The sequence below is a fragment of the Desmodus rotundus genome, chromosome 3 (genome assembly GCF_022682495.2).
Source record: "Desmodus rotundus isolate HL8 chromosome 3, HLdesRot8A.1, whole genome shotgun sequence".
In the NCBI taxonomy this organism is placed as follows: domain Eukaryota; kingdom Metazoa; phylum Chordata; class Mammalia; order Chiroptera; family Phyllostomidae; genus Desmodus; species Desmodus rotundus.
In genome coordinates this window covers 189780807-189897660 of record NC_071389.1, presented here as the reverse complement: position 1 = coordinate 189897660, position 116854 = coordinate 189780807, and the positions used below count along the sequence as shown (strand labels likewise).

At 40.7% G+C, this 116854-nt stretch overlaps 1 protein-coding gene across 1 annotated transcript; it reads right to left on the bottom strand.

Moving 5' to 3' along the window:
* Window positions 1-2033: 2033 nt before the first annotated feature.
* On the bottom strand, window positions 2034-111740 carry POLR3B (RNA polymerase III subunit B). The gene is made up of 28 exons (XM_024579476.3): window positions 111484-111740; window positions 107463-107495; window positions 104507-104563; window positions 104358-104422; window positions 101059-101134; window positions 98446-98546; window positions 97651-97742; window positions 96352-96469; window positions 93139-93247; window positions 83230-83352; window positions 78063-78182; window positions 72937-73071; window positions 57830-57991; window positions 54909-55109; window positions 52852-53014; window positions 51446-51599; window positions 49315-49389; window positions 48637-48735; window positions 44722-44849; window positions 36172-36381; window positions 33592-33750; window positions 31814-31931; window positions 30439-30581; window positions 16063-16166; window positions 15280-15446; window positions 10883-10996; window positions 7960-8133; window positions 2034-2763 (listed from the first exon to the last, which is right to left on the bottom strand). Exons 1-28 carry the CDS (start codon window positions 111553-111555, stop codon window positions 2634-2636), a joined length of 3402 nt encoding a protein of 1133 aa, XP_024435244.1. The 5' UTR covers window positions 111556-111740; the 3' UTR covers window positions 2034-2633.
* Between the last annotated feature and the right edge of the window lie 5114 nt (window positions 111741-116854).

Here is a 116854-nt window from a genome sequence, read left to right as displayed (position 1 = left end):
CCTGGCAAAGGCCTGAGGGAAAAAAGTGCTTCAAGGTGGTCGGCAGAAGTTTACTCCGTCATTACTAAAAATGAAAATCTAATTGGCAGTTTTTAAAACAAGGAATTTACAAATAACTTAAAAAATAAAAGTACAGTAGGACTAACCAAATCTGGCTTCTTTTTATTACAGTATTTCTGAGTCAAATGCTATTCAAATGTATTATCTGCTAGTTTTTGAAATATCAACCCGACACAATGTTTTCCTCTAAGGATGCCTCCATTTGGAACCTACACTTTCTTTAACCTTTGTTCTCTTTGAAAACTGAGAATTTCCTAGAAGGCTGGTTAGGGGATTCTGCAAAATTATCAGAACTGCCTGGAATGGTTTTTGAAAAAAGGTGTTTAAGAAATACAACCACGTAGTGGTAACTGAATTTAAAAAATGGTTACATCTGAGCCCTGGCCAGGTAATTCAGTAGGTTGCAATGTCACCCTGCTATGAAGGTTGTGGGTTCAATCCCCAGTCAGGGAACATACAAGAAGAATCAAGCAATTAATAAATTGATGTCTCTCCCACCCCTCCATATCCTCTCGCTAAAATCGATTTTCTTAAAATGTCACATCTGGTAACTGAAAAACAGAATCACAGAAAAATAGAATCTCTGTGCCTCAAACAAAGCCTGGCCTCCAGGCCCGCACTGTCCCCATGTGAGTGGCATGGCTATTCCCATTAACGGTGTGGTGCTGGGGGCATCAGCTACTTAGTGCCTCAGTTTCGTCAGCTGTATAAAGGGAATAATCACGCTTGTGAAGAATTGTTTCCGAATCTCCAGAGCGGCGAATCATTCTGCCCTGGGAGCTCCCACAGCACGGCCAAGGTTAATCCTTGGCGCTGACTCCGGATGGTGTTCTATGTATGATCAGCTGATGTCTGGGCCTCCTCTGCTGGGTTCTGAGATCCTTCGGGCACAGGCCACGTCCTGCTGTCTTTTTGTCCCTGGTACCGTGCCTCACACGTGGCAGGACCCGAGGGATAAGTGCCGCGGTCCTCACGTACCCGGCACACTGGTAGCTCTTCCCAAACTGACCCGGGTGTTCAGTGAAATGGTGTGCCAACATTGCAGGGCAATTCCACCTTCGATGAAGCTGATAAGTAGAATCGTCACACAATAAGAAACAGTCAAAGTCACCCTAGAAAACTCCTTAAATGGCCCACAAAGTACAGAACATGTGTTCTGTACACTCAATCCAGTACAGTAATCTTTAGGCACCCTCAATTTTGAGAACTACAAAGCGAGACAAAAGGAGAGAAGCCTGGGGGTAACCAAGGATCTGCACTTTCAAACCCCCTGTCTTTGTCATACCCTCAAGTTCTTGAAGTGGCTGGAGACAGGTGGTGGTGGCAGAGGAAGGCCTGCTCACCTGCGGTGTCTCCTTCATTCTGCGTTTACTGCAAAGCCTCTCGGGCGTTCTCACTGGTGTGAGAGCTTTTTATTGTGAAGGAAACCAAGTGATGTAAGGTTTGTTCTCGCGTCAATGAGTAGTCTGTTTTTTGGAACATTCCCCTTTTGGAGACTCTCAGAGTACGGCAGCTTGGTAAAGGCGTAGAGAAGTCTGGTATGCTTAACTTGGTTACTCCCATTTTCTCAACCTTATCGGACACTGGAACTTGATTCTTGCTGGTATATAAAAGCCTATTAATATTCTGTGAAACCTGTTCATTGTGACGTGCTAGGAATGCAGCATTAGACTGTTACTCAAAGCTTTTCTGACTTGTTTTATAAATAATCCTTAACAGAAATATTTATCTGGCTTCAGGGCAGAGCAATTAAGAACAAATTGGAAATGGGTGAAGAAAGCTGTCAGATTAAAACGAAAATGGAAAGCTAACATCCTGGCAGAAATGGAAGGACAGAAAAATTACAAAGCATCCATGCAATTATTTTCATATATTCAACAAATATTATTGTACGTGGTATGATCGTGGAGATTCAAAACAGTAGCAATTAAGTCCATAAGACAAAGTGACATCACTGGCAAACTTGCTTAAGATGGTAGAAATATGTTTATTATACATCACCAAGCTCAAACTCTCAAGTTCGGGTGTGAAAAGGCAGAGCTCGACAGTAAGGAAATTCACGTCGCAGTCACAGGTAAGAAAGCCACCACCCCACCCAGCGCGCCCTCGGGCTCCCACAGCTCTTTCCTTCCCCGCTGCTCAGACCAGCCACCAGGACGACGGCCCCGCCAGTTCGAATGGATTCTTCATATCCGTCAGGTTTCATAAAAATCCTGAGTTTTATTAAACCCCAAACACTCTTTTCAAGGAGGAAGGTTTTTCTAAAGAGTAAATTTCAAGATACCAGAACATTTTAGGTCACGGCCACTTGTGATTCAAATTCAGCATATAGACGAGGAACTGCATCGGAATCCACATGGCTGGCATCTCTTCCACGGCCCGAGTCTCACCGGCCAAGGTTGTTTAGTCAGTCATCTAGTGTCGAAAAGCCTCTCCATCAGTTTTTGTTTTTTTCCAAAAGAACATTCAAAGCAATTATTCACAGGAGCAGAAGGGGTTCTTAATCCCTTCTAGGTTGCGCTGAGTCGGACACATGGATTGTTCTCTTTAAGTAATTACCTTTGCGTCCTTCCTCACTCATTGTATTTGGACAGTTTTAACCTGGGGATAATGTTCATAGACTGCAGTTCCTGGAAGAGCAGCTTGCAGGCATACGGAATACGGAGGGAAGACACGTGACAAGACGACTTGCAGTAATGGCACCTGAAACCCAAGTCGGCATGCGTTAGAGGGACAGCAACTCAGAAATAAACAAATGCCTACGTGTCGGAAGTGAGGATTCTCTCTAACAAATTCTACCAGCATTCCACCAAGCTGGTTTTCCATTTTTCAGTGTTCAGTCACATTATCCAACAGCACTTATGTGTCCACACAGTGAAAAGAAGCCTCCAAAGAAGCAAAAAACCAAAACAAGTTATCACACCTCCAGTTTTAAAAACATGTACTTTTAATTAGTTAGTACTACACTTCTAGACGTTTCTCCTTGAAATGCACAACATCTGCCCATATACTTGTTTTGAATAAGCCCCAGAAATCTGACCCACCCAAAAGTTCCTCAGAGTTAGACTTTCAATTGTTGAAAGGATTTTGAACAGATTGAGTCTCCATTCAGTGATAAGCATCTACTATGTACACTGTACTGTTTAGGTGAGAGGCTCAACATTTACCCTTGGATTTCTGGGAAAGATGAGACTTATATACAGAAAGGTGCCGTCCAGCCAAATGTTACTTGTTTTTCCAGGACCCTTCGAAGTTGGCATCTTTATTAGTATCAGAGCTGCTTTACTTACAGCGTGCGGGCCCTGTGTGCGTGCACGCATTCCCATTGAACCTGCACGACAGCCCGTGTCCCTAACCAGTACGCCCGCTAGTCCAGCTAGGGTTTTCTTCTCTCGTCCTTCAGGAGAGCCAGTGAACTGACCCTAGGTCTCACTCAACGGCTACAGCTGAAGAAGGGCCCCAGGGAAGAAAGTGAACTAACTATTCTGTCAGGTTTCAGACCAAAACAGGGCCTCCCCTTACACCTCAAGGGTCTGGGGCACCTGGGACAATAGGTACCCAGCACGAATCCTGAGACTTAACTGGTAGGAAACTAGGCCCTCCCGGTGAGGAGAAGACGAGTGCAGGAGGAATAGCAGCCAAGGCTTACAAGACCCAGTGCTAACCCGGCACGGGCAGAAGACTCCTCAGCGAACAGTAAAGGCTGTTGTGGATGGTAGTGAGGCGATATGTGTGAAACATATAAACACGCATATTATTCAAGTAATCACAAAAGTGGCAGAGATGTGTGCACAAGAATGCTCACGGTCACATATTTCTAACAGCCCGGAGCGGAGACTCCTCTGGTAACAGGACACGTATGCAGAGGACACTGTGGCCCCGGACGCAATGATGCGGCCGCGTCTACTGAAGGGTGAAAGCGCGCAGCACACTCTGTGAGGTGGGAAAAGCAGTTTGCTAAACAGCGTGGTCCCGAGCGGGCTCTCAGAGGGGCGTCACTAAATGCATGAAGCCCCCAAATCTCACGTAACAGGATTTTTGGGGTACCTACTTGTATTTTCCTGCTGCTAGCAGAACCTCAAAAGAATTCATGATTTAAAAAAACCAGCACAGAACTATGGGCAAACACAGATATCTCCCAAAGTGACTAAAAAATTAACAGTGTTCATCTCTGGGTGGTGGGAATTAATGTAACTCTATTTTTCATAACTTTGAATATTTTATAAAGAGCAGGGATCATTTTTGTAATCAGCAAAATAAAGCTTTTATCATTTCAAAAAAAAAGAGCACTAGGGCTGAGAAACTGAGTGTGGTGGCGACTCCACCGACCCAAACTTCCAGAGGAGGAGAGAACGGGGCAGGGCGAGCCAGCACGGTCAGGGCCTGGGGCCCTCCCAGGGGGCTGCAGGTGGCTCAGCACAGCCTGCGGAGGGTCTGACTCTCCTCAGTAATAATACAGACATGCTGCATGACTTTTTCCTAACGGATCACCTAAGAGTCTCTTTAATGCATGACAGTTTAGAAATTGTTTTTCATGTGCCTGGGTTGATCCAATCTATTCAGGAATCACGTTCATGCCTTAATTCAATTGGAGAAATAGATTTAACTGGAGCAACTTCTTGCTGATTCTCCTGTCATTACCCTGTGAATTCAAACCATGCTAACCTGTTTAAAACTTCTGTGTGCTGACTTGTGATGTTTCACAAAGCTCACTAATCTTCTCCCTTATTAAATATTTCTGGCATGGTAAAATTGTTCCAATGCATACACACACACTAATAAAAATATATATAAATTACCTTACCCTGTGTCTGAACAATTTCTAAAGAAAAATCTTGACCCAAACAACAATCAAATAAACTGATTTTTCAGGGCAAAGCCAGCAAGAGGAGGAGGCTGTGGCTTCATGTGAGGAATGGCTGTCCAGTAAAATGTCCTCTATGAGCTAATTATCCTAACGGGGCTTTTCTTTTCTCTGCGGTTTTCCTTCTGGACCTCTCTTTTGTGACTTAGGCCTTCCATGTCTTCTGTGGAGCAGTCTCGCTGTAAACATCCCCATAGCAATGCCTTACTAATGTGCAAATCAATGACGAAAGGCCAGATTCAAGGTTCTGAACTGCTCTAATTACTCAGCCTCCATTGTGCTGTTCCTTACAGGGCGCTCCCTCCCACACAGCCCAGCGCGCACCTCAGGTAACGCGGGGAATGACAGCATCATTACGCTCCCCGGCCTGAGAGCAGCGCAAGGAGGCTGCCAGACTTCCAGCCTGGATGAGGATTTTTTCCTGTTGGCAACAGGGGTAGAAACAGGCCATTCAAAATCAGACCCAGGGTACATCCAGGTCTGTTTAATTACAGTAAAGACCCTTAAACCGTGTAACCTGATTTAGTCCCCTTTCAAAGGATTTCAAATACAATACACGTTGAACACATGAGCTTCAAAATCAGGCACTGCCATCAGATGATCTCTAAATGAGGCAGAAATGAAGGAGGAAAGAAGATAGGACTTCAACAGAATGATGCAGACATCAATTACAGCTCACCTCAGCTTCCCTGAGTATTCAGCAGGAGGGGGGAAGGCTTGCAGAGCGCATGAGTAAATATGATCTTTCTTTTCTTTCTCTCCTTCTTTCTTTCTTCATTTCCTTCTTTCCTTCCCTCCTTCCTTCCTTCCCATCTCTTTTTTTCTTCTCCTCCCTTTCTTTCTTTCCTCCCTCTTTGTTTCCTCTTTTCCTTCCTCCCTTTCTTTTTCCTCTTTCCATCCCCCATTTTCCCTTCCTTTCATTTTCCTCTTTTCCTTTCTCCCCCCTTTTCTTTTTTCTTTCCTTCCTCCCTCCCTTCCTTGTCTTTTTCTTCTTTTTCTTCTTTCCCTATTTCTTTTCTTTTTCTCTGTTTCTGTCCTTCTTCTCCTCCTCCCTCTTTCTTTCTCTTTTTTTCATTTTCCCCTTTCCCTTCCTTCTTTTCTTTCCTCTCTTCCTCTTTCCTTCTTTTTGCCTCTCTCCCTCCCTCTTCTTCTTTTCTCTCCTTCCTGCCTTTTCCTCTCCCTTCTTTCTTTCTCTTTTCCTCCCTTTTTCTCTCTCTCTCCCTTCCTCTTTCTTTCTCTCTCTCTCTCCCTCCTTCCCTCTTCCCTTCTGTTTTCCTCTCTCCCCATCCTCCCTGCCCCTGTCTCCTTTAGGAGAATGAAGAAAAAGAAATTCATTTTTAAAGTTTCATGATCCCTACTGGTAATAAAATGACCCTTCTGCAATAAATTTGTACCAAAGTTGAAGATTTCAGCATAGTGGAATTAAGTTCCAGGCATCTTCCTATTATATACTTTTTGTTGTTGTTGTTACAAAGGACAATAAAAAGCAAACTCAATGTGCATTTCAGAATTGAAACAGCACCCCCTCCATGTCATTGATAAGAGCCAAGTTTAAGGTCACCCTATCTCTGTAACCTCATGAAAGGCAAATGGCTACCTCCTGTGTTGGTTTTTAAGATGAGATGGTTTCTTCACACACAGGTCTCATCAACCTTTCCACATCAAAATAATCAAATAATTGATTTTGGCTAAGAGATTCTGACATTTAACTAGCAAGTTACATACACTGTGTTCTAAGAAGGCCGCTCGTTCTGACTTTTAATTTGCTTTATTCAACCAAGAAAGTGGCAGCTTAAGATGGCAAGAAGTTGGGGTTTTCTCTGTAAGGAGGCTTTGAGGGGGGACTCATGAAGAAAAGAGGGCCCATGTAACTAACCCTCAAGCTCCCGTAATGAGTGCTCATCTGGGCCTAACTCTATCCCTCTGGGGACTGCCCCTTCCTAGGGAAAGGGGCTCTGGGAAGGAAAGTGAGGGTTGATGAGGAAGTTGAAGCTGTTTCCCATCCTTGCGGCACCTGCTTCAGACCCTGGTAGACCTGGTCTCTGATAAGAAAGTGAGTAGAGTCTGGGGGACTGCAGGCCCTCCTGTCTGCAGGGCTGTTTCAGGGCTCTGGATCGCGACCAATGCTAAGCAGAGCAGTTGTTAGTGGGACAGTGGAACCACTGCGAGGAAGAAAAGGTGCTCTAACTATACAAACAAGAACAAAAAATACGCAGCACCACCATTTACGCTGGACTTTGTGTCCCGAACTCTCACAGAAATGATACACTACGAATTACATGGTTTACCTACCGGCAATCCTCTAGATTAGTACCATTTAGGGTTAGTACCATTTAGCAATTATTTTCTGTTATGCATCTTCCAGGTCCCAGGCTGGAGAAGTCCGGGTTATTAAGACGGAATAATTTTTAGAATGACCTAGAAGATAAGCACCTGGTGGACTGCCATTCATCTGGGGCTGAGTCTGGCACCTAGTAGACTCTCACTAAGTGCCTGTGAGGGAAAGACTGAGACAGACATGGCCTCTGCCATTGTGGAATTCACCGTCCGAGTGGAAAGCGGCTTGCCGTGCAGACAGAGTGCAGACAAGGCGTTTAGGGACCAGGTTCTGGTCCTGGCTCTGTCACCAATTTACTATAAAATCTGGGGCAACATACCTGGTTCTTTAGGTCTGAGGTTAAATTAGGGCATTCAACACAATCTTCTTTAAAATGTTCCTATTTATAATATACTATAATTCTAATACCTAACAATGACTCTGCTAGGATTTTTACAGGTAAACAGTGTTATAAAAGGCACTTGACAAAATATTAAAAAGAGGATAAAATCCTTACTCCTTGGGAGTTTAAATTCTAGCAGTGTAAAGAGAAGAACATTAAGTAGACAAAGTAAACATGTGCATCTAGAATCCCCCATTCTAGGAACGCAGGGATGGGGGAGGCTGGAGAATATGTAGGTGTGATCTAGGGTCAGTTCTTGAGCTGTGATTTAAGGGGCAAGAGGTGTGGTGTGAAAGACATATGGTATCCACTTACCAGCCGGAATACCCCAGAAGTCCACACTGCCCGCAGACATCAACCTCAAAGGCATCACTTGAAATCATTAGTCGCTCCAGTAAAAGCATACTGGCTCCATAACCAATTAAACAGTCACGTTCCATTTCTCCAAGACGCAAACCACCATCACGAGATCGACCTTCAGTGGGTTGCCTTTGAAACAAGTTAAACAAATGTGTTATTATATTACACAAAAGGGAAGCACCGCATTCTGGCTAAGAGCACAAAGCTTTGGAGCAGGCCTCACCTGGACTCAAATCACTTATTAGACAGTGACTTTGAGCACTCTACTCAACCTCATTTGTACAATGTATATAAGGCCATCTATCCGAAGGAGCCTTAAATGAGAAGAGATGTAACCCTAAAGTTGATTGCTTTTTTTATTATTAAATGAAAATAACAATTACTTAAATGACATAAATAATGATATAATAAATTAATATATAGTATATAAAATACCAGTGCTAGCATTACTACTAGCATCACTATCACTATTACCAGGGAAGGATGTCTTTTGAATATTTTCAGAGATGTCTCAGTTCTCTGTTATTTAAAAGTAGAAAAACCGGGCAGAACAGGCCGTGGAAGAAATCCAAGTTCCCCAGTAGTTATTCCCAGGACCGCAGGGAGGAGCTTTACTGTTACAAAAATTAAACATGGAAAGAAGCAAATGGATTTTTATGAATTTGGAGTAGATAGGAATCATCTGGAGCCAGACGGGAGGTTTCCCAGAGACCCACCTCCCTACCCGCAGCTGTGTGTCCCTCTCAGGTCCTTCCTTCATGTATGAACATGCTCCATTCCTCCGTAGAGGGAGCACTGAACTGGGACGCTACTGGCCCCCTGAATGAACTCCCTGTGACTTATGCATCTGCAGGGCTTGAGAATACTTCAACGAGTTAAGAATCCAGTACCAGAGATGCAGGTAAAATGAGGGGATTTTGAAACAACACAGGCAACCCCACCAAGGTACCGATGACACAAATTATGAGACGCGCACACACACACACCCTGGCTGGCTCATGTTGGGGTGACACTCCTTGTGGGCAGCCCAGCAGGGATGGTCCATAAAGCTCGTTTACTTTATTCCATAGCATCTTTCAATCTTTGTGGTTGTTGCTGCCAGTTTCCCAAAGAGTTAAGAAAGTAAACACATGACTGCCAGCTGTGCTGAAATTTTAACTTTTGTTGGTGATAGTTACAAAGGAAAATCAATTTAAGTTGCACATTATTTGTCGAAAGAAAATCTACACAGGAAAAACTTGTGAGTAGATCTCAGTGAACACGATGTAGTGGGAGCGTCGTAACTGAGCACAACACGCGTGTGCTTCTGTCTGCGAGCAGAGCCTCCCGGGGACGGGGAAGCAGGCCTCCGCCTGTGGGCGCTGGACAAGCGACGGTGGCCGGATCACGCGAGGGCAGAACTCAAAACCTGGATCTCCACCAAGATAACTGACTGCAGACAAATGCACTCCAGGCTGCCTTCATATGGAATACACAAAAGTAATACTAAAGTAATAATTTTTTTACTACAACAAAGCAAAAAATAGGAAATAACTGTTTTGACATTTATATTACTCTGAAATAGTTTTTGGATGTTGTAACTGAAATGGAAGCTCTGGAGGGGACAGCATTCAGGGGAAAGTACACCTAACTCAAAGACAGGCGTATTGTTAAAGCCGGGGCTGTCTTGAGAATCTCAGCTTCTCTTCCCCCTTCTGCAATTTAAGCACCCCTGTGCCTATCATTCCTGCAGGCATGTGCATTTGCTCAGTTTCACACGGTCAGGGAGTTAATTCATCTACACCTCTCCCTTGGTTTGAAGAAACACGCATCCAAATGCTAGCTCCTTCCCCTCTGCTCCCTCCACTACAATGTGACACCTAAGCAGCGCTCCATGAAAGTGGGCAGGGGACTGGGTATTTGCTGAGCGTCTCCCACGGACCAGCACTGTGTGCAGTCTGTATTCAAACACCCGACCGTGACCAGCAGGCTGTGTAGTGGGCGCTACTGTCTCTCCTTCACGGGTGAGGAAAACCGAGGCTGAGCCATAGTGACCGGTCCGAGGCTCCCGGCAGTGCTACAAGGTGGACATGAGCTCACGCCTATGCCACTCTGACTCCAGGGCCTGTGTTCCCTCCTGCCCAGGGCTCCTCAGCCTTGGCAGTAAGGCCATACTGAGCTGGGTCATTCTTCGAGGTGGTGGTTGTCCTCTGCACTGCAAGATGCTTAGCGGCATTCCTGGCCTCACCACTGGATGCCAGGAGCTCCTCCTGCCCCCGACTGTGACACCATAAAATGTTTTCAGACACTGTCAAACATCCCCTGGAAGGCAAAATCACCCCTAGTTGAGAATTACAGCCTTACACTATGTTTCTGCAACCGAAAAACATGGTATTAAGAACACATAAAACTTAGTACACTCCCGTTCCTAACAATTATACCCTTTCATCAACAAACAGACACTGGTGTTGGAATGCAGGAAACGCTGGGGAAGGGGCACATGTGACCCGGAGCCGAGGCTACCAAACCACGTGTGCATGTGTCTTCTGTGGACGTATGGGGGAGTGCAGGTATACAGGTGTGCACGTGCGTAAGGGCATCCACACTCTTATGAAGACACTGTTTGAACAGGACCACATTAGCAAACTGGAAAGCAGTAAATGAGTAGTTATGAGACTATTGTCAAGACTTACGGGGGGTTGCTCTTGTGCCTGTGATTTTTAATTGGGTGCCTTTTTCATGCTGATCAGATATACACAATTTTTGTTGATGCCTAATACCCTGAAGTGTGCAATCCCAGGGAAACGGAAACTCCACTGAGTCTGCTTATTGCTGTCCTGGGAGACACAAGGTAGACGTGACGCCTCACACACTCTTCCTGCAAGTGCTTTTCTCTTACCTGGTGAGGACGGCCCGTGGCCCCCGCGCCCGGGCGTGCATCTTATCCAGCACCATGTGCTTCAGCTTCTGATAGTACACGGGGCCAAAATAGATGTAGGCCTCCAAGGGCTCACTGGAAAACAAGGTCAGAGTTTTGGGTTAAGAAACTAAGTTTGGGCTAGCAGCAAATAGCCTTTCCTAGGTCTCCGCACTGGCACGCCCTTATGTCTGTGAATGGGTTTATGATTGAGCCAGAGAATGATTTTCAGTCTGTGGTAAATGAAGAGGCTAGATATGAAAATATAAAAGTGCCCTGGATACATTAAAAGAGACATTGTTTAACTAGGAGATAAAAAACGTAAACAGCTTGTGAAACAGTGTGTAAGGGACGGTGCCCCCTTCACTGCTCACTCTGGTCAGGCCAGCATCCGTCCTTGCCTGGACAACTGCAGATAATCGTCTAGTTGGTCTCCCTGCTTCCACTCTCCTCCCAAAACAACCTGTTCTTCACATAACGAGCCAGAGCGATTCCTTCTAAAATGTGCATCACAGCAGGGCATTCTTTTGCTCTAAATTCCCCATGGTTTCCCATTATACTCAGTCTATATCGCCCCAAATTTTGTATACAGCCATAAGGTCTAATATTATCTGACTCATTTACTATTCCCTTTGTCCATTGCTCATTCTACTCCAGCAACATGGGCCTCTTCCTTGCTCCTCAAATGTAGCTAGCATGCCTGCCTCAGGGCCTTTGCACTTATTGTCTCCTCTGCCTAAAACATTCTTCCGGCAGGTATTCACACAGCTCAAACCCTTCACTTCCTCAGAGAGACTTTCCTGATCACCTAGCTAAAGGAGTCCTCCTCCTCCTCCAGCACCGCTATGCCCACGCCCTGTCGCAACTCTTACACTGGTCCCGCTTTCTTCGGAACACTTACCGCCATTCGGTATCACAGCTCATACTTATTGTTTCTCTGACTATTGTCTGTCTTCTGCACAAGCAGCAGACTCAGCAAGACAAGCACTTTGCCTCCCCTGTCACTAATGGCCTTGCCTGGCAGGTAACTGGTACTCAGCAAACGTCTGTTACGGCTCACTCAACCAATCTTTAGAAATACTGTAGTGACAGTTTAAAAGGAGTGAGTATTTAACTGCTCTGGCAGAAGAAAACTTTTCTTAAGTCTGGAGCAAGGGTAGCCAGGGGATCGATGACTTTACAATTTTTTTACTGCCCCAGAACTTCCTTTCTGCCAAGAAATAAAGCATCTACCATGTGCCATTTAATCCATACAGCAATCTGGGGAGGGAGATATTGTCATTTCTACTTTTAAGATGAAGAAATAGACACAGAGGGTCCACAAGGTTAAACAAGAGCTGATGAGTGATGCGGGAGGATTCAAATCCAGGGCTCTCCCTGCCATGCCAGCCAGTCTTGAGCCAAGGAAATTTGGGCCAAAGCATCATGTAGAGTAGAAAGAGCAAAGGAAGCAAAAGACATGGCAGAGAGGCACATAAGTGCGTTTGTCCCTGCGTGCTTGCTATACCTTGTAATAGTTTCAGCGTCGCTAGCAAGGGCTTTTGCAGCTACCAGGCCATTCCGCTGGCTTAAGCACAACCAGACTCTTGGAAGACCCAGAGTGGGGTGGAAGATACAACAAACAGGGTGTCAGGAGACCCTAATCTCGTCTCAGTGTGTCATACGGTAATTACGTGACCCCTTTAGCTCAGTTTTCTAAGTTGTACAACAAGGTGGTTGGACCGAGTTTCTTTCTAGCTCAGTAATGAATGATTCTATTCCTCCATAGTCTGGTTGCTCATGGCTGAATTCATGGAACTCTGTCACCATCCCATCATCACATGAATAAAGCCATATGCAATTTTCCCTGCTAGCTATGCTCAAGAATGTGACGGAGGATGAAGTCTGGTGGGTGAGTATGTTTGCAAGCCCTTTGTGGGGCTCTGAGATAAACGGGAAAGGAATGAAAACACGGGCTGGGGGAGCAGCGGACGGTGACGTAGACAGACGCACCCCACAGCTGTCTATAGGAAGCAGAGCATAACCCATTCAAATCATTCAGTAAAATTATGTTCGGAAGGTCCACCAAATTGGTTTGTTGGATTTGCATGCTTTCTGGGCAACTTCTGCATTATTGCTGGATGAGAAGCAAAGACTAAGATGATCAGTTTAGCAATGACAACTGTGTTTTCTGAAATGGACCTTAGCTATTCAAACCATTTTTGAAATGGACCGTTACTCTTTCCCTGTAATGTGACTTTCTATAACATCTCAAGTATGAAACACCTAAATAAATCCGTATTATCATAGTCTGGGTAAGCCATTTTAGAAGCACTCGATCGTTTTAGCAGATACAGATTGGGACTGTCTCAGCCACACTGGAGAGCCCGTGTGCAACGCCAGAGTCACACTATGCGTTCTCCCAGGTGCTCCCACACTGGTCTCCCTGGTGAGTTTCAGGTTTAAAACTGCAGAGGCATGGAACGAACACTCTGTCCCACAGTTTCATCGGGCATAACAGTACGTAAGTGTGTCTTAATTTCAACAACTAACTCGATCCTTTAAAGTCATGTGCAAGTTGAGTTTCCAAACCTTGTCCTTCACGATAATTTCAGAGACATCTGTTCCCCCGGGTTAAAAGGAAGACCTGGCGTGCTCCACCTGTGTGACCTGCTCTCCCCGCCCCCACCCTCACCTCAGGCTGCACCACTGCCTCCTCGCTGCACTGCAGCCAGCTTGGCCTCTTCCAGGTGCCGGAACGTACCAAGACCTGTCCCTTGTAAGGTGTTAAATATGCTTTTCCTCTGCATGAAATGCTCTTCAAATGCTCAGTTCTTCTCATGGCTCACATCTCTGCTGAAATATCTGCCTCCTCACAGGGGTCCTCTAACCTACCCTTTGTCTTCACTCTGGTGAGAGCTATTTGTACTTGTATTACTTGTTTTCATTCCTTTGTTCAGCAAATATTTATGGAGTGCCCACTGTGTATCAGGCTCTGAGCTAGACACTGAATAAAACAGTAAAAACAGACAAGCCCTGCTCTCATGGAGGCTACATTCTACGAGGGGAGACAGATGATAATATTATGTAGTATTGTTACACAGTGAATTTGATAATGATGAATGCTACAGAGAAAAAGAAAGCCAGAAATGGGCAATACTGGATTGTAGTGTTCAATGAAGTAGTCAGAGGTAGGCCCTGCTGAGAAGTTAACTGTTATCTGTTACTTTTTAACATCTAGCAACAAATCTCAACAGTCAGCTGCATAGGTCAGGGACCACGTCCATTTTGTTCACTGTTACAAACTTAGTGCCTAGCTCATGTTCAGTATTTAACACATCTTTAGTTAGTGAGTGTGCGAATGTTAGGCCTCAGGCCTGCTGACAGCACTAATTACCTGATATTCACCATATTAATGCACAGCAATTTCAACAACTAAGGGAATTTTCATTATATATAATTAATTTGTTCCTTAAAAGTTGTGTAGAAATGCTATTTTGGTAAATTCAATATTTTCTAATTTTTAAATGTTAGCCCCACTAGTAAAACAGCACTTCTTAATTTATCAGTTTCCTAAATTTGGATTTTCTTTCCTCTCCTCCCTGTTTTATTGAGTTATATTAGGTTGGCCTGAAAGTGTGTTTAGTTTTTTCTGTACAATGGCTCTAGTAGTGCGTAGTTGTCTTTAACTTCATTCAAAACAATTTTGTTAGATTGAATTGTGACAGCTGCCATATCAGCATACCTTAAAAGAAACTTACCAAAATTGTTGCATATTTTATGTAACCAATATTGAAATGGTTACACAAAAATTCACCAATTTTGGTATATTATGCTTTATTATTTCAGGAAGGGTAAAAATACAACTGAAATGCAAAAAAAGACTTGGGCTATGTATGGAGAAGGTGCTGTGACTGATCAAACATGTCAGTGCTTTGCGTAAGTGTCTTGGTACTACTGACATTTTGGCCAAATAATCCTTTGCTGTGGGCGGGTCTCACGCACGGGAAGATGTTTACCTGCACCCCTGGCCTCCACCCACTGGAAGCCAGAGCGGGAGACAGCGGACATGCTCAAATATCCAAACCCATAAAGTTATTGGGGAAAATGAAAAACGTGTCTTTTATTTTACAGAGAAAACTAAACGGACTTTTTGGCCAACCCAATAATTGACAACATAATATTATGCAAGTTTAAGGTGTACAACATGTTGATTTGATACATTTATATATTGCAAAATGACTACCATCACAGCATTAAATAATGCCTCCATCACACATCTGGATTTTCTTATATCAGATTTCTTAAAGGAGTAAAGCTGAGTATCTTAAGGTCTCCTACCTCTTATCCTAATAAATTCAAACTTGTACTTTAAAACATCTGAACACACACTTACTTACCCTGTGATGCCGGATGTAACATAGTCTTTCCCTAAGTAGTTATAACCGTGGCGAACGAGGTCTTCACATACATCCTTCACTTTACTGCCTCCAAAAGCGGTGCCGTAGTGGAATCTGCCATCTAACACGCCTGCCTTGCCGGCCAACAGCTCAATTAACTTTCCCACCTGTGGGATGTGGACAAATAAGTGAGTCCCTTCCTGTGGTATAGAAAGCATGTTTGTTTATTTAGACATGGACTATTTCCCCAAAGAATGATGAGACTACCACAACTACTAAGAGTGATCAATTAACAGTAAATATTTCTCACTCTCTCACTGTGTGGCCGACTGCTGGAAAAGCCTGACAGATGTGATCTAAGTCTACGCCTCCCCAAACTGCTACAGGACAGGTACTATTACTTGACTTTACGTACGAGGAAACCGAAGTACGTAGAGGTTAAGCGACTTTCTCAAGTCATACAGCCAGTCAGTGGTGGAGTGAGGACTATAAAACCCCCGCCACAGAAAGGGGCGTACATTAGGTTTGACACAAGCGGTTCTTTCTGCTGAGGGCAAGTCTGCCACTCAGGAGGCTGCTCTCGAAGGCCAGGGCAAACCTGCTCCACATGCTCTCTGCACAGGACAGCCGTCCAGCACTGTCGGGGGCTAGGAACCTACTTACTTGCTAGGGGTCAAAGGGCCCTTTCTAAAAATCAGTTTCAAGGTCCCATTGCCTCCACTAACTACAAACCAACTGCCAGCTTTCTTCCTCCAAAGCAGTACCTCTGAAAAACGTACTGACCGTCATTCGTGACGGGAAGCCGTGTGGGTTCATTATGATGTCCGGACAGATGCCAGAATCACAAAACGGCATGTCTTCCTGAGGGACGATCAAACCACAGACACCTGGGGGAGAGATTGCACACCTTGTAAAGCAAATTGGCAGAAAGGAGGAATATAGTGCTTAACTGGGATCTCCCTGCCTCTATCTCCATTTCTACTGCTCTCAAACCTTCCCATGGTCTCTATCGAGAGTAACAAAAGCAACTTCCAACAATCCTGCTAGACAGGCAGTTCAAGAATGGCTGTCCTTGCAGAAAGGCATGGCAGCCTGTGGACTGGCCTGCTGGTACGACCCACCGCGGTGCTGTCAGGCTGCTCGCCCAGCCTCTCGTGCCACCGAGATGGGACAGCAGCAGCTTCACTGGGCCCTAGCCCATAAGCATCCCCGAAACTCCAGTCGAGAGCAATTTCACTCCTTGTCAGCTTGGCCATGACCTGCTACATGTTGTGCCCAAACCACAGGACTCCAGGTTCTCTGACCACCAAACACAGAATGGACTGAGCGAGGGGTGTGTGAAACTGTGTTTTCTCAACCTGTGACAAGAGGTTCTCGTGTGTGGCTGATGAGCTAATGGGTGTATGTATTAGCTGCAGAGAGCTGGCTGGCTGGCCAATTCTTGCCAGGGCTTCACTGGCTGAGTCTAAAATGCCCTAAGGAATTTTCATTCCTATAACTTGTAACACACGAGGAAAGTGATCTTTGCTCGAAGTTGTAAAGTTGAACAATAAAATTAAAGACCAAATTACTCTTGAAGAAAAGATTAAAATTAGAAACGTGTTCTAAGAGTAAAAATACAACAGAGCAAAACCCTACCAATTGCAGGGACACTAACAGTTTCCTAAATTAACCGAGCTTTACTACTCCTTTCGCAGTATTCTAACGTGGAGGGAATTTCGTTGCTTAAATCCTTGGTAATGTCTCTTATTTCCTTTCCATGGTAGGAGGAACAGGGGTGTAATTTAGATTGTTAACCACCATCTATATAATTTAGAATTGGAAAACTAGTGTACAATGGCATTGGACCAAACAAATGCTTTTGTACTGAGATAAAATTCCTTTTCCCTTGTATATAAATTATTAACTATCTGCAGCTATTGAAAAGAAACTGCTCTCAAAGAAAATTCTCATTGCTCAGTTTGATTTCTACATAATTACTCAAAATATTTTAAAATAAAATTTTTGGGATGCACTATAATCATCAAGAGCTCAAGTCTAAAGTAAAAGTATACCAGGTGCCTATTCAACACTGGTTATTAATATTCTGACTTTTAGTGGCTGGTAATAATATGGTAATTAGGTTTGTGGAGTTAAATTCTTGTGTATGTAGGTATTTTAACTGGCTTTTTGGTTGAAATTGCACTGTTTATTACAAAGAAAGTATGCTTTCCTACATGAAGAACAGAAACATTTAGTTTGCTTTATTTCAAATTCAGCTATAATGTATTAGAATTTAAATCAAGCAGAGTGTGTGACCCTTCTGTCTTCCCTCTAAAAGTCGATCCTGTCCACACTGAAATTATCTGATACAACACTGGGACTACTGGGAAATCTCTGAAAGAGAAGAAATTGTAAATCGAGGTGCACCACAAACAACGTTGCTTGGCCGTGAACAAAATGTTACAAACAGCAATTCCTAAAGAGGCTGGTCCTGGGATGTGCTTGGGTGAGAGTGTCACTTGGGGGGGGGGGTGAGGAGATGGAGGGTCCGGCTCTATCTCTTAAAAGCAAAACCAAAGAGAAACTTCAGCCCTCTTTCAGCAGGAGCTCACGGGGGGATGCCAGGGGCGGCTCAAGAGGAAGCCGCTTGTTCACCCTCTAACAAGAGAAGGTAGCAGTAAGGGGCAGGAGGTACCAAAACCCAGGGAGGAAGCCTGGCATACTTACACTGGAGGAAGGTAAGGAGATTTGCATTTTGCATTTTCAATTCTAGCCAACAGGTTAATTCCAGCAAAGGTAACTTCATTTTGTTATTAAAGTGAAAGCCATGCTCCTTCCCCTGAAATCTGAATCTGTAATAACTCTGCTTGAAATCTGATTAATATTTAGCACAGAGCTTCCTTTTTGGGAAGTTATTTTCTTATTAGTCCTTTTTTGACATTGCATTTAAAAATACAGAAGTAACTTTCAGATTTTTCATTCCAGTATAGAACTGCTTTGGCCACATCTGAATCAAGGGCACCTGTAAGCCAAAAATTAAATCTTAGCTAACTTAAAATTACTTTAGGCTCTGAAACCCTTTTATATGCCAAGATGGTTCCCATAGCAGACAGCCCTGTGTTGTTTGTTTTGTGTGAAAGTGAATGATAAAAGATCCATGAAATCGACACAGAAAGCCAGAACAGCAGAAAGAACTGAGGGCTCTCCATCACTGCGGCTTCTACCCTCTGCTGACTTGCAGAACAATGGGAGCTACACATCCAACTGCAGATCTAACACAGCTGTGCATTTCATTAGATGAAGAGCACTAGTGACACAAGTAAATAATTAACTTATTCTGGTCCGCTGACTGTGCTTATGAGACTAGTCATAGCTGACAGATTTTAATACAAGTTAACACAAAGAAACCATAATGAGCTTAGAAGTTAAAACAAAATATTTAGACAGAATTTGAAGATCTCGAATCTCAAATTAGACAGATGATTTTAAAAAGTCTGCATTTTACTGAATTCATTAGGGGGAGAAGAGAATTCTCAATCTTAGAACCAGACTTTTTTTTTTTAACGGTATTTCTCTGTTTTAGAATTATTCAAATCCTTAATCAAAGCAGGAAGCTTTCTTTTCTTATTTTCAAGTGGAAAATTGTAATTTGTTTTCTCCAAGGACAGAGCATAAAATCTCTTTCTATATTTAGAACTCTTGAAAGTTACAGTCACTTTTCTTTAATGCTGGTTTAAAAATGCAAATGGTATGCAGTACGCCTCAGTGTGTTAAAACACTCCCTGGACCCTTGAAAAGGGGATGGACTACGAATAAACCATATCTAATGGAAGCTGTTGTGGAACAATCACTGATTCATACCTTAAATGCTGACACAGCATTTCGGATTTTAAAATAAAATCTCATCCCCTGGCTCATGCGGGTGTCCCAGCCCCACTGCAGACAGCACAGCCTCCTCCTGGCAGGGAAACGCAAACACACCCCGGTCGCAGGCCCAGGAACAGGAACGCACTTAGAGGGGCCACTGGGAATTAGACCACTGATCGTACTACAAAGCTTTTAACGAATGAAAATAGAGACGAAGGAAAAATTGGGACGTAAAAAGAGCATAAAGGTTCTACAGATACCCGGTCAAAGTAAAATATTATTCTATCACCGTCTAAATTTCACGTGGTAAAGGTGAGAATTTAGGGAGTCTAAGGAAACCACAAGTCTGACCACCAGGCCACGCAGGAACGGCAAGTCTAGGGACCCACTGTTGCCGCACCTCAGTGCCCCGGACACCAGAAGGTCTCACACCAATGTGTTATTGCTAGTGCCATGGCCTAGCAGAACAACATATAAATCATTTCAACAACAGGTAGGCCCAGCAAAAGTCCATAATCTGATGAATCATTCTTAGAAAGTATTTCTATTTATAAACAGCAACTGGCTTGTTCAAAAGTCATTTCTGGCATTTTATTTTTTAAGGTTGTTTTAGTATAATGGTCCTATCTCAATTCAAATAGAAAAAAAAAAAAAGAAGGTAAGAATGTAATAAAAAAAGGCAAGAAAAAACTAAAGCATTCTGATACCATATCAAGACAGGAAAGCAAGTGGCATGTGCAAAAGACAACTATAACAACATTTTTGATACAAGAGCTGTTTTGATGTGATTTCAATGCATTGAGAACTGATCAGCAAATGGTTTTCTACTGTGTTGCCCGCCAGGTCTCATTTCAATACCACATTCTGTTTCACTTTTTAACTTAAACTTTTTTCTTTAGCAAGTCTACCTTCCATGTATAACCACTTTGGGATTAAATGTACCACTCTGAGGTTGATATATTCTCTTACTCTTTTCTGAGCGAGGAAAGAGAGAGACTCATTTCCCTTCATCACCAAGCACATGCTGAGTGACGAGTGCTGTGCTGGACATGGGGACAGAAGAGGCTCAGGGATACAACTCCTCTTGAGAGGAGTCCTACACAGATTAATCGGACTCAATATTGAAAATGAAAACATACAATTCAGCCTGCTACATTCTAATGCTCCACTTTCCACAGCTACCCATTAGACAAGGCCATTTATTCTGCAGTTTAGCACTCGGTATGAAATGAAGGGCGAAACGATGCTGTGATTCTTCGACGTCAGCCACAGTGCCAGAAGAGGGCTGGCGTTCGGTAAATCAGTGATCACTCTGCAATGCCTGGTCTTAGTGAGGTTCATAAACGCGTATGTGTGTGTGGGGTGGGGGGGGAGGGGATGGCATCTGTAAAGGACATCACCTCACAGGCTCTCAGATCTATGTAGGCCTGAGGTCAAGGAATCATGTGACCTTAATTTGACTCTGGGTTGTTCAAGCGACATTGTTGTTTCCTGGGGGGAAGCACCACTTTCCAAGGAGCCTTACTTGTTCAGTCTTTGTAATGGGAACAATTAGCACCTATTTCATGAGTAGGTTGTGTCAAAAGAACAGATGAGAGGTACTAATGTCTGAGAGGTACTTCAAGGTCCTTAGAGAAAGGCAGCATCTAAACCCAAGGAATTATTATTACATAAGAAACCTAATTATTCTCAGCAGGAAGCAAACTAGCACAGCAAAGCAGACCAACTTAATGAATGGAAGAAGCGAGTGCAGTTGCCCTGACTTCGGCTGAAGAGGCTGCAAAGCCGCTCCCTCCGGCTAGGCTGTGCAGATGATTTCCTGCGGTCAGGACGGTGTCACCTATTAACTCAAGAACTTCACAGGATGTGGGCTGCGGATTTCCAGTGTGGAGCAGTTTACCGCTGATGAATATAGTGGCAAATGGGGCCGGAGGAGCAGCAGGAATGCTTTCAAGTTTGTTCGTATTAAGCAAGAAATGTTTTTGTTCTGAATAAACTCACCTCCATAAGCCTTTATATATTCATAAATGCAAATCTCTAAATCAAAACGTGAAAGCTAACACAGGTGGTTACTCCCTTTCTTCTTTTCTCCCTTTCCAGTGATTGAATTAACCTCTTTTATTTTCTCACCAGCACCTTAAATAATCCCAAGGGGGATGGGAGGAGACAAAAACTGTTGAATCATATTAGCTTTGTTCTGTGGTTGAATCACTTCCAGATCTATCACATCACTTGCCACATCCTGGTTGACATAATTTTAATTTGGCTCTTCCTTACATGTTAACAGATAAATAATGCATAAGAAAACTTGATTAGCTTTCTTATTAAAACATCACTCTGAATGAGAGGAGGCGCTAGAAGACAATACAGTTTTTACATGGCTTTCCCATGAGCAGCTGAATGGTCTGATGTGATAAATTTGCATAGTCTGAAGCACACAAAGGGCTGATTAATTGAAACCCTTACAATGCTCCTGGAAGCAGCTATTGTAAAACAATAACCATAGGAACTTTACAAAATACACACGGTTGAATGTGTCAAGAGCTTAATAAAATGTGTTGAGGCTACACTATTTGGAAACGGGATTGGGGATTTTTATTCTGGGCCATAAAACACTAAACACCCTAATTTCAAAGCTTTAGTTGGATATTTACTGAAAGGTCAGAGGGTTACTGGCTAGCTACTGAAGTCCAAAATTCGTTCTTAAAATAGAAAATTAAATAAAATCTCCTTACGATAAAGGTGTCTATATAGACAAAATAATCCTGATTTCTAACATTAAAGTAACAGCTGGCAGAATTTCTTTTTGGACCCAAACTCTGCTGGATCGTTTGGCATCACACCCCTTATCTTGGGGCTCACACTGTTAGCTCCATTGGTTCCCCTCCCACTTAGAACCTTTCATTCAAGCAGGATCAAGCAAAGTAGAGAGCCAAAGACATCCCCACTCTGAAGCTTCAGTCAAGCGGAGAGGATTTTAGAGGGTCTCAAGTACTACATAAGTACAAGGTATTATTATTATTACTTCAAATCAGAGCCTTTTCATTCTCTCGATTTTAGAAAACACAATCTAGAAAAAGGATATAAAGGAAGGCCCGGTAAAACCAAAGTTTTTACCCAAACCTTGTTTAACAAATAAACTTTCCTCTCAGCTTTCTGCCACACACGAATTAACATTTTCCTACCTCCTAAGCCTCTTCATACCTTCTATATAAAGATTCCCTAATGTGTTGGAAAGTCAGGGTAGGTTTTCATTTCTCCTAATAAACAATCAAAATCTTAATAAATTAATTCAGCAGGTTGTTGAATAACTTGCTAAATGCAAAGTGGAAACAAGCGATCTTATAATGGAAATTTTGTTGAACATAGAGGGTCAAAGATGAATCTTCCAAACAGTTTTATCTGTAAAAAAACCTTATGAACCGAAGGTACACTGAACCATTCCACGAAAAATCTGCATTTTGATAAGACTACACCTCTATTTTAAAACGAAGGTTGACTTTATTTGAATGAGCTGTCTGAGGATTTAGGGGAGATACCAAGGAGTGCATGCCAGTATCTCAGATTTGCAGTTATTAAGAAGCTTCTGTTTGCCAGGACACTCGAGCTGAAATACAGTTCTTCCTCTCCCTAGGAACGCTGTTTGGCATTGCTGCCCAGTTCTGTGATCTACAGGACCTCTGTTGAGGTGCTAATCCTCTTTCACATGAGAGACTGAGAACTGTTCTTTCAGGGAAGTGATATATTGCTTCCCCCCCACCCCACATCAAAGGAGTCTACAGTTTCCTCCCTCATTGTGAATGCAGCAAAAGAAAGAGGAAAATATATATAATAATCTCGTTTGCCTAACCAATGAAATAAAACTTGGAAATTCCTTAAGCTGACAGCTAATTTTTGTTAAAGAATTAAAAAAAAAAAAAAAGAGTAGGAAATCTGCTCACCCCTTTGAAGCATCAGAAAAAGCAAGGCTCAAGATAAAGATGTCTGCCTTTGATGAGTTACCTTCACATAGAACGTATTATACCGAAGTTCAAGAGGCTAGCACGTTGTTTTGATTTTGATAAACGGTCTAGTTCTAAACATGACTCCGATCCCCCTCATATATGGACGTCTCTTCCTATCTTTAACTCTTTCTATAAATGATCAAGAAAGAATATGAAGAGAAAACATGAAGAACATTCTAGAGGCATGTTCTACTCTATTTCCCTCTATGGAGCATCATTGTGCATCTATCAGAGCAGTCGTGGCTTCACTCTAAGGTACTAGAAGTCTAGAACACTTGGAAAGGAGATTAAGACTCCGGGGTCTTAATATTTATCTCCAACTGAAATTAAAACAAAACTAAAAAACTTCCCTTCCCTTATAAACACACAACAAATTCACAACTTTGGTGCATAGAAGGTTATTACTAAATCATCGCACGTTTCCCTGTACTTTGTAGTCTACTAAAGAATAAACTATTCTAAAGATTCTTGGTCAAAGGCCCTTCTGGGGGGAGCTGACCCACTGTGCATTTACTGATAGGTCTTCAAAAAGACCCAAAGGAGGACTGCACTTTATTAAACTCTGAATCTCGCACTAGAAGACTGCATTGGAATTCCCTTACCTAAGAAGCGTGCTGTGAGTCCTGACTGCTTCTCAAGCTGGAGTCGTCTTTATGTGAACCGGGACACTGTCTTTAAGAAATACTTGCTCCTCCCTGCACACCTGGCTCTCTGCTTAGTCATCCTCCACTCCTGAGGTCACAGAAGGCAATGCTGCTTATTGGGTCTATCACATTTTTAACAGGTCCTGATCAAACACTTTCACTCCTTCGGTGGGACTTATCTGATCAGTTACATCCAATGTTTTCTTATCACAGGGCACTGATACTGATCCCCAGCTACTTGGTACTGAGTCTCCTGCTCCAGTTCACCCACCCACGCTGTCCTCTTCAATCTTCCTGAGCTCTTCTATAGCACACAAACCACTGCTGTTTAGTCCCCTCGTCACATATACTGCATTTAGCCACGAGTTATCCTAGCGCCTTTGAGTGTCCGGGCTCGAGAAGCATTGACACTCAGGTCCGCGAAACGAGTTGTCAAGTCTCCTCTGATTGTCAGAGAGGATATGTTAAGAGGCGTTCAGCGCAGAAATTCAATCTGTACACTACACATGCGCAAAAATAATCTCTAACAACAGCTCCGTCAAAATCAACTTTTAACAAAAGACAAAAGTCAGGCGATCTGCAGGGCCACGCTGCTTTCTAAACACCAAGAATAACAGATTTAACGCTCTAACTGGAGGGGAAAAAGAGGTGGGCACAGATAAACTAAATCAAAATAACCTTTACACTTTTCACATGTGTCAGCTTGCAGGTGGTGTTAAAAGAAAAAACAGTATTTCCAAACAAACTCCATGTCAAGAGTGAAAACTAAGGCCAACTAACTAACTACCTACCTGCTGGCTTACGCTGGCCCGTATCTGGGCCGAAGCAGAAACAAACCACTGCAGGATCGCGGTGTGACACATAAACCCCGAAAATTCCCAACACTATGAAATTTTATCGGCTCATTTCGTGACAACCACAAATAGCATACATCCTGCTGTAGATTACACTCTCCATTTCATTCACATTTTACTCGCCAACATCCAACTTTAGGTCTGATCCAGTCCCTCTCCGGCCCCCACAGGAAAGGGCGGGGTTGCTGCATGGCTCCTTAGAGACACTGCCCGCTGGGCCCACCGCACGTGACCGCGGCTCACTGCCACTGCTCCTCCTCTGGTTCCCACCACCGCAGCTGGCCCGATGAACCAGGAGGACGGTCAGACTTGAGGGCTCACATTCTTAACAGATTTTGAATTTTAACTATGACTACTAAAACCTGACCAGAAAATAAAGAAGGGGGTGGGAACAGTGTTTTACAATGAGTGGAGTTTAGAAAGGAAGAGATACCTGAAAACCAAGCTCTATGTGAGGAGTATGTGTATTTATAGGAGAGTTTGGCTGGCATTTCTGCAACAGGTATGTGGGAAATAGTATTTACTCTGGATCGGTGGCTGAGAAGTGCTACATAAAGCTGTTTATCCAGGAAGAATGGGGATTTTAAGAAGATGACAATCTTAAGGAGGAAACAGAAAAGATAAATTAAGAAATATTAGTATGGGGTCAGTCTCAGGAAAAGGCTATATCTTATCCAAGGGGAAATCTCAGGGAAAATGGCAATCCAGGGCACAGAGTGGTAATGGGATATCAGAAGAGAAAGCCATCTTATCCAAACTTAACAGAATAGGCAATGCACTTAGAATCAATAAGCTGAACTGGAATCCTGACTCTACTAAGCTGTGGCAGGCACCTCTCTGAGCTTCAATTTCCTGGGTCTAGATATTAGAACCAACAATACCAACTAAAAGGTTAAAGGATGGAATATAGATGAAAATGCTTGTAAATTAATAATACACAAAAGGCAAAATGCTATAAATTTACATGCAGATGACTCCGAATTTTATCTCCAGCCTTACCCTCTCCTTGAAGCTCCAGACTATCCCACTGCCCACTCAACACCTTCACTTAGAGTCTAATGGGCACCTCTAACCCAAGGCCCAAACTCCCAACCCTGCCCAACGCGAAAAGAACTATTCTGTCCCCAGTCCTCCCCAGTCCTCCTCATCTTGGCCAATCGCATCACCAGCTGATCAGGCCCAAACCTCATCTTCAGTTCCTGTCTTTTCCTCCCAACATCTCAGCTATGGGCAAGTCCTGCTGGTTTTAACTCCAGACTATATCCAGAATCCATCACTTCTCTCTCATTTTCCACTGCTGCTACCCAGTTCAAGCCATTATTCTCTCTTGCTTGAACCCTTGCAACAGTCTCCCTGCTTCCCTCCTTGGTCCCCCCTCCAATCTGCTCTCCGTACAGAACCCAGGGTGATCTCTAAAAAGAGTAACTTCGATCTTATCTCTCCTTTGCTTGCACTCACCATCCAACAGCCTTGCTGGCTCCCATCACACCCAGAACGAAGCCCAAACCCTTTTCTTTTGGGCACAAGGACCTGTAGGATGGGCCCCTTCCAGTTTCTCTCCGCGCACCTCACACCACGCTCCTCCTCAGGCACAGGCCTGACCACACTGGCCTTTTTTCTGCTTCTTGAATACACCAAGCTCATTCATGCCTCAGGGATTTGAACTTATTTCTCCCAGGTTTTTGCTTGGCTGGCTCCTTTTCACCCTTTAGGTCTCAGCTCCAATGGCACTTTCTTCAAGAGGCCATTCCCGACCGTCCCTCTAAAGCACACCCTCCTACCCCACACCAGTCACTCTTTCACACTGTCCTTCGTCCACAGCCCTTATCGCTACCTGAAATTGTCTGCTAGGGTTTTTCTTTACTGCTTTTCTGTCTCCTCCCCCAAGAGAACATGAACTCCAGGAGGGCAGAGACCCCGTCGGTCTTGTTTACCACTGTATTCCAGCATCTAGAACAGTGGCTGGCACATCTGAGACACAAAGTCGCTCTGTCATTGGTGCCCTCATTTACCAAGCTTAAAACCACAGTCCCTGTGGCCCCTTTCCTCTCTTTATTCCTGCCAGTCAGCAAGCCCCATTGCTTCACTCTTCTGTGCCTGTCCCCTCCCAAATTCATGTGTTGAAGCCTTAACCCCCAGACACCTCAACAGGTGACTGTATTTAGAGATAGGGACTTTAAAGAGGTAATTCAGGTTGAAGAAGCCATCGAGTGGGCCCTAACCCAATGTGACAGGTGCCCTCGTAAGAAGAGGGAGACATACCAGCATGTACTCCTGCATGGAGAAAAGACCGTTCGAGGACATAGGGAGAAAGTTGCCATCTGCAAGCCAAGGAGAGAGGCCTCAAGAGAAACCAAACCTCCCAATCAATACCTTGATCTTGGACTTCCGGCCTCCGAATTGTGAGACTATAAGTTTCTGTTGTTTAAACCACCCAGCCTGTGGTATTTTATAATAGCAGCCCTAACAAATTAACAGAGAGCTTTTTAACCTTCTTGGAAAACATTTCCAGGGCAGACAATATGAGACTGCTCATGGCCTTGACTGCCCCAGGCTCTGCACAGCGCGCCTGAGGGCTGCAGGGATCTACGTCTTAGCTTATCTGTCACCAATTCTTAACACACTGGGAAGCCAGGGCTCAGAGAACCACCACCACGGTTTGGGGCAGGAAGAGTGGGGGTGCTATAAAGAAAATCTTCTGGGGGAAAAAGTGGTCCAACAGACTATTGATCACGTAGACAACTGTTGAGAGGCTGTTGATGGTATTGAAGAATAGTACTATGAATATGAAAAATTAAGCAAATAAAAATATGAGATTATTAACTTCAAAAAGAATAAAGTTATATAACAGGAAATACACTCAACAACTGTTTGGTGTGGAAGTGAACAATATTTATGTAGTAACAATAATGGAATCTAAATAATTAAGTAATCCAAAATTTTAATAAATTGACGCTGAAAGTGGAGGTGGAGAGTCTGGAAGAGTGGTAACTAAGTGCTAAGTCCTGCTACATATCATATAGTAGGAAATCAATATCTAAAATAGATAAATGAATATATAGTTATTTAGGAATATCACTGAGATATGAAGATAAAAATGAGAAAAAATTGCTTCTGGGAAGCAAAATTGGAAGAAAAGCAGAGACTGATGTTTTTCAGTACAACCTCCCCCTTTTCTGTACTATTTTACCTTCTTAAATCATGTGCATTTATTATTTAATAAAAATTATACTTAAAGGAAGTAAAAGTTATGTTCAGTTATGGGTTCTATGTCATTCCTTCCATTACTCTGTTAAAAGCTTACACTATCTACTTTTTTGTTTGGCTTTCTTTTTTGCTCAATCTTTTCAATAAATCTGATGAAGCTGTAAAAGAAGGAAATACCAAGGGAATCTAGGCTAATCAGAAGGTTTTTACCCTTGGATTAAAAGCCATCTGGAAAAGGAAAACTAGCAAGATAAACTCCTCACTGCAAGTGAAAGGTCACCTAAACCCAGGAGGACTTCTTTCGATTTCGTCCAGAGCCCTACAAGTCAGAGCCCCCCCCCTCCCCCCCGAAGACTGAACAGATAGATCTTCTCTAAAAGCTGCTGTTCTGGGTCATTTCAAGTTAGAAACCACTCCTGTCAATGAACATTATCCGTATCACATTAACAGTCTGAGTAACGCAACAGCACAAAGACCGACATTTTACCAGCAGTCTGTATTCACAGGAAATTACTAACCGAGTGTGTTTCTCACTTTCAAAAGCAGTGCTTTGTACTATACATACACACGCTCACATGTCATGTACCAAAACCTATGTGAAATCAATCCATCAAGAGTAGAGAATCTGTCCCTTTCCATTTCCCCTACCTTCAATGCACTCACATATTCAACCATCGTCAACTATCACAAATCTGCTACGAGAGAGGGTCTTTAAGACTTCATGAGAATGTGAGGACATAGTCCCAGTCTTCAGAAAGTTTCATAGAGTGAGACCACAGTGGATGATCACTGAAGTGTATGCCAGCCTTCAAGGCTTTGTACAATACTCTGATGGAATAAAGCACAAGGATTTGGGACCTGCAAAGTGTGTAAACTGATTCAGAATAGAGATATTCTCTTATGGTGCGCATTTTGGAAAGCTTTTAGTGCCAACATTTTATAAGAAGACAACAGGTCAAGTAAAATAGAGGCTGTTAACAGGGTTATGGTCATCCCAGAATGACTTAGGAGTACATCTCAGAAACTGTCACGACCAAGAGAGAAACAGAAACAGTTTCAATGTAGAGAATTTCAATTGTCACTGGCATGCAGCAGAAAGCACTAGAATCTCAAGATATGTTTACAAAAACTCAAAAGGTAGTAAGAGTTAACATCTTAAAAAACTGTATAAAGCAGAGGTGTCAAATTCACACTTATACATGGAACCAATTCTTATAAAATATTGACAGGGTAAAATAATCCTGCATCTGTCAACTGAACTAAAAATGCTTTTGATGAAATAGTCTCTTAGCCTGAAAAACTTTGATGGACTGACAACTAAGGCTGGATTGATAGGGCCAAACGAATTGTAGTACTGGATACACTTACTTGGCAAACAAATAGTTAAAATCAGCAGGATCCCAATGTGCAGTTACCTTCTAACCAATCAATTACAAAGAAGATACCACTCTAATAATTTATAAGCAAAGGTGAGATTCAAGGTTGAAGAGTGGAATGAATCTAACCCCCAATGTTCACGATCATTGCTATCCTTTCTTTGCACTTACTAGGTATGTGCCAGGCACAACGCTCCTTGCTTAACAGTCAGATAGTAGTTGAGTTAAAGGGCACACAGTTTAGCGGGGCTGCCAGGGTTCAAACACTAGTTCTACTACCGAACTGGGGACCTTGGGCAAGCTCCTAATCTCTCTGTGCCTGTTTCCTCATCTGCAAAATGCAGATGATAATAGTCCTACCTCCTGGGACTGTGTGAGATGCAAATGAGTTAGTATTGAGTGCTGAGACACTGCCGGGCACACAGTTAGTGCTAGCTAACTTCTATGCTAGCTACCGCTGTTGTTCCTAAAACTAGCAAGTAGCAGACAGAGCCAAAATTCAAACCCCAGGGCAAACTTACCCACTCTTAAACAATACATATGTATTGACTAAAAGAGAACCTACTGATGATGAATTAATTGACAGTGACAAAGTGCTCTGGTTTTTGAAAATAAAAAAACTAAACCACAAGTGGGTGAAAACCCTATCTAGGAGAGGGAATGCGTGCAGGGGATGAAGCACTGCACTGGAGTCGGGGACCTGGGTTCTTACACCAGCTCAGCAGCCCGCTAGCTGGGCGCGTGACTGCCCACTTACCACGCAGGGCCTGCACTTCCCTATCTGTTACACAGAGGGGCACGTGATGCTGAGGTGCCTTCCTGTGCCAACATCCTCTGATGCTGTGACTCAACAGAACACAGAGTAGTTCACATATGTACCTTTCACAAAAAATAGGCATTACTATGAGCTTTTTAAATAGCTAGCTGTGCTTCAGTAGCTACATCACCTAGAATGTATTTATAGTTAAAATTCTGGCCCAAGGAGTTGCAGAAGGAAACGAATAGCATAGAGAAGCAATTCTACAGTATATTTTAAATGTTTTTAAAATATAACCAGGTTAATCTGAGAAGTAAAACAAGAATAATTTTGATAACAAGGTAATAATTTTTCAAACATACTAAATTTTTAATAGGGGAAAGACATAAAACATCTCTTACCTCTGTGGTTAATAAATATTTTAGTATATTCAGTTTTATAACCAAGTTGAGAAATGAAACGATTTACCTTTTTGCCCATGACGACTGCTGAATTTGTCTCCAATCTCTGGACGCCTTGTCTGTCTCAGCAGCATTTTGATCAGAAAAGCATCTTCGGCATTTGAAGATATCATCACTTTTTCAATATATGAATCCGTTGCCCCTTTGTAGCTAGTGTGAAGAGAAAATCAACAAAACAGAGTTTTCAAACTGCCATCTGTGAACCTATCACCTCCAGGCCATATTTTATTTAGTATCTACTGCAGAATATTTTGACACTCCCCTTTTGGGCTCTGAAAAATGACTTTCATTTTCAAATTAAATTCAAATTTTACAATTTCCCCTTTCTAGTCCTAGTTTAAAATGGCTAACATTTAATCTTCACTACACATATTATTCACATATTGTTATTCCTGTATTATAGACAAGGAAAACTGATGCTCAGAGAAGTTAAGAACTTGCCCAGGACATGTGAAGTGGACCTGATTTGAGGTGATGCCTGTCAGACTTAACTCCAACTTCTTAGCCACTTTTATTGACTGAATTTTCCCATTATGGATTTTTTCACACACTTTGCCTCTTCTAGCTGTTTTCCATACAACAAACCTTGTTAAGAGTCCACTCTATGTCAGGTCTTTGTAGGCTCTGGACATACAAAGATTAAGCCGACGTGGCTCTTGCCCAAAGGAACTCACAAGGCAGCAGACAGAGTGAGAAGGGAAGTGCAGTGAAAACAGCACTGCAGGGAGCAGGGAAGCCCCAGGAGGGACAACGGTGAGCACCCCTGGCAGACGGGCATGACAGCGGGGGTGGCGAGGGCAGGCTGTCAAGGACTGCTTCATAGAGAGGTGGCCCAGGGGCTGGGACCTCACCAGCGGAGGGGCATTCAGGCAGAGGGAGCAGGCGGAGCCCACGCTAACGGCATGAAGGAGGACGGTATGATTATGGTTTGGAGAGGAAGAGACAATTTACTAGAAACATGGGGCCCAGTGTGCAAGGGGCTATGGAGGTACGACAAGAATGATGGATAGTCTTGTATGTATTATTATTATTTTTAATCCTCACCCAAGATATGTTAATTGATTTTAGAGAAAGTGATGGAAGGAAGGACAGAGTGGGGAGGAGAGAAAGGGAGAGGGAGATGTGTGGTGGGATGGGGGTAAGGGGGAGGGAGAGAGATTGAGAGAGAGAGAGAGAGAGAGAGAGAGAGAGAGAGAGAGAGAGAACATCAATTTGTTGTTCCACTCATCGATGCATTCATTGATTGATTCTTGTATGTATGTGCCCTGACCAGGAATCAAACCTGAGACCTGTTGGTGTACAGAACAATGCTCCAACCAACTGACCCACACCGGCCGGGGCTGACTCTTTCCGTGCATTTCCAAAGCATAACCAATACATACGTGATGGGCACATCTTTGTACTGGGGTTGCTGCGGCACGGTGCTTCCTTCCAGAGGAATCTGAGTTACTGTGGGCATGGATTTATTTACAAGCACTTGTTTGTTTTCTACCTTCTCACCTAAGAAAGTACGGAGGGTTAGACAAATTGTCATCATCCATGCGATATTCAAAGATTCTTGGGGTAAAAACTATGAGATTAGACTTAGTCTATGAAGTCTAGACATGGGGGAAAAAATCGAGTCCATATAGTGGGAACTAGCGTGTAGAAGGGCTCGTTGGTAGTTCTGCAGGCCCAGATGAAAAAAATCATCGATTCGGGTTACAGTGTGCATAAAGCTAAGAAACTGATTTAGAGAACCCCATTAACAGGAGAAATGTCATGTCAGTACGTAGCAACTTTATATTATCTCTAAGGGTGTTAGAACGCATTTGGACCATTTACTTTTATTAATAGTTATTTCAACCAGTAAATAATAATAAGTCACTGCCAAGTTGGGCAAAAGAAATCAAAAGACTTCTTTGATTTTCCTGCTGTTCTCATCTTTGCTTTGCACCTTTTCTGGGGAAGCTCAAAGACCAACTACTACAGTCCTGTCACAGCGCTCATTTCCCAGCCACATGGCCTGGGTGGAGAGTGAGAGAAAACGTCTAAGAAATGAAGGCAGCCAGGAGGGGAAGCCATGCACTGCGTGGCTCAGGGCACCACAGCACACGCAGTACTTGCCACCCACGCACCACTGTGACAAGGTCATGCAGACTGCCCTCTACGAGTCTCCCCCACCCGGTCCTTCTCATCACCTCCCCACAGCTCCTGGCGCCTGGTCTGCGGTGGGAGCTCTCAGTTGGTCCCCCTCTATTTTGACCCCCCTGCTACTCCTCTCCATGTGGTAGTCAGAATGATCATTTCAAACAGCATAACTGACCCTATCATTGCTTTTAGGGTCATAATGAAAATGCTAACATGCCTACAACCCCCTGCCTCCCTCCCCCATTTCTCTCTCTCTAGACTCATGTTCACCATACTCCCCAACACTCCATTCACTGTCGCCACACTGGCCTTCTTTCAGATCCTTTAACTGTCAAGCTGCAGGAACCTGCACAAGCCCTTCTCACTGCCTAGAACACAGTCCTGCTCCCGTTTCATTGGTCAACTCCACTCATCCTTCACATCTCAGCTCACTTCATGGGAAGACTACGCCAATCTTCCTGACTAGGGTAAACACTCTTGCTATAAAATGGCTTCATAGCTCGTTACATGATTCCTTAACCTGGTTGTAATTTGACCTATGTTTGTGTGTGCTCCTCTGCTCAGTGTGTTTCCCACACTAGCCCATAATACTCATAAGGGCAGGGGCTGTGGGCTGTATCAACAAAATTCATTATGTACTTGTAATTATGATGGGAGTCACACTTCTTAGAGGCATTAGATTGGTTCTAATGATAGAAAGTCAGTCTGTAAGCGAAGCATACAAATGATGAAATACCAGTGTAGATGCTGGACCATGACCTTCTTATTTTAACTATTTCCTTAAAGTGGATTTTCTATGATTCAAAATTATAACTAGGAAAGTATAACTAGAACAGATTATTGCTAAGTAAAAACATATGCATAAAAAGAATAGAACGAAATTCACCAAACAGTGACCATACTGGCTGTTAGGATAGTGGTTTTACAGGTTGTTATTTTTTCTATCCCATTTACCAAATATTCAGGTGTATTATTTGAATAACTTTCATAATTTCAAAAGGCATACATTAAAATTTTTAAAGAGTTTTACCTGGGGAACAAATACCATCTGCGTCTAAAATTTCATGCCGCCAGATGGGTTTCCTTGTGGCAGCATCCAACATCGGCCCCATCACTTTATCAAAAGTCTGATTGGTGTATCGTTTCAGTGTACATTTAGCGTTTTTATATACAAGGCAACGCCCAAAACCTAAAGTGAAACCAAAATGGGCATCAGAACCACCAGAAATACAAAACTATGAGAAAACACAGGTTTGGGTTATTTAACAACCTCCTTCATTCTACTTCCCTTCTCCCCCTACCACAATCTATATTTGGATAGTCCGGGATGGGCCAAACCAATTAACAATCTACAAATTTAAAGAATGGCTCCGGACTTCTCCCCTTACCTATCCATGTAAACACCAGAATCTCTACCACCATTTTCAGCACGGACTATACATACGCTGTCGTGTTGGAGGAAGCTAAGTGTCACTGTGGTTCTTTTAGAGCACAGAGCCACAGGATGTGAGAAACAGAAAGGGCCTTAGTGATCACTTGGCATAACCCCTCTAACTTACAGGCACTGGTGCCAAAGAAATTAAATGGTCCAGGTCTCCCAGGAAGTTGGTGGCAAAGTTGAGACAGACCAACTCCACTGATCAGCCGGGATTCCTCCTACATGTCATTTTGCTGCATAACTTTTGCTAACCTTCTCTGGAAAGTTTTCCTCTTTCTGATATTAGCAACCAGAGGAAGTCCCAAAGAAGTAAACAAAAAATTAATTTTTTTCCAAAGAGCACAGAAAATGAAAAGAAACAATCAAATGATTTTAACGACAGAAATAGTTCATCTCTGTTCTGAAGATCGGTTTACTTTGATTATATTTTTAGATTACATTTACCTAGTGGATGAGGGGAAAGGCCTGAGATTAACTAACAATCTAAACAGTAATAAAAATAAGCAAAAGGAACAGAAGAACACCTTTAGATGAAGCAAAAAACTCAACCTCTGAATCCCACAAAAAGGGTCATCAGCTATTGAGTTCCCCAAAAGAGCTGTCATTCTTTCAACACTAAATATCATTTCCCAAGACCCTGTGGCTGCATTTCTTTTACCTTCCCCAGTTTGGTCAAGCAGTTTTTCTTTTCTTTTTTAATTTTTATTGAATTCATTGCTATTTTTCCCAAGCAGCTATTTTAAACTCAATTCTCTCTGTAATCTCCCAGGATATACTAAGCCATGTCAAGAGTTCACTTAAGTAGGAAAATGTTTTGGGATCAAATGCTGGCTATTACTGACAAAATAAATGCATGGCTGTGAAATGCTTCGTCTATAATTCTTCAGCAAAAGCAGAGTACTCTCAAGAAACCTAAGAATAGGAATTTAGAAAATCAATCAGGGAAAAGTGGATTTCTAAATAAAATTTCAGTGCTCTCAGGTAATTTTTTAAAATATGAAGGTGACTGTTCAATAAAACAACACATTTCTACAAGTGGATGACAGATGAGACATTTGTGTGTCTTCGAAAAAGGTCTCAGTCACTACGGCTCCTAGTAAACTGTGTATGGCCATCATAACCTCGGCTCAGGAGCCAGCTGCTTTGGAAACATTATATGACTTCAGATTTTGTACAATGGCCATTAACTGCAAAATGCTGGAGTGCAGCATGAATCTGAGCTGCATGAAATCAAGAAGTGTTTTCTTCTAAGGGTAAATGGACATTGTGTTTACAGGTGGTAGCTTAACAGTTAGTGAACAGTAAACTCAGGTCATTAAACTGTGTTGAAAAGTTTCTGACAGATATCACAAAGTCTTCAGATTTGCACATAAACGTTACCAGTTAATCAGAAAGGAAAACATCCAGTTTTAAAGCATGGCTGTTGTCATTTGGAGGAAAAAAAGAGGCATAAATTAAGTGCAGCCAACATTAATGCCGAAGACAAATGTTCGGGAGTACTATTACGGCTGCCTAGCAACTGCAAAGAGTGAGGGGAAGGCAGCGTGGGCGCTCCCGAGAGGAAAAAGAGAAACCGAGATTACGGAGGGAGAAGTCAGACTTCGGGCGGTGGCCAGCAAACCATAATGTGGTCACCTGCAAAAGTGAACTAGCAAGAAACGAGAAGGAAAAATGTAAACGCTGTAAGCCACAGCTGACGCATATGTACTTTTAAACTTTTATCATTTTGCTAACAAAAAGGTCTAATATTGTGGGGTTGAGGTATACAATAAATAAAATAGCCTTTTTCATACAAATATTGGTACTACCCTACCAAATGGGCTTATTGTTGAAACCATATTTCATTTACTGTAATTCCTGCTGGAAAACAAAATAATTCTTACATGTTTTCCATTGAGGAATTGTCTCAATTCTCCAGTAAAGTAAAATAACAACAACTAACAACAACAAAAAATGACTGTTTATTAGTACAATTAACAAATTACTTCTATATAATATATTTTTTTAAAAGTCAACACCACAACATAACTGCCTCCTGGTTGTATATTATAAAATAATAATCACTTGAAACTGACATTAACATTTTGACACCAAGTTATTTCTACATTGATCGTCCCTACATCTAACCCTGTACAAGCACTTTCGGTGTTAGAGCTTTGCAAATTCACTCACCTCTGTCCAATGAGGCCTTGTTTAAAACAAGGGCGTCTTCAATGTCATAGCCACTATAACTCATCACAGCAACTGTCGCATTCTGTCCAGCCGGCAGTTTCTCAAATTCTATCAACTCGATGGTCTTTGTTTTGACCATAGGCTTTTGTGGGTATGCTAGCAGATACATGAGAGTATCGATTCTGTTCCGCTGGTTGTATCCAATGGTACCTTCATTGACATTGGAAAAGAAACCAAATGCAATATTCTATTACGTCAAATAATTAAGTAGCGATGAATACAGTGATAAACACATTAATTTCACTAATTGAAATGAAGAAAATCTTTCGGTCAAACATTTCAAAAGCTATACCCTCATAGTAGCTAACACCTTTTTAAAATAATTTTTCTCAATAATATTAAAAATTCCACAAAGAAGAAAAACCACACTCAAGATATACTAATCTAAATAATTTCAACCTTTTGGATTTATACAATTAATCCCATCTGAAGAATTTCAAAGTAAGCCAGCAATTCTGCATTTGGCTCTACTATATTCCGGGACACGTGCAGTTGCTGGGGGAAGGTGACCAGAGCGACACCCAGAGCTGATAGGCAAGGGGTTTACACAGTGGGGCAAACAGATACAGTTCATAAAAAGAAATCAACAATTACAAAAGTTCCAAATGAAAAAGAAAGCCGGAGAAAAAGAATAAAGAGGACATTGAAAGAAGACAACAGATTTCTTCATTTGCGTAACTATTATTTATTAAGCAGTTCATAAACACCTATTCTGTGCCCAACAGTGGAGATAAAAAGGACCATGCCTTTCCCCTAAGGAATCCAAGCCCTGTCCAATCACAGATGGGCTCTTCCCTCCTTAGCAATCAGCCTTTCCACCTGACTGGACCTTGGAAGAGTTTTACTGTCAACTAGAAATGAAATCAGAATGTTACCCACGTCCCCTCCGCCCACTCCCCCTGACCTCCATCTCCCTTTTCCCTACAGGAGTTCATTAGGGTTCATGGACCTGTCTGAAAAAGAAGCTTTCACTTTCTTGGGGTTGGACTTACTCAGAGACCTAAAAACTGGTAAATTCATGTTTGCCATACTGCTGAGCTTGAGTGTCGGCTACCGAGCCTCTTTAACTTCTCCCAGGCACTTCCTTTGTGCCCCTTGAGCGGCTAAGAAGGTAGCTATAAGTCTCTCTCTTGCATGTGCTTCCATAGTGACACATCCACAGCACCCACATGCCCCAAGATGCCTATGTGTCTGTCATTCAATGGAGTTAAGCTCTAAGGTGAGCCAAGACCCAAAACTCAGTATTTCTTTTAGCTTTTTCTCTGTACTCATGTCATTAAACCAATGGTGATTTCAACTCAGGGACGAAAATAACCTGTTTAGGCATGATGAAAGAAATTCTGAAATCTATAGAATACTAAAGAAATGAGCACTCAGTACAGTGCTGGGCTCACTATAGATGCTCAATAAATATCAAATAAATGACACTGAAGAACTGCAATTATATTCTTTTTTTTAAATTATTTTATTGTTGTTCATGTATTATATTCTTTATGATAGTGTATTTTTGTCCTTAAATCTCTAGAAAATGCATCAAGATTCAGCTGAAAAACAATAGCTAAAACTGAACTCATGAACTTTTTATCCAGTTTACACTATAAATTACCAATTAATTTATGTTATTTTAGTGCCAACTAATAAACTGGACAGGATACCTGGTAATAGATCACTTACTGTTTTAGAAATAAAATCACTGCTGCTTGGGTTGTGGTAAAGTTCACTGGTAGTAACTTTGTCCTTCTACATGAAATCATTTGAAATTTATGTCGAGATTTCAGCTCCAATTGAATACTTTACCCAGCTTGAGGCAAGGGTTCAGGCACTGTCCCACCAGGCTGCCAAACATGTCCTCTGAAACCCGAGACACGCATTATTATGCAGCAGGGGGGCATACATGGCTGCGCCTCTGAACAATGGTGAAAGAGATTGGCTCCTGCTGTAAATTGTGCTACAAGGCCCAGAACATAATTCTTGGGCATTACAACTGACCACTGAATGGATGAACAACAAAACGGTTTAGCAAATGTTTGGTGCTTGTGATCTCATCAGAAATTTTTCTTTAAAGACTTTGAAAAGAACTTGAAGGAATACACATGTACAACTATTTTTAGCAGCACTGACAATGGTGTGTAGGTGAAAACATGATTTATGAACTATACTTCCATATTGTAAAACTTCAAAATGCCACCATACCCCACAATTATTATAAAAATTATCATTGACTGTCTAGCTGTTTTGCCAAAAACAAGCTTTTTTGAGAAAACATCATACAGAAATTAAATTATAAGACTAGTCTGGGTGAAGCACATGTTCAAATTAAAATGCTTCTATTAATATTTTCCGCTTCCTTAAAAAGGGCATTGTATGAACATAATAACTAATGACAAGAATATCTATATGCTCAATTCTCCTTTTACAGTCCCATTTTGCCCTAACTATAGTCACCAACGATTTCAATTTCTTACTACCAGGGCGTAATTTTTCTTGCAAAGTCATATCTTATTGATTATACTTTCTTATAAAGTTACAAGTTGGCATGGACAAGTATTTAAATGTAGGTTAAAATAGTGAAGAAGTTTATTTTAAGGTGGGATGAAAAAAGTAAGAATGCACATAGCTTAGAAAATGCGTATTGAAAAAAAATGAAGTTTCATGCTTTTAACTATTTTTCTGTCTTCCTTTGCCCAGTTTCTCTTTATTTAATAAACTTCATCCATTTAAAGTTCTGACAGATACACACATCTGTGAAACCACCACTGTAATCAAGATCTAGAACATTTCCAACGAACCCAAAAGAACACTGCCTCTGTCCCTGGCCCCACGTAACCACTGATCTATTTTTTTATCATTACAGATTTGACTGCATTTTCTAGAATTTTATAAAATGGAAATAGTATGTATATTCTCCTGCTGCTTCTTTCATTTAGCATGATGATTCTGAGACACACCCATGTGGTATGTACCTCATAGATCATTCCTTTTTACTGCGGAGTGGTACTCCATTGTACGCATAAACTCACCTACTGAGGGATCTGGGTTGCTTCCCCTTTTGGGCTACTGTGCATAAAGCTGCTCTGCCCATTCATGCACACACCTTTGTGTGCTCCTTTCTCTTAGTTAGTGCACAGGAGTGGAATTTCTGGGTGGTTCCATAAGGGTAGGGTTAACTTGGAGAAACTGCTCAAGAATTTTCCAAATTGATTACAGGACTTTACATCCTCACCAGCAGCGCATGAGCCTTCTGACTGCTCCCCACCCTAACCGACACGGCGCCCGTCCTTTTCACTTTTGTCACTCTACTGAGTGTGTAGGGGTATCTCAGTTTTAAATTACATTTACCTAATGACTAATAACAGTAAACACATTTTTATGAGCTTACTGATCATTCTTATTCTTTGTGAAGTGTCTCATTTTTGTTTGTCCCTTCTTTCAATTGATTTATCTTATTAGTAAAGAGTTCTTTCTATATACTGAATACAAACCCTTCATCAGATGGATGTATTGCAACGACTTGCTCCCATTATGTGGACTAAGGTCTCTTTCATATCCTTTTTCTGCCTTTTTAGAAATTATATTTTATTGACTATGCTATTACAGTTGTCCCAATTTTAACCATTGTTCATGTCCATGGGTCATGTGTATAAGTTCTTTGGTTACTCCATTTCCTATACTTTACAGCCCCGAGGCTATTCTGTAACTGCCAACTTCACATTAAGTATCTTTCTTTCAATGAGCAAAAGTTGAATTTTGAGAAAGTCTACTTATTTACTTTTTTATCTTTATAGGTTGTAGTTTTGTACTCTATCTAACAAATCTTAGGTTATTCAAGGTCATGAAGATTTTTGTCCATTTCCTTCCATGAATTTTATGGCTTTAGCTCTTACATTTAGGGCTATGATTCATTTTGTGTTAATTTTTTTGCATGGTATGAGGTAGGAGAAGATGTCCATTTTTTTCTATTATAGATATACAGAGACACATTTTACTTTGTTGAAAAGATTCTCCTTTCCCCTGAATTGCCCTGAAGCATTCATCGAAAAACAATTGCCCATAAATGTGTGGGTCTATTTCTGATTGTTGATTCTGGTCCATTACCTGTATGTCCACCCCTCATGTCAATTTCATCCTGCCTTCATTACTGTGGCTCTAGGTAAGTCTTAAAATCAGTTTGTATAAGCCTTCCCACTTAGTTTTTTGTTTCAAAGATTCTTTTAAAAAATCTACACCTGATTTAACAATTTTAATGTGCTTAAAGATTCATTCACTCATTGTGGATACATTTATTAAGTGCTGACTACACTTCACTTAGGCTGGCACTATGCTAGACACAGGGACATAGTAACAAACAACACAGGCATAATCCCTGTCCTCCGGGAGTTTATAATCTATGGTCTAACAGGAAAGGCACCTGGATCACGATCCGCAGTTCCTTTCAGTTGAGAAGAATTTTGGAAGTTTTACAGATGGAATTGCATAGAAGACATAACCTTTTTTATAAGTTACTCAACCAAACTGGGATTGAGTTCCCTTGCCCAAAACAAAAGAAGTATGCATTATATCTGACAATATATATCTGACAATAATAATATAACAGCATTGTTATTATGAATGAAAGAAGAAATGCACGTAAATCATTTGTGTATTCAGTAGTGGCAACGCTCATCATGACTAATATGAACAACGTTAGTAGTAACAGAAACATATACACCATCACCCTGCAATATCACCCGTTCTACCTGCAACTCTAACCCACGTACCGAACTTTAATTTGACCTCCATAGTACTTATTATTAACATGCTAGTCACAAAAAAAATCACATAAGCTTACGCCTAAAATAGTTAACAATGATTTTAATTTTTTTTGAACCAACAGAAGAGTTCTAAAAGAAGAATTGCCAGGGACCATTTGACCAAGACATCTTTTCATTTTGTACCCTTAAATGGATAAAGAATTCTTTAAAATAAAAATTCACACAGAAAGTGGGGGAGATGTAGAAGAAAATAAAGTGTCATGAGGATCTTTGTGTATATTACGGTTTAATATCTCTAGTACATCCCATCCTACTCTTAAGGGGGAAATACAAAAGAGGAAGCTATCTGCTTAGGAATGGAATCTACTGAAAACAAAAACAAAAAGAGAAGCTGCATTAGCTCCTGAGTTAAAAAAAAAAGTCCTAACAATTTGGAGTCGAAGGGAAGAATTGGTGAGAAGAAGCCAAGACTAGGGGAGGTAGGTGATGCATATTTATTAACAGAGCTGAGGACGACTGAAAGATCATTTTCAACAGGAGAAATTGTTCCACTACAGGGTTGCCAACTCATAAAACGGGCAGATATGAAAGCGCGACTCGTGGGAACTTGGCGTCTGGGGCCGGGGAGAGTATGTACAACACAGCTCCAACACACAGCCTTCACTTGTGGCACTGAATGACCTGCAAACCTCGCCATTTCCACACGCGTCTCCCTGACCCTTGCCCTGAACCCTGTCACAACAAACAGCCGTATCCACGGAAGGGAGGCGTTGCTCAAGAGCGTAGTAAGATGCCGCATGGGAACGTGAACTTTATTAATACCTCAAGGAGACTTAGATTTAAGAAACACCCTCTGCTGGTGTTTTGTGTTGGATTAAAGTCAGCTCTCTCTAACGTATAAGGTAAGTCTTTCGGTCTCTGGTTTGTGCTAGTCTTGGTCTCCTTTGTAGTGACCGAAAAGGACTTTCACGTATTTCTTTACTGTGTTGAATGGGAGAAGTTTGTAGTGAAAGGTAGACAGCAAATTTTCCATGTCGGCTGGAATATTCAGTGAATTAATCCTGGGCTACTGTCCTCCACCGTCCACATGGACCAGTGGATGGACAGCGTGGAGCCTTCAGTGCATAGTTAAAATGGGGCAGTGTGACTCGAGCGATCAGCTGTTATGACCATACACAACTGACGGGACTCAGAGAAGTCCACCTCAGAGTGCGAGGTCTGCGTTACAGACCCGGTCTCTGCTGTGGCTTTCTCCCTGTCGGCCTTTCCCTTCTGTGCTGTTTCATACAGACCTTGCTCAAGACTTCTGCAGCTATTTCAGTGTCCAGAGAGAAATGTGGCCGTGTCAGGTGCCAACTTTAAATGCACTTTCATCTCTCTGCTTTTCTTTCCAGTCAGGTGTTTTATAATAACAAACAGTAACAAAGGCTTTTTTTTATTACTTAAGATATTCAGCGGCTTTTGTCTTCCCAGCGTCAGCAGTAACGTCAGAGGATTGTATCCAAGGAGCTAAATGTGCAGGACCCAGGGTCAGAGCAGCTGAATACACCAACCTCAGAAAACACAGACAATGAATTGCAAATGACACTCAAAACAAAATGAGAAAAAAAACCTTCACACAGAAAACTACAAAAGAACTCTACAGACACTGAATTGGCTTTCTGTACACACTGATCCTGCTTAACTGTGTGTGGTAACTAACTGAACGTTTCAGATACTCAGGGCCACAAAATAAAGGCTCTGGCGGGGGAGGGTGAGGAGGGAGAGGAGTAACGAAAATAAAAATATTATTTCTTTCCTTCAAGTCTCTTATTAAAAAAAAAAAGAAAGAAAATGATTCACTAGTTGGAGATAGATGCAGCCCTTTCTATTTCACTCTTCAAACAAACACACTAAAGAGTGGCATTAGCGATGAAGTGATTAGTCTTCCGTTAATTCTGCTGAAGGTTCTACACAAAAGGTGTATTGTTTCAGCCGGGATTCACATCATGAAACAAAATGGTTTGGTAAACCCAATAGAAGTGATAGCCCTTTCACGACACACAGGGTTCAGTACTGGACATTTCAACTTGTTAGCGAGTCAGAAGCACAAGCGGGAAATCAGCCTCTACCGCAGCTGAGGATGAATGGGAAAGGCTAAACTGATGAGCTGCTGTTTAGATTTTCCCACTGGGAATTATTCCAAACTGTCCAGGCATTACATCATTCAGGTAAATGGTAGCAGGACAACATGCTTCTTATTTCTTCATGGCCAACGGAAGGGCAATGTAAAAACTTGAAAAGCATGGAGACTCTTTATCCATAATGAGAAAGAGAATTCCTAAATCCTCAAGTTTCAGTCAACTGCAGCTGATTCTTGGTAACTGAGAGCTAACTGCATTCTGCTCGTTACCCAAAGTCAATGTAAACACTTTTTAACAGTTTATTGTTTCTTTGTTTTTTTAGGAAGCTCCTTGTATCATACTTTAAATCAGATAAGTCATATTGATGTCAGAGACATATATAAAAATAAAACTTATTATACTTGTTAGGATTTAAATGATTTTAAAAAACATTTCCAAAGAAGTTTATAAGCAAAACCTTTTTGCTTGGTGTTCTCTCTGAATCAACTTCAAGATAAAACCCAAACTTGTTAATATATGTGTACCTCTACAGCACCTCTCTACTAAATAGCCACCTCAAAGTATCAAGACTTCCCCATGTAATGCTTGCCTATAATTTCCATACCTGTGAAAAAACACTAGTGTCTTTCAAGATTCAGTTTGATTCTGCTCTTCAGAAATAAGCTACTCTCTACCCGTAAGTGATCCTTCGCTCTCACTCCCTCAGACTCTGGCCCTCTGTCTATCATGCTATCCTGAATTACCATTTTGTTTGCTGGTCTCTCCTACCAGACTGTGAACTCCTTGAGGACAGGGCTCTGTCCTCATCTCTGTATTTTCAGGTTCCAGCCCCAATGTCTCATCTGCAGATGATGCTCAATAAATGCTAACGGCAGGGTATATAGATAAATTAACAGATGAGTGGATAAAAAGGAAGCAAACTAGGAAAATGAATTCAGAAGTTGGTGTGACATGAAGTGGGCATTTCAGAAGCTATAGGAACGGTTGCAAGGATACAATGGGTCCAATGACCGTTGTCCAAACAATTACTAAGTGGTTCTAAGGCACAGGTGGCAAACACCAGGCCGACGGGCCGAATCCAGCCCTCCACCTTGTTTCTACGCGGAGGCACCACCGAGCTCCTTGCCCCTAGTGAAGGAGTAGTTACATTTATACAGTCTTAAAATTACATTCAGCCCTTTGAAGGCAACTGTGAGGCTGATGTGGCCCCCAGTGAAAATGAGTTTGACAGCCCTGTTCTAATACATACTGGGTATCTTTATTTCTATTTCCTTTTCCTCTCCTCCCTCAGCCTTGAGTTTTTCTGCTCATTCTTTCATCTCTCTGGGTTAAAAACTTTTATTTTACAGAAATTTTCATACTTACCCCTTGATAATTCTGTTACATTTATTTCATGTCCCTTTGTTTGGTCAAGGGAACAAGTTCAGAGGGGTTTTCTCCATTCTGGTTTAAGCTTTAGACGTGATAGGGGCACCTGCAAGTATTGCAGGAGTCCATAGGGCTGCCTCAGGCGCTACTAACGCCTGGTTTGACCAAACACCCAATCCTAGCGAAGTAAGATAACGATATGTCTTTTATCCAAGTATTTAGAGCCAAATTCAAGAAGGACATCTTACCCATGGCTTGTTTCCCCATGGCACACTGGTATGTGTTTCTTGGGGACTGGTTATGATGAGGGTATGGAATCAGGCCGGCACAAACACCCAGAAGAGTGAAGGGTTCAATTTCCAAGTGGGTGGTGTCTCTAGCAAGTTAATTAAGAATTAGACATCTTAGGCACCAAGCACTAAAACAAATATCTCTTAAAGGGTATAAAAATATTACTAAGTTCCCATGGGACCTAGATAATAAAATTTATTTAAGTTTATATAAATATATATAATACATATAACAAATTTATATAATAAAACATCAATAACAAAATTTGATGCTAGTAAAACTGATAAATAAAATATAACAAAACGTAAGTTATTTTTTAGTGACAGAAACTTCTATTACTTGTAGAACTACCAGAGAAGGGAAACTGTATGGAATGTCTATATAAAAAATAAAGTATTATTATATATTAACTAATAGTAACAGTAACACAAAGCAATGATTAATTGAGCATACAGAAATGCAGACCAAAAACATCCACGTGGATCAGTAACTTGCTTTTCTTCACTTTTCCAACTTAGATTAATGAAGCAGTAGTGTCACCACGTCAGAGGGGGACTGTACCTCCTTTTAGAACAGTTACCCCGCAGTGCCACGGGACCAGTGCCGTAACCACCAGCTAGGTGCAGCTATTGAGCACTGGAAAATAGCTGAAAAGTTAGACCAGTAAAACTGAAGAACTGAGTTTTTATGTTTTACTTAATTTTAATTACCTTACATTTTAAAACTCAAATTTAAATAACTTGGCTCATTCATTTTAAACCTTTTAGTTATGTTTGTAACAGCTTACATTTGTGAGTCTACTTTTTCAACTGTTATGAAATCAGATCTGTATTTCCAATAAAATTCAGCATCCAAATTGAGACGTGCTGTCAGTGCACGCCAGATTTTGAAGACTTAGAAGAAAATGTAAAATATCTCAATATTTTCATGTTGATGTTGATATGACATTTTAGATATACTGGGTTAAATAAAATTATTACAATTAATTTCATGTTTCTTTTTACTTTTTAAATGTGCCTGCTAGAAAATTTAAAGTTATGTAGGTGGCTTGCATTATATTTTTATTGGACAGCTCAGCTATAGACACTGAACACCAAGTAAGATTTTACCTACTAAGTGTCAGAATCTTTGTTACTTTCATAATATATTTTTGCAGAAAACTCAGTTTGGGCTACATGATAAAGCAACCCAGATATTTTAATGAGAAAGAAGAGCAAATTACTTTTAGGTCTTTGCTTAAAATAACAGATATCACATCCAGGATAGTCTAGAATAAAAGAATTTGTTTTAAATGCACTGTTTCATTTAAATAGTGGCCATTTGACATTCCCCATGTAAATAAAAACTACTTTTTCATGTGTAAAGATTGGAGTAAGCTGGAAGCTGAAAATAAAGAAGGTAAACATTGAAGTTTCTTCTTTTTTCATGACAACTTATATAAGATCATGTATTATTCAAAGTCCAAACACTCTGGATTTTGACTTTACAAAACAGAAAGGAACACAATTATTCAAAATTATAACCATAAGTTTCTATCCTGAACAGGAAGTAGGACACTTCCTATCAAGTGTCAATAATGGCCTTAAATTGAGCTCAAATTAAGCTTAAGTAACCTGTGGCTTGTAATAATAGAAACATTGGAAACAATCTAAATCTTCATCAATAGGGGATAAGTTAAAGAAATTATTTATGTGTAGTCGGACAACACAATAGAGAGCAATTAAGATAATATATTTATATCTATAACTACATTTTTTAAAATGTCATATGTATGACTCAAATAATATTTAGAAACTTTTCTATTTTTAAAATAAAATGAATTGAAAGTATGGGAGAGCATGGTGATTTGGTGACACTGATACTTGATTGTTACATTCATTTATAGCAGTGAACAAAACAGAGAAAAATCCCTGCCTTCATGAAGCGTCTGGTGTAGGAAGACAGATAATACACATAAATAAATAAATAAAATATTACAGATTTATCATAAGGTAATAAGCATCAGAAAAATAAAGCAGTGAAGCGGGTGGTCAGAGGAGGGGTTTCCATTTTAAATAGGGTGGTCAGGAAAGCTCAATGAGCAGGTGACACCTGAGCAAAGACCTGCCGGAGGTGAAGGAGTGAGCCACGCAGGTATACGAGACAGTGTTCCAGGCAGAGGGAACAGCCAGTGCAAAGGTGCTGAGGCAGAAGCACGCCTCAGGTGTTTGAAAAGGCCAGGGTTAAAACAAAGAGGGAAAGGAGGCAGGAGCTGTAGGTATGAAGCAGTGTAGGCAGACTGTATAAGAGCTTGAAGGCCTCTGTAAGGATTTTAAAGGGAGATGGAAAGCAACTGGGGGATAGGCCATATGAGGACAAGTGCAAAAATAGTCACAAGCCTTTTACAAGAATCCAGGCAAGCAATGGCAGTGGCCTGGACTAGGGTGACCTGCGAAGGTGGTAAAAGGTGGTAAAAGGTGGTAAGAGGTCTCAGGTTCAGGTAGATTGAAGGTCCAGTAATACGTTAAGGACATATGTGGGTATGGAGCATGGATGGCAAACACAAGGCCCGCAGGCCGATCCACCTTGTTTTATCTGGCCCTCCACCTTGTTTCTACCCAGCAGCAGTGCCAAGCTCTCGCTTAACTGTTAAGGGGTAGTTACATTTATACAGTCCTAAAATTACATTTGGCCCTTTGAAGGCAACTGCGAGGCTGATGTGGCCCCCAGTGAAAATGAGTTTGACACCCCTGCTATAGAGAAAGGGAGGAGTCAAGGCTGAAACTGAGGTTTCTGGCTTAAGTAACAAGACAGATGGAATTGCTGTTTACAGGGTTACTATACAATAGTTCTCCCTTATCCTCGATCTTGAAATTAGGGGTATAAAAATAGTACTTTGAGACATTCATATCTTTAAAGAATTAAAATTTCTGACTGAAAGCATTATTTACTAGCTTATAATTAGACAAAAATAAAGTAGTATATTTCGTCTGGTAACAGGAAACAGAGAAGTACTTTTTTAAAAAGATTTTCTTTATTTACTTTTAGAGAGAGGGAAAGGGAAGGAAAAGGAGAGGGAGAGAAACATCAATGTGTAAGAGATACATTAATTGGTTGCCTCTCACATGCCCCCAGTTGGGGACCTGGCACACAACCCAGGCATGTGCCCTGACTGGGAATCGAAGCGGTGATATTTCGGTTCAAAGGCGGCACTCAATCTACTGAGCCACACCACCCAGGGCAGAAGTACTTTCTTGTTGAAGACAAATATTTATCAGTTGGTAGTATTAAACTCCCTATTTAACAATATAACTGCAAAAATTCCAATTCCAGGTAAACTGTGTATCAGTAACATGCATCAGACAGGAACTTATGTATATGTCCTTTAATGCTTCTAAAAATATCACTGTTCTAGAAGAAATACTGTAAACATATCACCGTTTTGTGTTTACATTGCCAGAAGTTTAGAGGTATCTTTACCACATACTAGTAGGTGTGTCCACTGATAAAATCCTCTTTTTAGGTATTGAAAGATATAAATAAGATACAAAAAAGATATAAATACATCTTTTACATATCCTAATTTGTTAGTTTCATTTTGGGCAGCAATTAAATATCAAAATCAGAGTTGCAATTCCTTTAAAAAAATAAACACTAAGTGTAAAATGAATAGGAAGGAAAATGAGGTCTAAGTATGACTTAGTACGACTTACTAGTTTCGTGGTAGTCTTACCTTGGGATAAGTGGTGGGTACGGCTTGTATAGAATAGTATACTTGTAACAGTAAGTACTAAGAGAGCACACAATAGAAGAATTGAGAATGACATGAAAAGAAAAGGCAGTTTCTATAAGCAGAATAGGTTTTAATGACGGAAGGTATGGACCCTACTCACTTATTAATTGTGTGCTCATAGAGTGCGACGTTACAGTCATTTTCTTCATTCACGTCTAGATACTCAACCAGACTCTCATGTAAGAAATCTTCAAAATTCCTGGGGAAATATTGGTGAAACATCCCTTACTAAGAAGCATTTTATTGCGATGTTTTATATGCAGTAATGGGAGACACTGGCTTTCCTTTAGGCCCAAGCACCTTTCTCTCCCAGAGTACCAGTACGTCGGGATACTTGAAACATGCTATTCTTGGGTCATACAATGATCACAAAGCACTGAAATAACCGTAAAACATCTGTGATTCTTGTCAATGTGGTCTCCACCTCTAAAAATGTGTTTTATGACTTTAGGAATTCCATAAGATGAGAGACCCACAGTATCTAAATCAACATATTGATGAAAGTCCTTCTCTCACTACAAACACTTCAGAGTCCACTAATTTACACCCAGAATCTGTAATCCTTATGATCTAAGTTGATAAATATTTTACAGTACCCAAGCAAATTCCAAGAGCAAAATAGGTTTTTAACAGGCTAATATATTTAGTGGATAGGAATCAAAAGCCTGTAATTGAAAATACAGCATTCTTAAAAGCTCAGCTAAAATGATGCTACGGCTCATTACATTATGTAGGTGAGGACTGAGGAGGCTGAGAAGTTTTGTCTTTGGCCATTTACCTGTACCCTTGAGCCAGCTCTTCCATATGCTTATTTGTGACTGCAGGCTTTTGTTTCTTAACAATTATGTAGGGTCTGGAATGGAAAAAATAAATTCACAGTAGTTCAACAGAAAAATTAAGTCAAAAAAAAGTTTACTATAGGGAAATGAGGAAACCTGTAAATACAAACAAGTTTATTTCTGGATCGCTTGAGGCCACCAGGTAATTCTTACAGGTGAGTGCGCAGAGGCCTGCTTTCCCCGTCTCACATGCGAATGCACGGATGCACGCATGTGCCCATGTCTGTTTGCGTGCACGTGTATGAACATCCAGTACTCCCCCACGTATCTTAGGAAATATTTGGTTCTCAATGAAAACGTAACTCAAAAATGATATTCAGTAAAGTCTAAAAGAAAAGGAAACCTTCACTGTCATACCTTAAACTACGTAAATGCGTCATACTACAAGCATCTCCTATTTCGTACTGCAAATATGTGACCTGCTACCCATGAAGCCAGCAGGCAGAGAAGAACTGTACTGAGGGTTACAAAGGCATTTTCTAGTGAGGGACTGATGAATATCAACGGTTTAGAGTGGTTAGATTTAGGGTGAGTATCACTGGGCTACAGAGCAGGCTACCAAAAGCTACACAAGACCAAAGAGAGCAGCAGTAAGCTTGCAGAGAATTACATTGTGATTTTTAGCAACGTAGTGGGTAAGGTGGAGAGAGCTTTTGGTCTCCGTGTTCCGGCAGATTAATCTGTAACTGTCAGTGTTGATTTGCCTCTGCGGGCTTCGCCACCACGAGGAAACATGAACACAAAGGATGGCATGTGGCACCGAAATGTCAAGGGCTGTTGCTGTTTGACTAAGCAGCTCTTACAGAGGAGCAAGTAACCACCAGACACTTAATGCACCTTACCCTAAAATCCAAATGACTCTTTGAAGACTAACGAGTGCTTTTAAATAGTTAAGAGTAGCTGCACAATTACAAGCTGCTGAAAAATGAACTGGGTGAACTTTTCATGGAAATCTCCTTCAAGGGCTGCAGCTGAGTTCAGGTTAAGGGACTCAGAAGTGATGACAGAAGCAGGAATAGGAGAGAAAGGGACCCCACTTGGCTACCTCAGTTACCTGTCACTTTTACTCAGTAAATTCTAATTCTTCCTGCCAGATTTGTGAGATGCCATTATAAAGTTACTTCTAAAAAAAAAAAAAAAACCCAACTAGTTTTGCCCTGACCACGTAGCTCAGTTGGTTGGAGCACTGTTGTGATGTGCCAAGGTTGAGGGTTCGATCCCCTGATCAGGGCACATATAGGAACTAACCAATGAATGCATGGGCAGGTAGAATAACAAGTAGGTATTTCTCTCTCTCTCTGCCTTCCTCTAAATAAATAAATAAGAACTAGTTTTCTTTTTAGGCTATGCTATATTATATTACATGTAAGGGAAGAGAAAAATCCTACAAAAGAGTAACCTAGAAAATGTCATTGTTTTTCCCACCCATAAACAGACCAGACTAACCACGAATGAGTATCTGATGTGTGCCAGGCACCCTACAAAGCACTTACCACATCCATATTTTTTATTCTTGCCATTCCTCAGCCCTTCTCCTTCCCTCCTTCATCCAAGTACTATAATCCTACACATCCTTCAAAACCCAGTTCACAGTAGTTCACAGTAGTGGGTAAAATCATAATTGTTGGAGTCAAACAAACCCTAAGGACTTTTGAGTAAGAAGACTCCATCAGTAACTAGCTTTGGGTAAGTTACTCAGTTCCACAAAACCCTAGTCCCTCATTTGTTAAATGAAAACAATAGTTGAACCATAAAGGGTTGAATGTAGTTAAAGCCTTACATGTAATATATCTATTGAAATAATAAATAATAGCTATCATTTACTACTCACATAGCTGGCTGTTATTAGTAATTATTTCTGCATTTGCCAGCAGACTGAGCTCTCTGAGGGCGGAGACTCTCATTAATCTTTGAATCCCCAGTACCCAGAATGCATATTCATGAGGTGTTTGCTAACTGAATGAAATTTATCTTAACAATGAAAGAGGTTAAAGCGGATTCAAAAATAAAGTCTTTCTTTCCAAAATGAACATAAAGAGATTCTTAATGACTCTTTTCAGCAACTCATACCTGCACAGCCTTCCTCCGTCAGAGGAAATGTAGACACAACGGTCTGTGAGATTTGTGGAGATGGAGACAAACTCGTTGATGTAGCCGGCTCTTCGCATCAGTCGGAATGTATTCACTAGTTTCTTATGGTCTCGAATGACACCCAGGATGTTACCTAAGCAGGAAGAAGATTTAAGACAGAAACAAAAAATAAATCCTGCAGGATTTAAATTACACACTCAATAAAAATGATAAGCAGCACTGAGTAGTCATTTGAAAATACTGGTAACGTCTCCAGCCCATCGACAAGGCTGTGGACAAGCCACACAGTGGAACGTTAAGGGCGGTCTGAGGGACCTGGGTCTAGGGCCGGCCTTACCAGATGGTGGAAGAGCAACCCTGGAAAAGTCAGTCTCATTTTCCTCATCTGTCAGCACCATGCTGGGGGCATAAACTCGGGGTCCAGACCCCCTCGGATTGAACACTGGCTCTATCAATTCCAAAGGGCCAATGTGAGGGTTAAAGGAGTTGGTCTTATGTAAAGCACTTAGAACTCCGCCTAGTGCCTAATAACGGCTGTTATTAAATAGCTCTCGTTGTGTTCATCATCTGTGAAATAAGGAAAGAGGACTTCGCCCCCCAGGGCTAGCCTGAGGATTCAGATGGGCACTGGCTGCAAGGGAAGAGTACTGGCTCTCTCAGTGTCGGCCCCTGGAATACACTGGATGAGGCGGGCAGTCAAGAGCCCTGTCCTCCTACTCACTGGCCCATGCCTCGCACACTGGGAGGAAGGAGTAATGCCTGGCAGAGTGGGAGGAAGGAGAAGAGTGTGAGGGCCAAGCAGTCACCATGAACACATGGAACACAATGGTGAGAGGACCTGCACCTGGACCACCGAATCTCAAGTGAACAGAACAAGGCACACTTCCTGATGAGCCTTTGGAACACCCTGGAGGGGGCGGGAAGGGGCAGGTGAAAGAATCAACTAGAGCATGAGTGGAAGGAAAGGGACTCTCTTGCCACAGGCTGTTGACAATCAATTATCAAGTGACTGGATATACGTCAACTCACTGTCAGGGTTGATCTGCACATTTTTGTAGAATGCCTCACATATTCAACTTGAACTTAAAGACACCATGTCGAGGCTTATTCCACTGTGCGTGTGCTGACAGCTGCAAAAGCACAGACAGCAGCCAGCCTCTGCAATGTTAGCCTTTGGCTCTGAGAGCTGTATCCTTGTAGAACCTGGGTGGCCCAGGGCCAATGGCATAACTGTTTCTGTTACTATTTTTCTACCTTTAAATTAAGGTTGACCTGGGCCCAGGATTAAAGTATATTTGTGTTTAAATACATGAATGATGATGGATTCTCCCCCCCCCTCACCCCACAGACTGTTTAGGACCAACATGTCTCCATAATATGCTCACCATTGAGGAAGACAAGAAACACATTTGGGTAAGAGAGCTCTTCTCCACATAATAAATTCACATCTTCTACTCCCAGGTTACTGGCTAACTTAACAATGGGTCCATCTTCCATGTCAGTTGTGATGTGAGTCATAAGGGCCAAGTTTTTAACCAAACCACATGCCTAAAATACAAAAGACAGTCATTTCTAAGAATGAACACTAGTAATATGAAGTACATTTCGTGTCTAAAAATAGTTCAATGCCTTTTGCTGATGGCAATGTAAAGCAATGTAACCTTGCAGGGGACAGGTTAGCAATTCATACAAAAGCCTTAAAAATATACATAACCCTTTAACCCAGAGAAAGTTGTCCTAAGTTTTCAAGCAACAATATAAACATAGGTTTAGTCACAGAGATACTTAGCACAGAACTATTTGAGATGGCAAATAATGGTAGCATCACAAATGTTGCCCCGCAGAAGAAAATGATTACATAAGTTGTTATTCCCAGACAACAAACACCCTAGTCATTAAGGTTGTATATAAGCAGTAAAGGAAAGCATTGATAAATGTGGACACATAAAATATAAAACTTCTGGCCTAAAATGAGAGACAGTCCACAAAATAACTGGCCACTATTCTATAAAGCTTCTTGGTCATAAAAGGCAAAAAAAGACTGAAGAACTGCTCCAGATGAACAGACTAAGGAGATTTGCCAACTGAAAGCAATGTGTAACCTTACATCAAAAAAAGACTTTAGTGGGACAGCTGATGGCAGCATTTGAAGAAGGTCTATGGTGCACCTTCTTCTATAGAGTAGTTATCAGGCGGAGTTTCGCGAGGTTGAGAACCATGCTGCGGCTGAGACGTTCACATTTGGAGATGTTAGGGTGAAGGGTTATGGAAATTCCTTGTACTATTTTTATAACTATTTTGCATGCCTAAAATTATTTCAAAATGAAAAGAAAATACAACAATTTTGAACTTCTATACAACCAAACCCCCCCAAAACTAAAATATAAAGAAGTATATAATATAGCAAATAGAAAAAAAACAATGAGATGTGTGACACGTAAAGATTATATTTTCAATTCATAAAAGCCACCTGCTGTAGTGATGCACAAAACAGTTACATCATCGGGGTCAGCTGAAGCAATCTTTGGGAAATCGAGTGTTTCAAAGCTCAAGATATTTCAGTTATGCAAATTTGACAAGCTGCATAATTTTAGTGTACATTTTCATATGGTTTAAGATAAATTAGGAGAATGGTATTTCTAAAAAATCATAACCCTGCATGAACTTCTATTTTTCACCTCTCCCAAGTCATAACAAATTCCTACACTTTGAAACTCACATCTTTTATTTGTCATAATTAACTTATTTATTCATTCAACGTATCTTTATGGAGCCTTTACTCTGAGCAAGGCTCTGTGCTAGGAGCTCGGGATACAGTGGTGAGGCCCCCAAGGTCCCTTCCTCCTGAAGTTTACAATGTAGAACAACTACACTCAAGTGAAACCCACAATGGTTAGCGTGAAGGAGAAACGGCCGTGATACAGGAGGTAGGGGACGCATGGAAATAAACCTATTTAAACCCCTTGGTTTAGTGTTTAGGTAAGTGCTCATGTACCCAATGAAACTGAGTCAGAACGCACGTTAGGTCTTGGGCTGTGTGCTCCTACTTGACTGCAACTGCAACTGGGACGTCCTCTAAGCACATCTCAAAAAAATAAAGGGAAGCTTAAAAAGAGCTCCTCATAAGCAAAGGTAATGGGTTTCTCAATTTTCCTTCACACTCTGTCTCCTCTCCATTGCATGGTTAGATTCCTGGGTTAACTAAACAAGGCAGAAAATTTGGACCGTATTTCTATTTAGGTGAGACACTAAATCAAATGTTTTTGTAGGCGCTGATTCTGGAATGATACTGATGTTGTCCCGACAAGCTGCATCAATATTTCTTGGCCACATAAGTGGCTGATCCCCCCCCCCAAATATATGGCCTGGGAGAATGGGAGCAGAAGCAGAACACCACCAACAGGTATGACTCTGACATGGCACAGAGACTCAAGTACCTTACCTCTCCTTCAGGAGTGTCCGACGGACAGAGCATTCCCCACTGAGATGGCTGGAGGGATCGAGGACCACTCACTTTTCTTGTTTTTTCAAACTGGGAAGAGATTCTTGTCATCATACCCAGTGCAGAGATATACGACAAGCGAGACAGTACTTGAGTCACACCTTGGCGGTCCATTTTAAATCTCTTTAGAGACCAATTTCCCTGTAGAGAGAAGAAAGACAGGCTGCCCTTGATCTTTCGTAAGTTGCCTGACACTTCGCAGTTACTCTGAGAAGTTCATCGTAGGGATTACATGCTTATGCAATTAGAGCCATGATGTATGTTCAGCAATCAAAATGTCACAATTAAAATTAAAATCTAGCCGGGTCACTTGCTGGTTTTTCTAGGAATTTAATGAATATTACCTATGTCTATGAATCATCTCAGGATGCTCTTAAAGCAGTTATTTTCTGAAGAACTAATCATATCCCAAACAAGCCAGTTTTTCCACTGGAAACAATAAGCTGACTATGAGAACAGCAGCAATTTCTACCCAAATTTAAGGTAAAACTAGCATAAAGCTCACAGAGATAATTTCATATTGGAGCATGCCATTATTTGAATGTCTTCCAAAAATTAGTCTTAAGTAGAGGAAAATATAGCAACCAAAAAACAACTCTAATAGCAGTTATCAAGAATAATGAATAAACTGTAGGCTTCTTAATTAAAGCTAAAAACTGAATGTATATTCATTTAAAAAATATTATGCGTCCTCTGTGGCTATCATGTCGATCTTAAAATAGAACCATATGAAATACATCCTGAACATTAAACATACTTTATCTTCTATGCATTAAATACATTAAATGCAGGGGTGAACAAAAGTAGGTTTACAGTTGTGAGTACATGAAAGTCTGTTCTTGTATTATTATTTATTAATTATTGTATTAGTTGCCATATGAACAACTGTAAACCTACTTTTGCCCACTCCTGTATATTATTTTATAGTTGTATTAATTGGACATATTAAATGTTCTCAAGGATCATTGAAAGATTAAGGTTAGGAACTGTTAAATTTTAAATTTATGATAACATGGTAGAAAATACTATGCAGAGAAAAGCAAAATAGAAAATAAAAAATTCAATAATCTTTCTGATTCAAAAGCAAAAAGAAAAAAAAAAATTACACCTGCCACACAGTGGTTCTGCATTTTTCTTTTGAGAATCTGATAAGAGCTATGACCGTTCTCATGAAAAAAAATGCACATCGGTCATGAACACCACAGTTTTTCATTCAATTTCAGGGCAGGACTCTGGATCCCGCGTTAAAAATTCTCCTACTAGAAAAATTGCTAGGGGCTTAGAAGCAGATAAGCTGATGTGTTCGAATTAAAATACGTGACTTTGAGGGGCTCCCTCACAAATTAAAGTTTAATCATTATTACAGTGAAAGTCTATCACTTTAGAAACTTGAGTTTTTGATAACATAGAAAAGAGCTAAATTCTAAGAAACTCCATTACAAAGCAAAGAAATAAAGCAAACACATTTATTCCACAAGTTAACTTCTCTACTGCTTTTTCCATTAACTCCTTTTATGCTATGAATGAGAATGAGCCTTGTAAACTGATTCATGCCCAGAGAGTAAGAGTAAGGTAAATAAATATTCTGCCCTGAACTAAAATAAGGCAGCAGCTGCTGGCAAATGAGCAGTAGGTGGGGAGTAAAGCCAAGATGCTCTGCCAGAGAATTTGCTCTTGTATCCCGCAGGGGTATTACAAAACGGAGAGAAGGGGAACAGACAGGGTCTAAAACTGCTCCTCTGAGTAAATTTATGTGTTGAAAATATTTTACGAATGGCAACACAGCATTAGAGAAGCTGGCCTTTTTCGGGTTGCCTACAGGTTGGGGTACACCTGCGACAAGGCCACTAGTGATTTTTCTAAATAGCAGTCTTCTCTGGGAGGTAAAGCGGTATCACTCAGGGGCAAAGAACTACTCAAAACAGCTATTATGGCCTGAAAATCACGAGTCTGAAAGCAAGAAAAAGTAATCCTCACAGAAGCGTGTTCAAGAGGTCTCTGGAGGCCTCTCTTCAAATACCCAGGGATCTAAAGTCAGGAAAACACGGGCCACAAGAGTTTCATGTGCCTAAGTAAGCACAAAGGCCTGGACCACCGCAGGAGGCTACCTGCAACTGCCACTGCACGGGCTGCTCACAGGCCCTGCAAATTTCTGAAGCTGAGTGATTCTTTCATTAAGGGAACCAATGTGTAACAATATACTATTCTTTTGTTGAGGCAGAAATCCCATCCATAACACTAATTTTATGTCTGGCACACAAAACGTAAAACAACTTTATCAGATACACCTATAGTTGTTACACTTTGAGAAAAGGAGCAAGAACCTATCTGATAACCCTTTATGAACAGCCAGAGGCCCTGAATACACAGCAGCTGCAAAAGCCTGAATTTATCTCTGTGTGGGGAATAGCTGATAGCTCTTTGAGGAATATAACCTACAATAAAATGAAATATTTTGTACTATTACAGACACAAGTTGTCATTAATAAACCTATGTATACTATATACATTCTATTACAGAAAAAAATATGGAAACACACCCATGAAAAGAATGCCTATTAATGGTGAAACTAAAAGATTTTTCCTTTATGTAAGAGTATATTTATTTCCCTATTGCCTAGTATAACTGGAAGTATAATTTGGCAATAAAATCATATAGCAACAAAATTCGTACTGATACCATTTAAACTGTAGAATATCTTTCAAAGTAGAAAATTTCTGATTTGTTAGCATCCTTGAAGACATACACACACACACACACCATATTTCACCTAGATTCTTACAGTACTTTAAACTTCCACTCTACTGAATGGATTCACGGGTCCTAGTCACAGAGTCTAAGCGAATGGCTGAAGACTCACGGTAGAAATGGCGTTCACCATGCCGTTGGTGATCTGGTCCTGACGCATGTGTTTGACGACATCAAACTGGGCGGCCCTTTGCTTAGGAATCACCTGGTCTGCAATTTTCTTCATTTCAGAATTAAATTTTTTGAATAAATCTTCAAAAAGAAGAGATAAAAGCTAAAGAAAAAAAAGGCATATGGTGAACTTTCAAAATGTATTACTAGTTTATTTAATACATTTTAGGTTTTTATTAAAGTTTGTTAAAAAACGAAATGAAGAAACAGCTTAAAACTGAAAAAAATATATTTTAAAATTCAACTTGATAAATAGGTACTTTTCTTTGCTTGATGATCCACCCTCACTCATTACTCTCCAGACCGGTGAAAACTGAACCCCAGACTCACACCAGCCCTCAGACCAGTGCCTGGGCTCTACAGGCCCAAATACGCAGGGAATGATGTGAACACTGTAAAGACCAAAGTGCGATGTAAAACAAGTCAGTTCAGTCTATGCTAGAAAAAAAATCAAAGTGTTTAAGCCCCTATCTAAGGTTATTTGGAAACAGGACCAATCAATGATTTCATGAAATAGGTGAGTAGTGGAGGTGAGTAGTGAAAGGAAGGCTGGGCTTTGGAAAGCGAGGACAGATCTTAAGATGTCTGAGTTCCACTGCAAAAAGCCACAAGACAACACTCTTCCCACTCTCATGATTTTAAAAAACATGAATCAACTACAAAATCATCAACTTCTGGACTCTGACAGAGAAGTAAGGCTGCTAGAGCCAGGTGAACTAACTACAAAAGGGCGCACGCTCTACAAGGACAGATGGGACACATGGCAGAGCAGATATCTGCCACAAAAAAGAAGTCAACTAAAACTTCCAGGACTTCTCGAAGGCCAAATGTGGCCTACCATGAAAGCTTACAACACTTCAGAGCCTCAGACGCAAGGGGATCCACACTCACAAGTTCTTTTCCATGAGGGCCCACGGAAGGCTGGAGTAAAGCAAAGGAAGTAAGGCCTGAGAGAGACCCCTTTGTTGGAGCAAACAACAACACCCAATCTACTTCCCTGGAGTTTCTCTCACATGAAGCAAAACCATCAAGTCACTGGAGAAGGGCCAGGTAACCCTCCAGGCAATGGACCCAGGCAAAGGTAGCCTCCTGCACTAAGGGAGGAGGGGTGGAAGCAAAGCTGTATGAGGTGGAAGAGGGTGGAAGAGGCCCTCTCCCTGCACCCACCAGAAGCCATGCACCCGGTAATAAGTAACAGTGGTCTGCTGCTGGAGGAAGGCCAGCAAATGCCTCTGGCCACTGATTCCAGGAAAAGGTACAAGGCCGGATGCAAGAGGAGAAGTCCAAACCATCTTTCCCTGGGGCAGGGCAGGAAACGTGCTTGCGCCAAGGATCCTGTACTGATACAAAGCAGGAGCCAGATACCCCAGGGAAGGGCAGAAAACCGAAAGCTTTCTTTTACAAAATTGGTGAAAAAGAAAGAATGCCCATTGCTGTTCAACGTTGTATTGGGGGTACCATTCAGTGCAACAAGGGATGCAACAGAAATACAAGATATGGATGTTGGAATGAAGAAATAAATGTTTTATTACTCGCAGATAACATGTTTGTCCACATAGAAAATCCCAAAGAATCTTAAAAAAAAACAAACAAACCCTACCAGAATAAGTGAATTCAGCAAGCTTACAAGATACAGGACAATATACAAAAAACAGTTTTATTTAAAACATTAGTGAGAGAAATTAAAGAGAATCTCAATAGGAGAGATGTACTACGTTCATGGATAAAAAGACTGAGTAGTATAGATATTGATCTACAAATTCAAATGTGCTCTCAAGAAAAAAAGCTAGTAGGCTTTTTAAAATAATGAAGTAACTCTAAAATTTAAATAAAAATGCTAAGGGTTCTCAGTTTATAATGATAGAAAGAAAAAAGAAAACCCTTCACTACCCACCTCTGGAGGAAACTAGAAAGCTAAATCAATATTCTGCAAACTGGTTTAAAAAAAAATCTAGCACGTATTCATCCTGCATTTTCCATACAAATTATGTCTCAGAGTAGACAAAGAGAGGCTAATGAAAATATTTTGTATTAAAAATTTCAGCTTAAAAATGCGGAAAGAATGAAACTATTAAACTATCATTATTTTGCATGTCCTAATTAAACAATGAACCAAGGAATAATAAGCAGCAGCAGCTAAATAAAGCCATCAGGAGAAAGACTGATAGGGAACTTTATAATGGATGGATCAGGGGGCCAAACGCCTAAACCCCGTGATCAACTCCAGTGGCAAGTAAAGTAGAAATAACCAAACATAGTCTTAAGGGAAAAAAAAGGCCTCGAACAGGATCTAGCCTCTGAATTTAACTACAAGAAATTTAGATGACAGATAAATATTTAGGAATATACCAGTATATGTTAAACGACGCCACAGGGATACCATCACATGGGGACACAGAATATGGGAAATTCTTTAGGATAAAAGGTCCAGTTTTTTCAAACACACACAGAGGGAGAACCTACAGATCAAAAAGAATTTAAGAGACATATCAACCAAATGCAATATAAGAAACATGTTTGGATCCTACTTGAACAATCATAAGGTAAACAATTATACACACACACACACACACACACACACACCCCTATTTATTTATTTATTTTAGAGAGAGAGAGAGAGAGAGGGTAAGGAAGAGACAGAAACATTGATTGGTTGCCTCCCATTTGAGCCCCAACCAGGGATTGAACCCACAGCCTAGGTATGTGCCCTAACAGGGAATCAAAACTGTTGGTGTATGGGACAATACTCCAACCAACTGAGCCACACCAGACAGGGCAAAACATCAATATTTATAAAGAAATCAGGGCAATTTAAACACATAATGGATCCTTGATGATTTAAGCAATCATTCTTTAAAAATTTTAGGTGTGAAAATGGTGTTTTAATTCTTAAAAGTCATATCTTTTAGAGATACATTTTAAAATATTTACAGAATGTGATTTGCTATCTGAGATATTGAAATAATTTGACACCCTAAAGATTCCACCAGAAAAATGACTGGAACTAATAAATAAATTCAGTAAAGTGGCAGGATACAAAACAAATCTCTAGAAGTAGGTTGCATTTTTATACACCAATAATAAACTACCAGAAAGAGAAACTAAGAAAACAATCTCATTTTGAATTACATAAAAAAAAACCTAGGACTAAATTTAACCAAGGTGGGAAAAGACCTGTACTTGAAAAATTGGAAGGCACTGAAAAGAGAAATTGAAGATACAAATAAATGGAAGCATATACCGTGTTTATGGATAGGAAATATCAACACTGTTAAAATATCCATACTACCCAAAGCAATCTATAGACTCAGTGCAATTCCTATAAAAATACCAATGGCATACTTCACAGAACTAGAATCAATAATGTAAAAATTGACACAAAATGACAAAAGACCCTGAATACCACAACAATCTTGAAGATCTAAGTTGGAAGAAATTATGCTACCTAATATCACACTATACAAGGCCACAGTAATCAAAACAGCATCGTACTGGCAGAAAAACAGACATATAGATCAATGGGACAGAATAGAGCCCAGAAATAAACCCATGCCTGTATGGTCAATTAATAGGCAAGAACATACAATGGGGAAAAGACAATCTATTCAATAAATGGGGTTGGGAAAATTGAAGACGTGGAAAAAGTAAAAATAAAACTAGAGTATCTTCTTATACCATATTCAAGAATAAACTCAAAATGGATTAAGGACTTAAATGTCAGACTCAATACCATAATAATCCTAGAAGAAAACATAGGAAGTCAAATCTCAGATGTTTCAGCCATAGCTGGTGTGGCTTCATTGGTTAGAGCATCATCCCATAAACTGAAAGGTCACAGGTTCAATTCCCAGTCAGGGCACATGCCTGGGTTGAGGATTTGGTCCCCAGCTGGGGTGCATGCAAGAGGCAACCAATCAATCTTTCTCTATATCAATGTATCTGTCCCTCTCTCTCTCCCTCTCTTCTCTCTCTAAAATCAGTTGGCATGTCCTCAGGTAGGGATAGAAAAAATCTCAGCCATTTCTTGTAGTAGTGTTTTTTTCTGAAATATCATCTCGGGCAAGGAAAACAAAAGAAAAAAAATAAACAAATGGGACTACATCAAACTAAAAAGTTTTTGCACAGTAAAGAAACCTTCAAAATGAAAAGACAATCCACTGAATAAAAGAAGATATTTACCAATGATACATCTAATAAGGGTTTAAGATCTAAAATTTATAAAGAACTTATAAAACTCAACACCAAAAAGCCAAACACTCCAACTTAAAAAATGGATGAAGGACCTGTACGACAGTTCTCCAAAGAGGACATACAGATGGCCAACAAACTTATGAAAAGATGCTCAATGTCACGAATCATCAGAGAAATACAATTAAAACCATAATGAGATATCACCTCATATCTGTCAGAATGGCCATCATCAATAAATCTACAAACAAGTGCTGACAAAAATGTGGAGAAAAGGGAACCCTCATGCACTGTTGGTGGGATGCAGACTGGTGCAGCCACTGTGGAAAACAGTATGGAGGTATCTCAAAAAATTAAAAATGAAACTGTCTTATGACCCAGCAATTCCACATCCGGGTATGTGTCCAAAAGAACCTGAAACACTAATTTAAAACACATGCACCCCTAAGTTCACTGCAGTATTATTTACAATATCTAAGCTATGGATGCAACCCAAGTGCCCACCAATAGACAAGTGGATAAAAAAGCTGTGGTGTATGCATACAATGGAATATCACTCAGCCACTAAAAAGAAGGAAGTCTTACCATTTGCAACAGCATGGATGGACGCAGAGGGTATTGTGCTAAAGGAAGTAGGTCAGTCAGAAAAAGACAAATACTACGTGATTTCACTTACGTATGGAATCTAAAGAACAATATAAACAAACAAACAAAACAGAAACAGACTCATAGATACAGAGAACAGACTGATGGTGGCTGGGGGCGGGGTAGGGGTTGGAGGACTGGGTGAAAAAGGTGAAGGGATTGAGAAGTACAGATTGGTAGTTACAACATAGTCGTGCAGATGTAAAGTACAGTATAGGAAATATAGTCAATGATACTGTAATAACTATGTATGGTGCCAGGCGGTACTAGAAATATCTTGGGGATCACTTTGTAAAGTATATGACTGTCTAACCATTATGCTGTACACCTGAAACTAACACAAAGTTATACATAAACTGTAATTTAAAAAATTTAAAAATAAATAAATTCATTTTTTAAAAAAAGAAATGATTTGATGACTCGGCTTTGTTTAAACAACCCAATTTGTGGAACAGGAGGAGTGGGAGAGAGTTAAGGAGGGCAGAGATAAAACAAGACTGACTTCTAATGATGATAACTGAAGTTGCGTGATGGATATCTGGGAGTGAATTTTATTATCTAATTCTATTTTTAATATTTACTGTTAAATTTCAAAATGTAATATTATTTTACCTTTTTAAAGATTTTGCTTGTTTATTTTTAGAGGGAGGGGAAGAGAGGGAGAAAGGGAGGGAGAGTAACATCGATATCACCTATCAGTTGCCTCCCACATCCGTCCCAACTGAGACCTAACCCAGGTTGGTACCCTGACCTGGAATCGAACCAGCAACCTTTCACTTTGTGGGACGACACCCAACCAACTGAGCCACACGAGTCATGGCTAATACTACTTTCATAGCTACTTCTATGTGTGTATATATTTGAAATTTTGTACATGTTTAAAGATTTTTTATGAAAATTAATTCTAAACTTTATATGGAAAAGCCAAGACCGTAAAGTAGACAAGACACTCCTGAAAAAGGGTGAATGGACTGGTGAATGCATACACAAACTGACCAGTGGGTACACCGAAGAGTCTGGAAACAAAGCCACGCACATATTAAAACTTGTTACATTAGAGAGGTGGCTCTGCAGATCACCGAGGAAATGAAAGACCATATAACAGAGGATGCTGGGACTTGTCGTTCATTTGAAAAACAACTGAAATTGGATGGTTTTCTTCATTCCAATGGTCCGGATGGCTAAAGAACAAATACCAAAGACATAAGTTTAAAATATAAAAAAACAGTATTTAAAAACAGGGTTGACAAAAGTGACCACGATTAAATGATAAACTTGTAGACATCAAAAGACCCCACCAAGTTTGTTTTTTTTTAAAGAAAAAGAATTCAGACTGGGAGAAGATATCAGCAACACATAACTGACAAAAAAACTAGGAACCAAAATATACAGGAAAAAAACAAACAAACTTGAAATCCATAAGGAAAATGAAACAACTCAAACAGTATTTCAAAGAAGAAAAAACAGGAAGTCAAGAAGCATATGAAAAAGAGTTTAATCTCATTAGGAATGAAGAAAATGCAAATTAAGACCAAAAGGAGATGCCACTTGACACCCACTAGATAAACTTTAAAAATTTTAAAGTTTGATACTAAGTCATGGGATAAAGATCATCAGCAACTCACATAAAATGCAATGAGCAAATACTTGGGAAACTAGTTTGACATTCTCCAGTTAAGTTTAAAGATTTAGGCAATCCTATTTGTAGAAACTCTTGCATATGGGCACCAGAGGATATAAATAATAATGTTAATATTTGTAAAAAAAAAAAGGAAAATACATACTAATTATTTACTTAAAGAGGAATTCTGAAATTCAGAAAAATCTCATAAGCTAAAGATTTTCTAAATTCCATACTCTGTTCTTGAATGTTTATTACCCACGGTAGCTTTTTAACTCATAATAAAAATATTCAAAGGAGTCTTCTCCTCTAGCCATTACTGAAGAAAGAATTTCCTAAGTGGAATGTGATGTTACGCTTTTTCCCTAACTGCACTTGTTAAGAGAAGTTAGACACAGCCTTCCACTTTTCTACTAAAATCGACTCTGTGGATAGGAAAGCCAGGATCCCGGGCCCGAATTTACCATGTAAGAGGTGCTCTAAAAAGAAAACTTCCTCCTCTGAGAGCTTAATCCTTTCTTCCACTCAGACCCAGCAGTTTCACTCATGGAAAGAAAGACTATGGGAATGGAAGCAGGTGCAGAGGGGTGAGAGTGAGGAAGAAGCCCATTTCAGCAACTTCCTCTGGAAACTGGCAAAAGGAACTTGAATAAGCATTCTGAACAAAAGCAAATGCCCTTAACACCAAAAAAGCTCAGCTCTAGTTTAATTAGTCCCTTACACTTAGACTTTTGTATCTCAAATTATGACAAGGATGTCTTTTTAGATCCCAGCTGAATCAGTGTAGCCCCCGATTCAAACACACAGAAATGCTCCTGGTACCAAACAGGTAAAAAGTACGAGAGAACTCATCAGAGCCACTGCCTCATTAATAAATTTCTCCACCCCTAAATTTTCACTTTCAGAGAAATGTTCTCCAGTTCACAGAGCAGTGAGACACTACAAGGCCAAGTCACACAATAAGCCACATTATGTAGGTCAAGAGTGAAATGATTAAAAGGGATGGAATGCTGGTGATAATATTCAATACCTTTCATTGCAAGTACGAGGCCTTTCAGCCTGCTTAGGACAGGAACACTAAAGAGCACATTATATTTAAGGAAAAAATGCTGACAGCTCATCAATTGATTTTCAATGAAAATCCTAAAAAATTAATAAAGAAGTTAAGCTGCTGAAATACAGTTTCACCAATTAGCTTAATGTCAGAGAATTCTAATTAGGCGTCTTGAGATTGCTATTTAGTGTTTAAGCCTTCAGAGTGCCAAATTCTCCTTTTCACACAAACTGGTTGCAAAATTAAAGACATTAGGCAGCCTTAATTACATTATCAGAACAGCTGGGATTAGGCAATCTCTGAAGTCAAGACGGCATTCTTTTGTCACAGGGTAGAAATCCCTGGCTTTCCAGGGTGCCGGATTTTGGTGCCGTTCCCTATCTCACCCATACAAAGCAAGCTGCATTAGAAACAAAAAATGTGCAGACAAAGAATAGAGTAATACTCAGTAAATAATGAACACATTACCGAAAAAGAAAAGGTAGGTGAAGAGATTAAGCCTGAAATGGGTAGGTTTTGTTAACACCTCTACTGGCGGCTGGCCGGCCAGCCCTCAGGTGGCAGGAAGACTGAGGGAAAGCTCTGAGGACCAGCTTGGCCAGTGGATACAGCTCTGTTATCTAAAGCTGAAGCACATTTATGCTCCCTCATCCCACGGGGTGTGAAATTAGCAGCTATTGTTTTTACACATTTTAGTCAACACAATGCCTTTTATGTCTTTACATTGTTTATAAAGCAATGTTTTCCTGCGCATGGGAACACTTGTTTTAATTTCAATTTCTTAAGCAACAGGATAGTTCCTTCTGTACCCTCTCCTGACTCCATTCCTTATTCCTCTGATCAACATTTTTTTTTAATGAACTCATTTACCTGCATAATTTTTTCCAATTAAAAACTGTAAAAATTGGGATTGATGGTGGTGGGGATACCCATAATCCCCTGAACAGTGGTCAATCTGAAAGTGGCCAAAACCCACCTGCTAGCATCAGCCATGAACCAAATAGAACTTCCCACGAATGCAGACATTAACTTTCCCCCCACACCTAAAGTTCCTATAATTTTTTAATTCTAGTTTTTAAAATTTAAATTGTGGTAGTATCACTGGCTACCTCCCCATTACCACCTGTCATCCTAACACTGCCATAGCCTCCTGACCCCTCCATTCCTGGCCTGTTGATCTCCAGATCAGATCTCCCTAAACTGAAAACCAGCCTGAGTCACCTCCCTGATTAAAACTCTCCAATGGTTTTGGACTGCATGTAACACTAAATCCAAGCCCCTTCCACAGCCGACACGCTAGTTCTCCACTGTCATCTCTCACGGCCTGCACACCCCACTCCAGCGGCAGAGATCCTCTTCCAGTTCCTCCTGCCCCAGAACTGCCTGGGGAGGCCTGCGCTTGCTCCGGCCTTCTGCTGGAATGCGGTTCCCTAGGTTGTGTGAAACGGGCTTCTCCTTACTCAAGTCTTAGCTGGAAGTCTTAGACACTCTGAGGGCTCAGCTTAAAAATACCACTTTCTTCAAAGACATCTTTCCTGACCACCCTAACACCCTTCCCCCCAGCAACACCCAACCCTCTCTCTGACATTAGCCTGTTTTTGGTTTTCTTCAAACACATATAACTATCTAAAATTACCACACTTATTACAATTTAGTTGCTCATTGTCTGTCTCCCCTATCAAAATGCACACTCTTGACAGCAGGTGCCTCATAAAGACTCAAGTCACAACTGTATCTCAGCGCACAGTACTTTATCTGGGGAAAGAGAGATGAATATAAAAGGTTCCTGCCCTCAATGAGCTTACAGGTTAAAGGGGAAAGAACATGTAGGTAATTCTATTCGGCTGTAAAAAAGAAGAAAATTGTACCCTTTGTAACAGCATGGATAGACCTGGAGAACACTATGCTAAGTGAAATAAGCCAGTCAGAGAAAGACAAATATCATATGAGCTCACTTATATGTGGTATCTAATGAACTGATCTAACAAGCAAAACAGGGGCAGACTCACAGATGGAGAGCAAATGACAGCTAGTTGGTGGAGGGGGGAGGTTAGGGAGTGGAGGGAATGAGTGAAAAGGAAAAAGGACTCATGGACATGGACAACAGTGTGGTAATTGCTGAGAGGGAGTGAGGTATAAAGGGACTAATTGGTAATGGAAAAAATGTAATGAACATTAAATAAAAAAAGAATTATATAGAAATTCAGCATGCAAATGAAGACCAGAAAAAAATACTACTGGGATTTGGAAGAGAGCAACTAACTACCACTGGGGACCACAGATGGTTTCAGGGAGGGTAACTCAAAGAACGATGAAAGGGTAGGAGCTCCTCATTGGTGGGGAGGGTGAAGGGGAGATGAGGGAGGGGCAACTTGGGCAGAAGGAATAACTCAAGGACACAGAGGGATGAAAGAGCATCATGGTGTGTTCAGGAAGAGGTAAGTGGCTCACCTTGGCATGAGATCAGGCTATATAAAAAGGTATACAGGGAAAAGATCACTAAGGACCCTATACGCCCTGCTAGAGTCTACACTTTGTTCTACAGAGCAGTCAACAGTGTTTAAGGATTCCTCACAGGAGTTTCTGGCAAAAGGCAAATAGGCAGAGAAATAAGCTCTTATATCCCACTTCAACCAGAGAAGCTTAACTTTTATCTATTTTATTTATATATTTTTGTTTTTTAAAATTACATTTTATTGATTATACTATTACAGTTGTCCTGATTCTTGCCCCTTTTCCCCCCTCCAGCCAGCACCCCCCACACCCTCAAGCAATCCCCACACCACTGTTCATGGCCATGGGTCTTGGGTATAAGTTCTCTGGCTACTCCATTTCCTATACTGTATTTTACAGCCCCTTGGCTATTCTGTAACTACCTATTAGTAATTCTTAATCCCCTCACCTCTTTGCCCATTCCCCCATACCCGCCTCCCATCTGGCAACCATCAAAATGCTCTCCGTGTCCATGATTCTGTCTCTGTTGTTCCTGTTTGCTTAGTTTGTTTTTTAGATTCAACTGTTGACAGATTTGTATTTTTTGCCATTTTATTGTTCATAGTTTTGATCTTCTTCTTTTTCGTAAATAAGTCCCTTTAACATTTCATATAATAATGGTTTGGTGATGATGAACTTCTTTAGTTTTTTCTTGTCTGGGAATCTCTTTATCTACTACCCTTTGATTCTAAATGATAGCTTTGCTGGGTTGAGCAATCTTGGCTATAGGTTCCTGCTTTTCATAACTCTGAATACTTCTTGCCAGTCCCTTCTAGCCTGCAAAGAGATTTCTTTTGAGAAATCAGCTGACAGTCTTATCAGAACTCCCCTGTAAGTAACTAACTTCTTTTCTTTTGCTGCTTTTAAGATTCTCTCTTTATCTTTAACCTTTGGCATTTTAATTATGATATGTCTTGGTGTGGTTCTCTTTGGGTCCATCTTGTTTGGGACTCTGGGTGCTTCTTGGACTTCCATGTTTATTTCTTTCCCCAAATTAGATAAGTTTTCTTTCATTATTTTTTCAAATAGATTTCCAATTTCTTGCTCTTTCTCTTCTCCTTCTGGAACCCCTATGATGTGAATGTTGGAATGCTTTAACTTGTCCCACAAGCTGCTTACACTATCCTTGTTTTCTTTTGATTCTTTCTTCTTCTTCTTCTTCTTGTGATTTGTTGTTTTTCACTTCCTACATTCCAAATCACTGATTTGACTCTCAGCTTCATCCATTCTGTTGTTGTTTCCCTGTAGTGTATCCTTTGTTTGTGACTGGATATTTTTTATGCTGTTGAGGTCCTCACTAAGCTCCTTGAGCATCCTTATAATGAGTGTTTTGAACTCTGCATCTGATAGATTGCTTTTCTCCATTATGTTTAACTCTTTTTCTGGAATTTTGATCTGTTCTTTCATTTTGGCCATGTTTCTTTGTTTCCTCGTTTTGGCAGCCTGGCCTAATGTAATAGGTGTCCTGTAGGATCCAGTGGCATATCCTCTCCTATCTTCCACATTGGGTATTCAAGGTGCACCCCTTGTGTGGGCTGAGTACACCTCCTCCTGTAGTTGAGTCTTGGTTGCTGTTGGCAGATCAATGGGAGGGATTTACCCAGGCCAGTCAGCTGCAAGGACTGGATGTGACCACTTAGCACCAGCCTCCGCCCTCTGTGGAGGATCATCTGTGCAGGAGCAGGGTGGTGGTGCTCCAATGTTGTCTGAAGCTGTTCACTGGGTGCACTGGCCCTGGGGTTTCCCGGGTGGTGCAGTCAGCCACCATCTGTGTTTGCCTGGGGCCACCCTGCCTGAGCTATAAAGCAATCTGAAATGGCTGCTACTTGTGCTGGACTTGGAGATTCCAAGGCGAAGCTAAGCTATTGCTTGTTTGATAGAATTTAGGAAGATTGATAGGAAGTTGTGAAGCATAAACCAAGCCCAGTCATTCATATGGAAAGCAGCTTGGGGGGGCTGGTAAGTTGGGTGGGGCAGAGTCTCTGGGGATCTCCAAATCGGGTCAAACAGTGTTAGCCAGGATGATGGAATCTCAGATATGGCACCAGCTTGCCAACTCCGTGGGGGAAGGGTTAAGAAAAGGGACAATGGCCTCTGCTCACCGTGATGCCAGACACTTCAGTTTCTCCCTGTATGCTACTGATGTCTTTCAAGCTGCTACCCCAGTGCTGGAGCTCAGAGGGAGTGAGTCTAAATAGGTACGCCCATGTGTGGGCTCTTTAAAAGGAACTGCTTGGGGCTCCAGAAGTTTATTCCACCAACTCAATCCCCACTGGGTTTTGCAACCAGAAGTTGTGGGGACTTATCTTCCAGGCACTGGAACCCTCGGCTGTGTGGCCTGGTGTTGGGCTAGGACTCCTTGCTCCTAAGATATCCTTCCTGGATTTTTATTCACCACATGTGGGTGCAAGACCAGCCCGTTCCACACCTGTGCCTCTCCTACTGGTGTGGATGGATGTAGTTTCTTTAATTTTGTAGTTGTCAGACTTCCATTCAACTCAATTTCTGATGGTTCTGAGTGATGATTATTCTGTATTTTAGTTATAATTTTGATGCAGTTGTGCAAAGAGCCATGTGTTCCTATGCTGCCACCTTGATCAGAAACCTCAACTTTTATTTATTTTAATATTGAGATTCTGAGTAAGAGTTTACATTTTAAAAAACTTGAAACACATCTGAAGCTCAAGCCTGCTGAGAGAGGCTCCTGGGAAAAGGACATGTGCTTCACCTAATCTCACGGTAAATGCTCAGAAATGTATTGGGATTGCTTTCTTTCCACTAGGTGAATAGGGAGGCACCAGGCCTGAGCCTCCAGAATGGAGAGATGGGAGGGGCAGGTAAAAATCAGAGAAAGTACACAGAGGATTAAACTATACTAGTGCTGTGTTCACTCTTGAGTTGGGACATGTGAATACTTGTTTTATGAGTTTAATACACAAACACACATACATGTTATATAGTCTTATATGCATGAAATATTTCACAATTAAATAGCACATACACAAAAGCAGGCATGTGTCAATTTCTGTAGCAACACACACATTTCACTGACCAAATCCCTCCTTAAGAAGGATTGGCAGTGATGGCCAGGCAACATTCACAGACACACTACAATGAGGACAAATTTTTCTGGTATATGATTTCTTCTAAAATTGCAAAGCCGGACTCCAAACTTGCCTCTGACAAAGGACTCCAAAGAAGGTTCACAAAACTTGGCATAAATTCACACACAGACCTGAATATCTGCAAGCCAAGAATTTCTAATAGTACAACTTTAAAATGCCAGTTAATAAAGATATTTGTACATGTGTAAGGTGTCTTGGGGAGGATGGAGGAAAGGAAGGGAAAAGTGACTGTTACTGGAAAGAGGAATTAGGGAACTGGGTCAGGTGGGAAGGGTGGTTAGAAGTGGGAGAAAGACTCATTTTCATTGTAAACATTCTTATAATTGTTTGAAATTCATTTTACCATGCTAATAAGTTATTTAAAAAAGCATTTTATTGTGTATTGTGATTTTTATTTTAATATCTACTATTTTATAAAGCTTAATTTACTATTTCATTTTTAATTACACCTTTTTTTAAAAACTAAAAATGCTTGTTTAAATTGGTAAGACAAATAACCATCCCAACTGTGATTGAAAGAATTAAACAGAATGTTTCAGCTGTTTGATGCAAGGAGACAGAATTTGGAGGTTTACAGCCAAGTTAATTGCCTTAAAACAAACAAAATCCAGATCACTCTTGAGAAGAATAAGACAGAATCTAGAGCCTCTACAACTCATCATCCACAACGTCCATTAGGATACAATTTTTCCAAAATTATTAGACATATGAAGAAACAGGAAAACATGACCCATATTCAGGAGAAAAGCTAATCAAGAGACCGATCATAAGATGACTGAGATGTTGAAATTAACAGACCAGGATTCTCAAGCTGTTATTAAAATTCAAGAATATAAATGAAAATATGATTGCAATGATGAACAACCAAGAGGCTTCAGTAGAAAAACAGAAGCTATAAAAATATGCAAATGAAAATTTTAGAACTGAAAAATACAGTATCTAAAATGGATAACTGTAACAGCATAAGATGTAAGTAAACCTAAAAGTAGATCAATAGAAATTATGCAATTTGAAAAACAGAATAAAATTGAAAAGAAAATTAACATGGTCGTAATATTCTAGGGTCTAACAATTTGAGTCAGACAGAGGTTCTAACACGGGTCTAATATTTTGAGTCAGACAGAGAAGGGAAAATAGTACAAAAAAAGATAGTTGAAGAAATAAAGCCTGAAAATTTCTCAAATTTGCTGAAAGACATAAATTTATAGATTTAAGAACTTAGTGAACACTAAGCAGTACATCAACAAAAACCTTCACACCAAGGCGATTCTGTAGAACCAAACGGAAAATATCAAAAGCAGCCAGGACTGTATTCTAGCTCTTTGATTTAAAGGCAATTTCTGATTTAAATGCTGAAATATGAAGTTTTGAAGACTTCTAGATACTTGCTACCCAGTCGAAAGGGGTATATACTCTTAAAATAAGATATAATCTATCAGCTAGGACTTAAAATGAGTTAGAGACATTCTCACTAACCCACTTCTACTACGTCACCAAAAGAAAGAGGATTATTTCTTGTCTACTGTTTCTCTCTCATTAGAGTCAAAGGACAAAGAGAAAAGAGAACTTTGTCTGTCTTATTCTTCCTATATTTCCAGTTCCCAGGACTATGCCTGGCATACGAGAGCTGATTAATAACAAATATTACTTAAAATCATCTTTCACTTCCTACATTACACAGAATGAGGGTAAACATCTCAACAAAATATATAGATAACATACTAATAACATATTTAAAGACTTAAGATAGAGTTTTCATAGTTAAAGAATTCTTAAGAGATAGTAAGTCATATGTAAAATGTTTATACTTCAAATATGTGAACGTATATTCCATTCGACTATCTCTTCCTCTTATTTAAAATTAATACCAGATTAATTTTTATTAAAGAAAATAAGATTTCTGACATAAATAACCAAATTACCTGTCCTGCCAACTCCAATCGCTTGTTCCCGTAATAGTCTCTGTCGTCAACTTTATTATCTCCTTGGGCCAGAATCACCCTTCGCACCATCACTGCAGTGTAGATACACTTGGCTCGGAAATTGAACTCTTTCACCTGGAGTTCAGAAATTAGAGAGAGTTTTTGAGACAGTATGTATTAAATTTAAGTTACCTCAAGAAAAGTACCAATGTTATAATGTTTAAACCAGGAAATAATGAACTATGATTCCTGCTATTTGGAAAAATTCAACTGGTCTAAAAACTTCCTGAGAGCTGAGACGATGACCTTGCATGTTGTACCCAGCACCGGTGGTGGCCTGTCTTCAGAGATGACCACTACCGACTCCCTGCCTCTCCGTATGTTTCATGTTAGTCCTTCACTAAGAGGCTGACTCCATCATCTCCTTTGTGTGGGCCTGTAAACTAGCAGTTTCCACACCCTCTCAGAGTGCTGAAGCACCATGTGAGAAGTCCAGGACACTTGCTGGGGCGAAAGGGGTACTTGTAAAAGCACTGAGGAGCCAGAGATACGAGTGGAGAAAACATTTTAGATGTCCAGCCTGGTGGAGCCTTCGAAGGACTCAGCTCCTTTCTGTCCGCAACTTTATGAGACCCAGGATGAGAAACCTCCCTTCTCCCACTACTGAGCCCAGTCAAACCCCCACACAACCATGAGAGAGAGCAATAAACAGTTATCTTGAGTCATTAAGTTTTGGAAATGTTTGTTATGCAACAATACATCACAGGAATAGTACCAAACATTGTCTGGCACTCAAATATCTATTGGGTGAATGAAGAGATTGATGAGTGAGTCCACTGCAAATTTCTAGTCAATCTTCGCTAGTACAAACCCTGAAATCCGTATGAATGAATCTGGCTCAATCAGTAAGTGAAATCAGAAATGGTTAAATAATTGCACTGGTTTGTCTGGGAAGACAAGAACCTTAGGAAACTAGGTAAATCCTTTTTCTACATCCAAAATGATGAGCATAGTCTGACAGTATGGCCTTATCTTCTGCCAATGCTAAGGAATATTTTACACACTTTTCTATAGAAGATTCGTATTATAAAATTTTCATTTTACTTTCCTTAATTCTTGAGTAAGATCTCAATGAGATCCTATTGAGTTTATTACTATGATGGATTAACTCAGGGAATCTTGATTTAAAAGAACATCAGCAACCAGTCCCTTTCATATATTTTGTGGATGCTAATTAAAGAATTACATTAAATAATATAGGATGTGAGAAATTCTGTATATATCTCAAAAACTTCATTTTCTTGAAAAGAAAGTTTCATTTCTTCTCTACATCAGCTTATTCTCTTCTTATTATAGAGAACTTTGGAATGTCTTAAAAGAAATGTGTTAACTTTGGAATGTGGTTAAAAATAAAAAGTATCCCTAAAAGCTAGGTTGTCTTCTTGTACTCACAAAATAATCACATCAATAAGAAAGGCTGGAATAAATCTAGTTCTTTAAAAAGAAAAGTCTCTCTTGTCCATCCTCAAACAAACAAAAACCCTACAACCATAACACCAATTACAACACTGAGCAGGAGAGCCCAGTGTCTGGGCAGCTATACGTAATTTATACTCCCAATTCATATTTACAAAGGTGTTTGGTACTCCATTCAACTCTAATTTACTTTTTCTAAATGTTAATCTGGCAAGTTAATTTGAAAATGTAACTCGTCTAGTTGTATTTACCTTTCTTGTTAATGAAAAAAAGGAAGCGAACTTTCGTTAACGAAATTTTCAACTTTTAAAAATTTCTTATTTTTAAAATTTATTTATTTTGATTTTTAAGATTTTGTTATTGTTATTTTATTACAGTTGTCCCAATTTTCCCCTTTTCCCCCTTCCGCCCATCCCACCACCCATTCCCACAGTCAATTCCCACACTGCTGTCCATGCCCTTGGGTCATTCATACATGTTCTTTAACTAGTCCCTTCCCATTCATAAGTCCATTTCATATTTTCATTTTGCATAAATACTGGCAGATGCCTCACAGCACTTTATAAAGCACATGGACCAGAACTCATCTCAATCCCCCTCCTCTTTTAACTACTACATGCCGAGAAGTAAACCACAGGTCTGAATTGAAAAAATTAGTTAATACTTAGCTCATTTTTCCTACTGATAGGGAGAACAGAAACCCTCTAATCTAGTGGCTGACACCACTTTTTGGCAGAGTGCTAACAATAGTTCCGACATCCCTCTGTGGGATATTAACCTGTGCAGATTATCTAAAAGAGGGAGAGATAGAAGACTCTACCAATGAACTTGGAACACTGACACCGAAAATTTGTGGAGTCCTTTTAGTGTTATACTGGAGAACAGAGAGGTCTTAGGCATGTTGGAGAAACCCTTAGTGTAGCAGTCTCCAAACTTTAGTGTGGATCAGAACCACTGGAGGGCTTCTTGAAATAGATTGCTGGGCCCCATTCGCAGGGCACCTGATTCAGCAGGTCTGAGGTAGAGTTCAAGAGCTTCTGACAAGTTCCCAGGTAATGCTGATACTACAAGTCTGAAAAATATACTTTAAGAAGCAACACCTCTGGGGAACTGAGAGGCCAGGGTTCCAAGCTAAAGCGCCTGCAGGTCCCCCTCAAGCACAAGTACTGGAGGATGCTAAGTATCCCGCCCATCTTTCTCCCTCTACGTAGAAACATCTAAACCACTGCTTACCAATCTAAGTCATTCTACCATCATGATTACTGTCATATCTTAATACTTAAATTATTTATTTAATATTCTTATTCTACTTTTAAACTCAGTTTTAAGTATGTTTCATCCCATATAATACCATAAGATCCCAAATACCACAAAAATGAACTTGATGTACTAATTGTATTTCTTCTCATAAGGGCAGAATCATTCAAATAAAGATATCCCTGTGTTGCCTACAGTCACCTCTAATGTTACTCTTAGGTACTTACTGCACTAAACCATTCTGGACAATGAAGATCTTTTTCTGGTTTACCTGTTCTGACTATACCTCAGTGAACTAGGTATCACAAAACTTTAAGCCCAGTGCAGTCACATTAAAGTAGCAATGTTTAGCTTCATCAGTTGAAATCAATAAATGTCAGGATAGCCAGCATTCTAAGAGCAAAGGCTCTTCAATTCACCAGTAGTTCTCCTCAGTTACTGCACACAGGTAAACGGGGCCCCTGATAGAAACTGTGGCCGGGAAACCGTGGTTTACCTACATCACATCACTGCATCAGCACAACGAGCATGTGAGCAAGTGGTGTTGGTTTCATTGTACAGACGAGAAATCTGAGGCTTAGAAAAGTTAAGATTTGCCCAAAGTAAATCAGCCTGGAAGTAAGAAACCAGGATTTGAACCCTTGAATCTCTGGCTCCAAAGCCTTTGTTGTTTCCATTTCTCATTTTTGGTATTTCGAGTTTTAAACTGTTTTTCCAATCATCCAAATTAAAAATTCAGCTTAGACCAAGTTTTAACATTGAGACTTCTAATTATTTAAATTAGATCAAGGACATATAAAAATAAATGGCAGCCAAAGGGCAGAATCAGAGAGTATATTATTTGGCTAACAAGGTGTTGCAAAATAAGATTAGATCTGAACGCATTTAGGTGGTCAGTGTCCACTCCCACAGACCCCTTGAGTTTCCATTATTTATAATCAGCCCCTGAAGGTAGAGTTTGCAACCCCTGAATTAGGTCATTTATGAAGGGTACACTTGGTAGCTCATCATAAACCAGACTACCTGGTTAATAAGACAGTCTAACAAATAATGCTATAACTTAAAAAATACAGCATAAATAGTCAATAAGAGTGGAGGAGCCCTGGCCAGGTGGCTAAGTTGCTTGGAGCTTTGACCCATACACCAAAAGACTGTGAGTTCAATTCCCAGTCAGGGCACATACCTAGGTTGCGGGCTTGATCCCCAGTAGGGGCGTGTACAGGGGGCAACTGATCGATGTTTTTTTCTTACATCAAAGTTTCTCTCTCTCTCTCTCACTCCCTTCCTCTCTCTCTAAAATCAATAAACATATCCTTGAAAGAGGATTTAAAAAAAAAGAAAGAGTGGGGGAAGGATCACTCTTGCCGACATGCCAACACGACCAACCTCTGTTTAATGATGTTAATAAAAAGTAAGTATTAAGCACTAGTTCAAGGGTCGGGAGGTGGCTTTTGGTTCCCTTTCTGACCACGAATCAGCTGAGTGACAAGCCTAATCAACCTAGCTGGCCTGAAGCTGAGCATCTCCACTGCAAGTGAAGGAGACTGGACAACGTGAACTCCAAAATTCAAGGTCTGGGAGATGAACTCATCCAGTATATTGAAAAGCATCTATTGTAGAAACACAACAATGAGAATGTATTGAATGCCACAGAACTGTATACTTAAAATGGTAACTTTTATATTATGTATATTTTATCACAATAAAAAATATCTATATGGGCAAGCCACTGTAAACTTGTTTTAAGTTCCTTTAAAACACCTAGGACAAGGGGGTCACCAGGCAGAAACTTCTGGTTATAAAAGAAACAGGTCAACAGGATATAACGCGCAGCATGGCAACTGCAGCGTACAACGCCGTCCTGCAAATTTGGAAGTTGCTAAGAGAGTGCATCTTGAGAGTTCTCATAAAAAGAAAAAAAATCTGCAACTACATACGGTGACGGATGTTAACTAGACTTACTGTGGTTATCATTTCGCAATATATACAAAAATCAAATCATTATGTTGCATACCTGGAATTAATATAATGCTGTATGTCAATTATGCTTCAATAAAAACCCGAACATCTAAGATACCATCTCTGTACTTTGAAACCATGAAATGTAGTACAGCATTAATAGACACATGAAGGTAAAAAAAAACTATGCATTAAAAGAAGAACCAGGAGAGAATAAAGATGATGATGATGGTTCCAATACAACAAACATTCTCCCAGTACGAATAAACTGTTGACAATGGAAGATTATTTCCAGCGGAGCAATCTAGTCCTCTTTAAGGTTCTCTCTTTTCTTAAGGAACTAGACTTTTAAGTAATACAGACTGACACTCAAAATTTCTTCACAGAGATGCACAGGCCCCACAATCATTATTCACAATTGCAAAGGCACTCACTGGTACATGGGTCAGGATGGTGGAAGCCAGGAGCTCTCTTGCTTCTTCTATTTTGGTTTTCTTTGGTCCACCTCCCCACATCCTTTGCCTTCTTACTTTGTTCCCTATATATTTCAATGCCTATAAAAAACAGAATGTAGAATAATGTTTAATGATATCACAAGAGACAATTTAGTAAGCACCTACCCATACATAACAGAATAAGCAAAAAAGACAGGGATCCTGGTTATAGAGAAAGCTACACTGGGCCTAGTTAAAAGTCAGCATTTGTCACAAATCAACAACAAAACAGCATTATACATTATCTAATATACTGGTTCCTTTTTTATTCTATAATTTGTTTCTGTATTAAAAAGTTGATATATAATCACTGTGGAAAATTTAGAAAATACGGATGAGTAAATACATATATATATATAAAGTAGCCACAAATCTTCCACCTAGAGAAAACCACAGCCTACAGTTAATATTTTTGGATAGTGCTTTTTTCTCCTCAAAAAGTTATCATACCATGTAAGACCTCTAACCTGAAAGATACAGAACATTGCCAAGAAAAAGCAAAACCAAAATAAATTGATAGCTATGCCATTTTCATTGACTGGAACATTTAATAGTGTTAAGATGGTTTACTGTAAAATTCTCCCCAAAATGACCAACAGACACATCATAATTACTAATTATACTCCTGGCAAGCTTTTTTAAAAACAAAAATTAACTGATTCAAAAATTTACATGAAAATGCAGAAGACCTGGGATAGCTGAAACAATCTTGAAAAGGAGGATTTATATTACCTCATTTCAACTATAAAGCAACAGTGAAAGACAGTGTGATTCTAGAGTAAGGACAGACAAGCAGATCAATGAAAGAGAATCACAAGTCCAGAAATAAACCCAGGCTTCTGTGGTCAATTCACTTTTGATAAAAGTGCCAAAGCAATTCAATGGGCAAGGGAAAGACTTTCCAACAAATGGTGCTAAAATAACAGAAAACCCCAAAGTAAAAAAACCTGACCCCTACCTCACACCAAATAGAAAAATTAGTTTAAGATGAATTTTAGATTTAAATACAAAAAAGAAAAGTGTAAAGCTTCTAAAAAAACCATAGGCAAGTATGTTCTTGCCCTGGAAGTAGGCAAGAATTTATTTAGACAGGACACAGAAATCAATAACCATAAAAGACAAGTGAATAAACAAAAAAAGCTCTTGATAATTAGATTCTACCAAAATTAAAGACTACTCATCAAAAGACACATAAGGAATAGAAAAGCAATTGACTGGGCGGAAATACTTGCAACAGATAAATCTGGTGAAGGATTTATATCCAGGATATTTAAAGGACTCAATTCAATAATAAAAGGACAACTTGATAAGGAAAATGAACAAAAGATTTGGACAGACACTTCACAGAGGAAATAAATAAGCACCCTGAAAAAGTGTTCAACCTCATTAGTCATCTGGGAAACACATATTCAAACCACAATGAGATACCACCAAACACCCACTAAAATGCCTAAAATTAAAAAGACCGACACCACTAAATGATGGTGAAGATGTGAAGCGATCAGAACCCTCATACACTGCCAGTGGGACTGCAAATGGTACAGTCACTTTGGAAAGAGATTTGGCCATTCCAATTTTATAAAAGTTACATACATAACCTCTTCGATCCAGCAATTCTGTTCCTAGGTATTTATCTAAGAGAAATACTAACCTGTCCAGGCAAAGACTTGTACAGGAATGTTTATAGCAGCGTTATTCATAATAGCCAAAGAGTGAAGCAAACCCAATGTCCATCGACAGGAAAACACACACTGCGGTATATTCGTACAATGGAATACGACTCAGCAATAAAAAGAAACAAACTATATGGGTAAAAGACAGAAAAAGGAACAACTTGGATAAATCTCAGAGAGCATGCTCAACCAAAAGAAGCTTGACACTAAAAGTATATATTGCATAATTCCATATATATAAAGTTCTAGAACAGGCAAAACTAACTTATGGTGAAAAAATCAAAACAGTGGAGGAAGAAATCAGAGGATGAAGGCAAAAAATGACTAGCAAGGGGCATGATAGAACTTTCTGAGGTAATGACAATTTTTAATTTTTTTTAATATAGCATTTTAAAAATATTTTATTTATTTATTTTTAGAGAGGGGAGAAGGGGAGGGAGAAAGAGAGGGAAAGAAACATCAAGGTGTGGTTGCCTCTCAAGTGCCCCCTACTGAGGACCGGGCCCACCACCCAAGATGTGCCCTGACTGGGAATCGAACCAGCAACCTTTTGGTGCGCAGGCCGGCACTCAATCCACTGAGCCACACTAGCCAAGGCAACAATATTTTGTATCTTATAAAAAGTTATATGACTAGGATTTGTATATTTCAGTATGTATGAGTTTTACCTAGAAAAAAGGAAATATTAAACACTAATCAAGCGATGAGTGAAGAGGGTAAGTGAAGAGTTAGAGGAAACAAGAATGGCTAGGTGTCTGTAACTGCTGAAGCTGGGTGACAGGTACATGAGGCCTCATGATACTATTCTGTACACTTTAAATTGTTAAAATTTTTTAATAGAAAGTTTTTAAAGAAGAGGATCATGTGGTTCTTACTGCTTCATAACAACAATGAATGCTTTGTTTTTTAAACTGGCTTTCAGTTAGTCAGAAAGTCAGAAGAAAGGGCTGGGATCCCTGATTCTTTAAAGTCCTGCCCCCAATTACCTGCCTGGGAAATTTCTTTTCCATGTTTCAAAACCTAGATGAGGTATCACTTCCTCTTGGAAGACCTTCCTAACTCCACTCCTTTTTCTCTGCTCTTTTAATTCCTTACATATAAAAAATTGAATACTTCCATTAGTATTCAGGTAACGCTACGTTTTAACTGTCTATTTATGTGTATGTCTCTCCTATTAAATGCTATGTCATCTTTTTCTTTGATTCCTAATGACAAGTGTAGTGTCTGAACATCACACCTAGGATCATCCCTGTAAAGGCCATTGGAGCGTAAGATAAACCAAGGACCCTGAAATGCTTGCTGCAGTAACCTGGCAGTAAGTAGTCGCTGAGTACAGTAACTAATTCAAACCGGTCAGCAGTTGCTGGGACCCGGAATAGACAGACAGTCTGGTTTTCCCTAACTGAGCTGTCTGCATTAAATGTTGGTCTTCCAGTCCCCTTGGGGAAAGAGCTAAAGATTCTTTGAGGAACAAACAAAAGAACACAGGGGCACCTGGTATTCCTTATAATGTAAGCAGGAAGTCACCTTTTTACTAGAATATCCAATAATGTTGCTAGGGTTTCACAGTGTGAGGATAAGAGCCCAATCTGTTCATAAATAGGCCAAGATGACACCCCTACTGCATCCTATCCTCCTAAAAAGGGAATAATTTCTTCTCTATACACCAGATCCCACGGCAAGGATAATGTAAATGTATGTAACAAACAGAGTAGAAAGGCTTTGTGAGCAGGAAAAAAGGAGACTAAAAGGGAGGCCTTAAAAACCAAACACTGGTACCAAGCAGTCCACTAAAATTCCATATTGTTAAAAATCATATTATACAAGATAAAGTGTACTTGCTACATTTTCACTTAGAATAACATAAGATATTCACGTTGTCCTAACTCATAATTTGTGTTCGACTTAACTGTTTCGGATTACTTGTGTCTCTGCCACCTTTTATTAGTAGCGAGTAACTAATCTACACTCTAGTCCAGCGCACAGAGCACAGGCCGCCTCAAACCTGCACTTCTTGTTTGCTTTCCTCTGCCAGGAACGTTGGTCTTTCCTGGTGACTGTGTATTACGCTAATCTTTTCGTCGAACTTCTCTGATTCAGTTAGCTGGAACTTTCTGTCAGTACCTCTTTAAGAGAAATAAATGCAAGGTTTTCCAACCCACTGCTTTATGATGCCAGAATCATGTGATCAATAAGGTTGATGTGTGTAATAAAATGAATAATGGACCTCACTGAATCCACTGTGAGATCATTAAGGCAAATTGAGTATATCTCCTCAAACAGCCAATTCCTGGGTGTTTCTTAACACTTTTCTCTTCATGTTCCAGGAACACCTGGACAATACAATTTCAGTTTGTAACAAGATTCGTGCTCACTAAATATTTCACGTTCAATAAAGACCAAAAACAGAATCTCTCAAATCCCACCAACTTTTCCTGATGCTGCCTACCGAATAGCTACAGTCGACTATTAATTAACTGCAGAAAAAGAGGAAGTCAGTGATGAGAATAATCCCTACCGATTTGTGTTTGGGAATTATGTATACTTACACATGGCAATAACCTTCCTGAATGTTTACTCAGTCTTTGAAAGTATCAAGGCGGATTTGATTTTTTACAGAATACACAGTAACAGAGATAGAAGTGGGAGAATGCTATCTCTACGAGCATCCTAGGTGACAAGGAAAAAAGCAGCCTGGAATTTATACCTTGTTGTAAGTAACCCACAGAACAGATCGATAAACACTCCATTGTGCTTCGACAGTAGGAACCCCCTTCCCAGGATGCCTCTTAGGAATGTTACCATTGATTTCCACTTCGCAAAGCACTTTACAAATGCGAGCTAAAAATCCTAAGTATGGCTGTTTTATACACACATCCCTATTTTCATCTCCGTGTCTCGTGTAAAACCCCCGGGTTCCAACCCCGAGTGCCGCAGCAGGTCAATGAAGGCTGTGGAGGGGTAAAGGGGTCTCTGATCCTGGCCTCTCCTGCTGGTAACACTGGGAATTCAGGAAAAGGTATAGGGATGACATCCAACTAGACGTGAAAAGCAACTGGAAGTAGGGAGTAAAAACAGATATTAAAGAGAAATGCAAAAAATAAAGCCTTCTACACTAGAGTTGCTGTAGCTTAAAATACATATAACTCAGACAAATATGGAAAAAAGAGAATACTTCCTCTCAAATCAGAACAAAAGCCTCTTGGCCACAAATGCCCTTCTAAGTTGGACCCCACAGGATGATTGGTCTAGGCACATTCCTCCCTCCAGTCCCTACAAAATGAGTCACAGAAGCTTCTCTATCACTTCTTCCATCTCCCCCACGCCCCCCCAAATCTACACCCCCAAAAGTCATCGCATCCCATGCTTTATCAATGAGCAGCATTAAATCTCCAATTCCCTTTCACAGCAAAGGACGGCATGAAAAGACACACCTGCATCTGTGTGAAAATCTGAGCTTTCTGGCACTCTTCCAAACTGGGCCCAAAAGCAGCCATCACGTGCTCCTCCGTTCCAATCATCTGCACGATTTCTTGGTCACTCTCAACACCCATGGCCTAGGAAGGGGAGGAAAGAGAGAGAGAGAGTTGGCTTTGTGTTAACTCACTGACATTTGCTTATGCTAATTTAGCATTGTTTGTGGGTATTACTTCTAAGCAAAAGCTAGCTCTTTCCTCAGAAATGGTGCCATCTGGCACTGGCAGCCATAGCCCAAGCTGCAGAAGAACCTGAAACAGAAATTCTGATTAGGAAGAGGAAAACAAACATTCTCAAGCACTTTTGGCATGTGTACTATCTTCTAAAATTTATAAATATCCTGTGAGTTTCACCATGAAAAAAGGAAGCAGGGAGGTAGAGTGGATGCACTGGTCGTAATTACAAAGGCACACCGAAAAACACACACACAGACACAGTCAAAGAGCAAATCAGAAAATGTGCAGTGCCGAAAATAAACAGCTTTGTCAAAAGAATGATTTTTCTGAAAATTGTCAAATCACTTACATTGAGGCTAAAAGAATTTTCCCTAAGGGATGTTTTACCTCTCTTCTAGAGACACCACACTATGCTTTATGCAGGTTTTAAAAGAGGTCTTTTAAAGACTAAGAACACACTTAACAGGTTTAAGAAACCCACTTATCTTAAGTGTTTCAAGGTGGCAGCCAGCAATGCAGGTCTTTGTAGACTCCACATGGTGTGAAGGCTAACTCCTTCACACATTTGCCTGGAATTCTGCCATATCGAGAAACAGAGCGAACCGCACTGACCCTCTCTTGGCAGAGAAATCATCTGCTTCTTAGAAGTTAGGGGAAAAGTGATGTTTGCATTAAAATTTTTACTTTACCTATACAGAGAAAACAGAACCAGAGATAATGTCTCATTAGGCTTTGATGCTCTGGTTCTCAGCTCTCCCTCCACACACACGAGGGAAAGGTTAAGTTGAATCCCAAGTTCCAATGCAGAGCGTCAAGAACACCACCCTGAGTACACAGTGCAAAGGGCACCTCTCTGAGGTGTCTGTCCTAACATAATGTCAACAACAGACCATGTAACCACCCCTGTCCTGTCACCTCTTCGACCTCAGTTTTCTCATTTCTATAACAAGAGGACGCAACCAGGTCTCTTGCAGCTCAAAATTCTACAATTCTACAATTGAGCTTTAGTCTGTATTCTGTAAATGTGACATGGATGCTTTAGGATCAGATGTAGACTTACTTAAAGTTTTGAAGGTTTTTTGCAGGGAGCTAAATATATGCTATGTCCCTTTCAGGCCAACTTGGTGGTTTAAAAAACGTTCACCAATTCTTTGACACTCCCTTCAAAAGGTGAGGACTAATTTTCCTTTCCCCGAGTGTATGCTAACGTTAAAGGCTTACGTCTACAGGAAAAAAAAAATGCCTAAGGGGCAGTTGTGTGGCTTTGGCGCCTTGGCCATACAGGCGCTGCTGCTCCCTGCAAAGTTGTTTCTCAGAGTGCTCCTCTGGGGGTCGCCGGCAGCCACACCACGAAGACACTCAAGCAGTCAATGGAAAGACCCATGGTGAGGCCAACTGCCATGTGGGTGACCCATGATGGAAGTGGACCCTCCAGCTCCAATCCAGCCTTCAGGTGACTGTGGCCTTGGCTGACATCTTGACTCATGAATGACCCTGAGCCAGAACCACACGGCCAAGCAACTCCCAAATCCCTGACCACAAAAGCTGTGCTATAATTTGTTATACAGCACGGTTATATATAGCAGATATATGAATATGTATATATTTGTGTTATACAGCACAAATATATATATCTATTTGTTATATAGATAACTGATAGGCCAAGTTCTGGGATTAAATCCACTGTTTAAACTTAAAAACATTTTTAAAGTGTATAACTTGTTCAAATTTTTTTCATTTGTAAACAAATAAAGAAGTTCTCAGGATACAAATCTCTTTTTTTGTGCCTTCATTTTTGCATATTTTTATCTCTAATTTGAAATGATGCATTTATGTAAATGGACACTGAACATAAACTCCATTATTTAAAAATTATACACATTCATTAAAAACACTTAGGTTTCCTGGATTAAAGGAGAGCAATCCTAAAAAACGATCAGTCCTAATTTTTACTTATTTTTATTTTCCACTCATTGTGAAGTTATTATGCATTAGGAAGCTTAACTTAAAAACCAACAGCATAATAAAGACATGTCATTTTTGTTCAAAGCAGATCAGGTTTCAAACTATGTAATTTTTAAATGTACCCAGTCAGTGCATAATTCACTATAAAAGTTGTATGTATAATGACTGAACCACTGCTGCAAGACAGCAGCACCTGGGGCTCTCTTCCTCCGAGGAGTTGGTGCACCGGGCTACAAACTGGGCAGAGGGGGAGACTCCGCAGATGTCATCTCGCTGCAGTCCCCGGGGAGCCACACCATATGGTGCTTCATGGTGCTAAAGGGGAGATGCTAGTGGCATCCTTTAGGGCCAAGTTTGGTAAGTAACCCTCTGCCTTCCTGTCTTCCTTTTCCTGTTCCTTTTCTTCCATTCCTTTTCTTTCTGTTTGTACATTAGAATAAGATTTGAAATATGTTGCTGCAAATAGTATACAACTCTCAAAGTTATCTGGAGTTCAAACTTTGAAACTCGAACAGAGAAAGTCACGTCTGTGCTAGAAAGGATGGCTTTCCTCTCATACCTCCAGAGTCAGAGTGAAGGCAGTTTCCCATGCCCTTTTCAGTGGAAGGTGCAGGACTGTGGCGGGACCACCTTCTCCAGCCAGACTGAAGGCAAAGAATCCCTTATTATTTTCTTCCTTCCTGTGCCTCTGGAAAGTGTCTGCTTAGCCCACAGGTGTTTATGAGTGGCTGCTCCCAGAGTCATCCAGTGTCAGGAATCTATTGCCTTTGTTCCAACATTAAACAAAAACCTAGTCTTCCTTTCCTTTCCTTGTTTCTACTTAATATTCTTGGCTAGAATGAAAATCAACATATACACCTCTGGACATTAGCAATATTGATCAGTGATATCCTTTGCCAGTGAAGAAAATTTTTCTCATAAATTTAAATCATGAAGAAATAGCAATTTAGATTCCTCAACCTAGTCTCTTGGTCAGATTCAAGGCGATTTTGCAAAAGAAAACACACATCAAGCGTTCCGGCGGCAACCCAGAAATTGGAGGGTGCCTCTAAGAAAGTTCTCAACAATGTAAACTTCCTAAGCGAGGATGAGAGTTAGTAACTGGGTGCCAGTGGAGCTTATATCCAACTTCAGACTCATAATGCACTATTTGTTCCTCCCTGCATCTCCTACGTCCTACTTCTCAGTTGTCCTCATCCGTCACACTCCTGCTTTCATGGCTCCGCGCAGTATGCGTTTGTTTTCAATAGGTCTTCATTTCCACCTGTTTATCTGACTTCTGAATCTCATGGGAGTGTGCACATCAAATTCCTTTCTAAAATATGATGGTTCGTAGGAAGCTTAGTTGCATAATAATTGTCTTGCTAATTTTTCAAGATGTTTTATAGACAAAAAACCCTACAGATTTACATGCATTTTGCTGCACCGGGAAATGACCCATTCACGAGGGTCCTACAGGACACCCCTTTTGAAAGTTTTGTAGGTATAAAATACATGTAGATATTTATCAGTCTTAATTTTTAAGCCAATGAGAAAAACTAGTTTATCCTCCGATCACGCATGCTGAGCGGCATCTGCTCTGGTGGCGATGGCACATATGTAGAGCCACCTACACGTGCTCCTCGGCCTGCAAGTGGCAGTCACGTACATCAGAGAGGAATAGCTCCCTGTGAAAGCTAAATAGAATGTAAGTTACTTTTTACATGTTAACCTCTCAAAATAATGTTACATGGGTTTCCATGAAATCCAAATATAAGAGAAACAATACTAAGGCAACTAATTTGCTGTGGAATCTAAGCACCTTTTTCTAAGACCTTTAGATAAAAAACTCTGTGACCGATGCATATCACTTCTCAGAGGAAAGCCCAAACACGGAAAGGGACCCGTGCAGGACAGACACCACATGAAGCACGAGAGATGATAGAGCAGGAGATGGTCTCACTGAGACAGGAGCAGAATCCTGGAGCCGAAATGGCAGCAGCTTTCTGAATCAGCTCCCTTTCTTGAGACACATTAATACCTAAAGCATCTAAACTAGCGGCTACCTAGATTATTTTAATAATTAACTTTTAGTTCAGGAATCTCCAAGTGAAAAAGACTTATACTTGATAGAACTGGAGAGCATTATGCTAAGTGAAATAATCCAGGCGGTGACGGACAAATACCACATGATCTCACCTTTACCTGGAACATAATCAACAACAGAAAAAAGCAAACAAAATATAACCAGAGACATTGAAATTAAGGACAATGTAACAATAGCCAGAGGGGGTGGGGAGGGGGGGTCTATAGGAGCTACTATAAAGGACACAAGGACAAAATCAAGGGGGAGGGTAGAAGTGGGGGAGGGAGGTGAAACTGGCTGGGGTGGGGTGGAGGGATGGGGAGAAAATGCAGACAATTGTAACTGAATAAAAATAAAAGAAGAAAAAAAGAAAATAAAAAGAAAATACATATACATCCCAGAAAAAAAAAAAGACTTATACTTGATTGCCAATTTTGGTCTTTAATAATATTGTAATAAAAGTCCATCCTCATTTAACATATGGATTGCCATCAAGTTGCCCTGATGCTAAATCTAAGGAATAATTTTATAATTGCATAAAATTCTCAAGTGGCCTAATATGGATCTAAGTAGACTGCTAAGGCCTTCCAAATATTTCTAAGCTATGAAGCAAAGACATGCCAAGCACATAGTAAATGACACCATATGTGCAGAAAAAATGATCAGTGACAAAGGTTTCCTCTAAAAGGAATAAACTCTTCCTGTGTCTGAAATACACTGAAACACAGGGTACTAACTCAGCCAGGTTATCATCCAAAGTGCTCCAGCTCCACAGACCAAACTGACTTTATGACAATTAGCCTTCAGAAGTCACAGCTACAAACAAATGACATATTGCTATGGGAACCACAGCAAAATGCCCAACCTCTTGCTTTACAGACATAATTTAGACATCTGAAAACTAGCTTTACATGGTGCTCTTTGTACTGCAGATATCTGAAATCACTTCGCTTAATTTAAGTCAAAAGTGAATGCTATGTAACAACTTTATGAAAAAACAGCAGAGAAAATACATCTCAGCACAAGGTCACCCAGCGTGGCCACCTGCAACGGGAATGAAAATAAGGAGACATGTTCTTTAAAAAGTGGCATGAGGCCTTCTCCTTGGATATCCACTGAGTGTGACCAAAAGTGTGACTTCTAAAAGTCAGAAAGAAAAATACTAATGAGCAGAAAAGAATGATATGCAGGCTAATGATGGTATGTTGAAATCTATTATGTCAAGGAGGGGAAGGGGATAACTTCTTAAAATACCTAATATTAAGAAATCTCTAATTTTTCTTTAAAGTAGACAGAAGTCAACTTATTATTACCAAAAGCAGTCCTAGCAGATAATAAAAGAACAGTGATGACCCTCTTTAACTGTGTGATTTTTTTCTTTTTTTAAAAAATTTACTTATTGATTTTAGAGAGAGAGGAGGAGGAGGGAGAGAGAGATCAATTTGCTGTTCCGCTTATTTACGTATTCATTGGTTGATTCTTGCAGGTGCCCTGACTGGGGATCAAACCCACAGCCTTAGCTTTATTGGGAAGACGCTCTGAACAACTGAGGTACCTGGCCAGGACAATTTTTTTTTCTTTAAAGACCAAAAATTTTAATACGTTGGCTTCCAGAAGACAATGCCCAGCATCCCCCTGGAACATGATCCTCTTTTCTGCAAACACTTTCAGACTGCAGATGCCATCACAGCACAACTGCTGAATACATGTGAATGCAAAATGTGAAGTGGGGAAGATTCATGGGCAGAAGAACCTTTGTAGTGATTCAAGTCCGTAAATAAGGCTGATCTAGGTCTTAAAAGCTTTATCCATCATATTCAGACTCAGCATGGACTCTGGAAACCCTGCTGTTTCTGTCACTTTTAGCCAATTGTTGGTTACAATCAACAACCATCAAGTCCTAATGACTGTCAAAGTCAATGTTAAGGCCACACAACAGAAAAAGAGAAATGATCTGACTTTTCTGGTATCCCAGTTTATTTTCCTGGGCTTTCAACATTAAACGTGTAAGGAGAACTAAGGACAGAGAAAGAACATCCTCCTTCCAGGCAGTCTTAGTGTTCAAAACTACATGATCTCATTTGCTCTTTACCACTATCCTCTTAGATGAAATTCTCCCTGGAGAGATGAATTATCCAAGACTCAAGGGGATTGGGAAACTTGCCCAAGGTCACGTAACTTACAACTAAGAAGCTGGAATTCAACCTAGATCTGTCCGATTCTAAGCAATCCAGTCCCCTATGTACCTCCCAGATGGGTCAGGCGTGTCCAGCCTTTTGGCATCCCTGGGTCACACTGGAAGAGCTGTGTTGGGCCACACAGTAAAGACATTGTGACATGTAATCACACACACAAAAAATCTCATAATTTTTTAAGTACATTTACGATTTTGTGTTGGGCCACACTCATAGCCATCCCGAGCCACCTGAGGCCCATGGGCCTCAGGTTGGCCACCCCTGGAATAGTGATCATCAAACACGTTTCCATCAGATTATTCAAATATCCCTATAGTAAGAAACCAAAAAAAAAGTGACATACATTTGAACGGAATATTTAAACTAAAAAGTTTGAACTGAAATTTAAAAATATTTAATTTTATATGCTCATGATACACTATGTATAATACACATTATATGTAGACTTGGATACATTCCAGAAAAAAATGTGGTAACATGTACCAAAATTATTTTAAAGGATGTAATTCCACCCCTAGGAATTAAGTCTCACAAAATAATCAGCAACACGCACAGACATGTATGTGTAAGGCCACCCAGGGTCATGTATAAGAGTGAAAACCTGGGGAAAAAAATAACACCTAATGTCCCGCTACAGGAAACTGGCTAAATATATCACACATGTGCAATTTCTTCATAATACCTACTAAAACTAATGTGTAGATTTCATAGTTACAGACACAGGAAACTATTTACAATTCATTGTTAAGTGAAAAAAATAAAATTGATGTGTATACCACAAAAGCAAAAGAAAAAAGGTCAGAAAATTGTATCTACAAATAAAGTTATATTTTTCAGTGTCTTTCTAAATTTATACAATGTAAAGACTGTTTTATAATCAGAAAGGAAGAAGTTTGAAATCTCATAAAAATGTACATTGTTAATTAATAGCCCATGATAAAAAATGATTTAAGTCTGCTATATATGTATACACTTATGGCATAAATATTAAATAAATTCGACAAGAGAGACTATCTTATCAAGCATTTGGCATCTAGCCAGAAAAAGTAGCTAATAATGATTTTCTGATTTCAATGTATGTGTCTATGATGCATTTCCCATGTGAATAATATAACATTACATGCATCACAATTAATTTATAATTTCTGGTGTAAGAAAGGTGGTCCTGTGCCCCTTTTCAAGCATCAAAAACTTTCAAAAAATTCCTTTCATGCATGGGAGCACACTGCCCTCTGCTGGAGACATAATTTTACATAAATAAAATTTCCTTTACTGAACACCCTTACGTACACTAGACACTGCACTGGGTACTGTGCAATCCCCACAAGAAAAGCCAAAATTGCTTCTGTGCTTAAAATAAGTTAAGAACAATCTAACAATAGCCAGGGGGGAGTGGGGAGGGGACAGTGAGGAGAGGGGATTACAGGAACTACTATAAAAGACACATGGACAAAATCAAGGGGGAGAGTGAAGGTGGAGGAGGGAGGTGGGTTCAGCTGGGGCGGGGTGGAGGGATGGGGAGAAAAGGCATACAACTGTAATTGAATAACAATAAAAATTAAATAAACTAAACTAAAATAAAATTCGCCTAAACTTCAAAAAAAAAAAGATTCATTTAATACCCATATATAGTTGATCATTGTTATTCACCGTAGCCATTTTCTACAAAGTTGCCAAAAACACTGAATTCATGAATACTGAAGTATTGTTTCTAGGGGAAATACAGTTAGGTTCTGTGAGCCTCTGATTACATTTTCTTCAACTGATTAATACAGACCTTGTTTCACGTATGTTTCTATTTAAAGATACCTTATGTAATATATGTGATTCATTTACACTGAAGCCACAGTCAACAGCACTGTAATTCCTACCTGAACAAAGCTTATCTAACACATTTTCTCCATAAGGCACATCACAGCCTTCTTGTGCTTAGGAACTCTAGACAGCACTTCAGCACTATATTTTGGGGTAATTTTAAACAGCAAAACCAGCAACAAAAGGTACAAAGATGCAAAAAATCATGGCACTAAATAGACTGCCAAAAGGGTACTTTTTAACAGTGTCAGCGTTGAAATGAGAAGGCAGTGTTGCCTTGTTTAACCTCAGCTCGGAACATGCCTGCCTGGTGACAAATTTTTCACAGCTCTGGGCCAGCACATGTCTGTAGATAATTGTAACAGTACCCCAAATATTGTTTTGCAGTTACAAATAAATACTAGCAATTAGGAGAAATGGCACAGATAGAATCTGTGAATACTTGGGACCAACTGTATGATATCAGGTCAACTATTTTTCTGTTTTGCTAAATTGAACTGTTCACAGAATTTGCATAATATTTAAGTCTCAGGGCAGATTAAGTAAGCCACTATAACTGAGAAGCTACCATTTAGAAATTAATTCTATGAGAGAATGTCTTTTGGGTTCTAAGCCAATAATTCACAAAGACGCTGGAAAAAAAACCTCAGTTGTAGAGTGAAGAGTCATGTGTATGTAGAAACTCACGAGAATCCAGAGTCCATAAAAAAGAACAATGAACTCGGCCCATATTCTTTGACCTTTTGCAAATTCCAGTACTAGAAATTCAGCCTACAGATATCCTTGCCCGTGTATGACATGATATTATAGAAGTTTCATAACAGCAAGAGAGATACATGTCCACTGATGAGGGAATGATTCAATAAAGGAAGTTTGCCAGAAAGGTCTGTATGGAGTAATATAACACTACCTCCAATATGTAAGCTACAAAAAAAATGCTAAATGCAAAACAATGTGCAACGTGTGTAAATAAGAAACAAAACAATAAAAATGTACTCTATACTCACGTGCTTATACACGCACAGACTGGTGTGCTATCTGTGGGTGGAACTGCGTGGTCAGGTACAGGTGGATGGGAGGCTTACTCATCACTATACACCCTTTGGTACCTTAGGGTTTTTTTAAATAATATATCTATTAAAAAATAGACTCCTATTTTTAAAAATATCTGAACCTTAGCTCTCAACTTAAAATACATGATAAGACTAACAACTTATCCATACCACATATCTTTATATTCCTAGGTCTCCCTATCCTCCAAATTTCTAATTACATATGAAAGTAAACCAGAGAAACAAAACAGAAACAGACCCACAGATACAAAGAGCAGACTGATGGTTGCCAGATAGGAGGGGTGTGGAGGGGCTGTGTGAAAAAGGTGAAGGGATTAAGAAGTACAAATTGGTAGTTACGAAACAGTCACGGGATATAAAGCACAGTACAGGGAGTGTGGTCGGTGATATTATAACAAGCATGTGTGGTGCCAGCTGGGTACTACCAGTCCTATCAGGGGATCGCTCTGTGCATTGTATACATGCTAACCACGATGCTGAAGTTAACAGAACACTGAATGTCGACTGTAATGGAAAAAAATAAAAATTTAAAAACAAAGAAATTCTTTATAATATCAGTGGATGCCTGCAACCTTACCTTAAATATAATTACAATGGGAATATCTTCTGATAAAGTATTATGCCTTAAATAAAATCGTCCTTGTTTCACAGCCATATTGGTTCTGCTTTTCTTCTCATGGGTAGAGCTACAAGGAAACACGAGTTGGTTAAACATCACCACTTAGCTTCAACCTAGTCACATGCACTAGCAAAGCCTGTCAATCAATAAAATTCAAATGATCAATAATGATCAGAAAGGTCCTATCTAGTAGGTGCTTTTCAAAGATGCACAACTCCTCTCCTGTCCCTGTCACCTCCATTTTAAAACACTATAAATGTTTCTTTGGCTTTGAGATTATGGTGGAAGTTTTGTGTGTGAATGAGGGACAATGATCATTTCATTTTGACCTACTTCACTTTGATTCCTCCTGAACTGCTTGAATTCAGTGTGGGGCATATATTCATAATCAATTTTATACATTCGAAGAAAAAAACCTCAAAATGAGCCTTTACCACAATGATAAAACTATGAAGAAATGAATTTGTATACTAATAGTCCAATAAAAAATGCCTACTGTATTGGTATACAGTGACACCAACAACAATAAAAAAACTAAGGCCTCTCCTTCTACTGAGATCTCTATTCACTATAAAATTCCTAGTGGATTTAAAAATATTTCAAAGCTTTGTTCAATGATAATAGTAACACATACTAATCGCTTGCTATATACAAGGTCTGTCCAGAAGGTAATCAGCCAAGTAATATGAAAAAGAGACATTTATTGAAGAGGATACAAGATACAAGAAACACTGTATATAGGACAATGACACCTCCGTCCCCTTCAAAGTAGGCACCTTGGAACCTCACACAGTCTCCCAATTGCCATCAGCTGCCCCATCGTATTTTCTTGAATCTCACTGACAGTCTGAAATCTCTTCCCTTTCAAAAGTTACTTTAGTTTTTGGAAAAGCCAAAAGTCAAAGGGCACCAAATCTGGGCTATAGTGGGGCGTAGTCACCTGGGTGATTTGATGTTTCACCAAAAAACTCTGCACAAGACACATGAGCAGGCACATTGCCAGTCACCGGCTGCCCAAGCCGTGGCCTTCTGAATCATCCCAATAGTTCTCATGGAGGAATGTTCAAGCTTAACACAAAACTTGATGCAGATCCGTTGCTCTACTCTCTCAGTCATTTTGAATGCGATGACCACACAGTACACGTGCTCACTCAACACATCTATTGCCCCCCGCCGACTAGTACAGTGAAGTCATCATTGTTCACGCAAGTACACTCCAGCCCACTCTTCTTGGCTGCCAGATTTCATAGATGTAGCGCAAACCGTTCTTGTTATATTAACAATGGCTGGACTTTTTCCAGACAGACCTCGTATTATGCACTGTTACCCAATCTACTTCCATTAACTCTACTCTCCTACATATTAACACTTACTTTAAAGTGTTGCCTCCTAATCACATGTGAGGAAACCAAGGCTTAGAGAAGCTAAGTAACTGCTCACCCAAGTACCTCGTATCTAGTAAACAAAACCTTGAGAATTCAAATGCTGATTGCCATGGTCTCAAAAACTGCATACGGTGGGAAGACCCGGCTTGTAGAATGACTAGGTCTGTGGTCAGTGCTGGCTACTCTGATGATTGATGTGACCTGCTCTCAAGGCCCGTTACTCGGCTGTAAAATAGAGATAATACCACTTGTCTTGGAGGACTGAGCTGACAAATAATATATGTAAAGCACCTAGTATACTGCCTGGCTTCTAGTAACTGCTCGATAAATGGCTATTTATTGTTAGTTTCCTCTCTATCTGAAAGAAAAATGCAGAAACTCTGAGTTATGCAGTTCATTACAGGTTGTTAGAAGAAAAATTCTATTACATACTGACATCTTAACTATGTCACAAATGTTTTCCCCCAGGATTCATTAATCTCCAAATTTCCAATTACATATGATAATAAACCAGAGAAAATAAGTGACAAGAGTAACATAAGGATGCTGTTGCAGGAAAATGAGTATGCTGGGAAAGTGGCTGTTACAAAAACCAATATGATGGTAAATCCATGAAATAATTCATTGAATATACTTATTCAGTAATAATAAGTCAGAATACACATGTAAAATCGTCAAAGACTGAAAAGAAACATGAAAAACTTAAGTGTTTTTATATTTCTTTTCTATAAGTTCCTTTATTACTATAAATTAACATAAAATTCAACTTAAAATAACTAGTGGCCTTTCAAACAATGTCTCACACATTCATCACAGAAAATTTTAAATGACTACTATTTTTTACTTTACTTTTATTGTTGACACAATTACAGATGTCCCTGTCCCCCATGCCTTTGCCGCCCTCCCTCCCCCGCCTTCCCTGTGGCCAACACCACACTGTTGCCTGTGTCCATGGCTTATGCGTGTATGTTCTTTGGCGGATCCCTTCACCTTCTTTCAGTCAGCCTCCCCTCTCCCCTCCCCTCTGACAGCTGTCTCATGGATTCATGCCTGTTTCTACTTTGCTCGTCTGTTTATTTCGTTCATTAGATTCCACATATAAGTGAGATCTATCTTTCACCAACTGCCTTATTTCACTTAGCAGAATAATCTCCAGGTCCATCCATGCTGTTGCAAAAGGTAAGAGGTCCTTCTTTTTCATAGCTGAGAAGTGTTCCACTGTATAAATGTGCCACAGGGTTTTTATCCACTCGCCTACTGATCGACACTTGGGCTGTTTCCACACCTTGGCTGTTGTAAATATGCTGCTATGAACCTAGGGGCGCATCTGTTCTTTCAAATGGGTGTTTCAGGTTTCTTTGGATATACTCCCAGAAGTGGGATCAATCAATACTCTATGCTTACAGTCTTACACAATAAATTGAATAGAGATATTTTAAATATTTCACTGCCTGTTATCAGAGGAAAATAACTGGGTACCTCCGTATCAAAAGATAGCCATCTGATACTAATGGAATTATCAATATTTCTTAAGAATGCCATCTCTGCCCTGGCTGGTGTGGCTCAGTGGATTGAGTGCTGGCCTGCAAACCAAAGGGTCACTGGTTTGATTCCCAGTCAGGACACACGCCTGGGTTGTGGGCCAGGTCCCCAGAAGGGGGTGTGTGAGAGGCAACCACACATCAATATTCCTCTCCCTCTCTCCCTCCTTTTCACTCTGTCTAAAAATAAATAAATAAAATCTTAAAAAAGAAAAGAAAAAGAACGCCAAGTCTGCTTTCCATACCTGGTAACCGAAGCACCAACCGCCCCTTTGCGGTCGGCCTCCACAATGATCCTGTTCTTGGACAGCTGCTCTTGGATGAGAATAACTTTTTCCACTCCCTTAACAATGAAGTAGCCACCTGCCCAAAGGAAGCAAGAGGAGCTTCACCACCTATTCTTCAAATGGTGTGATTCAGTAACCTGATAGAAATCACTCGCCCACTGCTTCACAGCACTGACCGCCACTTAATTCAAAGAGGTTTACTGACACTGTTTTACGAATTAGTGATCGTGTCACCACATGACTTATGTAAGAGAAGCACAAGATAATAAACTTCTTGACAGCAACTGCATCTTAGAAGTCTATGCACCCCAGCACCTGACATATATAAGAGGTGAATGAAAACAATGATGTTAAATAAATTAGTCTTCAGATTTTTAAGCAGAAAAATAACTGTTAATCTTTAATATAAACTGAAATTAGCTCTAAGTTTTGTAACAAATCAGTGATAATGGTAGACTAGGTTTCTGTGATATTCTATACTCAATAAAAACTCACAAAACACATCATATATATTTTTGCACAAAATTCAGAAGGGGATAAAGTGAGACTTCATTTTACCTTCAGAATGTAAGTAAAACCAGGGCAATATACTTGATTTATGCATCATTTCGTTTTAGTCTAAAAGTCACGTTCCTTGTTAACCTCTCTCCAAAACCTTCTGGGACTCTACATCAACGCGACTTTAAAGAAAGTAGATTAAAGCAACTATAAATTAAGTCAATGTGAAATGTGAATGAAGGAATTAAAAGAAACGTTCTGTTAAGTGCTAAGCTTGAAACTTTATAAAATAAGCTGCCTGAAAACAGGTGCAAAAATGTAACTTTAAAAAATTTAAACAGAAGACTTCTTTTTTGCCCTGTTACTGTATTTTAAAAAGGCTGAAATTAGATGTTTGAGTATTTTCAGACTAGCTAGACAAGTAACTTTGTGAGATTAGTTTTGAATTTTTAAGTACGCTGAAAGAGCATTACCATTGAGCAAAGTAACAAAGAACAGATCAATGAAACCATAGCAATCAATCAGAACTTGGGGTACTAAAATTTACAACTTGAAATAAAAGAGGAAACAGTGTATCTCTTAGAAAAATGGACTAACAGAATAAAGACGGAACATATTTCAGGATGTTTCGTGAACAAAGTTTTATCAAAGTGCATTATAAAGCAGAAAGCTTGGTACTGTTTTAAGGAAAAATGTTAAAAACAACAGCCCCAGAACAACAAAAACAAGGTGGGGGCTAATCCAAGGAGGCCCACATACCTGGATCTAAAGGACATTCGTTCAGTTTGGCAAACTCTGCCGGCGTTTTCCCCGTAAGTACGCAGTTCGAACTACGGAGCATTATGGGCATTCTGTTTAAACGAAAACAAAAGGAAACGTCACATAAAGATCGTCACTGGCACAAAGGTGAAAAGAATACGAACTGTGCACCGCACTCATCTCTAAGAGGTCTACGCTCCTCTTCGACACAGTGTAAGAGGTAGAGGAATGACAGTTACAGAAAACTTTGCAGATGGGCTTTCGGGAAAGTCGGAAATGGCAGCAACTCTTCACTCCTGGTAAACGAAGTGACGCTTATTAGGTATGCAGAAATAGCACAATGAATCAAAGTCTATCAAAACTAGGCAGTTTTGAAAGAGAACTAAGCTAAACTTCTAGAAATGAAAAATGTAAAAATGTAAGCATTAATTTAAATATCTATGAACAGGTTAAATCACGGATTTGACACTGCTGAGGACGAATTACTGAACTGGAAAGAGATCTGAAGAAATTACTGAGCATGTATTTCCAAAAGAAAAAGAGACGGACATGTGAAAGAGTCAGGGAAGAACTGAGTCAGAGGGTAGTCACCACTCATGGACCCTCACCACACGAATTTCTAAGTGCTTCAGGTCCACTGACACATGGAATCCGGAAAATAGCCCCTGAACTAGGCGCCGCTTCCCACATTCTCCCCGTGAGGAATGGGGCAAAGAGAACTTCAGTTGCTCAAGGCCGCCTCACGGGGCTGGAACGCAGGTGGTGCGGCATTCCAATACCAAGGTCAGTTCTCACCTGCCAATGGGTAAAGCGTTGCGGATGATCCTCTGGCTGCCTCGGGTATACTCAATGTCCACTGTGATGGGGGCAGAGTACGTCATGTCCCGCAGACGGCACTAAAATAGAGTCAGACAGTCACTGCTCCTCCCTGGAAAAGAAAGGGGCCTGACAGCCCCCAAGAGCTCCTTCTCTAGTAGAACTTGGACCTGCCCCTGGAACACTGAGCTGTTACATGTGCAACCTTAGGGCACTGGGACTTACGAGCCTACTTTCCCCTCGAGGGGAATGATGGAAGCTACAGATCTAGACCTCGCCACAGCACCCCCACCCCTGCCAGCCCAGAAATGGAACAACAAGTCTAGTGCTGCTTTTCTTCTCACTGATCTGACACCATCACCAGCCTGCTCCCACATCTTTGTGGCTGGCTTATTCAAAGCAGTGAACCAGTATAATGATAATTAAAGTGTACACACACACACATAACACAAACTAAACAGCTTAAACTATACTGCTATACTTCCTTTTATTCTCCAAATAAACAGAACTATATCACCAAATTCCTTAACAGGTGATGGTTATAACTGCTCCTATAATCTTTAGTTTGATGTAGCTCGTAAAACAAAGTCCTTGCCCGAGCCATGATCAGACAGAGGAAACCTCATCAGCCTCATCCAATGACTTCCCCATTAAATTGGGGGTCATCTGGTGGCTTGTAGTCTCAAAACGAATTTCTGTGGTCATCTACCTTACAATTTATGGTGCTGAATCATCTCTCTGACTTCTATTAAACCAAATAATTAAACTTTTTTCTAGCCTTTAAAACTGCCTAGGATTTAAAAATTTTAGATGTTCCTATAGTTGGTCAATAGAAACTATTATATTATGTTTAATTAGATCAAGCCCCCCCGCCCAGGCCAGACCAAAGATGGTGCGGCGTGGTGGTGCAGAGCACAGACTCCACTGCCCGTGCTCGGACCCCGGTCACACCGCTTGCGTTTCCCGTAACCCTTCTTCACGTCACTTTCCTCCTATATAAATGGGAATGAGGATCATTTTAATTCCCAGGAGTATAAATATGTATCTTAAAATGGTGCCTGATTAAGAGTACTGTATACATTACCTTGTTTTCATTAATAAGACTAATGTAATGTCCATGGTAGGCAAGCATTTGTGGATTTTAACAAACATATCCCTTCAAATGGAAATGAAATTCGACAGATGTGGTAAAACTTGGGACGCCCCTGTTGGCGCCCCAAGTACCTCTGTGGGCCCCTCCGTCCCCTCTCTCTCATCACAGCAGTAGGCAGTGCTGGTGGGATTGGCAGTACCTGCACCCCGCGAGTCCTGCTGTGGGTCCCGTGACTGCCTACCCCTCTGCTCTCCTCCTCTCCCCATCTCGCCAAGAGTCAAACTCTCTCCAATAAATCTTTGCAGGCCCCTCTCTCACTGCACTAACACCTATGCTTTTCAACATCAGAAAGAATAATTACAATGACAATTGTAGCCTCAGCCTTCCTGAACTACTTCAAATTACTTTGTCTTCTCTTTTCTCTAAACTCAGTGATATAGTTTAGATGACTTGAAAATTGCTAACTGGCTGCCTAGTTCTCAAAAACTTGGAAAGTCCTAGCAAAGGGGAACAGGGGTGGGGAGGGCCAAACGCGGGCTCACGTGTCCCACAGTCCTCACCATTCCTTACGCAGCACAACTTCACTTGTTTACCTTCCCTACATGGGCCTTCCAGACGTTCTGAGTGGCCAGCCCCTGGGGTCCCCGTGACACGTGTTTTGTTATTTCAATCTCCCCACAAGAGTATGGACTCCTTGAGGAAGGATATGCGCCTCATTTCTTTTGTATCCCTCAATGTTGAGACACAAAATAAACGTTCGATCAATACTGGGTGATTATGTAGTACCAAAATGGATCTGGTTACGTGTTCATACTTCCTGGTCAACCTTACTTGGACAACAACCATACAATCTAACACCTGAACTGTTGGTTCATAAAAGATTCCTGTGCTATGTTCCACAATCGCTGTTTTAGCTCTACATTAATTCAAACCAGACAAATCTACAAGTCATTTTATTCACTGGATCGATTCCCAATTCTGGACACTAAGTGAAAGAATTTGAAGAGAAGTATAGTACCTGTTAAAAGCCAATCAATAGGCCTGTTCTACACCTTCTCTGCCTGCACCTCTGTTGAAATTCTCGTACTGAAATTTCTTCTTATCCACCTCTTCTATGAGACAGTGAGCTTCTAGTCCTTGGCCTCCTCTCCCTGACACAATGCCTGCCGACCCTCAGAAAATGCACTAATAATCTCTGCAACAAAGAGCTAGGCACAAGTGGCTGGCGGGAGATGGGGACACACCACTAAAGGCTCAGCAGCAACAGAAATAGGGCACGGGCATCTAGCAGTGCACATTAGTAAGACTAAATGACAGACTAGTACAGAATTGTTTCCTAACAGAGTACAGCACTGTGCAAGTGCTTGCTTATTTTGGTTCTATCTCATCGGAGACTTCTTTACCTGTTTTTAAATCATCTTTTAAGAGTATATATTAAGGGCACAGACCCTTTGGGTTAAAGCAAACAAACTCAATTAAAAAGTAAGATTAAAAATTACCTCGTGAGGAGACACTGGTCTAGTTACATTGAAGCTTTCTTCAACATCAGGAAGCCCGACATAAATATTAAGATATCTGAAAAGCAAATCATTCCATTACCAATTATACTTCTCCAAAAAACATACAAACAAACAAGATAGTTTCCCCCTAAACACAGGCTTATGCTTTGACAAATGCTTATCTTGCTAAGAATGACAAACAAATTAAAAATTATAATTGCAGAATTTCTTAAAGTGATAGTACATATAGCTTCACAAAGGAGGGAAAATACTATTAGAGTATCTTTTTAAAGAATAGTGTAAATCTCTTTACAAAACTACTAGAAACATAGCTCCCTAAAATGATATTTAATGAAAAAAGGAAAGTGGAAAAGAATATCTATAGTATATTATGATTCATATAAGAGAAAAAAATATACAAGGTCTGTCCAGGAAGTATCCATCCATTTACTATGAAAGAGAAATTTATTGAAGAAGATACAAGAAACTCTGTACATAGGACAATGACGCCTCAGGTGCCCCTTCAAAGTAGGCACCTTTGTACTTCACACAGTTCTCCCAGAGTCTCTTCCACTGTTCAAAACACTCTGCAAAGTCCTTTGTTGGAATCGCCATCAGCTGTCCTATTTTCCTGAATCTCACTGACAGTCTGAAATCTCTTCCCTTTCAAAGGTGATTTTAGTTTTGGGAAAAGCCAGAAGTCGCAGGGCACCAAACCTGGGCTGCAGGGGGCTGAGTCACCTGGGTGATTTGATGTTTCACCAAAAAACTGAGTGGGTGTGTTGTCATGATGAAGCTGCCAATCACTCATCGCACAGTCCCAGAAAGCCTTTTGAATCTTTCAAATAGTTTCCGTGGAGGAATGTTCAAGCTAACACAGTTTGATACAAATTCATTGCTCTACTCACACAGTCATTTTGAATGCAACAGCCACACAGTACACATGCTCACTCAACGGCGTCTACTGCCCCCACTGACGAGTACAGTGAAGTTGTCATTGTTCATATACGTGCATTCCAGTCCACTCTCCTTGGCTGCCAAGTTACATTGATGTTGCACTAACCTCTCTTGTTATATTGACAATGGTTGGACTTATTCTGGACAGACCTCTTTGGTGGAAAAGAAATATAGGAAAGGAGAAAGCAGAAACTGCTGAGATTCATTATCTACAGAAAATGCCTGGGAACAGCATGGAAAGAATTAGGAGAGGAGTGACAATATCCTGAATATACTTTTTCTGTAAGCCTGACTTTTACAACCATAACAATGTTTCCCACACTCTAAAAATAAATACATAATTAAAATCAACCAGGATGGCAGGTGGGGGGTCGAGCCAAATGGAATACAAAACTTACTGCATTACAGATGAATAACGTAACTGCACTGAAAAGGCGGAAAAGAAAACTAATCTAAAATAACTAATCTAAGTAACTTTGGAAAACACTACTTTGATTGGACACTATAATGAGAGAAAAAGCAGTATGTAAATACTGTAATCTAATTGGTAAACTTTGCTCTCACAGAAGCATGCTTTAACAATTCTGAAACAACTTCATGTCTATTCCAGGACTGCAAACATAAGTAAATGCAGTGTGGATAATGGGAGTCAGATTTCTCGCTGTCAGGCACAGAGCTTACAAATAAGAAAGGAAGGAGAGTTAGAATGTACCTCATAGAGCCGGATTAGAATTGGAGGTTATCAGCATGCATGGTTTTTAATACACAAATGGACGGGAGATAGAAACACAGATGTGTGTGTGTATGCAGTAAAATACATACATATGTTTCCTGGCTCTGCTGGCTGAGGCTTTAAGATCCATATCTAGGTTTCTAAATACTATTCTCCAGTAAAAGGAAACAGAGCTCCTTGTAGAAATGGTTGATCCTAGGCTGGGACAGGGAAAATAGCAGACGAACCACATCTCATGGCATTCAAAAATTAACAGGGCGTGTTGAAAGGATTCAGGAGCCAACTTGAAGACTCTCATGGCCAAAGCTGAGACAATTTGAGCAATAAAGCAATAACAGTACTGCCCTGGCTGGTGTGGCTCAGTGGGTTGGGCTTCGTACTGCACACCGAAAGGTCGCAGGTTGATTCCCACTCAGGGCACATGCCTGGGTTGTGGGCCAGGTCTCTGGTTGGGGGCGTGTGAGGCAGCCAATCAATGTTTCCCTTGCACATCAATGTTTTTCTCCCTCTTTTCCCTCCCTTCCACTCTCTCTAAAAATAAATAAATAAAATCTTTTAAAAAATAAAAAAATGATAGTGCTGGATTATGACCCATAGAGTAAAATGAATGTCCCTGAATTTATGTTGATATAAATAAAATTATAGATAAATGAATGAGGGGAAGAAAGTACTCTTCCTTACAGTAAATTCCAGAACTATTGTAGGAGAAATGATGGGAGTATAATAACTGTTATAGGTAATATTAACTGTTATAGGTAAAAACCACCAACGTGTGCTAAAGTTAGTGGATAAGATACAATGAATAATAAGATGGTTGCACAGTCTCAACAGACCTCCCAATAAGACACTTATTAATTACAAAAGGAAAACTAGCAACTTTGTAGTGGAGAAACCTAGGAGACATCACCTTAATCAAGTGAACAGAGGTAAAATCACCAGTAGTAAAACACAGTGACATCTGTATCCCCTGAAATGATGCAGTAAGAACGGAACAAAATGCAACTGCCGTGGAATTCCGGCCAAAAATGCGTAAGTCAATCTAATCATAAATAAACATCGTATGAACCCAAATCGAAGGATCTTCTATAAAACAACTGGCCAGAGAAGTGTCAAGGCCATGAAAGGCCAAGAAAGCATAAGGGACTGTCACAGACCGGAGGAGAACGAGGAGGTGTGGCAATTAAATTTACTGTGGGGTCCCGAATTGAAGCCTGGGCCAGGAAAAGGACGTTAGTGGGAGAACTTTGCATAAGATCTGTGGACTTGCTGATAGTATAATATCAATGCTAATTTCCAGGGTTTGTTAATTGTGCTGTGGTAATGTAAGATGTTAGTATTAGCAGAAGCTGGGTGAAGGATAAAATAGGAACACACTAGGATTTTTGTAATTTTTCTTTGAGCCTAAAATTATTTAAAAAAATTTTTAAACTAATAATTCTAGAAACTTCTTAATTATAATGCTATGTGTTATAATTAGTTTACCAATTAAAAACTGAACACTTGATAGTTAACTTATTAAACAGATTAAAAAGAATTTTGATAAAAGTACATTCACTTTTTAAAATGTCAGACACAATCAAAAGAGCATTAAGAGGAGCCGACTCCTTACTTTAAGTACCACATGGGGTCAGCATCGCTTGTAACCTTCTCATTGGCTTTCATGATCTTCTTGATCTGCGGTGGAAAGAGCAGCATGAGGAAAGACTCAAGCCTCCGATTAACTCTTAGCTACGTCTAGCTCTACGATCTGACGCTTACCTCCACATTAATAAAATAGTTGAATGAGTCTATATGCTGCTTCACAAGGCCTTTAACCTACACAGAAAAGGGGAAACAGTAGATTAGCACCGAAAGTGGGTTAGCAAATTATACAGTACATTCTAATCATAAGTGATCATCAAGTTTTTCTCAAAACCAAAGTGAGAAAAAAGACCCATGAATTTTGTTTAGTAAAACTTTATATTTATGTGTCTTCATTACACTTCTCCTCCATCTTACTAAAACTTTTTCAAATTTTCCTCCTTGAAAAGCAACCTGACTTTGGGAATTCAAAGTATGGATATTTGAATATACAAAATGATTCTCCATAAGCTAATATATAAGGCAGGACTATCTCTGCATACTTTGAATTTTCAAAAAAAATACAGCAATTGAACATCATTTCTTCCACCCTCAAACAATGTCTATTTACTTTTAGTGTTTCTCCTACCTGGGCAATTTTATGATTTTCACACATCCAAACTGGCCTTTCATATCACTTTATAGAAAAATGAAGGGGGGGGAATAAGGGTCTCCATTAAGAAAATACTTGTATTGGAAATTGAAAGCAGGGTGGAACTCGGGGAACCTGAGGGCAGACGCCAGCCGGAGACTTCCCTTCCATCTCAGAAGTCAGCAGTGACTGCACACAGATAGTGCTGTGTACCGCTACGTAAAACAGTGAGGTAATTAACACAGAGCATCCAAAGTCTTCAGATTTCAAAGGGCTGTATGTGCTTTCCTTACGTTAATCTTCAAACACACCATTAGTTCAACACTTCTTGAACTTCCCTAACAGACAGAAAATCACAGCACTTTTAATTACACTTCCTTATCCAGGATCTCACTGGTGTACACCACCACCAACCATTCCATATTCTGAAGCAGTCCTGACTGTTGCAGAAGAAGTCCAGCCTTAGAGTGATCCGAGGTCCACTCTTCTCAAGGTTCCACCCTTAATCAAGCCTCTTCTGGAGAAACGCCTGTTCTGGGACAGCCCGTTTAGTTATCACATCTCTCATGTTCTCCCTTCCAAGCTAAACAGGCCTTTCGACTATTGCTCACATGCGTGCCTTCCAGACCATTCAGCAGTCTTCGGCCTGCGCCTGAACATGGTCCAGTTTGCCAATGTCGCCCCTTAACACGGGCACCCTGAACTCACTGACATTCTCGACAGTCTGACCAGTGTACAGAGGCCACTACCTCCCTCGCTGTGGTTACTACAACACTGCTGTTAAGGAAACAAGGCCACATTACTGGCCAAAACTGAAAAGGTAATGTTAACCTGCACACAAAAAAATGCTATTAAGTCAAGCGCACCCCATTTGGTGCTTGTGCAAAACTAAGTACACTCAGGAATTCACGTTCGTCCCTCTTCACTGCTGCCTTCCCAGCCTAACATTCTGAGCCCTGCTTCACTGGGCCAGCAGCACGGGCAGCCTTCAGATGGGTATTAAAATCTTTATACTTTTGTTCTTAGACAAGTGTGTTTCAAGGTGATCTGAGTGAAGGGGAATTACAGCTTCAAACGCATGAACAAAAGACTGACTGACTGACTGACGGACGGACGGACGGACGGACGGACGGACTGACAGAACTAACCACCGCCTTATGCCTCCATTAACGTGTCTCTCTCCTTGGCCTGTGAGCCATCAACTCTCTCCTCGTTTTTTAATCATAAATACCACCTCTTCTCTTCTGCTTATGTATAGCTTATTTTAAAAAGTTATAATTAAGTTTTTCCTTGACCTTAATGCTACTTTATTTCACTCTGGTCACGCCTCTACTTAAACATTCTTCAACAGCTTCCCTTTGCTGTTAGGAAAACAGCTGAAATATCTCAGATGGCTGTCGAGTCTGCTCAGAAACCTGCAGCACTGACAGCTTCCCCAGCATCATTCCCCAGTACTCGCCCCTCTGCCTGTAACACAGAACTAAGTCAGACACAACTACTCGTTTTCCAAGTCTCCACTCTTTCATTTAACACAAGGCTTTCAAGATTTATCCATGCTGTAGTACGCACCAGCATTGATTCACTTTCATCGCCAACTAATACCCCATTGTATGACTATACTACACTCTATTTGTCCATCCCCCAGTGGATGCTCACTACGGTTTTTTCCACTTGCAGGCTATTATAAATAATGCCACTATGAACACTTGTGCACAAGTCTTTGCATGGCCATATGTTTTCACTTCTCTGGCATAAATACCTACAAGTAGAATTGCTGGGTCATATGGTAACCCTGTTTAAGCATTCAAGTAACTGCCAGGCTGTAGTCCAAAGTGGCTGCAAAATTCACATTCCCACCAGCAGAGCAAGAGGGTTCCAATTTCTCCACACCCTCATCGACACTTAGCATCTTTCTCTTTGACTATAGTATCCTAGTGGATGCCACGTAGTGTCTCACTGTGGAAGCCCTGCTTCTTAGCCTACGCTCTTTAAAAATGAATTGAAGCCCTTCACCGGCCAACATTCAGCAATTCCTCTGACCGTCCACTCATCCGTTCCAACAAGAGAGGGACCACTGTTTCCTACAGACCCTGTGGAGGTTTCTCTTGGGCACCTTTATAAAGCCGACTCTCTGCATCCTGCCTTCCAGCCCAGTTAAATCCTTTCCTCTTCAGATGCAGTTTATGTCTCACCTTATCTGGGAGACCCTCTCTGACCACCTGCGGCATCACTCTTTTGCCAACAGCCTGTGGTTTGTATTATCCGTCTGCCATGCTGCAATGTATACCACTTCCTGTCTCCAAAATCAGATTACCACTCCCCATCTTGCACCTTCTAGGCAGGGATTCACTGCCTTGTAATTCCTTGTATTTCCCAAACCTAGCAGTGTATACAGTTGTACACAGTCAAAACATGTTGGTGATAAAAATTTAATCTAAAAAAGAAGGCTGATTTCTTGACTTTTATCAGAAAAATAACTAATTATTACTAAATGTTCATTACCTTTAAAAATGCTGGAAGCAGCCTCCATTTTTCCTATGAATCGAAAGAGTAAGAATGTTAGGATGTGTGCTAGCAACCATAATATTTTTATAAGAAGTTATTTTAATGTACCGAAAATGACTCACTTTATCACAATGAGTGAAAGAAAGTAAAAACTAAAAGAACAATTTCTACATGGTAACACTTTTATGGAAATCACACAGGTGTGTTCGTGCATCGTGCCTACAAATACATGTACACATACATTCATGTCCCACAGGTTGTTTAAATAGTACATAATTTAATCTCTTCTGGATGACTCAAGATTCCAAGCATTTTATTTTATTCTCACAACACTTGCTAAGTAAGTGGATTTTCAGTTCGAGAAAGGGAAAGTAAGTTTCAGAGTCTGGTGGGGAAGCCAGGTCCCGCCCATTTTCTTCCTCTCTCCCATTTTCTGTCAACGAGTGTGCGGTCAGAGCTCATCTCAGGGCGGCAGGAGGGCAGCACCCACAGTGTTCACCTTCTCCATCAAATAGTTGTAAACTGCCACACTTCCTGTGTTCTTAGGCCTGCTATTTACATTTTGCGGAGGTTGTAAGTAGCCTGCCATGGTAAGACTCTTCAGGAATGGCATCTACGCTGCTAATGGGAAATCTGACAAATGGGTGGAACTGAGTCTAAAGAATACACTGTTTCTGAATAAGGGCCTAAGATTCACGTAAGACGTTGCAGCAACTGGAAAACCTGTGACTTCCACTCTGGCATCAGCAGCACTGGAAGGTTGTGAACAGATGAGTGACAGGATCATGTGACTCATTGTAACTGAATCACTTAAAATAATAGGTTGAACTGCTGGGTTGAGAAAAGACAAGGTCAGGAGCAGGGAGGTCATTTAGGAGTTTACTGCAACACTCCAGGCTGAAAACAGCACAGGCAGTGAAAAATTGTTTGCTAGGAGACAATGTGAAGTTCAAGCCAACAGGACTTTACAGTAGATTACATAGAGACTCTGAGAGAAAGAGGAGTCAAGATTGATAGCTTAGAGTTGCCAGGTATGGAGATAAGGAAGCGGGGATGCTGTCTTAGACTTTAAGACCATACTTTAAGAGCAGCTGCTGTAAAGTGTGGAGGGGCTACCAGGAGTTTGGTTAGGGGCATGCTGAGTTTGAGATATCCACTAGACATTCAGGTGGAGATGTCAACTAGACAAGAAATATGAGTCTGCAACTTGGGAAGAGAGTGGCCTGGAGATATAAATTAGGAAGTCAGCAAATGGATGGGAATTACAGTCAGGTAATGGATGAGATTGCCTCAGGAATATAAATGGAGAAGGGTTCCACAAGGAATACCAAGAATATTCCAATATTTAGAGATAAGGAACAGAAGACAGATCTAGCAAAGGATACTAAGAAGAAGGAAGGAGGCCAAGGAAGCGGGCAGACAATCTGGATAAAGTAAAAACATTTTGAAGAAAAAAGGGAGGTGCCCTGGCCAGGTGGATCACTTGGTTGAAGCATCATCCTGTACACCAAAAGGTTGCTGGTTCAATTCCCAGGCAGGGCTTATACCTAGGTTGTGGGCTCCATCCCAGTTGGGGCACATACGCAAGGCAATCAATCAATGTCTCTCTCTCCCCTTAAAATCAATAAACAGCCCTGGCTGGAGTGGCTCAGTGGATTGAGTGCCAGCCTGTGAACCAAAGGGTCACCAGTTCGATTCCAAGTCAGGGCACATGCCTCGACTGTGGGCCAGGTCCCCAGTAGGGGATGCGTAAGAGGCAACCACACATTGATGCTTCTCTCCCTCTTTCTCCTTCCCTCTCCCTCTCTCTAAAAATAAATAAATAATCTTAAAATAAATCAATAAACATATCTTTGGGCAAGGAATAAAAAGAAAAAGAAAAGAGGGACGTGAGGACAAGGGGTGTATGAGAAATCTCTGTATTTCCCTCTCAATTCTACTGTGAACCTAAATTGCTCTTAATAAATTGCTCTTAAATAAAATTGTCTTTAAAAAAAAAAGCGGGGGGAGAATCAAAAGATAAGAGGTGGAGACAGACTGAAAAAGGAACTTTTTGGGGTGATGGAAACATTCTATATCTTGTATTGGGTGGTAATTATTTGGGAATACATAACTGTCAAAACTAATGCAGTGGAACTCTTAGTACTCCTGTATTTTATTGCATATAAATCTACAAAGAGGAATGAGAGAAAGATCAAAATGAACTATATAAGAGTAAAAATATCTCAAGGTAGGCAGGTAGTGAAGGAGAGCAGTGGGGGGAGAGACGCTGGAAAAGTTATCAGTGGCCAGACTGCAAAAGGCCTTATAAGCATAGCAAACACTAGATTTTGCCCTAAGAGCAATGGCAGAGATGGAAGAAATTTAACCGACAGAGCAACATGATCATTCTTGTGTGTTTAAGCTGATGGCGCTCGCCACAGAACAGGCAGATTGGAGTGAGAGCAGTTCAGCGTCCAGGAAGTAAGAGATGACAGTAGTTCAGACTCGGAGAACAGCGGGATGAAGCTTCAGTTTGGAGCACATTTTGTAGACAGGACCCTTAAGATGGGATGGATGGTGGACTAGATGCAGAGGGCCAGGAAGCACTGTCATTCCTGAGTCAGAAGACTGGAATTGTGGCTTTAGTTCCTGCATAGCTGTGCAAATTCAGGCAAGAAATGTCAGTCCTTCAGGCTTATTCCGTCAGCTCTCTGGAGAAGCAGTCCGGTCAGCAGTTCAGGGTGAAAACTCTCGGGTCCGACTGCCAGACTCCAAGTTCCAGATCAGCCACTCACCAGCCTCTGACACTGGGTTAGTTACTTAACCTCCCCAGGCCCAGAAATCTTCATCAGCAAAATGTGGTGGTAACAGTTCTTATTTCAGAGAATTAAATAACATAATGCATGTTAAGTTTACACAGAGCCTGGCACATACTAAGCCTGGCACAGCCTTTTTTCAGTAAAAAGGCTGGCTCTTAATATTGATTCTTCAAGAGTTAAAATCCAGTATTGCCTGACAAGGATCGGCAGTGTTACTTACTGCAGGCACTCACAGATTGGGTCGGATGGGCTGATAATAGTAAATCGATCTCATTCACCAGCCAAATGGTTATAAAAGAATTCCCTATGATCCAAAAGTTCACTGATCATATTGCTTTGCTTAAACCCTTCGATAGCATCTCATTGCTCACTCAGATGGCTAACAAAACCTTTCCCAACTAGAACCTGTAGGTATCCTTCATCTCTCCTCGCTTCTTCACTGTAGTGCTTATTTTAGGTACCCAGAAACTACTGGGTTTCAAAGTGTCTGGTTCTCTCTACCTGAAATCGCTCCCCTGTCTTTCCAAGCCTCATTTCTCCAGATCCCCATTCCATGCCAAAGAAGAATCTGAGGCCCAAAGAGGTTATAGTAATAATACATGCTTTTCTAGAATATAAAAGTATGTCAACCGCTGAACTTCAGGCAGCTACTCACTGTAGGGCAGTTACCCTTAACTTCTGATCATCTGTCGAAAGCTAAGGTGCTATTTCCCAGGAAACACCTAGGGAAAATTCTGAGCAAATTTTCAGGGGTTTCAAATACTCCTGCAGTCCAAACTTGAATTCCGGGTTAAAAGGGAAGATTATTAGCCTGACATTGAGACGATCTGTTTTATCACCACAGCCAGCTGTGGGACCTCACGAAAGGGGCCTAAAGCTCCTTGGGCCTCAGCGTCCTCTACAAGCCTAAGAAGATGGAATGTGTCACGCAAAGATGGGCGCGAGGACCAATCTTGCCCACGCTCATGAACGCTGGAAACGGTCCAACCCGAAAGCTCGGCCAGAGCGACGGGCGACAGAGAAGCGGCCTCCCACCCGCTTGCGCGGCCGGCTCGGGAAAAGCTGCCCCCCAACCTCGTGCGGAGGAAGACAGTGCGGGAAGTTCCGAGCATGCGCAGAAGCCACGATCCGCCCCGCTCCGCGGCGGGAGCTCTCACGGTACCGCCTCCTGGGGACGCGTCCCAGCCCCTTCCGTTCCCCGTGTGCCCGGCCTTCACCTCTACAGTCGGTATCGGCGCGGCCAGCTGCTCTGGGGTCAGGTTCCCGAATTCCTCCGCAAGCACGTCCATGCTGCTCACGACGAAGAAGGTAGTAAACAGAAGCCCCACACACCAGCCTGCGCCACCTCAAGCAAACTGCAGCACCCGTAGAGAGTGGTGCGCGCGGCCCAAAAGGTCCCCGCCGCACAGGATGACTGAAGGCGCGACAGAAAGGTTCCGCCTGCTCCCAGCCTGAACCTGCGGTAGAACCCGGATGTGGTGGTGGCGAAGCTGGGAACCTGCGCCCCCTGGTGTCGCTCGGAGGTCCCCCGGGTTATCCTACAGCCCAGACGACAGGTTCATTGCTGGTTATCCGGTAGTTGAGACCAATAGAGCATATTGGTTGTAATTTTTTAAATAACTCAGAGAAAGAGGTAAACGGGTAATTTGCGCAACTTGAGCCACCAAGACGGAGAACTCTTGTAATTCAGTCCAAAACGACACGTTGTATAGCATGGAAATATAGGAATTTTACCAAATGCCTAGAAGTAGGGGAGGGGACTAGTTAAAAACCTATGGTGTGTGCATGTGATAGAATATTACACAACTAGTAAAATGACCATAAAGTGAGGAGGCAGTAACTCCCTTGAGAACAGAGCACAAGAAGACAGTAATTAAGACACTGTTCAAGTCTGAAAGGACTGGAAGTAAGGTGCAGGAATAAATGTCAGCACATAGAGAAATGTAGTATGAAAGGGGTTATTCAATAAATGATGTTGGAACAGAGGATTAGCCATTTAGAAAAAATAATCCCATAAGGGTGAAATACTTCAATGGTAACTCTAGGAGAAAATGCAAGTGAATGTATTCATAACTTTGGTGATGAGGGCCTTCAAGTTCAGCAACAGTCAGAAATTGTAAAAGGAAGTATCCATAGATTTGGCAGTATAATTCTAATTCTTGTTTTATGATTCCATGAAAATTTTTAATTTTCTGAACAGATTTTTTAAAAAGATTTTATTTTTAGAGGGGAAGGAAGGAGAAAGAGAGGGAGAGAAATATCAATGTGTGGTTGCCTCTTGTGCGCCCCCCACTGGGGAGCTGACCCACAACCCAGGCATGTGCCCTGACTGGGAATCAAACCCGTGACCCTTTGGTTTCTGGCTGGCACTCAATCCACTGAGCTACACCAGCCAGGGCTGAACAGATTTTTTTAAAGTCACCATAAATAGAGTTTTTTAAAAACACAAGTTGACAAAAGACAAAAACGTGGTATCCCTAATTTTAAATGATTTCATACAAATCAATGGGGAAAAAATCCCACAGGAAAGACAGAGCAAACAATCCCAACAGTTGTTTTAATGGATAAAGAGTTTCAGTTGAAGATGCAGAAGGTCTAGATGTGGATAACGGTGATGTTTACACAACAATGAGAATATAGCCTCTTAACTGGGCAGTTAAAATGATTAAAATGGTAAATAGTATGTATATTTCACTACAATAAATTACAAAATTTGTTAAATATACATTTGCCATTTTCTCATGAATGATAGTATAGGCCTTGCACCAGGTTAGTCTAATTTCTGAATTAGCTGCCTCAAGTAAATGTTAATGCCTGTGTCTTCTGAGTATCATGCTGATGTCTGAAAGTAAGAGGAGAAAGAAAAAAGAAGAATCGGCTCCTGCTCCTGAGCATCTCACAGTTCACTTAGAGGCAGGTGCATTTTTGTAGCTTCCTTGTGAATTAGCAGAGAGCAACCTATTTAGAATCTAGCCTGGAAGGGACTCTGAAGTGGCTTGTTGATAGCAGAGATGTCACGGTTGGCTCAGACGTGTTGGCTTTCTGTCCCAAAGTCCTCTTGGCTTCCTGCTGTGAAAGTGGTTCTCCAGCATGAGCCGGCATCACCTGGAGAGCCTGTTGAAACAACCGCAGCTTTCTGCTTTGTAGGGTTTGGTCTCTGGTCTGCAGATTTGCATTTCTAATAAGTTCCCAGGCGATCACACTTTGAGAATCACACTCTAACATGAGACTTAGCACTCAATACCATACCCTTTATTCATGCCGAGCTACTGAGACTGTCTTGTCTGTCTTTGTATTCCCGTGTTCTAACCCACTGTTTGTTCCTGAGAAATGTGTGTGGGGGAAAAAAACAATTTGAAAGAAAAACTTGCAATGAGTGATAATAAAATTCAGTAGTATATTTCACATTTTTTAATCCTAACTTTACATTTTTTTTAGTTTCTCTTGAAAAGAGGAGGGTGGGGCCGCCATGGTCACAGAGCCCTAGGCGGCAGCAGTGGGCTGGCTTAGCAGCACCAGCCCTCAGACAAGACTGCCACAGCCCTTGCTACTCGGCCTGGCCCCTGAGGTACCAGCACTCGCACCCCCAGGTGAAATCCAAGACTTCTTTCTGACCTCCGAGGGGCAGAAACCAGAAAGCCAAGAACAGTGTCCTGATCTGTCTTCTGCTGTCACACCCTGTCCCTGAGGTTTTTCTACAAAAACGTTGGCGGTGTGACTAGAAGGCTGGGCAGTTTGGGAAAGGGAATTGATTGCAGAGGGAAGAATGGCTGATATCTTGGACTGCTACCCCATCACTTGGGTATAAAGTGTTTGGGTCGCCAGGTGAGCAAGTGAGGGGGAAGAACAGGGCGTTGGCTGAAGGAGCGTAAAGGAAGGGGGAAAACAGAACTGTCCAAGCCAGGCCCTGAACTTTTAGAGAGAGCGTCCGTTTCTTGAGTGTTTACTCTTCGCCAGACATGAGAATCCCACTTTATGTGCAGGCTCTGATTTAATGATGAACCCCTGGGGGATAAGTAGGATTATCCCCTCTTGACAAGTGAGGAGACTCAGGTTCACGGGGGTTAAAAATTTGTTGGAGTTGGAATTTAAATTCATAACCATCTGACACCAGAGCCCATGGTTTTAACCACGCTATCACAGCACCGCATCTTCCAGAGGCCGCTGGGAGACATTCCCAGCAGAGGAAAACAGCCTGAGCAGTGGCGTGAGGACTTTCGATGGCAGAATGCCACATTCTGGTGAGTGAGCGTGGTTCTCCCGTAGGGCTGTCAAGGGAAGCGTGATAGATGACACTAGAGAAATCCACTGGGGCTGGACCATGAATGGCCTCTATGCCATGTTCAAGTTGGACCTCATGAGAGGCTTCAACATGGAGAAACAAAAGAAAAAGATTATCCTCTCTTCAAAACCTTCAGGCATTCAGCCTGGGGAAAAATATGTATGCTCTTGATTTCTATACTTGAATAAATTCCTAAAAGAACTAGAGAAGACCAGAACAATGTTGGTTCAGAAAGAAGGGCCCTTCAGTGGGAAAAGGCAGGGGCAAAGGGGAAGTCCTTGAAGTCCGTCATTTCACAGACAGCAAGGGGAGGAGCAATATGACCAGAAGTCTCTACTGTAATCAGAGGAGATTCTGCATTTTGAGTGAGACTAAGTAGTCCGCAAACCTCTAGCCACTCGCCATACCCACAGGCCTTTCTCTGCAAAGCTTTCCCTTGCATCCTGTGACGTTATCACCTGTTATCAGAAGCCGTAGGGCCAGGAGCCTGCCGAAGACAGCCACGTAAGGGAGCTCAAGGGGCTTGTCAGGAGACCCCCCTCCCCAGGGAGGGACAGTTATTGGGGGGTGAGTGTTCATACTGAGTGGTAGCAAATAGACCCAATCATTTTCTCTTCTGGGATGTTTCTAATGAAGATGAACCAAAAGAGAAGGCAGCCCCAGAAAGCAGAAGCAGAGAGGTAAATATTAAGTCAGTAACATGGCAACAAGCAATAAATATTTATTTGATGACCTAAGGGAAACCGACGTAGCAAATAGTTAAGAGCACACGTTCTAGGGTTCAATTCCTTGGGTTCAAAGACACTTACCACCTCTGCGACCTTGGGTGACTTCCTTAGCCTCTCTGAGTCTCATTTGGAAGAAATAATAGAGCCCGCCTCACGGCCTGTTCTGCAGTTATGTGAGATCATTCATATCAAGTGCTTAGGGTATTCCTTGCCATACGCTTAAGTGCTGGGTGGCTGCTATTATTTTCTTATATTCTGAAGGAAAAATATTATATTCAGGTTCTCCACCCAGTCTGCCAGTGCAGCTGTTGGGGCAGATTGCTGGGTTTCCTTTCTTTTTCACAAAAGCCTTACACTAGATCCCTAGGTCCCTTCCTTTGAAGTCTGAAAGAGGCTAACATAGTAAGCTTAGAAGTGAAAAGATAAAGCTTCACTTCAAATACAGAGAACAAGAAGACACAAGTTGATAATAGAAACATACTTTCTAAAAGGTTAGATTAAGTCATGGAGAATAAAGTCGTGATTGATTGCTAAAGGAAATCAGAACACGTTGGGTTTTGTCACTGTCCTTTGAAGTTGACATCAAGGACAGTAACGGCAGCCTTCCCCATACCCTTGAGTTTCTCTGCCAATGACAATAGTGGGCTTAATGAACCATGGTTCTGATGAGATACGACAATTTTTGTTCTTATGTACATAAGCATTTAATCATCGCATCTCACAATACTAAAACCTCTTGAAGCTTGAAAGAGATTTAGGACTAATAGATTAGTTATTATAATGCGTTCTGGCTGCATTATGCTGTAGAATTTGCAGACAGTTTCAAGTACGTTATCTCATGTGATTCTCACTGTGTCTCTGTGAGGGAGGCAGGTGGTAGAATAGGTGGATGGATGAAGGTAGGAAACGCCCGTTTGGGAGGTTCAGGGGGATAAGACTGGCTTCAGTGCATGTAGCTGTTAACTGGTAGAAGTGAATGCAAACTCAGGCCTTATGCTCTCAGCCCCATGCTACTTGTACTGAAGGAGTGGAGATTTTTGCAACTTCACATCCTCGGAGGTAGAACAAGCTTCACGTTAGTTTCAAGAAGGGGGTCAAGTGAGAAAAGGGAATCTGTTGCACAAGAGGTGGCCCCCCCACGTCTGTGGCATACTTGGCCAGTCAGACCCAGAATTCTCGACTGCTGATCTGAGGCTGGCTTCAGAATCCTCCCAACATAGCGCCCTGGGGCGGTATGAAAAGATCAGCAGAGACATGATTTTAAACTTATTTTTATGAAAAGAAGGTTCACAGGGCGTGTCCAAGGAAGCCGAATGCTTACCAGTGTTCATGTCGGTCTCTTTCTCCTGGGCACATTTTCCTGCCTACCTTGCAGTCAGATGAGGCCACAGGATTGGGTTCTGGAATGGACCATGAGTGGAAGTGGGTGATTCTTTTCTTTCCCCTATAACTGAGTGAACAGACAAGACTCTGAAGATGTAGGGGACAGCTGAGTCACAAGATGGATGGAAGTTGGGTCCCTGAATGGCTGAATTGGAGAAGCCCCCCAGCCCTAAGCAGCCTACCCCCTGCTTTGAA

Bases quoted from the DNA above. Each gene is read 5' to 3' on its own strand.
- POLR3B (XM_024579476.3), bottom strand. From the start codon at position 111,555: ATGGACGTGCTTGCGGAGGAATTCGGGAACCTGACCCCAGAGCAGCTG. The intron at 15,447-16,062 runs GTCAGTACGTTT...CACATCCCACAG, and splicing joins GCTTCCCGTCACGAATGACG to GTGGGAAAGTTAATTGAGCT. The intron at 2,764-7,959 runs GTAAGTGGATAC...CTTGGGTTTCAG, and splicing joins CTTCTGGGGTATTCCGGCTG to GTGCCATTACTGCAAGTCGT.